The sequence below is a fragment of the Zalophus californianus genome, chromosome 9 (genome assembly GCF_009762305.2).
Source record: "Zalophus californianus isolate mZalCal1 chromosome 9, mZalCal1.pri.v2, whole genome shotgun sequence".
Taxonomy (NCBI): domain Eukaryota; kingdom Metazoa; phylum Chordata; class Mammalia; order Carnivora; family Otariidae; genus Zalophus; species Zalophus californianus.
In genome coordinates, this window is record NC_045603.1 from 41,859,363 (window position 1) to 42,003,541 (window position 144,179).

Here is a 144,179-nt window from a genome sequence, read left to right on the forward strand (position 1 = left end):
CTGCTAAAGTGTTGCAGCTGCCTACAGGTACAGCTCTTTGGCTTCTGGGGTTAAGGCCACCAAAGACCTTTGACATCAACTACTCACTAGGTGTGTGATCATTTCTTAGGATGGCTTTTGCTACAAGAAACAGATAATAGAGGGATGTTTGTCTTTCTGTTTTCTATAGTAGGAAAGTATTCAAATCACCTATAAATCATTACAATGAAATGGGTCTATGATACAGTTTTTATTCCTACCTATATTCTCAGTATGATGGAATAAAGCATTATAGTGATGATAAAGGAATACATGTTTCTTAGACTTGCAAACAGATTATGGAGGAAAGCTGAGATAGTTCAAAGCACTGATCGATCTACGAATGAGGAGTGAGAACAGATCACACCTTGATTCCATACCTGTATGGTTCATTAGAATAAACAGTTACATAATTTTATTTCCTATCCTGCATTTAGGACAGAAAATGAAAAATTCTATGGGGCACCTGGGTGGCTCAGTTGGTTAAGTGTCTGCCTTCGCCTCAGGTCATGATCTCAGGGTCCTGGGATTGAGCCCCATGTCGGGCTCCCTGCTCAGCGGGGAGTCTGCTTCTTCCTCTCCCTCTGCCCCACCTCCTGCTCGTGCTCCCTCTCTCTTTATCAAATAAATAAATAAAATCTTTAAAAAAATTCTAATACCAAGAGACTTTGCTGGCGTTTTTCTTCAGATGAAAGTAGTTGATTAGATAATCTAGAGCTCTGGTGTCTAATTTAATAACCACCAGCCACAGGTGGCTATCTACATTAAAAGTAATTAAAATGAGTTAAAATTAAATAAAATTACAATGTCATTTCCTCTATCACACTAGCCATATTTCAAGTGTTCAAGAGCTACTCTGTGGTTAATGGCTGCCATATTGAACAGTACAGATATGGAACATTCCCATTGCAGGAAGTTTTATTGGACTGTACTGCTCTAGAATGATTAAAATTACTGGCTGTAAATTTGGGATGGTGCCTAGAACTTTACAAAATACCAACATCATTCTGTGGTGGTAGAGTTGTCCAGCTATCAATGGAAATGTATACTTTTGTAATTCCTCTTGCAGATGTCATGCCACAAATGCTTTTGTCTGGACAGCTGAGAATAGTTTCTCATTCCAAAAATAATGCTATGTTTCCAGTGTCTCTATGAAAACCTATTCTAGGTTTTATTTTTTTTTAATCTACATAACACTTTTATGAGATAGGTATTGTTTTCAAAATGCAGGTGTGAAGCTAAGAGTGATTCATTGACTTTTCCCAAATGATTTGGCTGGTAAGGGTAAAATAAGAATTCAAGCTTAGCCACTTTAGGTTCTTGAGCCAGATTCTCACACTTAGTAGCCGTGTGACCTTGAGCAAACAACTTAACCTCTTTATGCCTCAGTTTCTTCATCCGTAAAGGGAGAGTGATAATAATGGTAGTCAGCTCAAAGGGCTGTGGAAATCAGGTAGGCATATATGAAGTATTTGTAACATGGTAAGCTCAATAAATGTTTGCCATTATTATCTAATGCAGTGTTTTTAAAAAAGAGATTGAGAAAAAGGTTTTAATAGTTTCAACTGCAATTATTTATAACTAGGTTGAAAAACTCTTTTTAATGGTATCTGTTTTTCAAGCTCTCCAACAAAGAGGTTGGATGGCCAGGATTTCCTTCATGTCCACCCTGAAAAGGTGGGCTGGCGTCAGCCAATATACTGAGGTATCACAAAAAAGGGACTCTTCTCCGAAAAGCCTGAACTTAATAGCAGAAAATCCTCAGAGCTCAGAAGTTTACCCAAAACCTAGACAGAGTCTATTTTCATTTAACCTTCTTTTTGGAGAATGCAAGAAAGGGACACAGGATTGGGAACACTGGGTAGAAAGAATATTGTCAGGGGTGCCTGGGTGGCTCAGTTGGTTAAGTGTCTGCCTTCAGCTCAGGTCATGATCCCAGGGTCCTGGGATGGAGCCCCGCGTCAGGCTTCCTGCTTAGTGGGAAGTCTGCTTCTCTCTCTCTCTCTCTCTGCCTCTCCCCTGCTTGTGTTCTCTCTCTCCCTCTCTCAAAGTAATAAATAAAATCTTAAAAAAAAAAAGAAAGAATATTGTCAGATAAGGGACCATGTGAGTACTGTGGTCAAATGCAAAGCTTACTTAGGGTATTAATTTTACAGGTCTGAATCTCAGAAGATTCTAGGAGAGCTTTTCTCATTGGCTCCTGAGAGGTAGGATTCAGAATTCATAAACATAGGGAACCTGATGGGTTATGGGGGCAATATTTTTCATGAACTGGGGCAGAAAAGCAGAATGTCAGAGCTGAGCACCCCTTTACCACTCGGGACAGAAGACTGAATTTTATACCTGCCTAGAAGATTGAAATAAACTATGCCCGCATGGCTCTAAAGGTGGTGGTCACATGCACACACACACACACACACACACACACACACACACACAGGCAATAGCAATAGCCCAAGCCTCAGGGAAGAGGGAACAAATCAAGTTCCAATAGCAGGAAAACAACCTCCCCCCAAATCCAAAACATACCCACCAAAATAAATATCCAGGCCTCCTCCTTAAAAGTACTATAGCTGTGGCCTTCTGGAGTCAATTATTTGGTTCAACTCTTAAGAGTAATTCTAGGGATGGGGGATGGTGATAGATTTTGGGCTCAGCAGAAGTGGAATAGCCTCTTGCAGTAGACTGGTGGAGGAGAGGGAGAATTTCACAAGTGGAAATCTTTTGGCAAATCTAAAGCAGCATTTCATTTTCATTTAGGGCTAGTCCTCATCATACCATCCCTTCTGCACACCTAGGTGTTGCAGGCAAGTGGACAGGAAGACAGGATCAAAAGCACAGGCCATTAGCAAAGAAACCATTTCTTATTAAACAGCCTCATTTAATTTAAGTCAGACAGAATTTAGGAACAAAACCAAATTGTATTTTCTCCTTATTGCCTTTCCAGTTTTCTCTAAAACTCTTATCACTTTTTAAAATTAAGATTATTTCTACTGTCTCTCTAAATTGACCTGTATTGTGTTTATAAAACAGTGATAAGCTTCTAAATGTTTGATATGTGCCAGGCACTGTGCACACCACTTAAGCGTGATTTCACATCATCTTCCCAGCCCTTGAGCAGGATTGCTAGTTAGTGGCGGAACCAGGATTACAAATGCACATTGCTCCACCCTTTAACCAGGTGTTGCACTGGCATAATATTCTGCACTGTGTATAGTGGGTAATCCTAGCAAAGTAGCATATCTGCTACCCCACCCCTGATTACCAGCCACGCTAAGGCCCTCTACTATAAAGAATAGAAAAGTTTGCTTTTGAGGTTTTTCTTTTGAACTTTGTCAGCATGGGGTCACTCCCTATCATTTTCAGTTCAAACAGGACTCACACAATCTGGGGACACACACACACACACACACACACACACACACACACACACACACACACTTTGATCTTGGTCTCCACCTAAAATTCCTTGATAGGGTACAGCTGCCTCTGCACAAATGTCTGCAGAAAGATGAATAGGGGATGAGAATCACATTTTCTATGGTCTTGACTTTATTTTTTCCCTACATTCCATTGCAGCCTATATAGTTGTTTCAGGTTTTAGTTAAAGTTGGGGTTACTAAAAGAAATTATAGGAGTCAAGAGAAAATAATTTTAAACTGTATGCTAAATAAAACTTTTCCCATAGTCTAGACCAGAGGTTGGAGAATTTTTCTGTAAATGGCCATAGAGTAAATAGTTTAGGCTTTGAACAGTTTGTCTCTTTTGCAACAACTCAACCCTGCTATTGCAGGGAAAACAGCCATAAGTGTTATGCAAACAAATAGACTTGGCTGTGTTCCAATAAAACTTTATTTACAAAAATAAGGTTTGGCCTAGGTTTGGCCTGTGAACTAAAATTTGCCGACCCACGGTCTAGTGCAGTACTGCCCAAGAGAAACACAATGCAAGCCACAAACATGATTTTAAAGTATTTAGTAGTCACATCTTAAAAAGTAAAAAGAAACAGGTAATACAGAATAATACATTTATTCAACCCAGTATAGCCCAAATATTATCATTTCAACATGTAATTAGCATTCAAAAATATTAATGAAGCATCTTCCAATTCTTTCTTTGTGTTGTCTTTGGAATCTGATGTGTATTTTCACATTTAAAGCACATCTTAATTCAGCCTAGCCACATTTTGGTGCTCAATAGGTACATGAAATAGTTGCTGCATTGGATGGGGCAGCTCTAGACTCTATAGGTATCTCTAGTTACTCACCTGGTTTCCCTTTTCTTAGGTTTATCTATCTGCATACTCTTTCTTTATCCACACAACCTGCTCCAGCATCCTTAATCCTTCCCCTGAGTTTGACTTATTTACTATAGAGCAGCATTCAGGCATTGCCTCGGGGCTGCCCATGGTAACCTTTGTCACTCCAAGTCCTACAGAACTGTGCGTATGTCTGCAGGTTGGGTTGGTGTCTGTCTTAGTCTGTTTAGGCTGCTATAACAAAAATGCCATATGCCATGTGGCTTCAACAGCAAACATTCATTTCTCACAGTTCTGGAGACTAAGAAGTCCAAGAGAGAGTGCCACCAGATTCAGTGTCTGATGAGAACTACCATAGGCTGCCATTTTATTTCTGTGTCTTCACATGACAGAGGGGTGAGGGATCCTCTGGAGTCACTTTTATAAGGGCATTAATCTCATTCATGAGAGCTCCATCCTCATGACCTAATCACCTCCCCAAAGCCCCACCTCCAAATACCATCACATTAGGGGTTAGGTTTCAACATATAAATTTCAAAGGGACACAAACATTCAGCCTATAGTGGTGTCCCCAGAGAATCACCCAGCAACCCAAGTTCTAAAGGACAGCCAGAATATGTGTGCACACTCCAAATCTGTTACCTTGTGAGGTTTCCCATCAGAATGAATTCTAGATCCTCCTCTTTACTTTTTTGTCCAATTATCCAGAAAGTAACTATTGGATCCGGAGTCTCTCTGTCTCTCCTCTCTTTCTCTCTCTCTCTTTCTCTCTCCATCTTGGTCTTCCTGTATCTCTTACTATGTCTCATCTTGTGCAGAAGCCTAAGGAATTTAGTTTAGGAGGGCAGCCATGTACTTAGAAAGGAAAGGAGAATGAAGTTTAGTGGGTAAATAATAGTCTCCACCAAGGGATATTTTCCTTCCCAGGGTGACTGGGCTGTGAGTGTGGAGATCATTCTTCTAATTTCAGCTTCATTATCTTATATAATGATTTTAACAGTCCTGTTGGGTCAAAAGTTTTTATTTCCATTTTACAGATGAGAGAATTAAGGCATTAGGTTATGCAACTTTCACAGATAATTGTTCCTTGTTATAGTATAGTTTTCCTTTTATTATGTTTATTTGGGCTATATCCCCAACTAGATCATAACATCATGTTCCCAACATTACAAAATCCAACATCTAGACATAGAAATTGCTTAATAAAGCTTTGCTAATTGAGTAACTAAATTAATGATGAATATATATTTATGTGCTGATGCTAGAAACTAATAGAAGCAGATTTCTTGCTACACAGGTAAATTATTTTGATAAGAACTAATGTTTTAAAATTCAGATACTCAAAAAACTACTTAGGAGTATCAAGGATGGCTGCTAATTTCTTCTACAATGCTGAATCATGGAATTGTGTTTATTTAATTAGGGCATCAATCCAACATTTAAAAAAAACTACTCAAAAAGTGAATTTTTTAACAGTTCAGTCAAATGATTTATACACATAAAAATCACTTGATTAAAAGATAAAGCCTGTTGTAGTTAAGGTCCATCTTTAGATTAGAACAAGAAAAAAGGAAGAAAACTAACACTTATGGAGTAAATCGTGTGATAGGCCCTTTATATAGTCCTCACAAAACCCTATTAGGTAAAAAGGCTTATAAGCATTCATATATGCAGACGAAGAGGAAAAGCTTTTGTCGGGGAGGAAAAGCTTTACTCTCTTAGGTTCAGCACGTGGTGGCCTGTGAATTAAACTAAAAAAAAGACAGATTAACAGGTGAAAATGCAGACAATTTTTATTAATATTTACATGCACAGGAGTTTACAGCAAAACTCTCAAAGAAGCAGTTATACTTGGGAACTTTTATACTCTTCTTAACTAAGGGAAGAGAATTTTGGCTTCAAGGGATGATAAATTGTGGGGAAATATGTAGGGAAAATAATGGAAGATAAGGGCTATTTTAGTAAGGTCTGTTTATGCAAACTCATCTTGGTATTAGCTCCCTATCTTTGGTGATAGGAGCCATTCTTCTCTCATTGATACAGGAGGGGCACCTTCCTCAAAGGGAAATTTATGTCCTGGATTTTAGGCAATCAGGGAAGGGCAGAGAACTCTTCCTGCATCTGCTGGCTTTCAATTGACTTTTACTCAAAATAATCCCTATGTCAAAGTGGAGTATTTGGGGCTAGCATATTCTGATCCCCTTCAAGATTCAGAAAGATTAAATTACTTGTCCTGGTTTACTCAGTTAGTATATAGAGGACTCTGGGATTTAAATTTACCTCTGCCTGCCTCTACAGCATCTGCTTTTCAAATGTAAACATTCAGAAAAATAGTCCGGTTTTCCTATTCTATTTAATATTATTGAAATAATAATTTTATCCCAAGTAACTACTATATCTTTTAGCATAGCATGATGCTTGTTTAAAATATTTTTATGAGATACCTTATTTGATCCTCCAGGTTGGTAGAAAGGCAGGACTTGCTGAACTGGTTTTACAGATGAAGAATCTTAAGCTTATAAAGAATGTAGTGACTTAACCATGGCCAAGCAACCAGTTGGTAACATTATTGCGACCATATTTGAGGTCTTCTGAATCCCCGCACAGTGCCTTTTTGGGCTATATCATTATTGTCTCTTCCCTAACTGCCCACCCAGTGAATTTAAACGGGATTGTTCCTTTTAACCACAGACCTCTGAGGCATAGCCTCCCAGTATATGAAGGTCCCTGTTCTGAAATCATATGCTCTGGGTCCAGGTTTAGTCATTTGCTAGCTGTGTGAGGATAATAGGAGATGCTTTGCAGGATGAACTTGAAAGGAGGTAAGGCAGTAAGGAGTATTACGAGTGGCTTCCATTTCTCTGGCCTCAGGCTTCAGTGTGGAAGAACCTCCACCAGAAAAACTTGCTTTGCTCTTTCCTCTGGATTGTTTATCCCCAGGGCAGAAGGAGTGATGTATCTGACTGGGGAGTCTGGGAGGAAGTACTGGGCAAGCCAAGCCCAGTCCCCTCTTGGGCTTATTTTCTTCAGAACTTGTCAGTCCAGGTCTGCATTCTGCCTTGCTAAAGGTATGGAAGGGCCTGTGACTGCCGGGAAGACCTGTGTTAGTCAGAGGTGAAGTATGAGCAGAGCCAGCCATATGCTGCAGATATAAAACTATGTTCCCCAGCCTACCTTCTCTGTAAGAAGGGAACTATTTTGATGTTCACTTACTTGCCTCTTCCATCTCTCTTTCAATTGGTTCTAACTCAGGCAGGGAAAATGGGTTTTATTTACTGGCTCCCTGGAAACCCAAGTAGACAGGTTCCTTTACTTTCTTTGTTCATAGACAAAGGGGTCCTAAATTCACTGTAAAATTATGTCTGAGCAAAGTTATAAATAATTTGTGATGTGTGAACCAAGTTTTAACTTGTAAGTGTGAAAAATGCTTTTATGTAATTGTTAAATCTAAATGGGTATTGCTTTCCCACAAAATCACAGTTTTTGTTATTGGTGGTTCTGCTGAAATCTGGTATTTCAGAAGTTTCAAAATGTCTTAAGAGCATACCAGATACAAAGAAAGAATACCCAAAGAAACAGAACTATAATTATTACGCTAACAAAATATCAAAGAAATTGGGGGAAAAAATGGAAGTAAAATACTCTGCCTTTTAAATTAGAGCCATCGGAGTGGTCTGCAATAGGAAAGTGCTGGGATGCTCCCCTAGCGCTAATTTTTGATACAAGAAAGTCATAGCCCACTTGGGCCTTAAAAAATTATTCTTTGAACTTAGTAATAGTATCTCTTCTTACTGATATCTGAAATACCTTCTACCCAAGGAAATCAGTACACTGACTCTTGACAAGATTAGACTGATAGATATTGCCTGATTGCTCTTCCTCCTTTGGCATCTCAGATACTAGTCTTCTCTGCCATTCCTTCTACTACAGGTCTTTCTTGCTGACCCTTTATCTTCTGCCAGCTTTTTAAATGCTGGAGTTCCTGGTCCTCTTATCTACCTTTTCCATGGCCATCCGCATCTGCGTGCCTTGTGTTGAAGATTTCTAAATCCATAATTGCCTCCCACACAATTCTCCTGAACTACCCATTTGAATTCCTAACTGCCAGAGCCATCAGAGCCATCTCAAACACAGAATGTGCAGAACTAAACTCAGTTTGTGCACTCCTGCTCCCACATTGGCAGATTTCATATGAAAGTCAGTTTCTCTGGCCCAGTTGGAAAATCTGATGATACCGAAGCCATGGGGCAACAACTGGCTGGAGCCGAGGAGTAGCTGCCTCTGAGCTCCTGTTGCGCACAGTCCCTTCCACTCCTGGCTGACTTCACACGATCCATCCCTGGCCTGGCAACAGCGGATGTTCGAGTTGGTGACCACTGATCTGGTCATACTAGATCATTTGTTGTATTGAGAAATGGATTCAAGAACCAGATAGCATCCCTCTTTTCTATTCAGGCTGGAATTACTGGATTTTATTGAATCCTGGCTCTACCGGTTACCAGATTAATTGCAACTTGGCCTAAGTTACTTACCCTCTCTGTATCTCAGTGACCTCATCTATAAAATAGTGACAATAAGTAGCTACTTCACAGGGCTGTTGTGAGAGGTAAATGAGCTAAAGCATGAAGGCAACTGAGAACAATGCCCAACACATATGAAGCCATAGTGTCTGCTGCCTCAGCCCCAACTCCTTGTTACTCTCTCTTGGATTTTTGTGACCTATTTTTCAAAACTGCTTTTAAAAGAGATTGTTTTATAAGATTTTGGAAAATAGATTTAATCTGGTTCATGACCTGTAAAGAATACAACCTTGATCCTTGAGACTATGTAAATGCACCTTCTTCATTACTAAGAAGTCTCGTTTCTGGAGTTAAATAGAGGTTCAGTTTGATACCTGAAGTATGTGAGAGTGATAGGCCCAAATTGAATGGACAAATACGTACCAACATATTACATGACTTGGCTGGAGTTTTTCTGTATATGAAATCCATGCTCAAAGGTGGAAGTCATTGTTTGAGTGCTTTTGTATTCCATAACTGTATTTCTCAAATGACCTTGAACAACTAGACCAAAACATCTTTGACATGGTCGTTCTCTTGCCAGAAATACTGTCCTGCTCTTATCACACAGCAAATTCTTACCTCCCCTTCAAGATTTGGTTTCAGATGTCACTTCTGTGACATCTTTTCTGGTACCTACTTCTCTATTATTAGCACTTAAAATTGAATTGTAGCTGCTTGGTTACATATCTGTTTCTTTCAGAGTGAATTCCTTTAATTCTGGGACATCTTATGCATTTAACAAGAAATGAGGTAATTACAGGCTTGGATTCTCTGGTGCCAGGCTCTGCAGATGTAAATCCAGACCCTGCCACTTAAGGGCTGTGTGGCTTTGGGACAGATCCTGGATGTCTCTGGACCTGAATTTCCTCATCTAGAACATAGGGATAAATAGAGTAGTATCTTATAGGGTTGTTGTGAGGATTAAATGAGCTAATAGTTACAAATCTTTATAGGACAGTATCCGGCACATAGAAGACACTCAGTAAATGGTAGTGATTACTATTATTGTTACTGTTGACTTGATTTTTCCTTAATTTATTTCCATATTTTATCTCTAGTGTCCTGCAGTTGTTCAAATTTACTCTGCTACAACTGATGAAAATCTAATTTTACTGCTTTTTGCTTCTTCTAGCTTCAGGAACTAACTTTTCCAAAATATGAATCACAGTTTGATTCTGCAGAGATAGAATATTGAGAAATGAAAGATACTGAATGTCTCGTATTGGCAAAAGATGCATAGCCACATTCCACGTCTTATTTTTTTGTCTTTTTTTTTCTTTTTAAAACTTATCTTGTAACTCCTCCTAACTCCCAGATAAGGCCTTTCTAGGTCAATAAATTGATTCCCTTTTACTTCTATACTACATTTTATTCCCTTCTACCCCCCCCATTATAATGTGTTTAATATATATCTATTTAATATTAATTCCTGCTTCATCCTATCAGGGAGTACTCGATATTAACATGACTTATAACTGATGATGTTAACCTTGATCATTTTAGTTAAAGTGATATTGGTCAGGTTTCTCTACTATAAAGCTAATATTTTTCCCTTTCCTTACTCTTCTTTGGAAGTGAATCATTAAATCCAATCCTCAGCCAAGGGGGAGGGAAGTAACCTTCACCTCCTGGAGTGGGGAATATCTACATATATTCTTTGGATTCTTCTATAAGGAGGATTTGTCCTTTCTCCACTATTTATTTTACATTCAGTAATTTTTTTTTGAAGGGAGGGTATGGCAGAAGGGGAGGGAGAGAGAGAATCTTAAGCAGGCTCCACAGCCAGTGCAGAGCCCCATGTAGGACTTGATCTCACAACCCTGAGATCATGACCCGAGCTGAAATCAAAAGTCAGATGCTTAACCCACTGAGCCACCCAGGCGCCCCCACACTCAATAATTTTTATATCAATATGGACTCATGGATATTTATTTTATTCTTTGGGTTATAATCCAATCCTATCATTATTTTGCTACTGAATTATTCCAGCTTTGGCCATTGGGGGCCATTGGGAGCTCTTTCAGATTGACTTCTGTGTCCTTGTGATATGTCCCCATCACTTTTATGTTTATTCAAACTTATAGTAATATAAGATGTTCTAGACTTACCTTGTATTTTCCCTCCTCCAGCCCTAGAATCAGCTATATCTCCTTCTCTTGGAAAAATGGTAATTAGAAATCAAAATCTGGGTGATGGGCATGCTTATTGCTACTAGAATGTCACTACTTCTAGGCCCTCTCAATGGACAGAGCTAGGAAATATATGTATATATACAAACCTATGTATACACACGTCTATCTACCTTCTATCTATCTATCTATCTATCTATCTATCTATCATCTATCTATAAACATGAATTCATATTGATATTTCTAGCCCCAATCCAGTACTGCAGGGCTCATTTTAGCCTTCCCTTCTTGCTTATTTGTGATTTTTTTCCTCTGATAATGAGAGATCTGCTCCCATTATCTACAATTATTTACTTATTTGTTTGACCCTGGTACTGCAGTTAAATTGTGTCCTCCCAAAGTTCATATGTTGAAGTCCTAGCCCCTAGTACCTCATAATGTGACCTTATTTGGAGAGTCTTTACAGAGGTAAGAGGAAAGCAAGATAAAATGAGGTCATTAGAATGAGCCCTCATCCAATTTGACCGGTGTCCTTATAAAAAGGGGGAATTTGGACATGAACACACGCATAGAGAGAAGACAATATGAAGATCTTGGTCAAAGAAGGCCATCTACAAGCCAAAGAGAAAGGCCTGGAACAGATCCTTTCCTCATAGCACTCAGAAGGGACCAACTCTACCAAAATCTTGAGTTCAGACTTCTAGTCTCCCAAACTGTGAGACAGTAAATTTCTGTTGCTTAAGCCACCCAGTTTGGTACTTTGTTATGGCAGCCCTGGCAAGTGAATACAAATACCTAGTATACAGACAGATTAGTTTCAGAACTTCTAATACTTACCTCTATGAGAAACAAATTTACCAAATAGAATACAGGGTTTATGTATAGCTGTTTTTGCCTTTAGCCTTATAGTATTTAGTCAAAATACTGTTTCTAAAGTAAGTTCCTTTTTTACCTATACCTCTAATGGGGTTATATTATATATTTGTAATACAATTAGATTAATTTATCAGACTGAATTCCATCCTAGGATCCCTCAACATCCTGGTTGACTTTTTTTTTTTGTAAAGATTTTATTTATTTATTTGACAGAGAGAGAGAGAGACAGTGTGATAGGGAACACAAATAGGGGGAATGGGAGAGGGAGAAGCAGGCTTCCCATGGGGCAGGGAGCCCAATGTGGGGCTTGATCCCAGGACCCTGGGATCATGACCTGAGCCGAAGGCAGACGCTTAACGACTGAGCCACCCAGGTGCTCCTGGTTGACTTTTTAAAATGTGCATACAATAAATGATTTTGAGAAATGTATAAAGTCTATAAGTATTCACTACTGATAGAGTGTAGAACAGTTCTATTACCCTAAAAACTCTCTTCCTCTGTAGCACCTTTGGAATCAACTCTTCACCCCTCCTGAACCCCTGGCAAGCACTGATATGTCTTCTATCCCTTTAATGTTGCCTCTCCCATATGTCATAGAAATGAAATTATATAATATATAGCCTTTTGATTATGGTTTCTTTCACTTGGCAAAAATGTATTTGAGATTCATCCATGTCGTTGAGTATATTAGTAGCTTGTTCCTTCTTATTTCTGAGTAGTATTGCATTGTACACTGTTTATTTATCTATTCACCTGTGGACAATATCTTCATTGCTTACAGGTTTTGGCAATTAGGAATAAGTTGTCATAAATGTTCACCTCCAGGTGTGTGTGTTTGTGTGTGTGTGTGAACATAAGTTTCCAGTTCACTTGGGTAAATAGCCAGGAGTGACATTGCTGGGTCATGTAGTACGTGTATATTTAACTTTAAAAGGAACTGCCAAACTATCTTCCAGAATGACTGTACCATTTTGTATTCAGATCAACAATGAATGAGAATTCTTGCTGTTCTACATCTTTACTAGTATTTTGTAACATCAGGCAGGTGTTTTGTTTTGTTTTAATTTGAGCAATTCTAATAGGTGTATAATAATATCTAATTGTGGTTTTATTTTGCAAGCACTGCATTTTACAGATCTATCCCTGTTGCCATATTACATTTGACATTCTGCTGCCTAATATTCTGATCATGCATCCACCACATTTCACTATTCTCCCAATAGTGGACACTGCAATTGTCTCCAAATAATATCATATAATTTATTTTCCTTATTTTTTATGATCTCAGATTTCAATATTTATTTTTACCAACAAGTTGCTTCATAGATGAGGAAAAATAATATCTAAACAAATATCCAAACAAGATCTAAACCATATCCAAAAATCTTCTTCCATAGAGTAGATTGTCAAATTTTCTCACATAGACAAATGTAGAATTGATGCAATTGTCTTCAAAAAAGGATCACTTAATAAAGTGTTATGACTTCTGGTTTTTCAATGACTTTTTTCTTTCCTTTCTCCCTCCCTCACTAGCTTTCTTCTTTGCTTCTTTCCTTCCACTTCATTCTATCAAACAAGTATTTATTGAATGTCCTTGCCCTGCTAGTCATTATCCAAGCCAGGAGTTTACAAAAACAAGGACACTGCCTGTACTAACTAATAATCTAGTGTAGTGTGTGTTCGGGGAGAAGGAAACATGGGAACACACATGTATACATAAAAAGTTTCAGAAAACAGACAAGAGTATGCAACCAGATCTGCCTTGGTGAGTTAGGGAAGATTCTCCAGGAAAGATAAAAACTTGGGCTTGATTTTGAAAGAAAAGTTGAAGGGGGGAGCAGAAGGTATAAAAATACTTGGTGTGTTGTGGGCCTGGTGAGTAGTTCAAAGTCATAATGTATGGGGTTCATGACAATGGATAGTGGGAGGTATGGCTAGAAAAATAGGATGAATTCAGATTAAGATGGACTTTGTAGGTGTTATTTTGTCATGTGACATCAAAGAGCCATTGCAGGTTTTAGGACAGTAGATTTGATTGGAATTTATTTATTTATTTATTTATTTATTTATTTATTTATTTATTTAAGACTTTATTTATTTATTTGTCAGAGAGAGACAGAGAGAGCACAAGCAGGGGGAGTGGCAGGCAGAGGGATGAAGAAGCCTTCTTGATGAGCAAGGAGCCCGAGGCAGGACTCGATCTCAGGACCCTGAGATCATGCCTTGAGCGAAGGCAGACGCTTAACCCAACCTGAGCCACCCAGGCATCCCTGGACTTGTATTTAGAACCATAACTTTGGCAATACAGATCAGAGAGGAATAAGAGGTCATTATTAGGGAGACCAATTGCAAAGCTATTATTGCAAATAGTTAAGGTAAGAGTTATTGAAGACCCACACAAAGGAATGGCCTATTTTCTGCCTAAGTTGTCTATTTGTGAAACAGGAAAAAAAAGAAAGGAAAATCTGGGAAGGTAGAATCATATTTGCTCATGCAAATTAGAAAATAAAAACTACCCTCAAAGGACAACATAAAAGGGGAGCCTGTGTATCTTGCCTGTGGTGACAGATACACACACACACATGCTAATATTGTATAGAACTAAACCACACCACACAAGTGGTTCCAAGTGAAACTGGGGGCATTTGAATTAAGATTGTGAATTGTTGTTACCATTGTGGTAAATGGGGTAAAGTTTACACAGATCCTTCTGTGTTATTTTGTACAACTGTATGACTCTATGATCATTTTAACATAAATTTCATTTATATTCATAACATAAATTTCAATTAAAAATGATAGCAAAATAAAGATATTTTCAGATGAAAATCCATTAATCTGTTTTTGGATGTAGAGAGAGAAATTTAAGGCAACTTGTCAAAAAATTCCCACTAGAATTTTGATTTATGTTTCATTTATATAATTTGGGGGGAAAAAGGAAAAAATAAAACTATCCAGATTCAACTAAGATAACAATTATTTAAATGTATCTTGTGCAGTTTTTACATGATAATTATTATTGGTGCCATTAGACATTTTACATGCTGATTAATTGAGATGGGTGAAAATAAATATTTATTGAGTACTTAAAGTACAAGTCATTGCTCTGGGGACTTACATATATTTCTCTATTTCATGCTAATGAAGAGGCTGATTTTATTAGAATTATTAATGCATTTTATAGATGGAGAAGCATTAAGGGTCAGACTGTGTAAGTAACTTTTGCAAGGTCACAGAATGTTGGGATGAACCTATGCCTGTCTGACTTTCAAGCCTATGCACTTTTCCAGTACTTAGGGGTTGAAATACAGACATAAACACATTTAAGAAATCATCTCTGTCATTGATTTGTCTGGTTGATTTCTATAGTGTCTGTATCTAATTTAGAAAGTGGAATATACTTTTGTGGTTATTGGTGTGGATTATTTCAGCTCAGGAAAACATGATTTAAAATTTGTGACAAGATAACTGTTGATAAAATATTTCACAAAAATCGTGTGAGATACTATTAGAAGACTTCAGGGGAATTCCCTCAACCTTTAAATAAAACAAAAACAAAACAAACCTCAGTAAGAAGTTTATAAATGTTTAACTTTTATTGGGTGTTAATTCTATGTCAGGTATCATGTTAAGCAACTTACTGTTGTTTAAACGTTCACAACAAAATTGGGATGAAAATCGGGGCTGTTTGACTCCAAAGCTGCACTTCTTAACAACTAGGCTACAATGCCTTAAAAATCAACCAAATGAAGATAAGAGGGGATGAAGAAAAAGGAACTTTAACTGAAAGTTTAGCATGGTTCATGATCAGTGACCAGGACCACCCATTTATTGTAATTAAATTAGACTGATTAACTGCATTATGCGTTTTGAGGGTCTAAGAGGAGTCAATGTGAAAAACTAAAATGGTATCTTCAGGTCAGTCACCTTCTAACCCTTTGTCTCATTTTATTTTCTTCATAGCTCTTTTACTTATTTATATCTAAAATTATTTCAGGGGCACCTGGGTGGCTCAGTCAGTTAAGCGTCTGACTCTTGGTTTTGGCTCGGGTCGTGATCTCAGCCCCACATCAGGCTCTGGGCTCAGTGTGGAGTCTGCTTGAGATCCTCTTCCTCTCCCTAAGCGCCCCCCCCCCCCCCCCCAACTTGCTCCGGTTCTCTCTATTAAAATAAATAAATAAAATCTTAAAAAATAAAATTATTTCATTACTGTCTGTCTCATGACTTACCTCACTAAAACATAAAGTTCCGGTAATACCAAGAAACTTGTTTTTCTTATTCAAAGTTGTATTTCCAATGTCTTAAGTTGTTCACAACATATATTTGGGACTATCCCAAATGAATGTATAAATGACCTTCCCTTGACTTAAATGGTAGAGTTTTAGATTTACAAACAATGGTTTAAAAGATTATATTAAAAGACATACACTATTAGCAATTTACTAGTGTTTCATTTCTTAGATTGGCTAAGATACACTGGAAGAAGGGAAGGAGAAAGTGGACAAAGGAGCTGGAGGAGGAGGCTGAAGAAAAGGGGAAAGAATATAAACTGGTAATGATAAGCCCTTAAATATGGGGGTGAGGGTTGAAGCATCAGAAATTAGGAGCCTTAGACTAGTGACTCAAATTGATGAGGCCTCCTGGAGTGGGAGAGAAATTATCATGAAGGCTAACTTCTCAATTTGATCTCAGAAGTTCTACAACCGCAAAGATTTAAAGAAAGGAGGTGAAAGTAATTTAGGTCACTTCTAGTATGCTAATTACCTCGCATTGTGCATAGCTTTAATTAGAATAAAATAATCTTGAGGTTTCCATTGAAATTAGTGCCAAGTGTATGTACATTTTGGGCACTCGTCTACCTAGTTTATGTCTTGTGGATTCTTCATGAGGAGTCATTACAGATATTATAATTACTTGTTAACTTCACATCATTGTCGAATACAGAGAGTAGGCTGAAAAAAACCCAAAAGAATCACATATGAAGAAACCAAAGTAAGTGGGTACACTGAGGTATCTGTAGCTTAGAATGGGAAAGGCAACTAATTTTAATGAGGTTGGGGATGCAAGAAGAAAATCTAGATCCTTTAAAATGGAATACAATTGTTAAACGTGAGCATTACAATAGATGACTCCAGGCAGTTTGAAATTTAAAGGAATGAGCATGTAGAGAAGAGGTTCTCAAACTTTTTGGCCTCAAGACCCCTTTACACTCTAAAACTTAGGGACGCCAGAGAACTATCCTGTGCATTCTAGGTCCTGATATTTAGTGTATCAGAAATAAGAAATTTTAAAAGTATTTATTATTCATCTAAAAACAATAAATCAATTAAATATTAACATAAAATAATCTTTTATATGAAAAGTAAATTTCCAAAACAAAAAAATTAAGTAGAGTGGCATTGTCTTACGTTTTTGCAAATCTCCTTAATGTCTGGTTTAACTGCAGATGACTGGATTTTATTATCTGCTTCCTTTTTCAAATGTTTCCGTATCACATGTCATGTAGTCTCCGGAAAACTCCACTGTACACTTGTGAGAGAATGAGAATGCAAAAGGCAAATAACGTTTTAATATTATTATGGAAATACTTTCGACTTCCCCCTTTAAAGGGTCTGGGGACCACACTTTGAGGACCACTGTTTTAAGAGTTAACATCAGTCGATCCAGCATCAGTTGAAAAACAGCCATGATGTTTCACAGGCCTGAGGATTTACATAAAATTTATTTTTTCAGCAAGATGAAACAACAGTGTCCTCATTATAAAGCATTCAGAGAATAAACAAACATTGCCATTTTCATCCATCAAAAGAACTTAAATAGAAATGAGGGATCGACGTTAGGTAAAAGGATGGAGGGGTAGGGATGAGGAGGCAGCCCCGGAAGCCACTGAGACCCACCAAGTTAGGAGACGCAAAACCTGCAAAAGACGCCGCCAAGGTGGTCAGGAGGAAAGAACCGTTGTTCTTAGGGGAAAATATGGGCGGGGAGGGAAAATGGTTACCGGGGACCGGGGAGTTGGAGGAATTCGGCCGGGATAAGGACAAGCGGTAGCTGCCCCACCCCGCCCTCACGCCTCCCTGCCACCAGGCCGAAGAGGACAAGGTGGGCCAGGGGCGAGGCGAGCGGGTCAGGAGCTTCCCGGGAACCTAACGGGTTGTGATTTCTTTTCATGTGCAGCGGGGAGAGAAGAGATGGCGCGGCGCGTAGCAGGGGGCGGGAGGCGGGAACCCTAGGACCCCAAGCGCTGCGCGGAGGGTGTGGAGGTCTTCGGGGAAGAAGGACAGTTCTGTTGCTAGGCAACTGTCCTGGGCCCGCCTCCCGCTCGCGTTGCTAGGAGACGGCAAGGCCTGGGGGGGGCGGCGGAGCGGGCCCTACGTGCTGACGCTAATTGTATATGAGCGCAAGCGGCGGGCTCTCGGGTCTTTTTTTAGCGCCATCTGCTCGCGGCGCCGCTCCTGCTCCTCCGCCGCCGCCCTGAGTCACTGCCTGCGCAGCTCCGACCGCCTGGCTCCCCGTGCTAGCCACCGGTAACGGATGGGGGTCTGAAAGGAAAGGGGAACGCAGAGTCGGTCAGGCGGCCTGCGCGGAGGGAAGGGACGGGGGAAATGAGAGTGGGGGCCGCTGGCCTTCGGGGCCTCCCGGGTCGTCCAGTGAGGCCGGAGCCTGAGCCGTCCGCGGAGTTTCGTCCCCGTAGCCTGAGAGGGCCTCCGGGATTGGCTGGCGCTTTACTCGGGAACGGCTGAGGGACGCGGGGTTCGGTGCGGCCTGCGAGGCCCGGGGTCCGTGCTAGTGTGCGCCCGAGGTTCCCTGAGCCCCACCGGCTTCTACGCGCGGACGGGAGCGAGGCCGCGGTTTCACCTCCCGGTCCACAGCGGCTGTCTCCTTAGGGCGCCCGGGGTGCGGGCCGGGTTCAGGGGCGCAGCCCCACCGCTTCCTCGACGCCCCCGCTTCCTGAAAAATAATCCCCGGAGGGAGGCCGCTGGGGGATGGAGAGAACGGCGGAGGCTGCGAATTCCGATGGGAGGGAGGGGATGTGTAGGGACGAGGCCTGGAGGGGGCGGGGAGGCTGCGAGGCTCCTGGGCTCTCCGCCCACTGGAGGCGGCGACGGGCTGGGAGGGGAAACCCCGGCGGCTTCCCTAGACACGTGGCCGCCGCCTGGGCTTGACTGGAGACCGAGGTCTGGGTTGTCCTCACTTCACTGAGAGTTGTAGGGATGGTGGGATTTGGAAATTAACGGTAAATAAGGACTAGCCTTTGGCTTTCAAACTCCTACCTGCTTCTCTTTGGTCTTAAATCTTTTTATTGGTACCAGAGGAAAGTATGAATGTTAGGAGATGGGTGGTGAAGCATGGCCTCTATTGCTAGGATTTTAAAGCATTAACGCTTGTAAAGGGGGTCGTGTTAGTTGTTACTAACACATGATTGTTTTGTGTACCTCCAGTACAGTTAGAATTTAGATGGGTGTCTTGACCCAGGATTTCATTATTTGGGGAGAATTGAATCCTAATTAATCTAATCCTGTAAACGGCTTTAAGATGAAAATAAACGATTTGGCCTGAATGTCTTTAATTCTGTTAGGACTTCTTTCACATTCTTACAAATTGGTTCCTTTATTGAATTTCCCAGAATAGATTACTTAACTAGTTGTTTTGTTTTTAAGATGAGTGGGGGCTGGGTGGAGGAAAGTATGGGTGGAAATGAGGCATTAATGTACACTTAATGGGCCAAGTTTGTAGCCTGTTGTCTTGTCAATGCCCCTACTACTCATAAAAGGAGGCAGAGAAGGGAGCCTGGGGAATGCGGTCTTGTTTGGGAGGTCTAGGCTTTGAGAGTACAGAAAGAATGAACCCAGCACGTAATGTCCTCAAGGAGCCCCTATTTTAGATCATCGCTGTCTTAAAAAGGATTAGTAATTAGTTCTGTAAGGACTGCCCTTTAAATCTCCTAACACTGCCTGGTTTCAGAAGAGCTGTAAAACGGAATTTGCTGTTTTTTGGAAATAGGTAGCCTCAAAATATCTTTTAAAATTAATATTTAAGCCCTATTTTCTTGTCAGCCTACATTAACACTTCTGTACTTACTTTACTTAGGAAGTAATACACGTTACCTTTGGATAAGGGGAAAATCTATATAGAATAACTTGTTTAAACTGTTGAGGTAAATAAGGTTTACTGTGATCTTCTGGTATGTCTCATGCTTGTTGGAAGTTGTTCAAATTAAGTAAAAATTTAAAAAAATTAAGAGTTCAAATTAATGGTCCAAATCTAAAATGTGCAATTTAATTTACTTCTAAGAAGACTGGTCCTTTGGAGGATAGATAGAATCAAACATTGGTCATGAAACCTTGACTTCATAGAGTATCGTATCAGGTCAGTGTTACGTTAATTTGATAAATACAACTTTAAAAGATTTCATACCAGTTTGAAAAATCTGTAAATTTTATCTGTTGCAAAGTACCTATTTTTGATATTGGGCCTATTGACAAAAATATGAAGCTAATGCTAAATGTGGCATATGACTGTTCTTGTCCTCTAGAGATTTAAAAAAACAACCAAAACCCAGCACTTTTACCAGAATTAATTTAATCCAAAATGCTATTGGTCATTTTATTACTTATTCAGTTTGCCTATATTGTCTCCAGGTTACTAACTGGATTCTAAACCCCCAAAATTATATTAAAAACAGCCTTTTTGTAGGAAAAGGGGCTAAAGGAGGCAAAATCTGTTTGACTTCAAAGGGTGAAGAAATCAAAATCAAATACTACATCTTCGCTCATTTTTTAGTTGGTTCTAAGTTTGAAATGTTAAAATAAGATTAGAGAGGATGAATCCTGATCAGTTTTGAAAACTGACAATCAGTCCCATTCAGATCCTCAAGTCTAATCAAACCTGTAATTATTTGTGTTACTTGATTCTTTGAGTAAATATTTTAGCATCTATTTGGACATAACAAGAGCAAAACAAGCATATTGGTTAGCTAGATATAAAATGTTAAATTGTGGTGAATGCTGTAAAGAAAAAGCGGGGGACAGAGTAGTATTTATAACATTCTTTACATGAAGGACCTGTTTAATGGTGATTTTAAGTGGCATTTCATACTGATTTCATCTGAGTAAGAAGTCCTCCTTGCTGGGCAGAATAGGGTTTAGAAAGGTGAGCGTTGTTGCTTTCACCCATCCTTGTAAGTTGTTTAGTACATTGATACCAGACCACTAGATCACATTACTGCACTTGCCATCCGAAGTGGCCTCTGTACTTTCGGTTACCAACTCTGCCTTTTATGCTACATGATTTGATACATTTTTGTTTGTTCAAAAATTTTGTACCTTTTAATTTTTATTGGGAAAAGGGGCTGTAATTTGAAGAGCGTATTAATTACATTTAATTAACCTATTACATTTAATTAATTACACTTATTTTCTAAGGTAAAGGGTACAGAAGAACATAACAGGAGTAAATAATGTAAAGAGCACAAATTACTCTATGTTATTAACTAATTTAATGCTCCTAGAAGTAGGTAGTATCAGCATTTTAATGTGGAAACTGAAATACAGAGCAGTTAAAGGACTTCTCCAATAACTGAGCAATGATGAGTTATGATGAGGCTTTTGTATTTTTTTTAACTCTATGCTAAAAACATTTTTTTAATGTTGGAGATTTAAAAGTCTGTACCTCTGGTGAAAGAAATCGGAATTTACATTGTTTAGGTATGTGGCTCTTAAGTCACATTTTGTGGCCCTGGGAAAACTTTTCATTAACTTTTTTTTTTAATTTTGTTATGTTAATCACCTTACATTACATCATTAGTTTTTGATGTAGTATTCTATGATTCATTGTTTGCATATAACACCCAGTGCTCCATTCAGTAAGTGCCCTCTTTAATACCCATCACCAGGCTAACCCATCCCCCCCACCCCCCTCCCCTCTAGAACCCTCTGTTTTTCAGAGTCCATAGTCCCTCATAGTTCGTCTCTCCCTCCGATATCCCCCCCTTCATTTTTCCCTTCCTACTATTTTTTTTTTTAACATATAATGTATGTTCAGAGGTACAGGTCTGTGACTCAACAGTCTTAAAAAATTCACAGCGCTCACCATAGCACATACCCTCCCCAGTGTCTATCTCCCAGCCACCCGGTAGTTCCCTTGATTTAAACTGTTATGCTATACATCAGGTTGGAATTCAGAAGCATACTTGCTTGGGTTCCACTGCGCTCTAAGGAAAAGCAACAGTATTTATGGTCAGGGAGTCTTCTTCCAATATGGAATTTGTTTATGTATAGTTGAGTGATGGCTCCTAAGCTTTTTGTCTGGGGTGGGTGGGTGTGTGTGTAATTCCCCTCCCCCTCATGTGAATAAATTGGTTTTGTTTGTTACTGCTGGTTGAATTTTCAACGGATTTTCACTCCAACCCAGGTATGTTTATGTGCTTTTGGATGAGATGATAATCTAGATAATGAGCTCCCTTGGATTAGAAGGTATGTGGTGTTCTCAAATAGGGGTCCATTTTGCTTGGGACTCTTAAGAAGTCAGTTCCAAGTTGGCTATTGACACCCCAGAATTGAAAAAGTGAGCGTAAAGAATAGGATATTCTAACTATGAGGTTGTGTTGGAGCCAAATAAAGTATTGAGCCCCTGGACCACTGAAAACATTATTAATAGAACAGCAGTGTCTTAAAAATAGATTTGCTTAATTTGGCGGGAGATGTGAGGTCTCAGGTAAAGGGAAATCTTGTCTTTGGGTTATTATTGGTTCCCTTGAACTCTAAAACATTTGTAATTTTTAATGACTGGTTGTTTCCCCACGAAGTAAGTCATTTTATGTAAAATAATATCAGCTAGTGTATTACTGTATAATCTATGTAATAGTAGGCTGATAGAGCAGGTACTTTGGTTTTTGGGATGATAGTGGACTCCACATGGGTTTTGGAAGTCATATTTTAATTACTAGGTTCTTACCATTTGTGTGTTGCTGAGCAAGTTGCTTAGTATTTTATCTGCAGATAGGAGGAAAGCCTATAATAGTCCCTTACTGAGTAGGCTTCATAAATGTTAGCTTTCTTCTCATTAGTTCTCCGGAGAACTTACTCAGAGTCAGGTTTTCTGGAATGGTGGGAAGCTTTCGATAACACATGTCTGGACATCTAACTACTACAAGAGCACAAAATATAATCAGTTTGTGGTTTAATTCGGTGACTTGTTTCCACTTCTTCAGTGGAAGATTTCTTTTTGTGTACAAGTTCTCAGGTTTAAGATTTGCCTTCAGTCACATTATGAATCATGTCTTTGAGATCTTCTGTACATTACATATACTGGGTAATGAATTCACTCTTTTATTATAGAGTGACCTTTTTATTTCTAGTAATGCTTATCCTTAAACTATTTTTTGATGTTAATACAGTGATACCAGCTTTCTTTTGGTTAGGGCTATATTTTACTTGGAAACTATATATCTTTATGTTATAGATACCTTTCTTATAAATGGGATGTAGTTGGATTTTCTTAAATCCTGCCTGACACTTTTTAGTGGGAGCCTTTAGTTGATTTACCTTCACCGTTGACTTAATGTTGTGGTAGTTTTAATTTTTTAACGCACTACGCGGTGATACTTAAAAATGTTTATTTAGATATATGCAGTTATCCTTTTTGCCCCTCATTTCTTCTTGGAAATTAGTTCTTCTATTTGGGATCACTTGCCTTCTGCCTGAAGAATATACTTAATAGAATTTATTAGAGTGCTGGAGGCGTTTTTTCCAGAAAACCTGTTTCACATTCGTTCTTAGAAGATGTTTTAATTGGGTATAATATTCTAAGATCCTTGGCTATTTTCAGCACATTGAAGACTCTCTTGTCTTTTGGTGTCTATTGAAGAGAAGATAGCTGTCTTTTATAGCTTTAACCTGAGTCTTTTCTCTGTGATTTTCAGGTGACTTCTTTGTCTTTAATGTCTTGCCTTTTCACTGATATATCTAAGTGTAGGTTTCTTTTTTATTTATTCTGATTGGGATTTGTAGGGCTAACTCCCATCAGTTCTGGTGGGATTTGTAGGGCTATCTTCCATCAGTTCTGGAAAATTCTTAGCTTTTGATTTTTTTTTTCAAATATTTTGTGCATTCTCTCCTCTAACTCCTAGAACTTGTATTAAATCTTTGTTAGACTCTATTGTATCCTCAAATATCTTTTAACATTAGTGTTTTCTCTCTTTTAGTCTCTGCCATATTTTGAAAGATTATTCTAAGCTTGCATCCCTCGCTTAATTATCTTTCCAGCTGTGTTTAGTCTGCTGATAAACCTGCTCATTTGTTTGATTTACATTATTTTTATTTCTCGAAGTTCTATTTCTTTGCTAAATTTGTTGTATCACCTTTAACAGATGGCTGTTCTTTGCAGATCTTCTGCAGACACTGTATTTTCAAACTCAGTAAGCGTGGTTGTCATTTGTCAGTGTTTATGTTTATAAATTTACAGTACTTTTGACAATATTTAAGTCTTTGGGACAGATTTTTGTTGTATTTCTGTTGCCCTTATTGCTCTTGAAAACTACTTGTATAAATTATTTGAGGTCTAGGATGAAGGTGCCTTTCACATTTGGATATGTAGGTGCTTAGGAACACTATCAGGCAGACCATTTTAAGCTCATGGCTTGAGGTTTTGGGACAACACTGATCAGTGATTTCTAGTTTATTTGTCCAAGAGAACTGGTTTATTATCCCTGAGAATATAGCACTTGGGGGTTCCTGCTTAATGTGGAGGGTTGCTGTAAAGATTTCCCATCTTGGATAGGTCTGGGGCTTTTGATTTTACCTCGGTAGTTAAAACCTTGCTTTTAAGATTTTAGCAAATATTTATTTTGGACTTGAAATTATTTTATGCAGAGTTGGTTTGCATAATTTAGTTTGTCACTACCAGGAACGGAAATTCTTCATATCTCTTAGAAAGCAATTTCATGTCTGATAAATAAAAATTCTCATTGGTTTTATTTAATGTTGAGTGCAGTAAAAAACAAAAACAGAAAACTAATGGAGGTATTAACTGAAATCTGTGTTTTCTCAGTGTGATCTGATTGTCTGAGAACCACGTGCCTCAGGGGCTGGGTTTCTTGTTTAGAATGGAGATTTTTGGGTCCACTCTCAGACCTCTTGTTTCAGAATCTGGGCATGGGAATTAATCTCTCTCTTTTAAATGAACTTACTTGTAATTTTAGATTTATAGAAAAGTTGTAAAGATAACTGCTGGAGAGTTCCCATGTGCCCCTTACCCAGTTTTCCTTAATGTTAACATTTAACGTTATCATGGCACATTTACTGGTTAGTCTATACATTTTAACAGTCATCTCAGCTAATTATTTTGCAGAAATATTGACCCTGTGCTAAGATAATTAAAAACAGAACTAAAAAGCTTGTTTATTTGAATGTTCAGTAGTTATCAAACACAAGTTAAGTCTCTTATGAATTTGCGTCTTAACAAGAGCAATCCAGTGAAGAAACAGGTTTTTTGTATTTTTGTAGATGGTGAATAAGACCAGAAGTTGTTTGCCTGAGCTAGATTTTTACAAAGCTGGTGTCAACCCAAATGATCTGACTACAAAATTAGGCCTGCTTTAAAAAACGGAAGTGTGTATAGCCAAGAAATCTAATTTAGCTAGAGTGGGCAGGGCAGATTGGAGAGGGTATCTCTGAAGAAGTAAATGCCATCCTGTTCTGTCTTGAATCATCTTTAATAAAGAGTCAAAAGAATTTTATATAAGAGTTTGAATTCTAAATGTGACCCCATGAAATGGACAGGGAAGGTCGCAGTGTAGCCTTTCTTCTGAGTACATGTTAAAATGTTAGAAAAATCTGAATTTAAAAGTTTTGGCGGGAGTTATTTTTGATAATTGCTGGACTTACTAGACTGTGTTCAACCGAGCAAGTTCCAAAACGTTAGCAAAATGTACTTGTATATGGGAAAGCCAAATAATGCAGAATGAAATGTAAGTTCTCATTTCTCCCAGTCTTTTCTTACAGGTGATTACTATTAGGTTTCTGGTGTATCTGTACAGAAATGCCTTATTCGTAAAGTATGTGCATGAGCATGCATGTTCATATATGTATATGAAGGATGCAAAGATGTGGCAGAATATATATATATATATATATATATATATATATATATATATATATTACTGTCCAGATTGGATTTTGCCATAAGCCCTGTGCTTTTTCATATCTGCTTCATTTTTTGCTGCAAAGCATTTCATTGTATGCACATTCCATGCTAATACTGAATTTATTTTTGATGAGATAAGTACTTGTAGTTGCTCTCTCTCTGTATAAGCTTTATGTATTACTGCTCTGAAGGATGCAATGCAGCGATTGGCAAAAGCACATATAATCCCTGTAATATGAATCTTGTGCTGTGATTAGTTGGGAAAGATAGAGCTTAGTCAAATAATCACACTAATTTGTAATTACAAACTTGAGACATCTTACGATGGAAAGAAATGGGGCTTTATAGGTGTGTATAACCAAGAAATCTTATTTAGCCAGAATGTACAGGTTGGAGAAGCCTCTCTGAAAAAGTAAAGCTTTGAGCTAAGAGCCAAAGGTTATGTTAACTGAATTTTGGAAGAACCTTCTAGGCAAACATGAAAAGCATAAGCCTTTAGATTCATAGTATTTTTTTTCATGTTAGAGGCTCACAAGTGAATATAACTAAAGCTGGAGATACACACATTTAAGGTTTTTGATACTACTATGGCCAAATTAGTCTCCAGAGAGAAAATAGTTTATAGGAACACAAGCCACATTTAAGAATGCATGTTCACCACCGTTTTCCCTTCATTGAAAGAAGAACCTTGCTGATTTGATAGACAAACTAGAATTCCACTTGCATTTCTTTGATGATTAAGATTCAGTATTTTTATTTTTGAATTAATATTCATAATTGTTCGCTAAGTATTTTGTTAATTTTGTAAATTACCCAGCATCACCAGAAAAATTTATCAGTGCTATTAGAAATTATTTAAAGCAAAAAAAAATATTTAAAGTAGAATAGGATACATTATTAGGAAGAAATATTTTCTTCACAATTTGTTCAAAGGATGCATGTTAGATCAGTAATAATATTCCACATATTAGCACTTGACTGCTGAAATCAGTAACTCTTCTTAACTATTCAAGTAATAATCATATAAAACATGTTGAGATGAGGAATGACATCTTGTAGCATTCTGAGAGTTACTAATAGTCTGTGGTTTTAATTACTAAAAGATAAAAGCTTAATTTTAATGTGGGATCCTAAGCTTGATTTAGATTATTTTTTTTGGTAGTCTGTGCATTCATTATATGTGGCATTAGTCATTTTCCTGCCTGAATATAACACGTTTTACCTTCAGTTTTCTTTTTCTAAAAGCAGTATTTTCTAAGTCAATACTAATCTATCTATAGTGGGAAAGAATTTAGGATATTCTCCAGATCAGTTCTAACAGTATTGATGTCAGGTAACCAAGTTTGTTGACAATATGACAGCATATCCAGGGTAACCTGGGGGTGTGGTCCTTACCTGTGATAAAACATGTACATTTGAAGAGATGGGGAAGGTTTACTTGATATAGATTGGGACCCAGAGCTTTAAAACTGTCATTAAGTTGCTTAAAGGACTGACATTTGGTAGGATTATTAAACTTTTTAGAAAGATCTCCAGAGGCATAATGGTGGCAGATTTTGGCTTTTTAACATGAATTTGGTAAGAATTAATACTGGTAAAAATGAAGTGGGTTCTGTGAGGTACTAAGTAGTCTAAAAATTTAAGCAAAAATTGACCATTTGTAGTTGTTAAAGGAATTTGAATAACTCTTGTATTGTTCCTTTTCTGTGATACTAGCATACATCAGATTCTTTACCAGTAGTGCTATTATGAAAAAATGTCCTTACATGGTAGATTCTAAAAGCCTAGTAATAACTTGCTTATTTTTAGCAGTATCCTCTGAAAAATTACTTCGGGGGCTAGTATGAAAGTCCATATACATGTGCCACGATTTTTCTTCTTAACATTGTTGTGTTTTTAATGGGGGTATACATTCCTCTGTGTGATGATTCTCAGTGTGTTACTGATTTAAAGGGTTTGGGCATCAAATATTTTTAATGGTTTTAAATACATTATACATGTATATTTTGTTAACACTGACATTTCTCTCCATAGATATTTGGAATTCTTACAACATGGCAGACATTGACAAGTAAGTGCTAGATAGTTGGTTTTTTTGTTTGTTTTTTTTCTTTTCCCAGAGATTTGGCTTCACTTTGTTCTGTGATGTAATTAATAGTCATAATAACATATTATAAAAATGTATGGTAAAGACTGATGCTTAGTACCTGCTGTTAGAATAGTTGGGTACAGTGTATCCAAGATAAAATATAGTATATATAATCATTGTCTTAAATACAGTAAACCATTTGCCAGTGTTTATTCTTAGAAATGTGCTGAGCACAGTAATGAATCAGAAATATTTGCAGAATTCATTTTTACCATACATGTATGGTAATTACTACTTCCATATTAGGATGTCATACATACAAGATAAAAAGTATATGAAATCTATATGTAGAGTTTAAAGAGTAATAGGATACTTATAATTTATGAGTTTTTAAAAGTAAAACATTACTATTAGAAGCCCAGTGTCCCTCTTCTCCATTGCATCCTCCAACTTTCCTCTCCAGACGTGTAAGCACTGTCTTGGCATTTGTCTAAATTATTCCTTTTTTTTTTTTTAAGAGTTTTAACACCTGCACATTAAACAGTGTTTAATTTTGAAAATCTGAATAGCAGTCACAAACTTAGCTGTGTTTAAAAAGAAAAGCAGTATTACCACTATCAGTTGAAGTCTCTAAGGTAGGAAAAAAAACCAAAAAACAAAAAGATTATCTGGGTCACAGTCTAGCTTCAACTTTCCTGAAGAATTTATTGGGCAAGGTCATACACTCTAGAAAGATCAGTTTAATGAAGTTGACTTCTGGCAGGGTTCTAGTGTGGATGGATGTTTTGCAGAAATACGGTAAGGGAGAATGGGTGAGCTGCATTGTTTGTTACTTATGATTTCACACAACTTAGGGGTAGGTTAAAACAACACTTGGACATGGATTTAGGGGTACGATACGACCATCCGCAGGTTGTAGGCAGCAGAGCATGGAGGTGGGAAGGCAGGAAAATTTAGCACAGGGGCATCACATTCAAGTACATAGAAGAATTTGGCTAATTCTTCCATGCTTAAAAAGAATGGGAGCAAGTATTTTAGTGATAATGGTTTTCAAAGTGATTGCCTCCTTTATTACTGCTCCAATCTGGATTGCTTAACCTTGATTATATAGCTATCATTGTGGTTCTATTTTATTATCTTCCTGGGGTTTCCTTTTGCTGCTTCTCTTGGGTTTGCTATTTGCTGTATCCCATGTAATTTTCTTTTTTGGTTCTTTAATACTTTCTTGGAAGAGTACAAGGGAAACAAATTATTTTGAGATAAATGACTGAAAATGACAATTCTATCCTTATGTTTGATAGTTTGAGTGTAGAATTCTCATTTGGGAATCCTCTTTCTTCAGAATTTTGAAGGCATTGCTTCATTACCACCTGGCTTCCAATATTGCTGTGTTGAAGTTCAAAGTCATTATAATTCTTGATCATTGTATGTGACACTTTTTGTTTTAAACATATATATTTCTGGAAGCACTCTGGCTTCAGAGTTCTGAAATTTTCACATTGTTTATATGTATTTTTAAAATTTCTTGTGTTAGGCATTCAGTGGTGGGCCCTTTCAGTCTGGCAACTCGATGGCTTTCAGTTCTGGGGAATATTCTTGACTTATTTTGTTGATTGTCTTATTTCCGTTTTCTCTTTCTGGACCTCCTATTATGTTATATGTTGAACTTGTTCTTCTAATTATCTTTTGTCTTATTTTCCATCTTTATCTCTTTGCTCTTCTTTCTGGGCAAAGCTGAAGAAATTTTATCTTTCAGCTCTTGTATTGAGTTTCTGAATTTCTGTTGTATAGTTTTCAGGAGTGTCTTTATTCTCTGTTCCTGTTTTTTATAGCATCTTGTTCCTATTTCATTGATTGTAATGTCTTTTCTCTGAATTGTAATATCTTTTCTCTGGATGTTTTTTCCCCTGTATGTTTGCTCTTAAATTTTTCTTTCCCCTATTTGTTTTTGTTTCCATGTAAAAGCATTTTCTCAAATAGGAGGTAATACTTGGTTGTCTGCTCACTAAGATTGGGGTGGGGGAGAACATGCAGTTGAGAGATGTTTAAGAAAAAAGTTGATTAGAGAATTTGAGTGTTGTGGGGTGGAGGGAGGCCTTTAATTTAGATTGTAATGTAAGGTCATCAGGGAGCTTGTTTATTGTGAGAATCCCCATTGTCAGAAGGATGTTTTTTTTCTGGGCTGGTCAGATACCCCAAGGAAGAGTATCTGGGTAAAGATCTGGCTTTCAGTGTTGTGGAATCCAAATTGGGAAAAGGTGGCCAGGGAAGGGTCTCTCCATTACATTCAACATTCTAGCGTGATACAGTCCTTATATCTGAGAGACTTTGGGCTGTATCTGTGGTCTTATAGTCTGAGCTCTTAGTTTAACCCTTTCCAAAGAAGAAACTGCTATGCTGCTGGATTGAGGGAGAGAATCTTGGGGATTTAACTGCTTTATCGGTTTTTGTTTAGTCCTCCCTATTTTCTCCCCCAGCCCAAATTCCAGGAGTGTCCTTTTTGATTCTGTGTTTGGTCTAGTTTTCAGCTTTTCCGACTGTTAGATTTCAGTTCTCAATGACGTTGCTGTTGCTGCTCTTGTCTTCCTGTCCTTTAATGTTTGTCTGTTTAAAAAACCCTTTTATCGTAATTTTAGTAGAGATTTTGGAAGGATTACGATCAGAGGAGTATGTGCAATCTGCCATCTTAACCTTGAAACTTCATTTTGTTTTAAACTTAAAAAAAAGAATAAATTGGTTGTGACCGCTTGATTCCCCACCATCCCCTTATTTAATTTTAGATGGCTGTCAGCTCTAGGAGGGTGGGAGGGAGGGAGGATTCTTGCTCCTTAAAGCAGGAGTCAGCAGACTTTCTGTATAAATGACCTGATTATAAATATTTTAGGCATTTGGGGCCATATAGTCTCTGTTGCAGTTACTCAACTCTGCTGTTGTAGTGTGAAAGCAGCCATAGACAGTACATAAACTTACGTGGCTGTGTTCCAATAAAGTTTTATTTACAAAAATAGTGGGCTGTATTTGACCATGTGACATAGTCTGTGGACCCCTGTTTTAAAGCCTACATCTAAAGATGTAGATGTTCATTAAATGATTAAAATCACACTGGAGGAACAGCTGTGCTATGTGATCTTTAGTTAATGGCCCTTAAATCTAAGTATGCTTAAGTTTATACTAAATCAAAGATAATTTCAGAAACAGTCTATTGTTTCTGACGGGAAGGCTGAGTTTTTTCTCCTTAGTTTAGAGGAACATAAATTTTGCTGGCAGAATACAGTTGACCCTTTCTGTATTTGTTCTTATATGAGAATTAGATAGTATTTGTCTCTATATGAAAGTTAATTCTTCAGATGCTGTTTCTAAACATAAACGTGACTAAATGTGTAAACCAAATACTAAAATGTAAAATCACACAAGGAATTATATGAAGACCTATATGTTGACTTAGATAACCTTATTTTCCCTTTTTAATTCTCATTGTAATTTCATGTGCAAAAACTAGATTTTTAAGATGAAATGGGGAGAGTGTTATCTTACTACTTTTTTCCTTTCAATGGTGCCATCCTCCTGGCTTTGCTCTCAGTATGAAGTAGACTCAGGTCTTCTTAACTTTTTGCCCATCTCCACTATGAAGTAAAGAAAAAGGAGGAAAGTCCAAAGATAGTGAGTACAGGCTGATGTGATTGCCCCATAGCCATCAGGGATCCAGGATCCTTGTTCTTCCAAACTCCCTTCGTTCTGTTGACTTTCATTCTCTAGGATGCCTCCTGGTCCAGCATGGCTGTTGGAACTCTAGTCATCACATCCCTATTCTATGAAGGGAGCAAGATCAAAAAGGCCTCCCAGCTGTCCACTGTCCTATAAAGGAGGCTTACTCAAAATTCTATACATTTTGCTTTTTTAACTCACCACCCAGAGTTACATAACCACACCTAGCTAAAAGGTAGGCTGGGAAATGTAGATTTTTAAAAGCTTGGTATGTTGCCATCTCATATAAAATCAGGGTGCTGTTACCAAGAAGAGTGAAAGCAGTGGATATTGGGTAAAGAGCACATACTTCCTGACCTCACGTTCCTGGAACCAACACTGTCAAACCACATTTTTAAAGCTTGGTTGGAATAGAGGGGCCCCTGCTGGCTCAGTTGGTGGAGCGTGCAACTCTTGATCTTGGGGTGTTACATTCTTAGTTTGAGCCCCACATTGGGTTTAGAGATTACTTAAAAATAAAATCTTGGGGGAAAATGAGCTTAAAATGGAAATTTTATATTTGACCATGTGCTTTTAAATGAAATTTTACGTACTTCCAGTTTGTGCTTGTTTATATATGAAGTTAGAAAGAAAACTGAATTACCTTTGGAATTTTCCTATTTCATATTTTTGAAAGAGGCATATTAACCTAGAAAATGAATTGAAGTTTTTTATAATTTTTTATCTATTTTTTGGTAATTGGTACATTTGAACCTTGGTGTGATACTATGATATTGTAGCAAAGAACAGTCTGAACTTGATCAAGATTTGGATGATGTTGAAGAAGTAGAAGAAGAAGAAACTGGTGAAGAAACAAAAATCAAAGGTATTACTTTAAATTACTTCAGGAGCCAGTGATTGCTGGCACATGTCTTCTAGAGGGTAGTAACAAATACTGTTCCCTTTTGGATCCTTGTCTAGACACTTTACCCATGCGACCATACCTCTAGTTCAGTAACAATTTGTGTATGTTTGGGGTGGGGGGAAGAAAGGAGGGGAAGAGGGAGATGGAGATAGAGTGGTAATAAGGGAGGAAGGTATGAATATAGTTAGTGACCTATCAGAAGTTACTCTGTATGCCTTCTAATGCTGGAGTGACATGGCATAACTGTGTCAAACAGCTGCCCATGAGTTTTGTCTGAATTTAGAAATGTTACAGGTGTTGGTGGGAGTTGTTTTTGGTGGTCGTTCTAAACAGCTTAGAGTTACTGGAAATATTCAGTATTTCATATGTAGAAAACATTTGTGTATTTCAACCTTTTTTAATCCTTCCCAACCAGATGACAAAAAAGACATTTATTAAATGTAAACAAAAATCACTCATACTTTTTTTTAGCAAATAATTGTAAAGGGTGAGGTGTAGTGATGGTAGGGGGGGAATTGTACTGCTTTAGGTTATGCCCTATAGGTATGGGCTAAGAATATTAAAGTACTAGATGACTGAACTTTCTATTGTTAAGTCAGAGGGAGGTTAATTGTGAAAAGACTACTGAACTTTAGCTTCAGCTTTCATCTTGCAGCATTGTCTTAAAAGATACAGAGGTCGGTATCCTTAGTGGCCAGTATTGACATTTCTAAAGGCATGTTGGTTATCATAACTGTACATCATCCAGTAATCAAATTAATATTAGGAATTGACCTTTAAAAACATAACTGGGAAAATTCATGTCATTTTTGTGTAATGTCTGTTGACGAGGAGATGATAATAGCAAAATAATTTGTTTTGCCTAAATCTGGTTTTGGATTGAGTATAATTTTTAGACACCATTAACAACCACGTTTTGTTTGGCTTTAGTTACAACCTTGATTGTCTCAACTATTAACTTTCTCTATTCTGATAAACAGAAATATACTATACTATAAACATCAAACAAACATTTAGGTTACTCCACAGTCTTTCTCCCAGGGTGGAAACTGTCACTGTACTTCCGATAATGTGTTATCTGCCTTCAGAGTGTTAGCTAGAGTCATAGGTAGGCATCTGGGTGAAGCTTTGAGCTTCTTAAAAATGTAAGGTGGATGAAACACAAGACAGTAGGAAGAGAAAGGATATTTATTGTTAATAGTAGTTGTGGCAATGGTCTTCAGAAATGGCGTGTGTTAAGATCATTAGGAATCTGAACTTTTCCTGAATGTCAGGTTTTCCTAGAGTGGATTTTCCTCAGCTTGCTGCCCATCTCTACTCAGACCAATGAATTATGGGCTAGTCAGGAAACCTTCATGATTGGATTGTCCTATTAAAATAGCATAATATATTTTCATAAAATCCTTTCGATGCCCTTTTTTTTTTTTAAGCGCGTCAGCTGACTGTTCAGATGATGCAAAATCCTCAGATTCTTGCAGCCCTTCAAGAAAGACTTGATGGTCTGGTAGAAACACCAACAGGATACATTGAAAGGTACAAGTTCTTCTTTTCTGTAGTCCTTATTTAGCCTTCTGTAACCAACATTGCAGGTGTATCTTTTTAAGACCATCTAGGACTTAGATATGTAATAGTGGAAAGCTAATGTCTGTTAGTATCTAGTATAGGATTTTTGGGAATTTAAAAATTTTGCTGAGTACCACCAATTTAGAGTTGGTGTTTTGAAGTTTGACTCCTCTCCACAGGAAAAGTACACTGATCTTAACCATTTCTGAGATTTGTTTGGAGGTTTGCTAGAAATGCACAGAATTAGAAGAAATACAGATTTCTTACTTATTTCACTGGTCCTATGAATCATTTGCAATAGCCCGTATATCTTATTCTGCTTATAATTGTTATGATTTTAAGAGCCATCCATGTTGCTATCTGTATGTAATCTCTCATCAGTAGTTTTTAGCTTCTGAATGTTGTCACTAACAGTGATTTGTGTCCACCATGTTTTATTACATGCTTTTTTTAATACGCTTTTTCTTTGATGGGTATCTTGATTGCTTCTAAGCTCCATCAACACAAATTCCGTTGTAATGGTCCTCTTTTAGCATGCCTTCTTAAAGAACTGTAAGAATTTTGGGGGGATATGTATTTACTGGTGGGATTGTTAGTTACAGGGTATGCAAGCTTTTAGTACTTCTCAGCTTGCTTTCTAGAATGACTGTGTCCAATGCATGAAGGCAACCTTCATCCTTGTATCTCTGCCAGCAGTTGGCATCATTCAGCTTTATGGGTTTTTTGTTTTTACCAATCTAAGAGGTGCAGGCTTATTTTGTTTTATTTGTACTTTTGTTGTCTAATGAGTTTTGAGCTTTTCTTCATCATTGTGAGCCTTTTAGGTTGCTCTCATTGTCCCTTTTCCTACTGGGGTTTACTGTCTTGTTTTGCAGGAGTTTTTGTATATTGAAGGTGTTAATCTCTTACCAGTTTTAGACTTTGTAAGTAATCTATTGTCATTTTTATTAACTTTATCCATAGCATTCTCCATTAAACAGAAGTCCTTAATTTTTGTTTTAAGTTTTTTGACCTGTGGTTTATTCTTTCAAGTTCAGAAGTCCTTCCTAGTTCCTTCTGCATTTCCTGTTGACTAGTTCTTTCATCTTTAGGTCTTTAATAAACCCTCTTGAGGCCACCTTTGTATTTAGCTATGCATCAGGGGTTTTTTTTTGTTGGTTTTTTTTTTAGTGAGCTTATTTTTATAACACTTCACTAAACAGTTCATTATTTCCTCATTTATTTGTGATACCACCTTTATTGCATATCAGTTTCTTATAAACACCTATGTTTGTCTTTGAGCAGCACTCTTTTTAATATGGCTTTTTAGTATGTCTTAATATCTAGCAGGGTGATAATTTAATCTTTCTATTAATTTGTTTCTCCCTGTAATAGCTTGCTTTCTTCTACCCTTCCCCCCTCCCCTATGGAATACACTCTTAAGATTGGCCTAATTATATGTAGACCTTTATCCCACATATGGTTGATAGTAAGTTTAGAGGGGTTTTCACAAAACAAAACAGCCCCCCCCCCGCACTAAAATTTTGATAGGAGTTACATTGAATCTATTGATTAACATGGATAGGGGATTTTTCTTTTAATGTAAAATTGTCTCATCCATATCCTTGTATTTATTGAAATCATACTCTCTTTTATTACAAAATTTTTCTCATAGTCTATTCTTGGTTAATTCCTGTATACTTTAGTTCTGTTGCTATTGTGGATAGTATCTTTTTTTTATTTGTATTATCAGGTTGGCTGTTGTTGATGTAGAGAAGAGTGCTATTGATTTATTTTCATTTTTTATTTCTTTTGCTGTTGATCTTGTATCCAGAAACCTTGCTACACTTACTATAGTAATTTTTTCTTCTCCCAAAGGCAGAAGATCTTGTCTGCAAATAATGGCAGTTTGAGCTCTAATCTTTCACATTACAGCACACCAAGTTTATTTGTATTTCATTATAACATTGGCCAGGACTTTCAGTACTGTGTTAAACAATTAGCATTAAACATGAGCATCTTTATCTTATTTCTAGTCCTAACCAGGAATGGATATAAAATCTTGGCATTAAACTTGGTGTCTGCTTAGATTTATTATGACCTTTTTTTCTGTATGTATTCAGACAGTCTTTTGACTTTTTCTTCGACTCTGTTAAGTACATACTAAATATATTTTTGGAAACATGATACTAAACTAGCCTTGCATTCCTGGAATAAATTTAATCATATATTATTACAGTTAAGTCAAGTAGTTAATATCTTTTTCAAGGTCCTTATTTGTTAGTGAAATGTACTTGAATATGTGTGCCTGTGTGTGTGTGTGTATGTATATGCATGTGTGCATGTATGTACAATATAGAAACTTCCATGGGATGGTAATTCCATGCCCTGGTTTTAGAGTCAAGATTTCAGCTGCTTAATGAATAAACAGGGTTGCTTTACTTTTCCCCGTTTTCAAAGCAATTTGTATAGGATAGGAATTCACTGTTCCTTGAACAGTTGGTAGAACTCTTCTAAAAATGGACTTTGGCCTTTGGAGTTTGAGAACCCTTCATTTGGATTTGCTCCATTCCCCTCCAGTTTCTTGAATTGAGGCTTTGTTCATTTGATTTTTTTAAAAATTATCTTTTATGGCCTTAATATTTGTTTTTCTAAATGTTCTATGAAAGTTAAGTGTGAAGATCTATATGTTGAAATTAGTAGCCTAGATTTATTAATTGTGTTGTTCAGGTTCTCTTATTTCTGCTTATTGACTGACCGCTTGATCTAACAGTTTCTGGGTAGAAGTGTTAGAAATTTCCACTTAAATCTGTTTCTCCCTGTAATTCTATTGGTTACAGATTAATATATTTTGAAGCTGTATTATTAGCTGTGTGTGATGTATGTGTCTTGTCCCTTAGTCCCTGTTTACCAGTGTGGTGTCCTCTCTGGTGGTGGTGGTGGTGGTGTAAATTGTTCTGTCTGGTATTAGGATAGCTGTTGCAGCTTGCTTTTGGTTTTTATTTACCTGGCATGTCTTTTTTCCATTCTTGTATCTTATCTCTAGTATGGAAGCTTGCTTCTTCATTAGTGATTTTAAACTCTGCCTCCCTTGAAAGCAGTATTGTTTTTGGACTTAATTGCTATTTTATAATTTATTGTACTTTGTTTCTTTTCTCTTTTTTTGCTTTTCATTAAATAAATGAAGTTGTCTTCTGGTATCAAAGTTACTGCATTCTGTTGTTACTATGTTAAATGGGCTCATAACCTAATACCTAAGTTTATTTACCCATATTGATTTCTTAAATTTAGTGATGTCTGTATTATTTATAAATACACGCTCTCTAGTCCACCTTTTTTTCCATCAAGGCAACAGTAAGATTTACCAAGATATTCGGCCACCTGTATTTATACAGTAATTTCTTAATGTTTTTAACTTTCTCAGAAACTATTTTTAATGAATGTATTGAGTATCTCTGGCATGTTTCCTGAAGCCTGATGTGCCTCATACAATTTTTATTTTGTCTTCATATTTGAATAATAGTTTGGCTTATAAAATTGTAGTGCAGAGTTCTTAAATAAAAGTTCATTTCTTCTTGTATAGTGTTTTCTTTTGAAGCCCGATGTCAAATTCCTTTTCCTGTGTAGGTTTTTCATTAAACACATGTAGGATTTTCTTTGGTCTTTGATATTCATGAATCTCAGTAACCTCTCTGAGGGTTAGAGTAAGGATTTCCATATTACTTTAACTCTGAGAAATTTGTTATTCATTTATTCAGGTATCTGCCTCCCTTCTTTCAGCTATTGCTACTTTTGTCGTCCAAATCATAATTTTTCTGTCTTTTCCTGCAGCCTTTCTGGAGAGCGTTTGAACGTTAATGGACTTCCTTAAGTTAAACCTATCCTGTTTATCCTGTTGGTTGGTTGATTTTAGCTACTGTATTTTTCATATTTAATATTTCTACTTTGTTTTAGATTTATTTCTTGGTCTTGTTTCTTCTCTCATCTCTTTAAATATATTTATATTATTTTGTCTAATAATACGGCTTCAGATGATAAATATTTCATTCTTTCATTAAAATTTACACTCCTTAAGGGTTTAGTTACTCTGGCTGTAGAGCTCAGGCTCACTGGATGATAACAGTTAGTCCCCAGTAATGATTATTGAGGGAGGAATAAAGATCAGACTCTGGCTTGTGACAGTCCCAGTGGAATTTAAGAAAAGGGATTGGAATGAACCTAAGGAGAGCTCCAGTTACTTCAGACTAAGTTTGCTGTCAATTCCAGGCAATTGTTTTTGCTGCTTTTGGGGAGGAGGCAGTCTCCTTTGGTCGTAATCCATTGTACCTGGATTGGCGGGGTGGAGGAATGAGTGCTTGTAGGCTCTCAGTCAGACACTCAGTGTTGTAAGGCAAGTGCAGAATTTGAAAAGCTTTCTTTGAGCCTGTCTTCACTGCTACCCATTCTGCCCATTCCCTCCCTTTTCCAGGTTGCAGTTCACTCTGTACAGTTGTTAGTCTTACTCAGAAGTTGCTCGTAGTATGTGTGTGCTTGTGAGCGTGTGTGAGTCTCTGAAATAGTTGTTTTCTTCTTGGTTCTGAAGTTTCTAGGGTTGAATTTTTCTGAGATACAGTGTGGGGGTGGGCAGCACCCCATGCTATTTTATTACCTTGACAAAACAAACTTTTTACTTTTAATTGTAGGGAAAAAAAATTATCTGCAGATAATTTTTTACTTCTCATTATCTTAACTATAAAGTAGTGGTTAACTAAGAAAATTATTTGATTTACAGCAATCTGCCTATGGCAGGAAATTCTAACCTGGATTCTGTATCTGTTGTACAGATCCCTGAAGTTAGATAAATTTTGAGTGAACATTTTTTGGGTGGTAGGGGGATTCATAAGTTGAATCATAACTCAGGGGCCTATATTATACCCTGTTGTAAATCGTATGATTTATGAATTATATCTCAAAGCTGTTACGAAAAATCTCTTCATGAAATACAACATTCTTTTTTTAATATAAATTTAAATTCTAAATAGAGACTAAAATAGAAAATAATGGTGTAGGATACCATCCTTTTTTCTAATATAATATCTTTTCCCTAAAAATAGCTGGTATGGGTGAGATAATGTCTACTTTTTTTTTTTTCTAATCAAGGTTATTGTCCTTATTCTCAGGATCATCAGTCCATGACCTTTTAACTTCCTAAGATACCGTTTTACAGCTTAAATGCCAGCACTGACAAGTCAAATGCTGAACTTGATTATAATGAAAGATTTAGTGTTGATATGATTTACATTTTCTTATCACAACTTACTGTATCTGTTTAAATGTTCACTTTTGAACTATTTTATAGTCAAGAAGTCCATGTATTTATGTTTCTTGAATTTTAATTACTTCGAATGAGTATACCTTTTACTTCAAATAGGAAACCTATCATTCACTAACTTTTATGCTTTACTTTTCAATATGATAGAAGTGTGACTTGTGTTTTACTGTGATGCTGTGTAACTGGTGCATTCCAACCTTTCAGCTTGCCTAGGGTAGTTAAAAGACGAGTGAATGCTCTCAAAAATCTTCAAGTTAAATGTGCACAGATAGAAGCCAAATTCTATGAGGAAGTTCATGATCTTGAAAGAAAGTATGCTGTTCTCTATCAGCCTCTATTTGATAAGGTAATGCTTTCTACTGTTTTATTTTCTTTATCTAAAATTTGAGATTATAATAAAGCTCTGGAAACATAAACAAACTTGCAGGTGGTTTAGTCTTTAGACCTCTCAGCAAAATGGTTATTAGAGGTAATTGGGAAAACTGTCAATAGCAATTCAAGTTGTGGTATGCATTCATTAAATCTATACACATCTTTAATGAGGAACAACTAGTTTCTGGTTTGGATGTCAGTGTTTTTATGCAAGCTTTTTTTATCTTAATCATTTTAGCGATTTGAGATCATTAATGCAATTTACGAACCTACGGAAGAAGAATGTGAATGGAAACCAGATGAGGAGGATGAAATTTCGGTTGGTACCAACTTTATAATTTAGTGTGTGTTTATACCTTGGAAATATCTTATTGTAAGATTCATGGTGAGTTAACTATAATCAGAACAGATGAGCCACTGTTAGCCCTGGTACCATCTGTACCCAAATTCATTTTTCCCTTACATTTTTTAGTATTTAAATTTTATAGGTTATGTGAACTTTTCCTTTGAACTTGATGATGACCTGCAAAGGATTGTTCTTGTTTTTCACATGATGAAATGGAGGCTTCTAATGACTTGCCTACAATTAATAAATGGCAGGGTTGTGACACAAATACTGTGTTCTGTTACATGACTCTCTTTCCCCAGCATTGCTATTTTAATGTTGGTTGATAAGGAGAACATAATGTGGTTTTTTTCCTCTTTAAATTTTTTATTGTTATGTTAATCACCATATATGACATCATTAGTTTTTGATGTAGTGTTCCATGATTCATTGTGCATAATACCCAGTGCTCCACACAGAACGTGCCCTCTTTAATACCCATCACCAGGCTAACCCAGAGAACATAATGTTTTGATCAAGAACACCAAGGGGTAAGGAATTGGGCAGGGTTTATATTTATTATTTTTTTTTCCTGAAGTTTTAAAATGTTTTCCTCTAAAACTTTCCCTGTAGTTCATAGGTTCTCTCTTTGGAGGGGTATGGTAGTAGCAATATTTACAGAAGTACAGTTTGGTATGCGCATAACAGCAGTGTTTACACATTGGACTAGAACTTCATTGATTGAAAGTTGCAATTGGTGATTGAGGATTTGTTGGTTTCTGTACTTCACTGCTGGGTGTAAGTTAAGGGGATGGGTAAGGTTTTATCAAGTGGTCTGATTTAGGAATTCAGTAACATAATGCTGTCATTTATCAAGGAGGAGCTGAAAGAAAAAGCCAAGATTGAAGATGAGAAAAAGGATGAAGAAAAAGAAGACCCCAAGGGAATTCCTGAATTCTGGTTGACTGTTTTTAAGAACGTTGACTTGCTCAGTGATATGGTTCAGGTAATTTTACTCATAAAAACATCAGTTTACCTTAAAGGGTAAAAACCTTTGAAATTTAAATGGCTGGGATGACTAGTCTCCATCATTGACCTCTATAGAATGATTGCTGTCTTTTGAAACCTGTTACCTGTAGAAGGAAAATTGCATCTTTGATTAATAAATTCTAATTCATTTTCAAAAATTAGATAATGAAATGGCCCTTTGACAGTTTATCATTGAGCAATGTTTTGTCGTAGTCTTATGTCTTCTGTATTTAAAGTGCTTGGTATTAGAGATTGGAGAGAGGAAACTTAAAATTTCATTTCTCTTACCCAAAAAGACCTTTTCAGTCTGAAACAAATATTCCAGGGGACATTTGCATTTTAAAAGAATAACATAAAGATCTTTAACTCTTAAAGTTGTCACTTTTTCTGGGAATCCAATACAGATGTCACTTTCTCCGGGAAACTTTTTGTGTCCTAATCAGAAGCATTTCTTGAGCCACTACTATGTGCATTATAGTACTTGTTGCCTTATAGTGTGATTGTTGAAAGTTAAAGTCAAGAAAAAGAAATCTCAAAACAATGACTGCTTATTGCATTTCTATTTTGGTAAAGTAGGAAAGGACCTAGCAGAACGAAAGGAACAAGAAGCAGCTGGGAAAGGAAATGTTTTTAAAACAGACATGCCTGAGTTAGACTTCGTTTTATATTCTTCAGCTCATTCAGTCTGATGATGATGTAATTCTCTGTTAAGTCACTTTTTTTCTACCATTGCCAGTAGAAATAAGTAGACCTTATAAGTAAACTAGCTTTAGTATAAGCCATTATCTGGAGAATAGGTCTTATGGTTCATAAGTGTTACATAAAGCCTCACTATAAATGTCTCAGCTAAATGTTTATTGTCCAGTAACAGCACACTGATCCTAAAATGCCATGTTAGATACTCATTTTCATATTTTCTTAATTTGCAGGAACATGATGAACCTATTTTGAAGCACTTGAAAGATATTAAAGTGAAGTTCTCAGATGCTGGCCAGCCCATGGTAAAAGAACTTTGAAATATTTTTAGTTCTGTAACATTAGATGTTTATAGGTAGATACATGGAACTTTCTAAAAAGAGGTGATATTCTAAGCCTAGAGATGGGTGAGAAAGAAGTTAAAATTCATACTTGGTACTCTTTAATTGTTGGTAGGCAATAAATGTTTGGATGTTGGTAATTGTGATGTAGAAATTATTCCTTTTCCTCCCTCTGAACATAAAACTTTTTGAAATATAGTAAGTCCTTGATAAAAATAGATAAAAAATAATAGCACCCTAAATACTTACTCTGTCTTAAAAGACATGTGTCTGGGGATTACATAAAACAGAAGATGTTAGAGGGCCCCTTCTTCCCCGTGATGAAAGATCAGCTACTAGCTTCTTCCAAAAACCATCAGTATTTGAAGTATGGGCAAAGCTACTATATAGACTCTTCTATCGTGTGTACTAAAGTTCCTCTGTCAAATTCGGGTTAGAAGATGATTTAAAGTCCTCTTTGTGAGGATGGAAGGAGGAAAGAGTACTTGGTCAGTTTATTCAGTTCTAACCAATTTTATAAACATGTTACTAAATAGAAATTGTAAGCTGAGCTAAGTTTTATTCAGTTTTATTTTGTCTTGTTTTGCCTTTTTAAACATAATTTGGGGTTTATCTGACCCTTTCCCAGAATAGGAAAGGCATTATCACACCTAGAAGTTTATGTGTTTATAAAAATCAACAGATTGAATTTTACCTATTAAAGCATTAATATATGTGATGTAGGAATTTCATTAGTGTTTATTTTTTTTATTTTTTTTTAAGAGTTTTGTCTTAGAATTTCACTTTGAACCCAATGAATATTTCACAAATGAAGTGTTGACAAAGACATATAGGATGAGGTCAGAACCGGATGATTCTGATCCCTTTTCTTTCGATGGACCAGAAATTATGGGTTGTACAGGGTGAGTTTAATTTTACTACTTTCACAGAATATTCTTTTTTGTTTTACTTGTGATTTGTGATATTTGGTATTTCCTAGTGTGTACTTGATACATAGTTTATTTCTAAACATTTCAGGTAAGTGTTTTGTTAGATGAGCGCACCTATTTTCCTGGAATTCTCCTTGGCTTATAGTATTACATTTCTTCAAAGGAGAACACACTTAAATTTATTTATATTGTGAATTTGTGCTAATTGTCAATGTATTTATAGAAAAATGTTTAGAAATAAAATTTTCTCTTTATATTGCTATCGAAAGCATGTGAGCCATTTTTTCCCTCTAAAATTTGTAATTACAAAGTAATATTTGGGGCACTTGGGTGGCTCAGTTAAGCTTCCGACTCTTGGTTTAGGCTCAGGTCATGATCTCACGGTTGTGAGATGGAACTCCGTGTCCCAGCCCAGAGTCTGCTTGAGACTTTCCCCTTCTGCGTCTCCCCCTGCTCACAGGCATGTGCTCTTGGTTCTTCTCTCTCTGGCTCACTCTATCTAGAAAATTAAATCTTTTTAAAAAATACAGTACTTAATTAGATAAATCTTCCCTCTTACTGCAATTAAGCATAGTATGATAATTGTGATAGATTCTTCCTTTTGTTTTGCAAGGTGCCAGATAGATTGGAAAAAAGGAAAGAATGTCACTTTGAAAACCATTAAGAAGAAACAGAAACACAAGGGACGTGGGACAGTTCGTACTGTGACCAAAACAGTTTCCAACGACTCTTTCTTTAATTTTTTTGCCCCTCCTGAAGGTAAACAGTGTTTTCGTTTGGGTATTAATGGTTGTTTTATTATAAGCTTTCTTTAATTTCTTACTCATTTGAATTTCTTTTCTCCATTTTGCAGTTCCTGAAAGTGGAGATCTGGTAAGTTAAATTGTTATTTATTTGTTGAATTGTTCACTATGACATTAAAGAACTGGTTCTCAGAAGTGGGGGGTTGGATAGTTGCTACTCGAATTTTGTTCTGAGGCTTGCAATGCACGGGGAAGACCTTTATGCATCTGAAGTTATTTCATTCAGAATGCCTATAGTGCTTCCCTTGAGAAATGCTGAGAGGCTAAAGGCTTTTCTTTTGAGGCTTGGAAGTATTGTGGGGATTCAGGTTCTTAAGATGATAGTTTTCTTACTGAAACTAGTATGTTTTAAATATATCATTTGTACTATTTATTTACTCAAACTCCTAACCACATTTTGGTTAGAACTCTCTGTATTTGTTATTCCAGTGGAAACACGGTTTCATATTGTGGCCATGTGTTATGTGACCATAGAAGCCAAGAGCTGCAATGGTGCCTGTGCACAGCCTGGAATGCTGTGCAGGCAGGATGTAAGCTATGTAGGTTTTGAATCTGCTCTTCTGTTGGCCAGATTTTTTAACTTTAACTCCGATTGTTTAGTAGTTTTATACATACGGAATTAGAAATTGTTTATTTTGAACACTTTTGAATTGGAGTAGTTTTGGCTAAGGCTAAGACCAGATCTGTAAAAGGCAAGTATTTCTGCCTGTAAAGAGTGGTAAGTGGCTTGCGTCAAAACGTTGTTTGTGGGACAAAAAAAGGGACTATATAGCAGCACCTGAATTTTAGGTAGAACTACTTAAGAACATTGTGGTAGAGTTTCATGCTATTTTCATGTCAGTAAGTGGGTTGGGAGTTTGTGTTGAAGTGATTTTTTTTTTTTAATTCTATTGTCAAATATTTATGGTAACAAAACAGTCTTGAGTAGTTATAGTTAGAACACCTCCCCCTGTGATTACAAGTCTTTCCCTCAAAGTCCACTGCCCCCTTTTGTGTTTTTTTGGCTGTTTATTATAGTGGATTATGTTGATGAATCAAAATAAATACCCATGGAATGTTTACTCATTGTTTGGTATCATGGAACTTAAATGGGATTATTTGAATTTTGAATAATGTCAGCACCATTTCAGCGTTGTGCTGTCATTAAATAGAGATCCTAGATCGACTTAGTATTAAGTAGGATTCTATCTCATTTGGCATTATGTACAAAAAACTGCTTCTGTACTGTCTTTAAGGAAATGTGAGTGATCCTCCATGTTCTTTCATTATGTGCTGTATGCCTAATATTTAAGTCCTGAGATTCTTTTTTAGTATTGTTCCATTTGGTGTTTTCAATAATGAATATTTATAAGGAAAATTGAAGTCATGTAACAAAGTTGCTTTTATATTTTAAGTAAAAAAACTAAGCAATAACCAGTTCTGATTTTTATTTTCCCAAATTTCTCTGAGTATGTACACTGACTTGGTAACTTTCTTTTTATTAAACCTAAGGTATATATCAGTGACTGTTTAATCACACACATAAGCTAATTTTAAAATGACAGAAAGTTAAAAGTGAAGTTGAATGTTGTTTCATAGAGTTTAAACCCAAGAGTCTTGCATGTGCCTAATTAAGTAACAGTTATTAAGTTTTCTGCCTTTTTTTTCTTCTTAAAACAGGATGATGATGCTGAAGCTATTCTTGCTGCAGACTTTGAAATTGGTCACTTTCTACGTGAGCGTATAATCCCAAGATCAGTGTTATACTTTACTGGAGAAGCTATCGAAGATGATGATGATGATGTGAGTGAATCTGAAACCTGCAGTGAAATCATTTGGTGAGGGTATGGTGGTCAGCTGGTGAGCAGTTAAACGAACAGATGTAATTTTTTAAAAAACAGAATAATTCAAAGGTTAATTACTGATGTTCTATAGATAACTTTCCTGAATTGTTTTAAATATGTCCTCTTAGGATCTTTGGTAGCTTTTATTTTCCTGCTAATAGGAGACTGCTCTGAATTAGTGCAACTTTACTGTGTTTGGTCAGTGTTGTAGATGTGTTATGCTCTTGTTTTTGACCAAACAAAACATGTCTAAGATATTTTTTATTACTTTTAAAAATACTAGGAAGCATAGAATATTTATCCAAAGGAATATTAAGCAACAATTAAGTAAAACTAGGCTGCCCTCAAATATTTTGGCTATCTTAATTGCTAAATGTCAGTCATTCAAATAGATTTAGGGCCTTTTTGTGCTGTGTGTTTGCATAAGTACAGGCAAGTAATATTTATAGTAATAGTTGTATGATCACACGCACAATTGTACTGTATTCTTTATTTTAACTTCTAAAATTGTCAGATTTAGATAACGGCCCTGAATTGAGTGATTTTTGCAGCCATTTAATTTATAATTGCCTTAAGGAAAGTATTTTCTTCTTTTTAGTTATTAGTGGAGACAAGATGGCTGTAACTAATGCTATTCTCAAATGTTTGTTAGCTTCATTCAAACTTCATCCTTTTTTCCCTTTTTAGTATGATGAAGAAGGTGAAGAAGCAGATGAGGTAATGTTTACCAAATGAGCAAATAATTCTCTGTTTAACACATTGAGAAGCAAATTGAGTGACTTATGTATTCCTTTGCTATAATCATTATTCTGTGATATGGGATATAAGCCTTTTGGAAAAAAATACGGTTTTAGAATTCTACAGCCAAACAATGTATGTATGAGGTTTCAATAAATAAATTGCAAAACTCAGAACATTTTTTTTATTTCAAATAATTCTGTTCTGCTGCAGGGTTATCAGCTCTTTGAAGAAGTCAAAAGCTGCAGTAAACTTTTTCAACGTTGGCTGCAGTAAATCTTTTCAATAAAAGCTCTCTGGATGTCTCAAGTTGTGTTGGGAAATTTTTCATATTAGAAGCTTTCAATTAAATTGCATTGTCACCATACTCTGTAATCATGAAAATCTTTTGACCCATAGAGTAACTTGTATTAAAATTTCTCCGTACGTTATGAGCCATTTCTTCCTACTGTGTACCTACTTCATGGATGCATTTTGAACTTTAATATAGGAAGGGGAAGAAGAAGGAGATGAGGAAAATGATCCAGACTATGACTCAAAGGTGAGCAAAATTAGTGCTACTTTCTTTTAAATTTAAGGCAGGTTAAATAAGAGTTGATGTTTCTTAATATAAAGTTTATTTTTGTCCACTAAACTCTTTAATAAATCCTATTGCCTGGAGATGAATGTATAGTCCACTTGAATCCCCACTGGCATTTCAACAGTACATGAAATTTCAATGCACATTTCCTAAGAAGTTTTATTTTTGGTTCTGACTTTGTATTTTTTTTAGTTTCAGGCTAAATAAACCCTAGGATTCTATTTTAGTGTACATTATCTTGGGCTTTTTTTTTTTTTTTAAGATTTTATTATTTGAGAGGGAGAGCAGCACGAGGTAGGGAGGTGGAGGTGGTGCAGAGGGAGAGGGAGAAGCGTGCTCCCAACTGAGCAGAGAGCCTGATGCCTGGCTTTAACCCTGGACCATGACCTGAGCCGAAGGCAGACCCTTAACCGACTGAGCCACCCAGGCGCCCTGGGCTTTTTTTTTTTTTTTTTTTTAGTTTTTTGGAAGCATTTTATATTTCAAAGATTTATGAGAGAGAGAGGAGGCAGGTGGAGTGGGGGAGGGGCGGGGGGAAAGGGAGAGAGAGTGAGCAAGCAGGGAAACCTCAAGCAGATTCCCTGACCTAGACGGCCTGAGGGGGAGGGGGTCGGGGTGGGGCGGAACTCTGGCAGGCCCCCTTAGAAGTATTTGAAATTACTTAACTGCTTGTGTTCTTAGGTTGTCCCTCCAGAGGATAGCTTTATAAACAAAGGCCAGTTTTTAAATAATCTGATTGCAGGAGTGCTTGGGAATAGGGAAGCAGCAGTACTGTTTGTTAGGTTCTCCCAACCACCTCTGTTCTTTGAGGCTCCTGATCTGTCGTTCTTGGGTATTTGTCATATCAGGGTTAGTAAAGCCCTTTATCTCCCCGAAAATACATAGTACATTATTAGGATTCATTTGAAACTTTTGGTTTCTGTTAAATGCATTCGTTCATTTGCTAAATACTGTAAAAGATCCGGAAGATACTTTAGTGGGCAGGTAAGAGAGGGGTAGTTAAAAATCAAATTAATTGTTCTAAAGGGTATGAATTAGTATGTTTCAGTAATTGTAATTGATATATAAAAAGGCAAAAATAATTGGTAATATGACTAACATAAATTGCTTGGTTATTTTGGTTGTGTTATTTTATGGAGTTCATTCCCCAATGTAGAATTTGGGCCTTATTTTAGCATTTTTGTGACTTGCTAATATTTTAATAAATAATTTGTCATCCTCGCTATACCATTTCTTTAATTTGGCAAAAATTTTGGTAGAACATTGAGATAATATATGATAATTACTATTAAAAATTAACTGAAGCAGGTAGAAAAAGATAGATTGACTTGTTGTTTTCCTTTAACAGAAGGATCAAAACCCAGCAGAGTGCAAGCAGCAGTGAAGCAGGATGTATGTGGCCTTGAGGATAACCTGCACTGTAATAGCCTAAACACAACTATTATTTACTTACAGCCTTATGTTTTTGTATTTTCTTGGTAGACTCAGTAATTTTTTTTAAAGGAAAGGAACTGATAATTTTAAAGACCAATTTGTTCTACTTATCATTTCAACTCTAGTTTTTCTGCCAGGTCTATTGATTGCACAAATTCTTTCATGCATGTTCATTCATCACTACATGGTTTGGTTCTTCTGGAGTAATTTTTATCATGTAACAAAGATTTTAGATTACAGCTATGAAAATGAACAGAACTGTTAAACTTTTTTTTTTTTGCTTTGCCAATTTTTTTCCTGAAGAACCAAAGTATTTTTTTTCAGCTGGTAGTTGAATTGGGTTTACGTTTGCTTGCACTAGCTGTGCCTTTCATTATTTTGCTGTAGAAATGCAGTGACTTAGACTGAGACAATTCCTCATTTAAAAAACAAAAACAAAAAAAACTTGTTGAGACAAATATATGGTTAAGAATTTCCAGTAAGACCACAACTGATAACTTAGATTATTAATGGCTTTTGTATTTTAGGTGACGTAGTTAGAAACCTATTAAGGAAACCATAGTAAGGAAAACTAACGCATAGTATGGTTATTGGTTATTGTAGGGAAGTGAATAAAACCTATTTTCAGAAGTTAAGCCTCATTATTTTAACTGTACTTTTAAATATAACTTCCATTAACTAAGCATCTTTTCTTTATGGTAGGGTCTACCTTCTGCTTCCCTGGAAAGGATGAATTTACATCATTTGACAAGCCTGTTTCAAGTTTTTTTGTTATTGTTTGTTTTGTTTTTCCAGCTTAAAATAAAAATGTCAAATATAATTTTAGTTCTCACAAGATAATGTCTTAATTTTCTACTAATTCAGGTAGTAGCAGAGGCCTAGCTTGAATTAAGCATTGTACCCAGTTTACCATATTATGGAAGTGAAGTGTGTCAACTTTGGGAGAGGTACTACATCTGCTAATTAAGAAAATATAAAAAAGAAAGACAAAATCTTAAATGATGTAATGTTTTTTTAAAAGATTAAAAGGTTAAAATTTTATTTCCTTTGATTAGAGCTAGAAAGAAGGCCCCAAGCTTCTATGGTTAATTCTGATTCTTACTGCTTTTAAAGTATGAGTATGTCATTTACCCATGCTTCTGTTTACTATGTATTAAAATGGGTAGTACTGTTTACCTAACTACCTCACAGATCTGTTAAGGCATATTAAGTTAGATTTTATGAAATGTTTCTCGATCTCATTAAAAGCTCAAAAATTGGACCTATTTGTACTACAAGTATGATATTCAGTATTTTATTCATACCAGGGTTTGATAATTCAACTGGAAAACAGGTTCAAGTACCTCTGTTCTGGATGTGGTCAGGCAACATTCTTGCAGATCTTTGTGTGGCTCCTATCTTAATAGAAGCTGCTAGAACAGCAACTCTTTGAAAAGGTCCAAGGATTGTTTTTAGGTATTTTAGTTATGACCATATTGTAGTAAAATACTACAGAGATCATGGGACTAACGTAGGAAGAAGACCATTTTTAGTTGGGGGGAAATGCCATTAAATTTGAGTCTGTAGAGCCACATTTAAAATACCTCAGGCTAATTACTGTTAATTTTTTGTGATGAGCTTAAAAGCTTTGATAGTGAGGGTGGACTAAATGGATTATAATTAGAGGATGGCCTAGAGTTCCTGCTCTTAATAAAATTACATTGTTTGTTTTTAGAAGTGATAGAGCTTCCTTTTTGAAAATTTAGTATTTAAAGATCTTGGAATGTGAACACATCTTGTTAATTGTGTAATACTATTCATTCCTCTTCTGAGATTTTAATTAACTACTGGAAATCCTTAACCAGTTGCAGTAGTGTGTAGGAAAAAAAATGCCATGAAAACACCTTGTTTTTCCTCTTTATTTTGAAAATGCTTTTGGTTGCTTTGATTAGACATTCTTTGCTGATTTTTGTTTTTGTACCCATAGCTCATTCGATCACAGCCTTTTCTGAACTTAAAAAGATTTAAAGCTAGAATCCCATTTTTAATGAACTTAAGTAGCAGAACCACTATTTTTTTTTTTCATTCCTTTAGGTAATAGCTATTGCCAAAGTGAAGGGGCAGATACTATTTCATCTTGTTATATAAAGGGATGTGGTTTGCAGAGGAATTGTTTTCTTAATAAATTTGGCATTGCAAGGGATATCAGTGTTCATCTATGCCATCTCTCCAGTTCCAAAATGGTTCTATTCCATTTTAGAAATTTGAAATATGTAATTTGAAATCCTTAATAAAATTTGCGTTTAATTTTATAAAATGTACTGGTGATATTTTGGGTGTTTTTTTAAAAATGTGAATATATTTCTATATACTTTTTTTTGAAGAGTAGAGATGTTTAGAGTAGGCTATTCTGTGCTTAGGCCAGGATGACCTGTAAATTTGTATAATTTTAAAAGGAACCTCCCAAGCCCTGCTAAATGGAGTTTGTTACTGGAAGACTAGAAAGGTTTTTACTCTGAGTTAACTATAGACATTTTTGAGACACTTTGAATTTTGTCTTTACATTTTCAGTTTATAGTTTCCCCTAACTCAGGCACAGATTACCAAGAAGTTCTATTTTTTCTCTCTAGAAATGGCAGAATCTCATATAATCAGCCCTATATAATACTTCAAAGATTTTTTTTCTGTCATTTTATGGTCATTCAAATATGGTAAGTAAACAGAACAGTAGTTTCATAAATCAGTTTTTTTAGTTTAACACAGATGTCCGAAAGTTTATGTAATTTTTCAGAATTCTTTTATCTAGTTGACTGAAGCAGTATTAATATTTCTGTGACATAAAAATGTGTGGGACTGGCTTACAGAGTAATAACTTAAGAAAAATGGGATTCTACCTCTTGTTTCCTTTTTAGCTCATATAATAAAAACAAACCTGAAAGGGAGACATTAGCTTTGATAGAAATATTTTCATTATAATGTGAATAGGTTAATGATACTGATTGGTATATAATAAGGCCCCTAAGATAACTGAATTAATTAATCATATTACTGCTGTTTGTAAGACAGTATGAATTTGTGGGTTTATCTGAGTTGTAGGCCATTACCATTATTAAAAGTAAAAATAAAACTTTATTGTTTGTGAAAACCTTATCGTACAATGCAGAAATATTAAACTAATATTCAGATATTCTTTGAATGCTTGGTTTCAGGGCTTGGTTTAGAATTTGAGTCCGTTAAGGGTTAGTGTTACAAAAATTTTAGTCTTTATATTTTTTGACTAAGTTAAGCCAAATGTTATTTTAAATGTACAGAATAAAGGTAGTTTAGAAGTATATGTTCTTAATAGGAACCTTAGGAAAGAGAAATCCTATGCTACTTTAGGGTTTTTTTTTTTATCTTCTGCACTGTATATACTTGGTAATTGTGAACTGGATTTTGTTTTGAAAATATGTGTTCATAATTTAGGTAATTTGCTACTTAAAGCACTAAGTCTAATAGCTGAAAAGTAAATGTAAATGATAATGGTGAAATTAACTAACTTATAGATGTACAATGGTGATTTTGTATACTGGTTTAAAAATCCAGGTATCAGAATATAACTTGGATTAAAAAACCAAGTTCTTAGGGATCACTTATGTGACTTCTGAGAAATGGAAACATCTTTGTTCGAGTGTGAAATTACTTAAAGGATGAGTATCCATAAGAAATTTTTAATTGATGTATTAATTATATTTTCAAAAAATACAATATACTTTGTATCTTGTGTTTCTTCCGTTTGACCTCATTATGTACTTTTAGGTTTTTCAGTTAAAATTAAGGCATTGACTATCTTAAGTGTAAAATAGATGAGAAATGGAGCATAACAATTTAGAAATAATAAATTGCCAGCAGGACATAAGTCATTAATCCAGTTGCTTAATTTTCATATTGGAAATTGACAGTTTGTAGCTTTTGTAGATCTCTTAATTACTTGTTTTGAGTTTTTTTATTTTGAAACTCAGGAGAAAATGTTGCTTAAGATAAAAGTAGTTTTTAGTTTTTGTGTGATTTAAACTTAAAAACCAAGAAGGAACTTGGGGATGAGTGATCAAACGTGCCAGAAGTTGACAAACCTCATATCAAGAGTTAACGCTATTGATAGTCATAATTTTGATATTCATAATGAGGTTAGGCAGTTGTGGCTCTGATAAATTTTTCATGAATTGAAGTATTTTCTACCAGAAGACTCAAAACTTACATGACAGCTTTTAGCTGGGATTTCAAGGGTGAGTAGGAATTTGTGTAGTGAAGGATCCTTTGAGCAGAGAACAGTTCAGGTGAAGGTACTGGAGGAGACACACTGAAAGTGCTGAAGTAGGACAATCTGGGGCACATTCAAGGTGTTGAAAGAATGGATGGAGATAGAAGAGGCCAAGCCATGGAAGTCCTTTTAAAGGGTTTAAAACACTAAAAACCACCTGTTGAGAGTATTTCAAGTGAGGACCCTTCCATGAAGGCAATTTTTAAACTAAGACATAGTGTAACTCTGATTCTGAAGATACAGTTACTGATTATGCTACATAGCCCTATATTCTTATGCATCCATATACACATTGTTTCTAAACTATTTGACAAAGTTGCAGGCATCATACCCTTTTACTCTCTGCTGTTTTTTTCTCATTATGAAGACGTTCTCACAATCACAGTACAAGTAATGTTGAATGTGCAGTCAAATTTGTTTTGACCCCTGAAAATAGATTAAAAACAATACAGAGTGAATGCTTCAAAGTTAATCCAACACAGGATTTTTTTCTTAGCCTTCCTCCAGTCCGTATTTGTAACTACCTTCATCAAATAGGTGGACTCAGGAATGAGAATTGTGGGTGAGGTTGCTCTATAGGAATAAAAAACCATGAATAAAAAAAGCCATATAGCCCCTAAACAAGTGACGAATTATCATTTTTTAAATAAATGTGGGAATAAAATAGTTAAAATTTGGTGGTAGAGGTAGAATTGTTAAATACAGACTTTGGGGTTCATCTATCATGTTCATTGTTTTGTGAAGATTGTGGTGAGCACTAATGAGAACACAATGCTTCTAGTACTTAGAACCTCATATAAATAATGAGCATTTAGTAAAGGTGCTTCCGTAACATAAGAAAATCTAGAACTTGTAGTTGGAATCACATTTTAAATTGATTTTGGCAGTTAATTTTAGAACTAGTTAGGGTTTTGTTGTGTTTCTAAAGGCAAAATGGCTCTTGGCTAAGAGGTGCCCTACTTGGTGTACAGAAGAGCAGACAAGACTGGATGAGAAATATAAACGTATTTCATTTTGAAAGTTTTTTTATGTAAAATTAAAATAGAAAATAATTTGTTCTCTAAAGTCAGCTAGTTTTAAAAAGATCTCTACCTATTTTTTATACATGTTTTCATATGCTAATTTTTGGCCTTGGCTTTCATACAGAAATAATCTAGAGTAAAATTAAGTCTGAAGTATTTGGATATTAATGCTCCAGAACACCCAAGTTGTCACTATTCAGCCCATCTTCTCCATCCCTAACATTTACCTGGAGCTCTGGACATTGTGACAGGTAACCTAGAGGCGGACAATGAGATAGGTGTCTGTTTTGAAAGAAGATGTTATTTTAGACTTGGATTAGGCTAGTTGATGTAAGTTTTAAAACTAGAAGCTGAATCTGATCTCTTTGCTGTTAGTTGGCTTGGTGAGTGGGTGTACAACCTTTAGAGCAGCTTCGGTATCAACAACCCAGCCTGTCTAACTTGGATTTGCACTGTTCCAACTCTGCTTGACTGCCTTTTCTTTAACCTTTTTCCTGCCACTAGTCGTCTGTGCATGGCTTTACTCAACATAGTCTCTTTTTCTTTGATTTAATACGTATTCTGATTCTTCAGTTCTGAACTGGCTCTACCAGTTTAAGAGGTGGTTTAGGGATGCATGCTTGCTGTTGGATTTACTAACTTAACAGTACTGGGATGGCAGGCGTACAGCAGACTTTGTATGTGTAGATCAGTTAGGATTTATCTGGACTCTATCTTTCCGTATTACCAAACCATTCTTATGGGTCTTGTAACAAGATAAACGATGGATTCTCGTTGGTTCAAGATAGTCTAAGGTCCTTTGTAGTTGTCAAATCCTACATACTGGTTGGCTTATATTGAGGAAATGGTAAAACAATGCTTGGTTTTGTATATTCTGTAAATTCACTGGTTCTGTGAGATCATGGAAAGTATCAATAGTTGCAGTTACCTAGTACTAGATAACAAAACCACTCTCAAAATTTAAGACATTGACAAGATTTATTTTGTTGACTCTGCTTGGTTATAGTTCATTTCTGCTGTACTGAGCATCGTTAGGGGCAGTGTTTGGAAGACAGGGACTGGACTCATCTGAAGGCTTTTCATGCACAGGTGGTTGATGTTGGATGAGACCTCAGCTGGGATGTAGCCAGATCTCTACTTAGATACTGCCTTATAGTAGTGTAGCTGGGTTCCAAGAGGTAAAAGTTGAATCCTTTTTATGACCTAATCTGGGAAGTCCTCACTTACTCTATTGGTTATAGTCAGTCACAAACCCACCCAGGTTTAATTACAGAAGGGGACTACATCTTCCTGGAGGAATAATAAGATTTTGGATGAGAGGAACTGAAATCTTACAATGGCCGCAATTTTTTTATTTTTATGAAAACAGTTGGCTACAAGAGTTTTTCAAAATGACCAGAAACATAGAAAGTTTAAATTATATATTGTATGCCTGTTAGTGGAGAAAGAATGTTTTACTCTATCATATTAGAATCTTTTATCATTTGACTATTCTGGACAATTGAGATTCCTAAACATACATAATTAGCTCATTCTTAATCCTAAAAATCTCAAGATTGATTAGTAAAGTAACCTTAAATGGTAAGTATAAGGTGACCATTAAGTATAGATTGATTTTCATTTTTTTTAAAGATTTTATTTCTTTGTCAGAGCGCGCGAGAGCACATACAGGGGGAGCAGCAGGCAGAGGGAGAAGCAGGCTCCCAGGCGAGCAGGGAGCCCGATGCGGGGCTCGATCCCAGGACCCTGGGAGCATGACCTGAGCCGAAGGCAGCCACTTAACTGAGCCACTCAGGCGTCCCAGTATAGATTTAGTTTTAAAGGTTAGGTATAATGTGAGGAGTTCAGAGAAAAACATTGCTCTACTGTTTCTATTTTAAACTAGGTGGGACTTTGCTTTTATAGCATTATAGATCTTGATTATTTTTGAAAGAGCCAAATGTGTACCCATTTAAGGTAGTATAAATAATGCTTTAGGGGTGCCTGGGTGGCTCAGTTGGTTAAGTGACTGCATTCGGCTCAGGTCATGATCCCGGAGCCCTGGGATCGAATCCCACATCGGGCTCCCGGCTCAGCGGGGAGTCTGCTTCTCCCTCTGACCCTCTCCCCTCTCATGCTGTTTCTCTCTTCTCTCTCTCAAATAAAGTCTTTAAAAAAAATGCTTTACTTAATCTTTATACTGAGGATGGTAATTACTCTCTTTATACATAAAGATAGAAGTTGAATAACTTTAACACATCCTTAGCATTGGTCTCTGTTGGAGCCAGTGTGGTGTGCACTTGTTTGGTCTTTGCATATGCTCGTACCCACTCTAAGAGAAGTATTGACTGGCTTCTTGGTGATACTCCTGTGTGCACTAGTGGTTAGTTAAATAGGCACCTTCATTAAGCTAGGGATTTCAGAATATCAAATATTTTAAAGTACATAAGAGTTTATCTAGATCAATTTTAAACAGCCTTCAGATAGGCTGCCCCGTGCCCCCCACCTGTTTTGCATGCACATGTTGGCTGAACAACAAACCAAATGCAATGTGGGTTAAAAGGAGTTTTCTTCTATTTGTAAATTAGACTCAGGCTCATTTGGGAGCTTCATAGTTCTCAAAAGAGGCTTTTGCTTTGCTGCCCATGGCATATGGCTTCCATCTTTTCTTTCTTTCTTTTTTTTAATTGCTTTATGAGCTGAAGTGGCTGCTGCAGCTCCTGCCCATCGTGTCTGGGCTTTTAGGCAGCAGTGGGACTGAAGGAGGCAAAAAGACTGTTGGCATCCAGTCCTCTTGAAAGAAGAGCCTGTGATTCCTGGTTACAGCACCAAATGGAGACTGGTAAATAGGGTAGACCTGGACATCGAGAGCTGAAGCTGAGTTTGGTAGGAGTTGGGAGGAGGGAGGTTATGATGACTGCCACATTGGTCACATATACTGAGGTTCTTCAAGTTTAGAAAAAGATTGATCAAGGATATCCTGGAACGTAAGAGGCAAATAACTACATTTCAGAAATAGGTAAACAGGCCCCAGTAAGGTTTAGGAATATAGCCCAAAGACTTATTGCGAACTGACCAGAGTCCTTCATCTGAGGCTTTTCAGTTGATGGTGCATGATGCTTTCCTTGGAAACGGTACACAGATGAGTTTGAGACAGTGACTGAAATAAAAGTGTAAATGGGATCTCATTGGGAATAACAGCTGCTGAATATTCTAGTTTCTGACTTATTAAGAGATAGTCATTGTTACTTGATTTACTTAAGTAGTCTGTAGTTAGGAGTTGTGTGGCAAATTTGTTCCCTTTAATGTGAGATTTGATTTTCTTAGTTTACTGGCAATGTGGAAACTTGCCATAAAAAGATTTCCTGGGTTCTGTTCTTGGTAAGAGCATCTCCACCTTTTGGGGCATGGCTACCCCACAGAGTTCTTTCATTTTGTCCCTTTCAGTCTTCTGTCTCACATCCATTATCCTGTCAGTCCTGTCCTCTGTGACACAACCTCTGCCCTCCAGTTCTTGGCCTACAGCCTGAATTCCTCTTGTAAAGTAACCTTGCCATCTACAGCACTCAATCAAGTTTATCATACCATCTGTTTTCCTTCATCCTTGTATTTTTGGAAAGCATTACACTGCTTCTGCTTTCCTCTAATGCCTAACAAAGGCCTTTGCTCATTTGCTGAATTTTTTTTTTAAACGAGTAATAATCAAATTGAATAGTCTGTAGTCTCTCAGACTATGTGTTGTGTATAGAAGACTGAAAAAGGGTAGTCGTCCTTGCAACCTAGTCTAAATGAAGAGAGTTGCCCAAGTGGCTATCGGATATTTGAGTTGTGAACAACCACAGCATTTACCTAGTTTGAGAAGTGCACTTAGGAAAGGATATTAGGTGCTCACGGGCTCTCTAGTGGGGGGTGGAGGGTGTTACTCAGCTAGGGCAGTGCTCAAATTTAAAACAGGTTCACCGGTGCTCCCACTGTCGGTCACTGGAGTACCTGATGCTTCTCTGCTACTGCCCCAAAGGCTTCTAGAATATCAGTACTTTCGAGTAGTAGCAATTTTGTGAGACTCTTTACAACACCCATGCAAGTTTATCATACCCTCTTAACCTGCCTTCATTGGGCTACTTTCTTCTGCTTAAATGTGTCGCCTACATTCTGAATTTAGGACAAAAAAGAACTGGACCCCAGTTTCATTTCATCCACTCATTTTCATTTGTCACTTCAACGCTACTGTTACCTTAATGCTCCTGAAGTCAGTTAACTTGCTGGACATTTTCAGTGTCTTCAACCTGTTCTCTCTATTTTGAATAATATATTTTCAACCAGAACTAACATTTAAACTCCTTCAGTGTAAGTGCTGTCAGCACCATCACCAACCTCTAGCATGATCCACTGTGCTACTAAGTACAATGATAAAAACATTCATCTAAGATGTTAACTAAGGAGTTGGAATGTTCTATACAGTAAGAGGTAATTAAGTTTTCTATCGTTCAAGGAGTAAAACTGGCCGTAGTGTAACTTATGGAATGGTATAGATTTAAGTGGTTAGCCTATTAGAAGAGTAGATGAGAGAAAAAACCTGAGTTAGGCTATTGGCAGAAAAGACAGAGATGTAGCTGATTGGCAGCTACAAGTAGGTTGTAATTGTTTTAACCCATGAATAGAGACTAGAGAGCAGCAACAGCCTATACTATTCTGACTTGTTCTAAGCTGTGTTATACAAACTGATCACTAGGAGGCATTGCTTCATCAACTAGTGCGGTGAAAAAGGCAGCTAGGCAGATGAACCTAAGAAGTCTGGATAGTTCTGTATCTAATGAGTTAGTATTTAACCTTTTCAACCAGGCATTGTGGAGATGAGAGTCTTCATAAAGTATTTCTGCTGAATAGTATTTTAAAATGAACTGAATGACTAAAAAGTCTAAATTGCCTCGTGAATGTGGACCTTTGTGTGCTCGTGAGAGTGACCAAACATTTTCAAAGATCACTGGGGTTTTAGCTGTTTTTTGAAATATATTTGAACCTTGCTGTATCCCAGTCTTTAATAATACATTGCTGTGAGCATCTTCTGTGTATTGCAGATTAGGAAGTTCTTAGATTTTTAAATCTTATAATCAAGTTATAAATGAAAGTTAAACAGTTTTTAATAAATTACCAACTTCTTTTAAGTCAAATGTCTTTAGGCCAGTATTGATTAGTGGACTTTTTAAACAAGTATTTGGCTATTTGCCAAGTAGGAGAAACTGCTATCAACTGTTCCATTATTCTTTCTCCATTCTTTTGATTACTCTTATCTTAAAAACCAATAGGATGATAGTTGGTATAAGTACCTCTCATAATATTAGATTGCATGTTGCTCAGAAAAGTTTATAGGACTTATTTTAGATAGCCTCTGTAGGATATAGCATTTAAGATCTAGAGAGAGGCCTAGCATGTGTAGTATTCCTAAAAAATTATACCAAATACATATTGGTATGGCAAGTTTGGGGAGTTTTTTCATAAAGTCCCTTACATTTTGAAAGTTTTCGAAAGGATGCATTGTGAAAAATCTGTCAAAAGCCTTTGAACACATTTTCTTTTTATGACAGGTAATGGGCTTCTGATTCAGTTTAAGTTTCAACTGATTAAACATATATTGAGTTCCTACTATGTGCCAAGAATTATACAAAGTGATTGGGACACGTCAAAATAATGGTCCTTGCCCTCCCTCTTGAAGAGGAAGTGAAATTACTCCATGAATATCTTCACCAGTATGTGTTCTCGTCTGGCATGTTAATATTATTTCTTAAAACGCGGTAGCCTTTGTTTTATTCTTTGTCAACAAGAAGTTGGATGCAAATTGGGGAGTCTCTGGCATTTTCCTAAAAATGAGACTGGATGAGACCAACAAGAGGAGACCTGAAGACAGCTCTCTGGGGCATTCTAATACTAAAAGATGGGGGGAAGAGGAGGAACCTATAGAGGATACTGAAAGTGACTGGGAAGGTAGAAGGAAAATTAAGAGCTATGTCCTTGAAGCCAAGTGAAGAACTGCTTCCAAGAGGGAAAGCTAATCAACTGTCCGATGCTGCTGATACACAGTGTGATGTAGACAGCTGTAATAATGCAATTCGAATCCGCCTTTTCAAACTGGTTTACCAAAGCAGTGATTTCAATTTTGAAACTTTAGTAACTTGTGACATTTTGTAGGGTTTCATTATATCCACAGCTAAAGGTTTGTGGTATTTTGGGCAAAACAGTTACTTTTTTGTGAAACTTTTTCATGGTCTTTTTAAAACATGGCCAACATGGCCATTTTTGTGAATTGGATGTGACTGTTGAAAGAGCAAAGTTGTCACTGAACTACAAGATTCCTACATACCTGATATCTAATAATCGATGCACTGTGGTCAGGGAAGGCATATTGTAGAGTGACTTCTGAGCTGCTCACAAAGTCATTAAATCATTGAAATATCTAGGTGGAAATCGGGTGGTAAAGTATCTAGTTATAAAATAAGTGCTGGTTTTTGAAATTTGGAAATTGTGCTGGTTTTCAGACATTTTGAATTAATTTAGAATGCATCTGCTGCATCTTGATTAACTGCAGAAGGTTAGGTAACACTGAACATATTTTCTCTTAAGATAATGGCTTGCACTTCAAGATTACATCTTAGTTTTTTACCCAGTCAAGTTTGTATTGTGTCATTTTTCCACATGAAATGTCTTTCTCAACTACACGTGCCCTCAGAGAGTGAGTTGCACACTATCCACATAAGCTGAAGAATGGCATTCTGTTAAAAGATGAACAGCTGGTCGTGTAGAAATTCTCTGGAATGCTCACTTGTCCCACGAAGACAGCAAAAGAACTGAGATGTTAGGTGCAGGGTTTGTCACTGGTATATAGAATTGTTCATTTTTTAAAACAATCTTACTAGAAATTTTTATGTGATTTTAATAATTGCCTTTCTCCATAGAAAACTGCTAATCCATTAACAATGTTTTTTTAATTTTTTTTAAAACATTTTACTTATTTGACAGAGTCACAGCGAGAGAGGGAACACAAGCAGGGGGAGTGGGAGAGGGAGAAGCAGACTTCCCACTAAGCGGGGAGCCCGATGCGGGGCTCGATATGACCTGAGCCGAAGGCAGACGCTTAACGACTGAGCCACCCAGGTGCCCCAATCCATTAACAATTTGAAGGCTCTCAGAGCCTGCCAAGTGCAGTTCAGATTCAGGACTGTGTTGGAATGGTCCCATTTGCTAAGACATTGTTTCTTATACTAAGATTCAGGACCCTCCTGTGTTTAAAAGTTCTGTGTTTTCAATTACCCTGGAGTTAAGTTCGAATTTTTCAGCATGACACAGGATTTGACTTGCTCCCCAAGCTCCTCGCTCTCCTCGCTCATTTCTTTGCTTGTTGAATTCTTTGTTTCAGCCAAAGTAAACTAGCAGATGAGCGAAGTCCTCCCTCCTTTCTTGGGCACAAGAAGCAGTCTTTCCTCTTCCTTCGGCCAACTCTGGTTTATTTCTTCTTCGTGTGTTTCTTCGTATTCTCGGGGTCGGTACACAGTCGGGGCTCTCTAATGGATGAATTTCCCCGCCAACAGGTTTGGTTTCGGTTTGTGCTCTTGATTCTGCCTTGCTTCCCAGAATATCTACAGAATTTTTTCTTAAGATTTTATTTATTTGAGAGAGTGAGAGAGCACGAGAGGGAAGAGGGTCAGAGGGAGAAGCAGACTCCCCGCTGAGCGGGGAGCCCGATGCGGGACTCGATCCTGGGACTCCAGTATCATGACCTGAGCCGAAGGCAGTCGCTTAACCAACTGAGCCACCCAGGCGCCCCTACAGAATTTTTTAAGATGCGAGAGTATTAGGAGGGAACTAGGGGCGAGCACAGCATTACCTTTCCCAGGTCACAGATGAATGAGATTACAAAACCGATCTGGCCCGTTAGGCGTTTCCAAAGAGAGACCCGCGGAAGCCGTTCGGCTATTTGGAGGGCTAAGCTGTGCCTTAAAGTGTGAGGTCTCGCTGGACATTCCCGGGACCTGTAGCTGCAGTTGAGTTACTGTTGAGAGATGTTGCAGGCTGTGCGGATGGGCCAAGAAGGAATCTAGAGAGCTTGTGTCCTGGGTGAAGATAGGCTAGTGCCAGAGCTCCGGGGTCGAGAAAGGGAAGGTGAGACGTCCTCTGAAATGGGTCACCCTTTACTGGCCCTTCCAAACGGGACAGACGGCAGCCCTATTGCCTTAACAATCGCCCTCTCTGCTCCAAGAAGAGCTAATGACTGGAAGCAAACATGAGTGTAGACACCGTGTCCTCTCGGCTTTTGTGCCCTCAGATGTTCACATAGGGTCTCGGAGCACATCGCGAATCCCCGGGGCCGCTTCTCGAGGGCAGCGAGACAGCTCGGCATTCCAGGCACTGCCTGGTAGCCGTACCCACCCTCGCAGCCCCCGTCCTCATTTAATGCTGGTAGAGAGTCTGCCGGCCGGGGATAGGCGGGACAGTAGGATGGCCTCTCGGCGCCCTCTGGGCGTCGGCATTTGTCGCCGGGCAGCTGGGGCGCCCTCGGCAGTCGCCCCAGACGGAGGAGAGGAGTTTCCGGGGCTCGGGTCCCTGCAGCCTGCGCTGGGAAGGAGCGCGGAAGCGAGTGGGCGGTGAGAGGCGGAGCGAGGGATGCGGGGGGCGTGGACGCGGCGGGCTTTGGAGAGGCCCCAAGTTAATGAGGCGTGCGCCGGCGGCAGAGCGCCTTTCCGAGCTGGGCTTTCCCCCGCGGTGCGGGCGCCAGGAGCCGCCTTTTCCGCTGGGTGTCACTCGGGGGTGGGGGGGATGGCCCATTCAAAAGCGCCGCGAGGGGGCCCGGCCAGTGGCCTTCAGTGAGCGCTCGCAAGAGGACGGCAGAGGCCCGGAGGCTCGCAGCTCCGGGACCTTGTGGCGCATCAGGACGCGGCTGCCCGCTTGCCCGGATCCCGAGCCGCCGCCACCACCGCCGCCGCTCTGCTTCCTGCGTGTTAGCCTCCTCTGCGCGCTCCGGGCGGGCGGCCGCGGGAGCCGCTGGGGCGAGGACGGCGCGCGGCTGCTGCTGCTGCCCCCGGCCCGGGCGGCTGGAAGTGGAGACGCCGAGCCGAGCGGCGCCCCTCCCTATGCCGGGAGGATGTTGGAGAGCAGTGGCTGCAAAGCGCTGAAGGAGGGTGTGTTGGAGAAGCGCAGCGACGGGTTGCTGCAGCTCTGGAAGAAAAAGTGCTGCATCCTCACTGAGGAGGGGCTGCTGCTTATCCCGCCCAAGCAGCTGCAACACCAGCAGCAGCAGCAGCAACAGCCTGGGCAGGGGCCGGCCGAACCGTCCCAACCGGGAGGGCCCGCGGTGGCCAGCCTCGAGCCGCCGGTCAAGCTCAAGGAATTACACTTTTCCAACATGAAGACCGTGGACTGCGTGGAGCGCAAGGGCAAGTATATGTACTTCACTGTGGTGATGGCCGAGGGCAAGGAGATCGACTTTCGGTGCCCGCAGGACCAGGGCTGGAACGCCGAGATCACGCTGCAGATGGTGCAGTACAAGAATCGTCAGGCTATCCTGGCGGTCAAGTCCACACGTCAGAAGCAGCAGCACCTGGTCCAGCAGCAGCCCCCGCAGCCGCAGCTTCAACCCCAACCCCAGCCTCAACCCCAGCCCCAGTCACAGTCTCAGCCGCAGACCCATGCCAAGCCCCAGCCCCAGCCCCAGCCCCAGCAGCTCCACCCGTATCCGCACCCGCACCCGCACCCGCACCCACACCAACTACCGCACTCGCACCAACAGCCGCTCTCGCAGCCGCACGGGCACAGGCTTCTCCGCAGCACCTCCAACTCTGCCTGAAGGGGGCAGCACCCGGGCCAGACAAGGTAAGGTCCCGACAACTCGGGCTACCAAGAGCCTTTCCAAGGAGATCTCGCGGGCTGTTGGGAGGAGTAGGAAGCCTAATTCATGGGTGTGGTGCTTGGAGGGGAAAATGAGAAGTCACTACAAGTTTCTGGAGATGTAGAAAGAAGGGAAGCAAGCCGGAGCTAGGAGAGGCCGGACAGAGAGGGGAAGGATGGAGGAACTGGGTTTAGGCTGGGCAGCCTCGCGGACGTTCTCCCGCGCACCCTGGCCCGCGCGGGTCCGGTGGTGCGCTTCCCAGCGACGCTGCTGGCTCTGTTCGTGTCACCAGAGCCGCTCGAGTGTCGGACACTCGAGGGAGCGACCCCCGTGTCTTTCTGAGCGCGCTTTGTCCGCCGGACTGGCCTAAGAGAGCTGGGTTTTGGAGGATTCTGAGCCAATGACTTAATTTCCTGTCATTTCTTTCCAGGTTTTGAGGACTTGAGGAAGTGGGACGAGCACCTTTCTATTGTCTTCACTTGAATCGAAAACAAAAGTCTCCCCGCCCCGCACCAGATCAAGTAGTTTGGACATCACCCTACTGATAACTTGAGATTCCTCTTAGTTTTCCGCATACTCTTCATCACAATGCAGGAAACGGTTTCAGTCCAGAAGGCTTTATTTATGAACCTTTGAAAGGATCTTCCAGTATGGTGGACCTTCTAGGAGCAATGATGTACTGTAATTTTATTTTAATGTATTTTGATTTATGATTATTTATTAGTTTTTTAAAAAATGCTTGTTTTAAGACATTTCTGAATGTAGGCCATTTTCCAAAAAAGAAACTTTATTTTCAAAAACCTATTCCCTAGTAAATTCTAATCTTGGAAAAGAAAAAAAAAAGTAGAAGGGTGGTGGAGGGGAAAACATTAAGAATTCATTCATTATTCCTAGGGCATTTTCAGAAGGTCTGACACTTTCATTGTTATGCCAGGTGGTTGAAATTAAACTCTGTGATATTACTTCTTTTTTTTGAGATTTTTTTTCTTAGACATATTTTCTGTAGAATAGAAGTTTAAAAAGCTAAATGTTCAGAATTGTATAACTATGAAAATCTAATTGCTTTTCTAAAAGGAAATTCGTAGTAATGATGTCTAATTCCAAATATTTAATACGTAACCCAACTGATGGCAGGATGAACATACCATGAATATATGGTAGGGCTGGTGTAATGCAGGAAAAGCCTTGCTTATAACATCCGTTTGAAGAGACTAATAAGGAGATTTCTATGATTTCTGAGTATGAATGCACTAGGCGTTTCAAAAAACACAGTGGGGGGAAAAGAGAACCATTCAGTTTGTTTGAGAGAACATTTGTGCTCTTATTCACACTAGAGATTACCCTTCTCTAGCTTTGCACACTCTACTTGAACCACATTTTCTGACCCTTTTACTGTATTCTAGAAATATACTCTAGAATCTCATAGTTTAAAATACAGTTTGTAAATATTTTGAAGGACTAGGAGTCATAGCTTTTTTGTATTTGTACTGAAAATAATGTTGATGAGAGAAACCAACTGTTTCGCTTTTTATTGCTCTGTGAGAAATTTGAGGGTTCTATGTTTTCCAGTTAGGTTAACTAAACTCAAAAATTGAAAAAGGAAGGACTGGATAAACACTGGATTTTCAGTGAGAAAACAACCCAGTCTTGTTTTAGCGTCTACTTGTTCAGGAGTCTGAGGGGCGGGGTGGAGGGGGGAGCATGTGCTTTTAAAAGGTGGAACAAACCGTCTTCTGTGTCAAATCAAAAGGATGATCAAAATCCACAAGGGCAGATGCTACTTAAGCTTAAAAAGAGCCATAGTTGATAACAAATCCTCTTGGGGCTGAAAATCACTTCCTATCTGCAAGGCTTTACTGACGATCTCTGTTTTCCATTCTCTTTCCCACAAAGTCTTTGATAGTATTTTTCCAGCATCCAAATGGGAATGGTCAGTATTAGGCTATTGCTAAGTTAGGTAGTACAGAAACAAAAGTAGAATTTAATGCTAGAGATGTCTTTATTCTCCTTCCACCTGGGAAGGAGTTTAGATCTAATTACTTTTTAGTGCAATACTTAAATGACGAAATTTTGAGACCACAACTCTAATCCGCAAAGTTGTGGGGAAAAACAAAAACTCAGGCAAATGGCAAGAAAAACTTAAGGGACTCCCACTTCCAGTGGCTAAGTCACAGCTATGAAAATATGCTGCAAAGGTCAGAAGCATATATATACACACACACATATATGTATATATGATGGGCAGTTCCGACAGCAAAGCTGAGGAGTTCTGAAGTGTGGTTTGGCCTCTCTTGAGACTACTGCTGAGCTTTTTAGATAATGTCTCATTGTATTGTTTTAATATATGCAGATCATATAACCCCTGATTAAACCATAGTTTTTCAAGTTTTTGTGCTATAAAAGTAAAGTCCATACCAAGTATTTTTTTTAAAGATTTTATTTATTTATTTGACAGAGAGAGAGACAGCGAGAGAGGGAACACAAGCAGGGGGAGTGGGAGAGGGGGAAGCAGGCTTCCTGCGGAGCAGGGACCCCCAATGCGGGGCTCAATCCCAGGACCCCGAGATCATGACCGAAGGCAGACCCTTAACAACTGAGCCACCCAGGCGCCCATACCAAATGTTTTTAAAATGAAGATTCACGTGGGCTTTTAAAAGGTATTTGTATGTTGTTAGCTGACATATAGGCTAGGTAGTGTTCAAAAAAATATGCCCAGGCTCCCTCCTGGCTCCTGGAAATTTTTTTCCTGCCCCCACCCCCCCATGGCTGTGGTTGTTATTGTGGTTTACATTGAGTTGACCCTCTTAGTGGCTCTCTAGTCTGAACCCCTCTTAGCATTTACCTGTGAAATCTCAGAAATTAGAAAGGAGAGAAATAAGATGTTTTTTGTTGTTTGACACTTTGAAATGATTATGGCTGAATCATTTTTTTCAGAACAACAACAACAAAAAACAGGCTTACCAAAACTCAACAAAACAAAGTATAAATGCAAATCACTTAATGTGTCAGTGCCCAAATTCTACCATATTCTGTAAGAAATGATACAAACCACCTAAGGTGTTTTGAGGCCTGACAAATCATGGAAAAAGGTAAAAATGATTCTTTCAGTCCAAGAAAAGGAAAAAGGAAAGGACAGGTTCAATAGAAAATGCACCCCTTAAATAAACACAATGTAAAGAGTTGGAAAAGGAATGGACGAAGACATGAAAAGCAATGTCCCCATCTGGAAACTGAACTTTTGTCCTTGAACTTGTGTTGACACCAAGCCTTGGACACAGTGAGCTCAGTCACTATTTGTTGGGACAAATGAATGAAAGAAGAAAAAATATGTAGCTCCCAGTATCCAGGAGGTGGTTTCTCTTGCCTCACACAGTGCTTCCTTCACTGGCTTTCATGTCGTTCCGGAGAACAAGTACCACTGAGCAGGCTAAGCCTCATGACGAAGCTCCTTAGACAGACTCTTAGCAGAAATGCACCTGGATCTGTGTGTGCCCTACAGGGAGTGCTGAGGTCAGAGAGTAAATGGCTATAAAGGGCCCTTTCAAAGTGATCATTTCTGTCATAGAGGAAGCTGGGATTCTCTCATCATGTAGAAATCAGCCCAACTTTATAATTTCACTTCATGTGTTTTTTCCAGTGGAGGTAAAACAAAAACCAAAAAGCAACTCATTGCTTAAAGGAGCTCCCTTCCCATGTAAACACTGCGAGGAAGGCTTGCTTTGACTCTTTCCTGCCCTCATACACCAACACTCGGTTTCTCTTAAGGCCCCTCACTTTAAATCTGACACTACACGAGTTTGTTGCCAGTGTGTGAGTTCAAGCACATTGCATGTTTTCTGTCCCCAGAGAAAGTGACTTGGTTTTCGTTGGGCTCCAGTCATTTGCAGTGTCCTGGGCAGGGGCAGGCTGAAGAGAGGTTCTGAGACCTGAGTGAGACGGGAACAGTCCCATGGAGCTCAAAGCTTTGTAGGTGAAAATGGGCCTCGGAGTATTCCTTCTTCTCTTTTGTAAATGTCAAGCTAATTTGCTTTTGCTTTACCAATAAACTGCCCTCAGCCGCAGCCTGAAATTTAAACTTGGGAATTATAGAGCTTGACATTGAGTATATCAGCCATTCTTTCAAGAGAAATATGCATGTTTACCTAAAGCAACCTAAGATGTATTAATTGTGGAATTCTGTTGAATGGGTTTTAAAGATCTGTTTTCTAAATTCTTGACACAATTCGAAGGGTGACTTTTTGATCTGCAGTGTTGAACAGCCAATCTAGATTTACGGAAGATTGGATGACAAAGGGGTCTGTGACTTTGTTGGCAGGACATTTGCCAAATGGAGGATAGAATCCAACAGGGTTTTCCTGGCAGGGCACGATTGTCCAGTGAAGGCAGCAGAAGGACTCTGGAAGCATCTGCATAAAAGCTGGTGAGACCTACGGCAACCTGCTTTGAAGTGACCTGTCGGTGATCAGTTAGGCATTGGGGAAGGTTTAATAATAGGTGGTCCTTCTGGATCACTGTATTTATTTTGAGAAGAAAGATAAAACTATTGTCCATTACATTCCACTGTCAGTCTTATGCTTAGTTTTAGAATATGCAAATGTCGGCTTCTGAAAACCAAGCATCACCAGGTACCAAATGCTTTAGAAAATGTCACATTTGTGAACTTAATAGTGTGGTCATAATTTGTGTAAATATGTCTCAAATGATTTTGGAGAGATGTGATTTATTTTTCGTATTTTCAAAATGCATTCCATTTCAAATAAAGTATCCATTGTGATGACCAACCTGTGCCCCTTTTGGAGGCCTTGTTCACCTGGCATGTACAATATGTGTTCCAGTGGGAGAAAGGTTCTAAGGGGCTTGGCTGTTATAAAGGCCATGGCCATTCTGAGAAGAAAAGGACCATTTTTGAGGTTGGGAATTTTTTTAAAAGACTTATTTATTTATTTATTTATTTATTTTGGAGGGGGGTGTTTGGGGCGTGGGGCAGAGGGAGAGAGAAAATCTCAAGCAGACCCTGAGCTGATCGCGGAGTCCCATGCGGGGCTTGATCTCACAACCCTAAGATCACAACCTGAGCCAAAATCAAGAGTCAGGTGCTTAACCAACTGAGCCATCCAGGTGCCCCAGCTGGGAATTTTTAATATAGAAATTCACTAAGATCTTTTGGTGAAATAATTAGCTTTCAGATTGCTAATGAATTTGAGTTGAATTTTCCATAGCACCCCAGAGGATGAGAGATGGTCCCTAGTGATTAGCTTGAAGGCAGTTCCCTCTGAGTTCCTGACAGATTGGAGTTCTCAGTCTCTTGAGAACATAAAGCCTCGACTCTGAGAGAATCATTCTTCAAACAGGTTATCTGTAAAGCTTCCTGTTTTGTGTTGAGAGCAGAAGAGAGACTTGATTCTTTAAAGGAAAATAATATAACTTTACTCTTACAATCTCCACTGGCATCTAAAAGACATTACATCTCAAAAGACTTTCAAATGGGGAATTTGAAGGCAATTTTTTTTTATCCTTTAGCATAGTCTTACAGTGATAGCTTTATTACTCTGCTGTTTCTTTGTTTTTTAAAGAAGAAATGAAAAACGAGAAGAAAAGTTACTGCCATTGCAAGGGGATGTCAGGGGTACCATGTGAAAAGGGGTAAAGCCGGGTTGGAAGGACTTCAGAGTCCTAGTGCATAGGTTCAAACGTGGGTTCCATCACTTACCAGATAGGTAGATCTTGCATGTCTTAACCTTTTAGAAACTCAATTTCCTTCTCTGTTAAATTGTTAACAAAAATTCCTACCTTCGGGTTATTGAGAAGATTTATTAGGTTAGCACACATCAAGGTGCTTAGAAGCTCCCTGCATACAGCAGATAAACTGGCTTGGGAATCATTATAGCCATATGAATGTATAATATATGACATTGTTAAAGCTATGAATTATATTTTCTGAGAACTCAGCACTTCTTTTAAAGGGTAAGACCAGTTTGATGGCAACATCCTTGTATTTAACTTTGAAAAAGAAAAACAATCATTATTCATAGTGCTCCTGTTTTCCTTTGCTTATTACTTTCCAATTCTGGTCCACATGCTTATATATTTTAAGCGAGTTACAATTAAACAATAAACATATTAATAAACAATAAAAATACTCTTACATGTATCTGTAGAGGCAATCACCCAGATTGCCACTTCAGGGCAGAGAGGACATTTGGTCCCCAGGTAGGGGAATGTTGGTGGCTGTTGTGCTCTCAGAGAGCCCTTTCCCTGGAATTGTCCTCAGCCTTGTCTCAGGGAGAGCCACCTTGCTCTAGGATGCGCTCCTCCTTGGGGATAGCCCACGTCTGGTGATTGGTCTGTGGAGAGAGGAGAGCTGTTGTATCCATCAGGACAGGTGTAAGGGGCATCCAGAGCTCCCCACAGAATTGTTGAGGCCTGTCCCAACAGTGAATTTGCACTGCAGTTTAGTTCCCCCTCTGGCCAATCCTGTTTCCCTTGTTTCCTCACAGGTAAGGTTCCCAGGAACCTTGACCCTCCTCCCCACTTCCCACCCAAACCTCTTGCAATCAAATCTGAGAGTCTCAGAACCTATTTCTCAAGTAATCCTATGACTATGTCTGTGAATGAACACCTATATAGAAAGAATGTATAAATATACATATTTATACATCTGTATGTACACACATACAATATTTATAAATATTTATTTCTACCACTATGTTTCTGTAGGAAGGTTGGTGATATTGGACACAGTATATAGTATAATGGTTAAGCCTATGCTTTAGAGTAGAAGCTCTCAACCTGGAGCAATTTTGTTCCCCAGGAGACATTTGACAATGTTTGGAGACACTTTTGGTTTTCACAACTGGTGGTAGAGGTCAGGGATCAATATCCTACAATGCTCAGGACAGACAGATCTTCACAACAAAGAATTATTTAGTCCAAAATGTTAATAGTGCCAAAGTTGAGAAACCATGCTTTAGAGCCAGATAATCTCGTTCTTGTTCCCTGAGTTCCCTTGGGAAAGTGATGTATTTTAACTTCAGTTTTCATGTGTAAAATGCAGACAATACTAGTGCCTGTGTCATGGAGTTGTGAAACCAAAAGTAGGTAGTTTACATAAAGGGCTGTCACTGTTCCTGTCACAAAGTACCCATTCAATACATGGTAGCTATCATCCTAATTATTACTATTTAAAGTCATATGGCAACATCATATCCCATTGTTTTGATATATTATTTCATTGATTTTCCTATTGTCATCCAGTGAGTTTCTGTTTTTATGCTATTGTCAATGCTGCTTCAATAAATATACTCACGTATTCCTCATATTGAGAAGAGCAGGGACTTGGATTCTAGTTCTGACTCTGCTTAGTCTTGTGACATTAGGCAGCTCATTTAATCTCTCTGAGCCTTAAGTCTCCTCATTTGTAAGCGGGAATAGTAGCCCGGCTCTTGAGGCGATACTATGGACACACTATGAAGTGGCAATGAAATCTCCATGAGTTTAAGTCCCAGAGCTACCACTTAACTACTTTACACTCACAACAAAGCACTATGGGAATGAAAACATTGTTACTATCTGGGTACTATTTTAAGAGGGATTAGATATTATATCTATATATCTATTATACCTAGAGATATCGTATGTATATATAATACACATATGTGTATTCCAATCCAAACAATCTGGATTTAAGAAGTAGAAGATTATTGCAACTAAAAAAAAATAACATCAAGTAATTCTGGCCTTTTTTTAAAATAGAATTTAAGCCAAATTTATATTTATATTAAAGTGGAAAGAATCATGTGAACATAATATTACAACTGTCCAGAATTACCAACAGAGGAAAAGCTGAGGCATGAACTCACTGGCCATCTGAAGCTATTGAACAAGGCGTTCTTACTTGCTTTGCTTCTTTTTCAAAGACCTCGTTGGAAACTCTCACCATCCAGAAAGGCAAGTAAATATCATGGTGTGAGAGTTCTAGAGCCCCGGCCTTGATTGCCTACAGAGTGAGTCCGGTTATCAAAGATGGCACAGGTGGGGGCCAGAGGACTTTGGAGATTTAGACAACGATGTGGGTGGAATGCAGCTGTAGGCAGGTCTCCTTGGTCTGAGGGTTGTTTGGCATCTGACTTTAATTTGAAGAGATTGTTAGCACCTGAGGACAGAGCTGTCCAGGTTGTTACCTGATAGGTCACAATTAACTGCTCTGAGGTAGGGTAGATGTGGGCATGGCTACTTCCCTGCCCGGGCATTCACCTGAAGCATCTGATGTTTTGTTAGACTCCGGAAATGAAGACTTGAAAAAATCGTCCATGTGGTTATGTTGCCTATACTCAAACCCTGCCAGAGTCATTTATAATGGAGTGAGCAAACACGAACTGCCGTCCTGTAGGACCAGACATCCTGATGAATGAGTATTCGACTGTTGTGCAGAAAGAAGCAGGAAATGACTCTTGAGGAGTCTCAACGTTTTAATTATGTCATTGTCCTCCGCTGGCTCTCTCCCGATGCTGATAGTTCACACAGGTCAGTTATTTTGCAATTATTTTGAACTCTGCTGGAGCAAATTCTACCAAGTAGTGCAGCTAACCCCATCAGGGCTGACTCATCACCTCAAAAGCGCAGAGCAGCTTTGTGACTCATCACAGTCAAAGAAGCCAAACTTGTAATAATTTTATTCCTTTCTGGTTTTTCGCTGTTGTAGAAATGCCCATTTCTACAAAACTTGGCTGCAGTTTGTAAACACACACTTTAATGATCCTTCTAAGTAACTCCCAATACATGTACGTGTGTGTGTGTGTGTGGGTGGGTGGGTGGGTGGGTCTTCACTTTTCCTGCTAGTAACTTTCATGGCTAATGAAGGCGGGTTGGTCAGTTTTTTGTTGCAGAACGTGACATCTGAAGGGTTTGAAACAGCACTGGGCAGAGCTGGCTCCCTCAGAACGTTAAGCATTCTGCTTTGAGGGTCAGCCCCACCTTGCCTAAACTCCTGTTACAAAGCAGTGGTTTGTGGTGGTGCCAGGGCCCTTTGCAATTTCCTGTTGTTTTGTTTCAACACCACCACAGGAGGGAATGGCTAGATCTCAGTGGGAGGATAATTCAATAACTTTATCCTTAGTCCCTGACAACAAAGGAGACTCTTTTTTTTAAAGATTTTATTTATTTATTTGAGAGAGAGAATGAGAGACAGAGAGCATGAGAGGGAGGAGTGTCAGAGGGAGAAGCAGACTCCCCGCTGAGCAGAGAGCCTGATGCGGGACTCGATCCTAGGACTCCAGGATCATGACCTGAGCCGAAGGCAGTCGCTTAACCAACTGAGCCACCCAGGCGCCCAACAAAGGAGACTCTTAAGGTAGATGTCAGTCTATGAGTTGTGTTTGCAGGTGTGGGGGTGAATCTGATCCTTCCACAATGCACAGGCCCACTATTCAATAATTGTAATTATTGCCAGAAGTTCTAATTAAGTCCCAATGCCTGTAAAAAGTGCCAGGTAGCTACTGGAAGACCTGAGCTGCATGACTTTCTCAACAGCTAGTGGACCCTTCTTTGTATTTGCCTTCTATAAAATGGTAGTCAATAATACCTCTCTTCTTCTTGCATAAATCGTGAGTTTGAGACCAAAGCTGAAAATGGAATTTTAGGAGTTTAGACAAAGTCTCCTTCATCCTTCCCCTTTTTGCAGAGGAAGAAAATGAAGCTGGGGTGGGGGAGGCAATGACCTGCCTATGGGCACACAGCCAGTTGAAGCTGATGACCAGATTAGAACCTGAATCCAGCTTTCCTGATTCTTAATTGATGCTTTTCCCACTGTGCCACCATTTTGTGAGGTATGGAAGATAATTTACCTCAATTCAAGATGTTGTTGTTCTTGCAGATAACCACTTGAAGAATTCAGACATCACAGCTTTCCCCCCATAAGTATACATTTTCATTTAAATTATAGAAACCATCTTAAGGAGTTTATAGATATTGAAAATAAACCATTTATTTTAATTAAATTCCAATTCCACAAGTTTAGAAAGTGAGTTATGTCTTAGACCCTTCAAATATAATCCGTGTGTGTGGGTTAACAGAAACGTTAAGCAAGAGGAAAATTCATGAAAGAAAGCAGATATATATTTTGCAAAGGACATATTTTATAATATGGTGGTTGGGATATATATATATTTAATTTATTGAAAATCATTTATTTAGAAATTGGATTAAAAAGATGTGGGAATTTGTTTTATCATATGACTTCCAAAATATTCACAGAATGTTTCCAGTGTTACTAGTCACCCTTGAGGTCTTGAAATTATCTCTGAAGCTGAGAATTTTGAAGTGATTTGAATGTTTATATAGTTACTTGAGGAGGAAGCTGACTGGCTTTTCTAGCCTCTCTGTGTAGGTGTCAGGAGAACTGCTCCCTGAAAAAAGTTTGTGGAAGGACATGGGCTTCCATGAAATCCTAGTAGGTGGGATGGTAAAACTTGTTGCTGCCCTTTTAGGAAACTAGGTGAATGTAACCCACACGGCCACAAATTCAATCATAAATAATAGTTTATGACCTACCTAGGACATTAAATGCCCAAACTGGACAACCTGGAGATTTCATGAGAGGAGAGGGGAGAAAGAAGAGGGATCTTGAATGAGTACATGTGCTCCAGCATCCAGTGAACAGGTTTTTGATTCAAAATTATGTATGCGCTCCAGGTGACGCCATTATTTCCTCTTACATAAAATGACCTTTTACGGGGCTTCATTCATAGCACTTGGCTCCCTCCCGGAGTCACAGTGCTTGTCATAAGGCAGCGGGCTGCCTGCTTGTCCTTCTGCAGTGATGACTGGACGGGCTTGATAGCAAGGACGCTGACAGCCTTTCTCTGATGGCAGATTGTCAGCATTCTTGACCCGGGCACTTCAAGAGCCTGGGAAAACACTTTGATTTCAATGTGACTTTAAAAAACAAGATCCAGTTGAACCGAGTGACTGTGTAACATAGGTCCACAGAGCAGTTTTTGTAGGATTAGCTGGCCCTCGGGGCCCCTAAACAAATTCATGACGGTGTCGGTGTCATAATCAGGGGATCCTCTTATTTGTATGCATTTAACTTGACATAGAAAATCAATATTCTTACTTCAAAGTTATTGCATTGAGATTAACATGCGGAGCAGGGACAAGAGACAAAGAATGTGTGCGAATTAGAAATATGGGACGAGTCGGGTGTGAAACAGAAGGGTGTGTGAGTTGTTAAGGGTGGACGCAGGCAGGCCCGGGGAGTGAAGAGCTCTTGCAAGAGAATGGAGGGCCAACGAATATATTTTTTGAAAGACTTCCTCAATTCATACTTTCCTTAAGTACCAAAGAATATTTCCCTTTTTCTTAGGATGTAAAGTTCCTATGGACCTTTAAGTGTTTGATTTGTTTCTAACAAGGGATTATGAACATCATTTTTTAAAAACTTTTTCAAAAGAAGTCTTATTTATTTAGTTTTGAGAGAGAGAGAGAGAGGGAGCCCAAGCAGGGGGAGTGCGAGAGGGAGAAGCAGGCTTCCCGCGGAGCCAGGACCCTGGGATCATGACGTGAGCCGAAGGCAGACGCTTAACCGACTGAGCCACCCAACCGCCCTGAACATCATTTAAAAAAAAAAATAGAGATTATTTTGGAGGAAAAGAGAAATGAAGAATTAAGATTTCTTCTCTCTTTTGAAAACTGTTTCTCCTCTAAATGAGAAGAAAAGGGAAGTAAATGCAGAATAAAGGGGAACTTCTGTGAGTTTTCTATAGGCTCAAATCTTTTAAGAAACAGTTTCTGTAATTAGGCTTGAGTTTGAAAAGCTGACATTAGACTAGACTGCAGGAAGGGGTGAAGGCAGTCCTGTCTCTCCCACTGATACCAGCTGTTGATTCAGACAAGGTACAGAAAGTGCTTCACCCAGTGCCAAGTTCATAGTAAGTGCTCAACAAGGAATAGCAACAATAGTAACAATGAGACTGTTGAATGTGGGCAGATCTTTTTGGGGTCTGGCGGGCAGACTTGCCATGATTTTTTGCACGCTTTTTTTTTTTTTTTGTAAATAAAGATAATGTTAACAGCACACCTTAACAAAACTGGTTGCTAATTCACATATAAATAAGACACCTGTTTTAAAACAAGAATTAGGGAATACAGACACCTATATAAAAATTGGAACTGTTTCTCCAGTGTTGTTAGCAATGATTGATAAAACTGATTCTACTCAGCCAATTTAGCTCAAAAACAAGCTTAAACTTATTTTTTCTGTAAGTAGGAGATGCCTTTGAGAAAATTTATGTGCAGGGCATAGCAGCAGGCCTACAGGCAATACAAATAGAAGTATATTATAAGTTTTGCTCTCAGGAAATTTGCATCTGAAGCCCTGGGGAAGATAAGACATGATACTATTGGTGGTCTAATACTAATCATAGTTAATAGAGTATTAGTAATAGTAGCAACAGCAACTAACATTTATTGGGTAATTACTAAGTGCCAGGCCCTACACTACATGTTTTATAGGAATTATTTTATTTGCTTAGTATAGAGAGATCTTTCATGTAGGTACTTCAATCGGCATTAGATTTGATGGTATTTAACAAGTAGCTCCAAATAAGCATATTAAGATAGAGATTTTCTTCTCCTTTATATAAAAGAAGTCTGGAGGTGGGCCATTTAGGGCTGGTACAGTGACTTCTTGGTCATCATGGAACCAGCTCCTTTTATCTTTCTCTTCTACCGCCCAGTTGGTACTGGGCTTATATCCTCATGATCCAAGATGTTTGCTGAAGTTCCAGACACATTATCTGAGTCCTGGACAAGAAGAAAGAGAAATTGGGAGCAGATCAAAAGGAACACTTTCCAGATAAGTATTTCTTTTTTAGAGAAATTTTGCTATCCCCATAGGATGACTTTCACTTACATCTTATTTTCCACCCAAAGTTGCAAGGAAGGCCAGAAATTTATCCCTTCAGCAAGGCATGTTGCCATCCCCTACTAAAATCAGCGTTCTGTCAGCAAAGAAGGGGGCAAGAATGATTTTGGGGAAGAGAACTAGCAATCTCAGCCATGGTTCTTATCACCCTCCAGTTAGTAGTTGAGAAATTGAGGATTGGGAATTGAAGACACTTGCCAGCAAACAGTGGGACCAGGATTGTCATTCAAGCATCTAACTCTATTGCCTTTGTGTTTAACCCCTATGCAAGCCATGTCCATGTATTGGGGTGAAAAAACAAGGCAGACCTCTCCCAAGCACGGGGGGGATGCTTAAAAACATCAACGTACAGTCTTTTATGTATTGTCATAATTCTTCCTAAGGTCTTACATGTTCCTTTCAAATATGGTAGTGTTGTAATGATGTTCAATTGGTTCCTTTTTTTTTTAAGATTTTTATTTATTTATTTGTCAGAGAGAGAGAGAGACAGAGACAGAGCACAAACAGGGGGAGCAGAGGCAGAGGGAGATGCCGACTCCCGCGGAGCAGGGACCCCAATGCGGGACTTGATCCCAGGACCCTGGGATCATGACCTGAGCCAAAGGCAGACACACTCAACTGACTGAGCCATCCAGATGTCCCTAAAGTGGTTCTTTTTTACATTTGAACAATTTAACTAGAAAGATTTTTAAAACAGAAAGATGAGGTCACTTTCATGCCTTTATGTCAGAGTCCTATTGACATAGGAGAGATATAAGACAGATCTAAGGTTTCAGAGGAACCTGGGGCAACTGAAGGTGGATCTCCATCAGTGCTGCTTGGGGATTTTACGGCAGCCAGCCCTTTTAGAGATCTCACGTCCACCCACATTTGAAGGTTCCATGACAAGATCCTAATTAGGGAAACAGGAAAAGAAATGAATGATTTTCATTCATGCTCAACAAGAGGTGCACACTTAGTGTTTATTATATTTTGAGAGCTTATTCTTTAGGGAGTTCCTTCAAGGGTCAGAAGGGTAGTGCAAAGACTCTTGGAGTCTAGACTTGGCTTTGCTGCTAATGAGCTGTGTGATCCTAAGCAAATAACTTTGCCTAAAGATATGTCTTCGATTGCTCCCTTTCAATGATAATATTTTACAATTATTAGTTATTTGTAAACTCAACTGCCTTTCTTTGCAAAGAGTAGAAGCTTTGAATTTGGAGGACCTGGGTTCTACTCCTAGCTCTGCTTTTCCTAAGCTATGTGACTTTGCACGAATCACCTCACATGCTTGAATTTCAGTTTCCTTACCTGTAAAATGGGAATAATGAAACCTGTTCCATAGAGCTATTGTGAAGATGAAAATAAATAATATTTGTGAAAGTGCTTTGCATAGTAGTACATGATCAGTAAATGCAATCAATGTATGTTATTAACCCAACGTAACAGTTCTTTTTTAGCACTTAAAGCATTGTATCTATTTTATACCCAATTAAGAGAGAGAGAGAGATTGATGTTATGTCATCTCTGTCTGCATTGGGAGAGACAGTAAAGGAAGGGATTTCTAGCTTATACCCATAGGTCAATATATGGTCTCTTCTGTTCATCTGGTTAGGTTTAGATACAACACCGAAGACCTTTCCCCTGCTGGGAAGTCTGTGTCTATTCAGGCAAAACATCTAGGAAGAGCTTGTCTCCGGTGTATGCTAAAGAGCATCCCCATCTCATGACCTCTTTATTTCAATCCACTGGAGCCACAGACATTGAAATCTCTATCAGCTTACAATCTCTATCAGCTGTCTTTATTCTGTACTTTGCCCTCATCCTTCCTTTAGGAAAAAGAAGGATCTACAACAAGACATGCTTACTTGGCAGGGTTTTGTTTTTGTTGTTGTTTCAACAGCCCAATATGCCTTCAACCCAACCTCCTTGAACTCCTATCCAATGAAAACCCAGCTGTACAATGAGAACTGCTGATCAGAATGATGAAAGACATTAGTGACCCAAGTGCCCGATTATTCCCTAGAGCTGGAATAAATGCTAACATGATCTAGAATTATTTTCTACATGATGGCCTGAAATGAAAATGGGTACTTCCTAAAGACTTGATTTAGGCAGAAAATATATTGAGCTGAATCCTCTATTACCTGAACATTCTGGTGAGCAGTGTTTACCTTCAATCATGTAACCAGAGACAATAATGATTGAGGAAACACTAAAGATGTAATTATAGTAGTTACTATTTTGTTCCAGCATTTGCTTTATGACATGTCCTTTATCTTAACAGTGCTACTAGGTAGGTAGTGTTATCTTCCTTTTTCTGATAAGAAAATAGAAACTTACAGAAGTTAAATAAGTTCCCAAGATCGGAAGGCAATGACACAGATCTGGGACACTCCAGAGGCCCTGTTCCTTCCACAATGGGAGGCCAACTTCCAGCCCTTCAGACTTAGCGGGAATGGGGGAGCCCAAGCACAGCTGGGCTCATCTTTTCCTGGGGAGAGAGGGCCTTGGCAGAGGGCAGCTGTGAGGCCAGGATGACTTTCCAGAGAAGAGTGTGGTGCCAGAGGCCATCACGCAGCCTGCAGATTCTCTTCCCAGACCACCCTGCTAAGCGGTCTGTGAACTTTGAAGTTATCATTTTAGTTACGGAATGATGGGGTTGTGGATCAAGGGGAAAAAACATAATGACTAGTTTCATTTAGCATTTATTTAAAAAAAAATACACACATGCCTTTATAGGGAATGGAATGGAAGTCTTATCTCTCAACTGCAACAACAGGATGACTTCCTGCGGAATTAATGGGAACATCTTGTCATCCCAGAGACCTGCCCACCTTGCCAAGACTGAACCCTTGGCCTTATCCAAGGAAGACACATAAATCACAGTGAATGGGAAGGCTGGGTGGCAGACTGTGGGGTGTGGGCACTTGCACAGAACACGAGTGGAAAGGAGCTAAAATCTAGACAGGGGGTTGGGGGCTCAAGACCTGGCCCACTCACCATGCTGCCTTGTTCTCACCAACCCTTGATTTTATTTGATTTTTTGGTAATTTATCAAATTTGGCTCCTTGTGTCTCATTTGCCTTTAGAGTCTCTGCAGAGCCCGAGAGCAGACCTGCCTCCCTCAGTCTGCAGAACAAAGGCTCAGGAAAAGCTGTGGAATCCAGGTTTGCTCTTCAGGAGTGAGAGGCACCTCTTTGTCATAACGGGGACCCCTCTATCTCCCACTGGGAGGAAGTGTGAATGTGTAGAAGACATTTTCCTAGGATGACTAGTTTCCTAAGGAATGTGGAAGTTACAGAGAGGGCAGACATGTAAACAGTAAGACAGACTTCGCTAGGAAGCAGAAAGGGGAAAGGTTTTGAGTGCAGATGCAAATTCTAGCCCTTACAAAGAGAAAATTAAGGGTGAATAGCCTGGAAGCCTAAGTAGGCTCTCACATTTTTACCTGATTCCATCCGTGATTCCTTCTACAGCAGGTGATGATGTTGCCCAGCAGTGAGCTTTTTCCAAGAGTTGCGTTTCTGTACTCCCCACTCCACCCCCACCTTGGTCTGCCTGCAGCCTCATCCCTCCAAGGCCCCTGCACTTGACATCTGGGCAGTCTGCCTACTCTGTGGATGGGGACCTTCCCTTTTGACTCCTGCCCACAGTCTGTGCCTCCACCGCCCACTCTTTTCCACATGATCTGCTCTCACTGCACATCTGACCTCTTAACATGAGGGTGCTCACAGTACTTTCTAGAAGGAGGCTTCTCTCATGGAGTGCATGGCCCTGAGAGGGTTAGGATCCCAGGAAAGGAGCAGCTCCAGTTTCCCTGGTGGTTAGCATGTGCAGTCAAAGTATATGATAGCACATCACCAGTGAAGGAAAGGAGCTGGAGATGGAAATGGGGTTCAGTGGAGGATCAGGATCACAGATGGCAGAGAAAAGAATGAAGCCTTGTGGGAACCCACAGATGGGAGTAAGCACGCATGGCACAAAGGGGAAAGGAGCTGAGCCAGTCTCCATTAGTACTATGGTCTTGTTAAGAAATCCTAATGTCCCCAGACCCCCTGATCGTGGAGATACATGCGTGCGCAATGCTGACGGTGGTATTTGGTTGGACCCCAACCCGCTCACCTTTGCCTCCTCCTCTTTTTCCCTAGAAGGTTGGGACAAGATGACTCTGCTGGATGCTTGGTGTTGACCGTTCAGTCAAAGCTATTATCAGCGTGACACGTCCTCTGTCACAACTGTCTTGGGTTTGTCCCTCCAGTGACCACAGGGCCTCTTGAGATCTTGGAGTTGAGTCTGGCTCTTTCAATTTATACCATCACCACTGAGGAACTTTGTGGTTCAGAATGATGGTTCCCTGGCCTGGGCCATATTCATTTGTGACCCCAGCATGTGTGATACTGAAAAGTGTCCATCAGCAGAGATTCCCCACACAGGACCTGCCCTTAGCTGCCTTCCTCCTGGGTGGCCCCCAGTCATCAGTTCATCTTTCTTACCTCCCCACTGCTGTTCCAGAAAATCAAGGCAGCATTTGCTCAGGGGTGTTAATCCCAGTCTACCAGGTGTCTACTGTCAAGACCGAAGTCCCTTTGCTGTTTTTTTCTGGGAGGCTTAGGGCTTCCTCACACAGATAGAAGACTCCTGATAGCCTATTTCATTTCACAGTTTCCCAAAATAAGCATGTAAATTAGTACCCTACAGTGACATATAATTTAAAAAGTAGCAAAATCATTCTTTATGGATAGACTTGTAGAGACCAGTCCAGACTTGTGTTTTTAGGCAAAAACAGAGACTATTTCAATGAGGTCTTATTAGGCCCTGAGCTATTTTTGAGGTTGAGTGCTGGGAATCCTTTTGAGTAATACAAGGCAGAATCCCTCTGGGCATATTGGACCACCCCCAGAGATACAAAGTGGATTGCAGAGGCATTCCAAAGAGAGGCTGGGAAAAACCTGACAGGAAGTATTCCCAGAACACTCTACTCCCCAAGTCCCTTTTGGCTAATGACTAGGGCATAACTGTAAACACAGCAGAAGGGCTTCAAAGAAGAGCGATTTGTATATGTGAACATCAGCTACTCAGCAAACAGAAAAAATGCCCTCCTGGCTTTTGCCAAACTCATAGCACCCCATATGCCAGGGCATTCTGACTTTAATCAAGGAAACATGCATGTCTATTACCCACAGCCATGTCTAAGCCCCACATACAGCCCTCCAAACATGCCGCCTGCCCCGCCCCACGGGCTCCATCTTTCAGCCAGATTTTCCTGGCATTGGGAAGAAGAGTGATGGCTGAGACATGAGAAAACGGGAAGAGGAGACCAAGATGGTCATGTTACTGGATCTCATTTGATGTCCACACAGGGTGGGTTTCTGGTGGTCATGGCCTTGACACGCATGACCTTGCTGATCACCCAGTTAATACTGCTCAGCAGCGCCTGGCCTCACAGAACAAGACATATGTGCGCTTGGGAATTAGATAAGCCAAGAGCCAAAACTCAACTCTATCACTCATAGACTTGATAGCTTACCGGACCTGTTTTCTCATCTGTACAATAGGACCGATAATTCCTCATCCAAGGATAGGCTTCATTTTGACATTATAAATAAATATATTTTAGGGCTTGACATACAGGAGATAAATACTGCTAATTGTTATTACCCTTCGAGTACTTCCACAAGTATTATAAAGTAGTGACTGGTCAGTGAGTGCTTACCATATGCTGGGGATTGGATTAAATATTGTAAATACACCCATTTTGTGATCACCCTTCTATTATAAAACTTGTTTTTTTCAAACCATGATTCTTAATACAGTGGAGTACTGCTATATGTCAGTCTAGTTAAATAAGAATCTCAGCCAGAAAAGGGAGGTTTGAATAGACTGACATTTCTGTTTGGCATTTGTTTACTTGAAATTCACTCATATTTCACAAGTGATCTCCATTTGTGTCAAGAAAAGATATCATATTTCAGCAAGTGTTAATCCTGACTGTTTCTAAACTTCTACATGATGTTAAGAATTGGGACAGTTGGGTCTATGAGGCTAGATTAAAAACCTAGAGGTAAAAGGATAAACAAACAAACAAAAACCACCCCAACCCCCCCAAAAAAACCCTCTACTTTTAGGTAAACAATTGATTGAAACCTAAGTATTAGGTATCAACTGTTTCAATTATTTTACTGACATAATCTTCCTCGACTCTGCTTCTATATAGATACAACTCTTTTATGCCACCTTACACTTCACCAAAATTTCTGGGCTCTTTAATAAGCGGACAGGAAACATTTGCTGTTCTGGACCATGTCCGTAAAGAGTCTAAAATCATTAGCTTGCGATATATCATGTGCCAACACATTTTGTTTGGTAGGAGTCAATAGCTTTGATGATTCTCACGCCAAGTGCCCCACTCTAATTGAGAAGTGCAAGGGCGCCCAGTGAAATAAAAATCTCCAGATGGGGTATGGGTAACCAGCATGAGGGGCTGTGTCTGTGTAGAGCAAACTCACAGCTCCATCCCTGCTTTCCTGCAGGTGTTTGGGAAAGACTGTTTGCCCTGTGCCTTTCCTGTGATAGAAAGATTTGTTTTTAAGTCATTCAATCTCTCTAGCAGGTCGAGGTGATCTACTTTTCCTGGGATATGCATTGAGGGTTTAATACATTTTCCTCTGACATACAGTTATTGGATGAGCGCTATAAACAATGGGGTGGGAAAAATGAAGGAAGCAGTCATGGATCCATTCGTGGTGACAGACTATGGTAAGATGCGTCCTGTCTCATACCTCTTTTGATTCCCACAATAAACTGCACATTAGTTATTGTTATCTGAACTTTACTATGAGGAAACAGAGAGGTCAAGAAACTTGCCCAAAACACTTAGCAGCACCATCAGAATTCAAACCAGCGTCTTTCCAATATTCACTCTGGTATCCCAGACGAATGGCACATTCAGAATAACTGGGATATCGGTAGTAAGAACATTGACTTTGTTGTTAGAGTTCATGGATTCCAGTCCCAGCTCCTCCATTGTGGGATCCTGGGCAATTTCATGCCTCTATAACTCAGTTTCTCATCTAGACAAAAGGGAAAACAAGAATAATAATAGTAATAGTAGTAATACTTACCTCAAAGATTTGCTGGGAGGATTAAAAGACGAGGTGCACATAAAGCCTTAGCCCCCAGGGAAAACTTAAAACGTACCACCACCTGTTACTCGTGCCCTTTTTATTGATGAAGGACATCATTAGGTTTATTGAGAAGGATACCACAACAGTGTTTTTTCACAGCCTCTTGTTAGAGACTTCATTACCAGAGGTAGGCTAAGAGAGATGGTAACAGTATTTAATTTAGGATGACAGAAGTAAGGGTTCACAAGACTTTCAGTACTCACTGGAGGGAACTTAAGTGCAGTGAAAACACAAAATGTGTGCCTGGGAGTCTTGAGCAGCAGTTGGGTTGGACTGATGTGAGGCCCAGGGGGATGGAGGAAGGAGCCCTGCTCTGCTTCCAGCAGCAAAGGGAGCTCTGGGAGGATTCCTATGCTGCTGCCTCTGAAAGACTTATTGACAAGGACTAGTGGCTTTTGTCACCACTTACCCCAAACTGTGGTCCCTTGTAGCTATTTCTTCTTTTTTTTTAACTCTTTTTTAAAAAAAGATTTTATTTGTTTGTCAGAGACAGGGACAGAGACAGAGAGAGCACAAGCAGGGGGAGCAGCAGGCAGAGGGAGAGGGAGAAGCAGGCTCCCCTCTGAGCAAGGAGCCTGATGCGGGGCTCGATCGCAAGACCCGGGGATCATGACCCAAGCCAAAAGGCAGACGCTCCACCAACTGAGCCACCCAGGCGTCCACCTTGTAGCTATTTCTGAGCCAATCCTTGGGAAACGGTGTGAATGGTGGTGGCGATGGGGTGTGTGTGTGTGCATGTGGTGTTGTGTATATTTAAACACATATGTTTGTGTATGTATGCATGTATGTTTGAGAATACTCGAGAAACAAGAAACCACCGTTATATGATTCTAGTCTATCATCTCTCCCCCCATTCATTCAACACATATTAAAAAATATTGAATAAGGATTATTCAATATTTCATTATTTCATTTACTCAACAGATATTTATTGACTATTTCCTACTTGCCAGGAACTTTGATAAAGTCTGTGTTAAAAACCTGAGTAAGATACAATTCTCTGCTCCAAATGAGCTGCTGGATAGATAGATAGATAGATAGACAAATGTACGATGTATGTATATATGTATGTGTGTGTGTGTATGTGTGTGTGTGTGTGTGTGTATGTGTGTATGTTACTGGAGGAGTCTGCAGAGGTTTTTCAGATAATTAGTTCTCTACCTGTCAGGAGAGAACGTGAAATTCAGTTAATAGCAAACCATGGATTTTGCCCCCAAATTAGACATAGACAAACACCTTATAAAATACAAATGCTGTTGAAGTAATGGGTTGAAACGCATTCAGGTTACTGTGTATAACAGATTACTGTGTATGTAATCAGTGTGCCTGAAAATGACTGACATGAATCCATCTGATTTAAATATAGGACAGGGGGTGTGGATATGGGTGGACAGTGATAGGTGTTGAAGAGGCCAGAGTGGAAGACAAACCTCCTACTTGGCCTTGTATGGTGTCAGTTCATCCTTGGAAGGGCAGCTCCTGGGGGACACTTTACTCCTGCCTGTCTCTATAAATATCCTTTTGTGGTGGTGGCACCAATTTCCTTCAAATAAAAAAAAAACATGCTATTTGGGGCGCCCGGGTGGCTCAGTCGTTAAGCGTCTGCCTTCGGCTCAGGTCATGATCCCAGGGTCCTGGGATCGAGCCCTGCATCAGGCTCCCTGCTTGGCGGGAAGACTGCTTCTCCCTCTCCCATTCCCCCTGCTTGTGTTCCCTCTCTCGCTGTCTCTCTGTCAAATAAATAAATAAAATCTTTAAAAACAAAACAAAACAAAACCCATGCAATTTGCTATAAGGCAGTTTTTAAGGATTTGTTAATCAACCCATCACTCTATTAATCTGTTGCCCGAGGAGCGCTCCTGTCTCAGTTACAACCATTCCCTGAGGAGAAAGCGACTAAGAATCCTTGGAACCTCTCAGACAGTGTAACATGTGTGGGATTTGCCCAGGTTGGTGAAATTCAAGCTTGTTATTTATTTTACTGAAAAGCAGTACTAAGTCTAATGAAAGATGAAGAGGTAGATTAACCCACCAAATAATTAGCTCTGACAATAAGGTGTAAATAAAGTCTTCCCTCCAGCCTCTTGGGTTCTCAGGAAGACTCCAAGCTGACTTCCGGACTCTCTGGGGGAGAGGGTGAATGGACAGCCTCCGGAAGGCCTTCGGTGCCAAGCATAGAAGCCCCACCTTCCTGGCGGTCTGTCCTCAGACATACTCTGGTATCTCAGTCTCGGTTTCTCATCTGCAAAACGAGGATGCTAAGACCCATCTCATAGAGTTAGATGTTGAAAGAACCAAATGGGATCTTACCCACAGTTATGTGATCTTGGGCAAGTTATTTAAATACTTTATGCCTCAGTTTAACCATCTGTGAACTGTGGATAATGTGGATAATAGGAGTATCCACCTAATGGAGTGAATTAATGGAGAGAATTAAGATTAGTTAATATACACAATATACATGAAGTGCTCAGAGCAGTTATTGGCACATAATCAGCATGATGATGATGATCATCATCATCATCATCATTATCATGTAAAGCATTTGATGGTCCTCAATAAGTGGTAGTTCTTATTTTATTATTTTTTTCTTTAATCCCAGGCATGTCATTTTGTTAGAGCCCTGCTTTCATCATGCAGCTTTCTAACTAGATTACCTAGGATTATTATTTTAAACTGTGATAACAAAAAGACCTAAAAGTATCAGCACAATGAATATTTTTTCCTGAAATGGTCCAGGATGCATCAAGATTGGAGGTAGGGCTCTGCTTCCCAAAGCCACTGGGGGATCCGTGTTCCTCCCTACCAGACTCTCCATACATTTGCTTCAGATTCAGATTCAACTAATGCTGATGGGCCTGTTAGATGCCAGACACTTACAATCACATTTACAACAACCCTGTGAGGTGAGCATTATTATGTCAATTTTATGGATGAGCAGTCTGAACTCAGAGAGGTGAAATCATTTGCTTACAGTCAGAATCTGCCCACTACTCTTCTCTTTCTTCCAATCCCATGGCATTTAGAGTCTCTACCAAATCAGTTAATATTCAATCCTCCCTTTTATAAGAATGCTTCTTGCTTCCCCAATAAAAGTGGAGCTAAAGTGGAGCTAAAGCTTCTAGGTCAAGCATGGTTACTCTCTGTTTTTCAGATCCCTGGAATGTTCTTACACAGGCTGGTTAAAGTCAGGATTACTTGAACTTGAATGTAACAAAAGTCTCACTGATGAATTTACTAATGGATCTTTATAACTTAGGTGTTAGCCTTCATTCAGGCCAAACCCAAGACCGTTCAGACTCGAAGTTACCTACATACTTCTTTCTTTTTCTTCCTCGTAGTGCATGTTGAAAGAAACACTGTCTCCTGAGTACATATACATATGCTTTGCCCCAAGTTTCCCACCCCCACTCCCCCAGTCCCCCCATTACATGGTACATTAGTTTTGCTCTTGAAAAAATGAACCTTAAGCAGAAATTCACAGCTGTGATTTTCTGTGTCCAACTTCCCGTGTTTGACATGAGGGGTAAAGACTGGAAATGCTAGCTCCCTGACCACTGAAAGGTACTCGCAGTCTTTCTTTTGTGATCCCTTTGGGTGCTGGAAGGTCCTCAGAGCCAGCGCCTCAGGGAAGAAAACCAACGGGGCCTCAGATGATGATGATCCTAAGGGCCTGGTCAAGAGCAAGGGAATGGTAGTGGTGAGCTTTCTTGCTTTGTTGTGCTTCCCCCCTCTTCAGAGATTTTTAGTACAGTTCTTTAAAGCTGGTTACGATAAAACAAACATTACGAACGTTAGGGAGATTGTATTGCACTGGGGTTCTCTTTGGCTCCCTCTGTCTCACAGCTGCAAGTGCTGCCTCTTCCATGTTATTAATTTAGAGGTAATCAGGTTTACATTTGCAGCTGTGCAGCATATGTTTTCCTCAAACAGTCATGGCCATGGGCACCAGGACGATTAAGAATGGAAAAAATGCCAGCGTTTTTTTCCCCTCCTCTGAGGAATTAATGATGTTTTTCCTTTTAATGCTTGGTTTTGTGTGATTTTATCAATAGAGTATGGCAAACGTGTTTTGATCACCCTCCATGTGTCCGAGCTATAGGTTTTTCAATAAATGCGATCACTTTGAAATATACCATCTTGGTTTTTTAAAAAAAATGGTTCTAATTTTATTAGCGGAGAGAGAGCTGAGGGCCTGAAATGCTAAATGGTAGGAGACAGGATATGAAGTTAGGCACAGTAGGACACCTGTAACGCTGTAGTTGGACTGTTACATCAGGGAAAAGCTGATTAGGTATTTCCAGTTGGAATTTGCTATGTCCTTTTCCAATTTCAGTGGAACTCTAAATCTTCCTTAGGTTGCTTTGATAGAAAAGCCCATACTGCTATAATCTGGTTTCTGACTCAAACACAAAAACCGTCTTTGCTTTTTTGGATGATCTTGTACAATTTAGCAGACTACGGATTCCTCTGAAAGAGATTTTAACTGAATTATGGTGTGCAGAGGAGAGATAAGCCAGGAACAAGGCTTGCATCAGAGAGATCCTGAACCACAGGATGTCCTTTTGGTGTCTAAGCTCCCCTGTTTCTTTCTCCATTCAGTGCAATCATTCTCTTACATTAAATAAGACTATCAATACAAATAAAATTCATTTGAAGAGTTGCCTAGCTAAATTAACCCTGGTATGAAATGGTGCTTATTCAGCAAAGATGCAATTTCATTTGACTTTGTATTTTTTTATTCTTATTATTAGCTTTTCACTAGCTTTCTGAACATCAGGGAGCAGGCTTTCATGCTAAATGATCTAGCTCAGGGGTGGGCAACTTGAGCAACTCCTGCCACCACCTGCTGATTTGTGTACTTGTCTCCCGGTGCTTCTGCATACCGGTGGCGGGGACAAATAGTGGTAGACTCGGAGTTGCTACAGACGGGGCTAGCTTTGTGGGCATATGACTTGTGCGGTGACCCGGAGCCCCAGGCTTAGCAGAGTCCTGTGCTTAGCAGGGTCCATACTCGACAAAGTATGTAGCTGGCGCAGGTGACAGAGACTATATGGCCTGAAAAGCCTAAAATATTCATTGTCTGGCCTTTTACAGAAAAGTCTGCTGATCCTTCATTTAGCTAATCTTCTGTGTTTATTGTTGTAATTATTTAAATCATTTAATGTGTATAAGAATGAACTGGAGAACATGTTTAAAATGTAATTACTCAGAGATTCCGGTTTGACCAAGGTCTCTTGTGTGGCCTAGTATCTACATTTTAAAAAAGCCCAGCACCCCTCAGCTGACAGCCAGCAATGAAACAGGGACCTCAGCCCTACTACCGTAAGGAACTGAATTCTGCCAACAATCTGAATGAGTGTGGAAGTGGATTCTCCCTTAGAGCATCCAGATAAGCTCTCAGCCTGGCCAATGTCTTGATTTTAGCCTTGTGAGACCCTAAGCAGTGAACCCAGCTACACCTGCCCAGATCTGACATTCAAAACCATGAGCTAATAAATGAGGTTTTTTTTTTTTTAAACAAATAATAAAATAAAATTAAGAAGCCCAGTGATGGTTCTCATGTGGCTCCTTCTTGGGGCACCCTTGGAGAAATCCTGTGGGCCTTTCTCAACTTTGTTTGGTCTATCTCATTAGATATAGGGCTCACCGATTCACCTGCCATTAGCCCGCCCTTCTCCAACCCATGTTTTATACTGTGGTCAGGGTAATCTCCCCAAACCCTGCTTTTGACCTCTTACTGCTTTGCTAAAAATCTTTTCATAGTTATCCAATCTCTGCAGAACAGAGCCCCAACTCATGTGTTTGGCATTCAAAAAAAAGCCTTCCACTCTGGTTTCCACAAAGTCCATTTCCAAATGTCTCCCCCCGCAGCCCAGTACAGAGGCAGCAAGTGATAGTGTACCCTCCTATAAGCCTCAGAATCCTCACCTTGAAAACTGAGACAATAATAAATATGATGCACTAAGAAGAAACACAGCAGCCTTTCTCTTGTATGCTTGCCCCAAATGTATGAGCTCATTCTAATCATGAGAAAACAGCAGACAAACCCAAATTGAGGGATATTCTACAAAATGACTGACAAGTACTCTTCAAAAGTGTCAAGGTCATGGAACACAGGGAAGATGGGGAAACAGTCATAGGAGACCAAGGAGACATGACAGTGAAATGCAATGTGGGATCCCGGACTGATCCTGGACCAGAAAAAGCACATTAGTAGAGAAAGTGGTGACATTTGATGAAGGCCTATTTTCCAGTTAATAATATTGCACCAGTGATAATTTCCTGTTTTTTGATAATCGTACCTCAGTTACATAAGGTTTGTTAGGGGAAGCAGGGTGAGGCATATAAGAAAATTCTCTAGAGTATTTTTGTGACTTTCATGTAAGTCTAAAATTAGTTCAAGATAACAAGTTAAAGAGGTGGAAATAATAAGATACACGTTATGGGGTTGTAAGAAGTGAGAAAATAACATCTAACTTCTGAGGATGTTTAATAGGTGCCAGACACGGAGAACTTCACGTGCATGTAAGTCATCCCAAGAACCGTGTGTAGTAGGTAATACTTTTCTCAGATGCAGCACCTGGCACTTAATAAGATCTCCCTGAGTCCCAGGAAACTTTCTTCTATTCACTGCTTCCCAAACGTGTCCACTTTGAGAGTCTCTGTAAAGCCTGTTGGGGCTCCTTTTGCCACTTTGGACTTACAGAACTCCTATTGTCTGTAAAATTCATCTAGCACAAACTTTGTGCAGCTTGGTATTGTTAATTTTCTATGTCTTGTCATTCCAGCTAGAAATGAACTTCTTGAAAGCAGAAGATTTGGAAAACTCACAGTGCCTCACACCAAGAATCTCGGATAGCACACACTGCTTGCACCAATAATCTTGGCTATCCCGGGATGCCTTTCATCAGGAATTTCCCAAGTACTTCATCATCCGCAGATTTCCAGGGCTCCCAGGTTCATCTTGCTTGGGCTTGGGACAGGATCTCTGGCCTTACTAGAATTGGAGACATTTGTTTCCAGCACAGGAGGGAGTATTAGCAGTTGGCTTCTTGGATGGTTTCCTGGAAAAGCACACATTGCAATCTGACTTCTAGAGTGACATTCAGCCATTATACTTTTTAGAAATTGTTAAAAAACACATAACAAGAGGTTCAGATTTCTTTTTTTCGTCCTTGTCATCCTTCCTGCCACCTCCAGGGCTATGACTACCCCTCTGACTCTGACCCATCTTGCTTCAGCCACTCGAACCACTGCTGCTGGAAGAAATATGAACCTCCTGTACCAACTAGAGTGGGGGAAATAGACGAAGAAAACAAATGGGCCAGATGCTGCCAGCAAGCTGCCACTGGTGACATCTCACACTCAGCGCCAGTTAAAATTATTGAAGTTAGAACTAAAGACTGTATTCTCATGGAGGAAGAATTCATTAGAAATCAGGTACAAATGAAGCCTTTAGAAGAAAAGCAAGAGGAGGAAAGATCTAAGGTGGATGATCTGAGGGGGACCCCAATGTCAGTAGGAACCTTGGAAGACATCACTGATGACAATCATGCCATGGTATCTACATCTGTGGGCTCAGAACACCACGTCAGCATTCTTTCCTTTGTAGACAAGGATCTGCTGGAACCAGGCTGCTCCATCCTACTCAGCCACAAGGTGCATGCTGTCATAGGCATGCTCACGGATGACACGGATCCCTTGGTTCTAGTGATGAAGGTAGAAAAGGTACCCCAGGAAACCTATGCTATCGGGGGGTTGGACAACCAAATCCAGGAAATTAAGGAATCTGTGGAGCTTCCTCTCACTCATCCTGAATATTATGAAGAGATGGGTATAAAGCCCCCAAAAGGGGTCATTCTCTATGGTCCACCTAACACAGGTAAAACCTTATAAGCCAAAGCAGTAGCAAACCAAACCTCAGCCACTTTCTTGAGAGTGGTTGGCTCTGAAATTATTAAGAAGTACCTAGGTGACGGGCCCAAACTCATCCGGGAATTGTTTCGAGTTGCGGAAGAACATGCACCATCCATCATGTTTATTGATGAAATTGATGCCATTAGAACAAAAAGATATGACTCAAATTCTGGTGGTGAGAGAGAAATTCAATGAACAATGTTGGAACTGTTGAACCAGTTGGATGGATTTGATTCAAGGGGTGACATGAAAGTTATCATGGCCACAAACCGAATAGAAACTGGATCCAGCACTTATCAGACCAGGCCCCATTGACAGGAAGATTGAATGCCCCCTGCCCAACGAAAAGACTAAGAAGTGCATCTTTCAAATCCACACAAGCAGGATGACATTGGCCGATGATGTGAACCCTGGACGACTTGATCATGGTTACAGATGACCTTTCTGGTGCTGACATCAAGGTGATCTGTACAGAAGATCGTCTGATGGCCTTGAGAGAACGTAGAATGGAAGTAAAATGAAGACTTCAAGAAATCTAAAGAAAATGTTCTTTACAAAAAGAAGGCACCCCTGAGGACTGTATCTCTAATGGACCATAGCTGCCTTCAAGGAAATAATCAGGGGTGTCCCGACCCTGTGAAGGGATGAGGTTGGGGAAGTTGCCCAGAGGAACCCATGTTCCAGTTATCTTTCTTAGCAAAACCTCCTGTACCTTTTTGAGCATGATGTGTAGGACTCCCCCCAGGCTGCCTTCATCTGTTGGACACATGCATTGCTCTCTCCCCGATAAAGCATGCTCCTTCTCAAAAAACACATAACATAAAATTTACCAGCTTAACCATTTTTATGTGTACAATTATGTAGTGTTAAGTACATATTGTTGTGAAGTAGATTGCACTCATACATTTTTTAACCTCTAAAAATACTTCAGTTATCCAGAATAGATGACAAACTCTTACTACTTAACAATGAAGGAAAAAACAATAAAGTCATTCAATAAAAAAATGGGCTAAAGACAAACTGAGATTTCACCAGTGAAGATATACATATGACAGATAAGCACATGAAAAGATATTCAACATCATTAATAATCAGGGAAATGAAAATTAAAACCTCACTGAGATATCAAAGTTGAAGATACCAAATGGATGGCTTAGCGTCTGCCTTTGGCTCAGGTCATGATCCCCAGGGTCCTGGGATGGAGGCCCATGTTGGGCTCCCTGTTCAGTGGGGAGTCGGCTTCTCCCTCTCCCTCTGCCATTTCCCCCCACACCCCCCGTGGTCTCTTTCTCTCAAATAAATAAATAAAATCTTTAAAAAAAAGTGTAGAGTTAATAGAACATCATCCCTTGCTGGCAAGAATGGAAAAAATGACAACCATTTTGGAAAACTAGTTGGCATTTTCTTATAAATTAACCTTATATTTACCATATAATCCAGGATTCCTACTCTTAGGTGTTTACACAAGTGATGACATATGTCCACACAAAAACCTGCACGTGAATGTTTACTAGGCAGCTTGATTCATAAGTGCCCCAAACTGGAGACAACCAAATGTCTATCCATTGATGAATAGTGAACAAATTGAAGCACATTCATACTACAGAAACCACTCAAGAAAAAAGAATGGGCTACTGGTCCACACGACAACATGGATGAATCTCAAATGTATTACAATAACTGACAGAAGCCAAGTTCAAAAACAACATTATATAATCCCTTTAATATAACACTTGAAGAAAGCAAAACTACAGGGACAGACTAGGGTCAGGGATAGTATTAACTATAAATTCTGTAGTGAAATATCCCTTATTTTAACTGTGATGGCAGTTGAAACAGCTTGGACAGCTTATTACGATTATTCAAATTCACAGAACTGGATACCTAAATAAAGTCAATTTTTACTGTATATGAATTATAGTTCAGTTGACCTAGCTGTAAAAATACTTCAGCTATTTAATATTTTAAATAGTTGGCTACTTAATTTACCATATTGCCATCAAAACCTAATACATAGCTAGATCTTAGTTTTCTCTGGGCAATTCCAGTTAATGCTTCTTTACTTGGTGACCAAGTTGGTTTAACCTTTGTCCCAGACAATGGAAACCTGGTTTGGATGATAGATAGTTGTGGTAAGGGTTAGGTGGTATTCTCATAGTACTTCAGACAAACTTCTGAGATACCAGGCCATTAAGCGGAGTGGTCCAGGATATTAGATCAGCACTAACCTTTCTCCTAAGGAAAAGTATAAGTTAGAGCACATTCTTACTGCCCCCAGGCTTAGTCTGACTGATAAAATATATGGCACAGATTCTGGAGTCTGGGAGATTTAGGATTAAATGCCAGGACAGCTCCTAAGTAAGTGGGTATGGTATTTAATTGAAATAACCTCACATGTAAAATAGATATTATAGCTGAGTTGCAGAGGTGTTAGAAAAAAGTGACTTAGCAAATTGCTTGGTACAAAGTCAGTGTTCAGTAGTTGCTATGATCATTGTTGTCACCTGTTGTCATTGTTGTTATCATCATCATTCCCTGTGAGTAAAGAGAACTTTCCATTTATGATGGGCTGCCTCCACACATCGAGGGCTGGTAGATCACGCCACGGAAGTAGACACAGTTTCCGTTCACTGAAGTCATATGGGCTTTGGCATTTGCAGCCTCTTTCCTTGCTGTGAAGTGGACTGACTGAAAACTTGTTTCCTCATTTACAGCTGGGTCCCTCCCTGAAGAGTGACTTGTAGTACCTTCAAGTACCTCCCCTCTCCGTTGCTGCCCACTTGCTGGTTGCTTGTTGCCTGGCGTTTCTGAGACAGAGTGAAATCTATTTAAGTAATTTTAGGAATGCAGCACACCCAAGGTGTAAGACAGCAAGAAGCATGCTTCACCCGTGCCCTTGCTTTGTTACTAAGTGTGTCACGTCAATGGGTAGATATTTGAGTTAGTGAGTCAGGATATTCGAAGAAAGTGTGAAATTCAAGTATGATTCATTTGAACCTATGGAGAAAGAAATTCTTGCTTAATGTTTTATTGAGAACCTGCAATGTGAGCCGCCATGAACCTCAGGCAGTTAAGGAGTCAATGTTTTCTTTGGACCAAGAAATGAGTGCTGTGTTATGGTATAGACTGGGAATGAAAAGAAACGTAAGATCCAGAACCTGCTTTGAAGGCATTTATACTGGAGCTAGGCAGACAAAATGAAAAGACACAAATCAAGGAAATGATAATATGGAATAGAATTTAATGCTACCTGCCATGGAAAGCTCTAAAGTATTTAATAATAATGCAAAGATGTGAGTTAAAGGAGAGATGAATATAAATGAGAAGGGTCAGAGCAGGTATTTAAAAACTCCCTTCATAGGACCTTAGTGTCTCCTTACATGTGACTTAAGAATTTAATTTCCATCACCAACGGGGATTTCAGAAAATCCTAGTCCTATACCCACGCTGAGTGAGAAGCAGTCAGTGCGGCTGGGACTGAAAACTGAATTCAGTTCATTGTTAATCGATGCAAGATTGATCAGGGTAGGAGATAGCTGGGGTGGGGAAATCAAATACTCTCCAAATGTTCAAAAGACCTATTTGTGAACTTTTAATAACAAGTTGCTATGGAAACTTCTGTGCGTGTGTTTTAATAAATTATGGGAATTCTACTTTGCCATGAGGGAGATGGGAAGCAGAGGTTAAGAGGAAGCTTCAAAGGGCAAATAAACCCTCTCCTTTGATAGTTTCTTCACTGATAGATAAACGAAATGTGATGTATACACACAATGGAGTATTATTCAGCCTTAAGGAAGGAAATTCTAATACATGCTACAACATGGATAAAACTTGAAGATGTTATGCTAAGTGAAATGAACCAGACACAGAAGGACAACTATGACATTGCTTCACTTATATGATGCACCCAGAACAGTCACATTCATAGAGACAGAAGGAAGACTTATTTATTTATATTGGTGGGGGTGCTGAGGGAGAGGGAGGGAGAGTCCCAAATGGACTCTGATGCAGAGCCCGACACGGAGCTTGATTTCAAGACCCCGAGATCGCGACCTGAGCTGAAACCAAGAGTCCAAAGCTTAATTGACTGCGCCACCCAGGTGCCCCAGAATTTCAGTGTGAGATGAGAAAGTTCTGGAGATGGATGGTGATAATGGTTGCAATATGATTGTATGCAACGCCACTGAATCGAACACTTAGAAATAGTTAAAATGGTTAACTTTATGTTAGTGTTTCTTATCACAATTTAAAAACCCCATCCATTTCCTAAAAAATTACATGCGTATGCATCTAGTCTTTCCTTGAATAAGTATCCCCTTTGCTTATAAAGAGCAGTTGAGAATAAAAAGTGTCTCTTCCACTTCAGTGAAACATTCCTGTGTGAATCCTAGCTAATTAAATTACAGTGTCAAGCCAGGCAATGATTACTGTGATGGGGGATAAAGGAGTCTTGTGAATTTTAGCCTTGCAAACCCAAACCTAGGGAAATAATAAGGTATAAAGTGTAGTACCTTCACTGATACTTACTTATGAGCTCACCTGAGCATTGAGGGTATTCCAGGTATATGGAAAACAATGGGTAATGGCACGCAGGCAGGAATAAGTATGTGGTGGTGGGGCTGAGTGCAGTGAAGGGGTTGGGTGAGGGGCAGTAGAGAAATCATCCTGTTTGGAGGGAAGATTATATGAAAGCAAGTAGTGAGATAAAATGATGGGTTGTGTGAGGTCAGACTACGGAAGGAGTTCAGGTTTGGTGTATAAGTAATAGGCATCCATAGCAGATTCTTATTCTGATTTTTTGTGCATTGTGTATGTCAAAATATAAATCCTTTCCAGTGGTGAGATTGTATTCTTGAGAATAGATGGAAAAATATGTCATTGAGCCTTCAGAATTCTTCATCTCTCTTCTCAGGGCTCTGCTATGTGCAAAGATTCTTTAAAATGCAAAGCTTTGTGCGTGGAAAAATGAAGCGATTTCAAAGAAGGCAAATTATATTTGCACAGTGCACAATGACTACACTCCAGTGATCTCAGTAAAGGACAAAAGTGATAACTGAATTCTTGAAATCCATTCCTGTGACAAACTGCTGTAGCTAGTTATCCGACCTGCTTTCCTTGAAGGCTGAGGCAAGGGTCACAATGTGTTGACTTGTGGCATAAATAAAATGTTTCCTTCACTTTTTTCTTCTGACATCATCTACTAGCTGGAGAACATGGAGACCTTTTGTTTGATTTGGAGAAGGCAGCATATTTACCAATGGCTGAAGGGTGATTAAGAAATAATTTAACTTCAAAGAGTGTGTAGAGAGAGACCTAGGTAAAGATTGTCTGGATCTCTTCTAGATATTATGGGAAGTTGACTTGGGTTAAATTTGAACAAGTCCTGTTGCATAGGTCATTCAAAGTTAGGAATAAGCTTAACTTACTGTAAAAACATTAAGTTGTAAAAACATTGTCTACAATGGTAGTCCCTCGGACTGTTTAAGAGGCTCTGTTGTCAGGCTATTGTAATAAAATTGCAAAATCCCGGTATACTGCAGTTAATAAAGGTAGAGCGAGCCATTCTAGTGTAATCAACAAATATTACTAGCCAGGGGAAAGAAGGTGTTAAAACAACTGTGTCTAACATGAATAGGTCATATGTTGGAGACAAGTGCTATTAATTTTCAGGGGTAACTAAGAACCAGGCTGAATCAGATTCATTCTTTTTGGCTAATGAAAAGCGAACATGAATTATACCAGTGCAGAAAAGGGCCAAACTATAGTTTCCATTTCTAGCAAAGCCGTGCAAAAAAATTTAAAGGGTAGAAAGTGCTCAGCATGGGCCATTTGTCATGAAGCCCGGCTTTCTGTTTAGCACAACTAAAGGTGCTTTGCCAAAAAGTAAAGACCAGAAGGGAACATACTTTAATTTTCAGGCTATTGTGTTGCTATAGACTTGCACTCTCTAGTACCTACTCACATGCGGCTATTGAGCATTTGAAATGTGGCTAGCCTGCACCACAACGTGCTGCGCATATAAAATATATACGGATTCTCTATTTTTAGTACAAAAAAATGTGGAGTATTTTATTGATGATTTTTAATGTTGATTTAATTGAAATAATAGTATTTTAACTATATTTGGTTAAAGCTAAATAAATTATAAAAGTTAATTTCACCTGTTCCCATTTACTTTTTTTGTTTACTTTTTAATATATATGCCAGAAATTTGAATTACATAAGTGGCTTACATTATATTTCTATTGGATAGCACTGGTATAGATGGTACCACATTGAGTTTAAGCACTAATATTTTTTACTGATGCATTTCATTTTGCTAGCATAGACATAATCAGTTGAAACTCAATTAAGACAACTCAGGTTGTCTCTCTCAAATAAATAGATAAAATCTTAAAAAAAAGGGGGTGACTGGGTGACTCAGTTGGTTAAGTGTCTGCCTTTGGCTCAGGTCATGCTCCCAGGGTCCTGGGTTAGAGCCCCAAGTTGGGCTCCCTGCTCAGCGGGGAGTCTGCTTCTCCCTCTCCCTCTGCCCCTTCCCCACCTGGTGCTCTCTCTCATAAATAAATAAAAATCTTAAAAAAAGAGAGATCAGGCTTTTTAACTCCTAAATTATTGTCTTTCAAAAAATGAACTGTTTCATCTTACAGAAGCTTTAAAAAATACCCAATGTGGTTATCCTTCGTACAGTTTCTTTTGCATTTATTTGTTTAATGATTTTTTGCATTGTGCTGTCATAATGATAACTTTCTATTCTTTGGAAGAATTAGATCAGATGATTAAATCCCCTTCTGAGTATTTAGAAGGGGGCAGCCAAAGAAAGCTGATTTGAATACAGGGAATAAACAGTAATTAAACTGTAAATGTTGATTTTCTTTTGAAGTCCACTGCCGTGTTTGGTGTGAATAAAGAGCACATTGTCAGTTATTTCTGCTGCCACAGTTATGGCACGTGAGAGTCGTTGAAAGGCTACGTTAAATTGGGGAGTTTCCCAGGGCTGCTGAACTGAAACTTCTCTTGTTTATATTAAAGCCTGGAAAATTTTTTTTTCCTCAAACAGTACACATTGATTTTAGATAAAATCGGAGAGGCTTTTTTCCCCCTCCTTCAAACTCATCTACTTCACTATAATCTGGAGATGAGCTTTTGAAATCTGGAAATGTGGCTTCTCATTGAAAACCAAAACGGGCTTCTTTCCACAGTACATTTTGGGGAAACTTTAAATAGTGATTCTCAACCTCAGCTGTTTCTTAGACTCACCTAGGGAGCTTTTCACGCTCTCAGGATCCAGGCTCCCTGCCAGATCAATTATGTTAGATACTCTGGGATAGGATTGAGGGATCAGTAAGTGATTTTTTTTTTTAAGATTTTATTTATTCATTTGAGACACAGAGATACAGAGAGAGAGAGAGAGAGAGAGAGAGAGAGAGAGAGAAAGCATGAGCAGGGAGAGAGAGGCAGAGGGAGAAGCAGGCTCCCCGCTGAGCCAGGAGCCTGATGTGGGGCTCGATCCCAGGACCCCAGGATCATGACCTGAGCCGAAGGCAGACGCTTAACCATCTGAGCCACCCAGGCGCCCAGTAAGTGATTGTTAACACTCCCCACGTGATTCGAATCTGTAGCTGAGGCTAGGAACCCCTGCGGCATTAAGGCTAAGACATACCTGTGTTCCTAGCTTTTTCCAGAAAGACTCAAGGAAACTGGTTTGCAGTATGTGAATCAGAGAAGTGCCTCAATGGCTTTTTTACCTACAGTTGAAAATTAAGAGGGGCTGCACATTGCTCACTCTGTGGCACATAACAATGTATACTTTTCTCATGCTCTAACGTAAACATCGAAGAGACTTTGATGATAATAAAACCTTCACATGTTTAATGATTAATTAGGCTAGCATTATTCAGGAGAGGTGATGCAGGTTATTAATTTCTTAAAACCACATACACAACATACACACACATACAAGGTCAAGGTGTTATCTACTGCAAATATATTTCATAAGTTATTTGTCACAGAAGTAATAGTTTCAACTGGATTGGAAAGAACATTTTCAGCGGGGTGAGTATGGCAGAAATTGTGCTGAATTATTTTGGGTTGGGTTGGGTACTGTCTTTGCAAATGTAATTACTATGATGAAAACCAAATTTTCCCCTTGTGAAACTAGTCGGTCCTTATGAGTCTGATTCTTTTGCATTTAAGGCCTTCCAAAGGAGTTCACATGGTGAAGCATTTTGTAAGCTGTAAAGCACTAAGCAAAGTAAATTAATGCATTATCTACATTTTGTGAAGTTTGGAGTTTTCATATTTAAAATCAATATCAAACAAGACAATCTGTATTGTGGGTAGCCGAGAAAGGTGATTTATTCTGGGGTGGCACTGTTGAGAATGGATGGGGTGGGCTTTTTTTGGGGGGGGTGGGCTTCTTTAGGAATCTCAACATGGATGGAGGGTAGAGTCTAAAAGTCCTTGAATCAGTGGCAATTTGTTGTTGGCTGTTTTATTACTAACAGCTTTGAGGGGTTTGTTCATTCATTCAACAAACATTCACTGATGGTCTACTAGGTGTCAGGTAATGTTAGAGACAGAGCAGTGAACCAGGCAGAAAAACAACAAAACACCCGCCTTGCCCTCATAGAGTTTACATTCCAGTTGGGGGAGACCAAGTAAATTATGTAAATTATGTTTTAGAGAAAAATAAAGAGAAAGGGGATAGGAAGAACCAGAGTATGGTTTTTCATGTGACTGGGGCCGGCCACCCCAAGGTGATACCTGAGCAAAAGACTGAAGTAGGTGAAGGAGCAGGCCACAGAAATCTCAGAGGAAGGGTGTTCCAGGCAGCAGGGACAAGTAGTACAAAGGGCTTGAGGTGGGGGTGTATCTGGGCTTGCCAGAGAAAACACAGGAAGTATGAATTTCAGATGAACAACACCTACATTTTGAATAGAAGTATGTGCCATGAAATATTTGGGTGATATACTATACTAAAAATATACTATACTAAAAAGTCACACTGTCCGGTTTTTCATTTACTAAATCTGGCAACTCTAGGTATACTTAGCATATTTGGAGGAGTAAAAGAGGGCCAATGGGTGGTCTGGAGTGAGGAAAGGGGACAGTAGAAGTAGATGGAAGTAAGAGAGGCACCGGGGGCCAGACTGTGTACGGCCCTTTTGGTCATGGTAAGAACGTTCGCTTTTTGTTTGTTTGTTCGTTTGTTTAAAGGTTTTATTTATTCATTCGAGACACAGAGATACAGAGAGAGAGAGCACGAGCAGGGGAGAGGCAGAGGGAGAAGCAGGCTCCCTGCCGGGCCAGGAGCCGGACATGGGGCTCCATCCCAGGACCCTGGGATCATGACCTGAGCCAAAGGCAGACACTTAACCATCTGAGCCACCCAGGCGCCCCAGAACGTTCGCTTTCACTCCAGCTGAGACTGGACATCACTGGAAGTAGAGAGGCGCTGTGACCTGTGTCAGTCTGCCTGCCATGTCACACGAGGGAGGACAAGGGCCGAAGCACGGAAACCAGTTAGGAGGTTACTGCAACTCTGCCGGTGAGAGACAATGGAGGTGCTGAGAAGTGAGAGTCTGGGTATATGCTGGTGGTGAACCAGCAGTGTTTGCTGATGGACTGGATGTGGGTGCCCGTGAAAGAGAAGGGACTAAGGAAGATGCCACTGCCATCCAGTGAAAGGGGGAAACTTCAGGTGGAGCACGATTGGTTTGGAGCAGGGGAGGGGAGGATCATGAGGTCATGTTTGACGCGTTCAGGTGGAGGTGTCTATGAGACATCCTGGTGGAATTGTCAAATGGGCAGTTAGAGGTGTTTGTTCAACTAGCGAAATCTGGAATCATTTCCTTTCACCCAAGCGAAAAGGGAAATGAAAACAAGGGTGAGGAATGGGCAAGAAGGCTGCTTAGAATAAGGGGAGGTTCAGAGCCCTGCCTTGGGGGACTTCGCTGGGGGGGTGTGACTGTCTTAGGGAGGTGAGAAGTACAGGCAGCTGCCAGTGTGTGGCAATCTCTTGAATCCCAGGGCAAGACAGGTCACCAGAGCCCTCAGACGACAGATGGAAGAGCTGAGCTGCATATCGCATCTCCATGCTTCAGCTGCCATGACCTAGCTGAGTCACCGGAGGCCCCCAGCCACCTCTTAGTCACTGCCCCCTCCCCACCAGGGTTCTGTTGGTGTGACCAGGTTAACCCATTCTTGCCACTTTCCCTCACAATAGAGTAGCTGTGAAAGAAATATGTGGGAGTTATTCTCCATACAGATTACCTCAGAAGAAAAAAAAAAATCTCTATACAGGAGTGAGACAAGCCTTTATTATTACGATTATGTTGTTCACAACCACAGTCTTCAGCCCACTGCTGTGATGACTGAGCCTCTTCCCACCTGGAGCTCACATGGCTCGGCCTCTGCCCCACCTCCGGGAGCCCTCTTCTTTCTTCAAAGGTCTTCAGGAGATTCCTGATTCTTCCTTCAGAGCTTAGGCGGCAACAGATGTTATCATTTCATCTCTCCCACCCACTAAAACTTGGCTCCTCCTCAATGCACTTTCACATTTTCCCACACTTTCCTTCTTGAATCTTTTCCTGTCAGCTTCTATGTTTGCTCCTCCCCTTCTCTGTAGATGCTGTGAGAACTTGGCAATTGTCTCTTTGGCTAGTTTTTGTTCCTTATTCTCCCCCTTTCTCCTCCCCCATTTTATTTCTTTTGACTTGTTGTATACGGAGATTTGGTTCGCATTTTTGTTCTATCTGACTCTAATCAATAAGGCTCAGAATGTAGTTTTTGTTTTTTTTTTAACCTTCATTATGTTACTTGTAGGTTTCTCAGGTTCATTCAGAAATCAATTATACATCCCTAATAATGAAACTTAATTTGGGCAAGTTTTGGTGATTCTCCCCATGCCAAGTCCATGACATGATTGCCAGCTGGGATAAAACATATAACAATTGCCATTAATATTTTGTTTCAAGATTATCGAACTCGACTTGAAAGTTTCCCACTGGCTTTATTTTGGGAAGAAGTTATTTGATCCAGAGATCTGAATGTCAGAGATCTCCATGGTTCAAGTCATTTGGTTTAAGTTGTTTAAGGACTCTGGGTTGACTGGAACTCAGATTCCAGTTCCACATGGTACCCAGGCTCCCTTTGTCTGACCTGTTCTTTTCCGCCAATTAGCTGGGTTTGAATTCAAAAGCCTTTTTCTCTGATGCCAGTTATTGTTGATTATCTTGGCAAATTCTCACTCTGCTTCAGTTAAGGACAAGTTTTCAATCTTCATCCATTGGTGTCTCAAGTGGGTTTCCGCTTTCAGGTCCTTGGGGAGTGTAATATGGGTGAAATTCCTTGGAAAGAAACGCCTCCTCCTTCCTTTAGCAAAATCTGCTGGGCAGCCAGTGTTTTCATGATGAGTCTTTATTGTGCTGCTAGCCCTTATCTTGCACAGGCCATCCTGTCTTTGGCACCTACAGTTTTCAAATTGGTTGACTGGAAGAATGCAATGTGAATTTCAGTTTTTTTAAGCTGCAATGTATTGAGCTCTTATGCTGGGCCAGTCTTTTACACAGAAGATGCATTCTGTTCTCATAACCCATTTTATAGATGGAGACGGATCCTCAGAGAGGTTAAATAACTTGCCCAAGTTAGAGATAGTAAGTGTGGGAAATCAGGGCTTGCACCAGATCTGTCTGATTCTAAAACATATGTTCCTAAGGACAAAACTTCCTGATATGATATGGGGTTTAAACTAAATCAGCAGACGAGAATCAAGATGATTCCTTTGCCTTCTCCCAAAGATTTTAGTTTCCCTGGAAAATTTCCAACTACTTTGATACTCATCTGAAATCTAAAAATTTGAGTTGTCTTTGCAATGTCCTTTCCTATTTTTGGAGTCAGAACTCTGATTACCCCAAAGAAACCCTGAATCTCTAATCTGCTAATTTTTTAAAAAATATGGTTTTGAACATAGTGGGTTCCAGAATTAGAAACCAACTGTTCTATACTGTACATCATCAATAGACGAAACAGCTCCCAAATGCCAAACTATGGGGAACATGTACTCATTAAAGACAGACTGTTTAATTCTTCCATGATTGCTACCCAACGACTGTTCTAATCCCAAAGCTTATGACAGACGCTCCGTGCATTGTTGATAGGTTAGTTCAGGTTAAAAATGGAGGTAGAAGATGAGAGAGCGATTTGTATTATCTTTACTGTTGTTCCCAGCAGGTCGGAAGATGAATTCCAAATGAAAGGCTGAACTCAGTTGGTCTCTTTCAATGTGTGCTTGATGAGGTGTTTCTGATGAGACTTTGATTGGTCAAGCTTGAAAGATCATCTTTTCAGAAAGGTCAAATTCCCCATTATCCAGGAAGAGGGAAGTCAGGCTGCTAGCACTTCTGATGCTAGGTTTCTTCCTTTCTTATTTCTTACACATAAGAAAGAAATCTAGAAAATGAGCAGATGACAGGTGGGATGTCTGCGTGGAAAATAAGGCTTTATTCTGTTTCCCCTCTACTGCCTTCTATGATTACATACCTGAGTGTAAGGAAAAGGTGACCCAAGTCAGTGTGGCAACAAGTAATTCACTTGTTTCTTCTCCTGCCCCCAGCCTTATAGGGCCCATACAGCGTGATAGTGAAGAGTTCAGATTGTAAAGTGGAACAGCTCTAGGCTTAAATCTTGGTTCCTTTACAAGTTGGCTTCATTTTGGGCAAGTGACACAATTTCTCTACTTTATAGTTTCCCACCTATAAAGTTGGGATAGAAATAGTATACCTCTATGCTATGGTTACTATGAAGATTAAAAGGATTAATGTCGGTAAAACCGTTAGCAGGGTAATGAGCATACACTCAGCATTGAATAGATGGCAGCTGTTTAAAAAAATTATTACTATAGTCACAGAAAACACACTGGCTCATTAGCTGAAAATACTGCAAGGATGGAAGTTCATAAAGGGAGTGGGAAGATAATAGCAGGACTCCCTGATACCAATTGTAGGTAAATCATTTAGCAGTGCTCAAAGAATCATAGATCGTACTGCACTTCTGTGCTATGAGAGAAGACTGAATCACTTCCATTTCCATCAGTAAATGCTCAGGGCAGTAACAGGGTGCGGACCAAGAAGTCCTGCCTGTCTACCTGGAAATGACTAAACTCTTTTCTCTAATTTAATAAAGTGGGATAATGTTGGTGAGGGTAAGAAGAGAGAATTCACAAGTGGCCCTCGAGGGAAGTGAGGATGGAAGGGAAAGGAAAGGGTCCAAGGTTAGCACCAACCTGCATTCTTGAGCTAGGACCAGAACATCATTTGTATCATAATGTCCTCTACGACTTGAGTTCCAGGGCACAGATCAGAGCTCTGAAGTAAGCTGCGTGGCATGTGAGCACCTAATTCCCACTCTCCTAACCAGCAAGGGCAAGGTTTCTTAGCCAAATTCATTCCAACAGCAAGGGCCTGGGTACTTTCTTTGAGGGATAGTAGATTACTTTATAAGGTATGTAGGATGCCATACTCTTTGTAGACCCGTATAAGGAGGGAAATTGCACTAGAAAGCTCATAGTGGAGCAGAGGGAAATGCCTTTGAAGTCTGCAGCTCAGCAGGGGGTCACCAGTTCCCTGACTATTGATTGGTGAGGAGAGAGGCTGTTGCAAAAGCACTTGTGTTCATTACCATAAGCAAGGAGAGCTTTTCCTTCTCCTCCTGGGTGTTGGCTTTCTACTCTGTACATGTTTTTGGATGAACTATATTTAGCTTTTGGATTAGCGTTTTGAAGTCATGCTGAGTTTGTTTAAAACTACAATCACAACCTGAATGTTGGGCTATGGCTGTGGACAATTCTTCAGATTGTGTTTGGACTCCTCCACCAGTTATTGTAAACTCTGCCTTTCTGGAGCAGACACTGAGCTCCCATCTGCTTAAATGTAAATGATCCTGTCAAATTCATTCCAACTTTCATACTTGTATGAGTTTGGTCTACTTCCTTGAAGCAAGCCAAGCAAATTCTCTAAATACCAAACATAGGATAGGGATCCCAAGGGGCACTGGGTCATTGTTCCCCTCTAAGCTGCTCCTCCACCCCCCACCCCCCTCCAGCTCATGGTGGAAGGTGTTCAGATAACTGCGTGAGACAACATGCCAGTGGATACTGCCGGATCATCCTCGATGCCAGTTCAACTGCTAAGTTTTCTCAGAAAATCAATGCTTACTCTGTATTCTCAGCCCCTCAGCTGCATTCTCCTGACCTGATTATCTTGCTCTCTTCTGCCAATGCATTTGCATCACTTTTCTTGTGCCTTGTTTGGCTGCCCTGTCTCCAGCTCTGTTGAGACTGTCTGTGGGTGGTTTCCCTGTACCAAGATGACAAGGGCAAAGGTCAGAAGCTTCCATGATTCATTTCCTCTTTGCTGCATGCAGTGGATGGTTTTCTGGGTGAGTCACTCAGATGCCAAACACAGGAGGGATTTTCTTCACATGCAGGCCCCCAGGCTCCGCTATGCCCTGAATCAGAGGAACTGAGTTCTTAATATCGCCTTAAAATTTTTGTGTTTTTTTCTGATTAATTCATAAGCCCATTTGTAATCCCTTTCTTTGTGTCTGATGACTCTGACTTGTGAATGCTGCCTACCTCTTGGAGAACTTTCGGCTATCTTGTGGTGCCCCACTGAATTCTAACTCTAGAATAATTGGACTTTAAAAAATCTATCCCAAACATACTCCAGTATTAAAACAGTCTCTGGTAAGTCATCTATCCTGGAGTGTTAACAGCAGTCTACTTGTGACTCCTCAAAAAATCCATCCTCCTGCTTTGCTCCCAGAAAACAATCTATGGGAGGAACATGGCTGCCGGTTGAGGAAGATGTTGAAATTACCTAGAGCTAAGCTCTGCAGTAAACTGTTTTTTTTTTTCCCCTCAGTGATGGGAGGGATATTATTCTCTTTCTTTTTTTAAACTTTTAAAAATTATGAAACAGAATATACAAACAGAAAACATAAATGTACAGTATAATGAATAATTATAAAACGAACACCCCTCAATCAAGAAATGGACCAGGGCAAGCCCAGAGGCCCCTCCTTTGTTTACCTGCTAGACCACACCCCCTCCCTCCTCAGAGGTAACCACTATCATGACTTTTGCGGTAATCACTTCCTTGCTTTTCTTACCGCCTATGTTTGCAAGATTGCTATTTTCTAAGGTCATATCTCTTCTATTTCCGCTGGTGGCACTATATAATTCATTTGTATTAAGTTATGACCATGGGATGACACTGGGCTGCAGCTGTGTACAGGTCCCATTCTCTCCATCACCCCCAAATTCCGCAGAACTGCTCATCCGTGTTTACTGTGTCGTAAACTAACAATATTCCTACTACAACACATGTTTACAGTAAAGACAGTGAAGAGGTGAAACAAGCATGAAACTTTCAGTGGTTTCTCTTCTGTGTTCTGGGTTTTCTGAGGGCAAGTAAAATTAAACAATTTTGTAATGGGAGTAGGAACACTTCTCTTCTCCCCATACTGCCCCCTCCCCTTTCACTTTCCTGAGAAGTAGCCTGGCAAGGTCTAAGATCTACAGAATTTGGGCATGAAAAGGACCCATTTACTGGCTCTGGATTCTCCTTCGCGTTGCTTCCTCCTTTGAGAACATGCGGGCCATTTAGAATATTTCATCACACTCTTCATGGCAATTCCCCACAAGGATTCTTTGACCTTCTTTGGTCTCTCATAGTTTCTGCTGAACTAGGAAAAAAAAAAAAGTGGGAATGGGACTTAAAACCTGATTCTTAACCATTTTTACTTCCTGTCTTCCTTTACTTCCTTGATTGGCTCAGGCAGGTTTGTGGATGAGGGAAGGAAAATCAACATTTATTGCACCCCTAATTTTGAGTCTATTATCTTATTAAATGTTAATTACACTATGGGATAATCATAAGGATGATGATTATTGTTTATTTTTAGCTTATTGACCCCCTTCACCCAGGGGTACCAGGCACAAGGTCACAGAGGCGGCCAGACCCGTGATGTCATGAGCACAGTAGTGGCCCAGAGCCTGTGGTCAGCATTGTAAGCGTAGTGAGAGAAGCCAATCGGAAGACGGTGAGGACAACATGGCGTGCGATTGCCCCGGACACATCCGCTGCGCTGTAGCGCCCCTCTCTCTATGGTGCTGCTCACGGCCCGTCCACCCTGGACCTTATCCAAGAGGTGGTTCCGGCACCACCAGGACTTTACGTGTTGCCTATAAGGCAGCTCCCCAGTGTGGTCCCTGTAGCTGGTGTTTCCACGAGAGGAGAGCAGGTTAAATGCTCCTGTGAAACAGTTTGGTCAGTCAAGGAGCCGGTGTTGGGAAAACAAACAAGGCAGGGATTTAATTTTGGAGTATGTCTGGAGATGGTATTAACGGAGCATGTTGAAGTTATTTTCAGAGGTGCTTATGAATTGTTCAGATCTGTGTCCTTAACTTTGGGAGGGAGTAACATCTGAGTCACACTAAATGTGGAACCTGAACAAGGCTCAGAGCCTGTCACAGACGCCATTGACCTTGGGCCACTGGCTTTCATTCATCCAATGAGGTTTGGTGCCTGGTGTTAAAGGGTATTTTTTCAGAAGAGGAAGCTGGAGAGAGAGCAGTGGTGGCAGCTCCCACTTCAACACGTCTCTGGGACCTTTTAACCCATGTGAGACGAGGAACAATTTTTCACCTTCACCCTGGCCTGGTTCTACTCTCGAACTCCTTTGAAATGATCATATTGTTGCTATCTTTTTATGAAATGCTTTTCATTCTTTTGTAATACGTATATTGTATAATTTGTTCCTTCTTTTTTAAATCAACGAACATTTTGGGACGCCTGGGTGGCTCAGTCGGTTAAATGTCTGCCTTCGGCTCGGGTCATGCTCCCAGGGTCCTGGGATTGAGTTCCGTCTCAGGCTCCTTGCTCAGTGGGGAGCCTGCTTCTCCCTCTGCTTGCCACTCCCCCTACTTGTGCTCTCTCTCTCTGGCATATAAATAAATAAAAAATCTTAAAAAAAAATCAAACATTTTTTTGAGCTCACACTAAGTGACCCGCACTGACTTAGACCCCGGTGATACACAAGTGAACAACACAGATGAACAGCACAATTTATTTCATTTTAAAAAGTTTTCATTTTTTTCAATAAACTTTTAAGATACAATTATGTAATTACAAGAAAAAAGTTGCTTATATTTGTGACCCGAAGGAATGACCAAAAACAAAAACAAAAACAAAAACAAACCACAACACCATGTGTAACACTTGGATGCAGGGAAATCAGGAGAGTTTTACTAGGAGATTGAAGCACTAGCCTGACAAGAAAATAGCCACATGTGTCATTTTCCTTGCTTTTTCTCATTCCTGTCTCTACTTTGGCAGAAAATTCTTACATTATGCTTTTGTGAATTAGCCCCTTCTCCAACTCTTTATAGGAACATTACTGATTTGTTTCCTGACTTAGTGGGACTAACCAAATCTTTCCATATATCTAAGACAGGTTGGTGTTACACAGTGTTAGAATTGGACAGACCTCCAGTGTTCATCCGTGAGGAATTGTATTCCAGATGGGGACGTGATTTGCCCAATATCAGTGGCTGGTTAGCAGCAGCCGGTCCTGTGCCTCCTGCCTGACTTGTGGAATTCCTGCCTGACTTGTCTTCCTGAATTCTGCTCCACAACTGACAACACTTCACTATGTCACTGGCTCTTGTCTGTATCTGACACATATATTTACGTACGGACTATAGTGATGCTGTGGCTCATATATATTAAGAGTCTACTGGATGCTAAGCAATAAGCTGAGGGCTTTATATACATGACATTATTAATCTTTACAACGACCATTTTTTTTTAAAGATTTATTTATTTATTTGAGAGAGAGAGGGAGAGAGAGGGCACAAACTGGGGGAGGGGCAGAGGGAGAGGGAGCAAAATCCCCAAGCAGACTCCCTTCCTAGCACAGAACTGGCTGCGGGGCCCAATCCCAGGACCCTGAGATCATGACCCAAGCTGAAATCAAGAATCAGAAACTCAACCGACTGAGCCACCCAGGCGCCCCTCTTTACAACAACCTTTTAAGAGCAGCATTATTATTATTATTTTCATTCAGTAGAAGAGGAAACAGAGTTAGAAAGGTGAAGCTAATGGTTCCTTTATCAGCTTTTTAAAAAATATTGGGTTATCCTGTAAAACGAAATAAATAATGATAGTGTTAGATTAAATAAAAGTCAGAAGAAAATATCCATGAGTCCATAATGATAGCGATAATTAATTGAATAAATAAATTGAGGAGAAGGAACAATTCCTCCTTATAGAGGATCCCAATTAATAAACATAGATGGGATGAGGGAAATGGAAAATCACCATTAGAACACTACAGTAACAATTGTGGCAGGTATCGGTGCATGAAAGTTTGAGAACAAACACAGTATCTGCAGTTTCTAAGTATCTCCCTCAAGATATTTACTAATTAAAAAAAGGAAAACTAGGGGTGCCTGGGTGTCTCAGTTGGTTAAGTGTCTGACTTGATCTCAGCTCAAATCTTTTTTTTTTTTTAGGATTTTATTTATTTATTAGAGAGAGAGAGAGTGAGAGAGAGCTTGAGAGGGGAGAGGGTCAGAGGGAGAAGCAGACTCTCCACTGAGCAGGGAGCCCACTGTGGGACTCGATCCTGGGACTCCAGGATCATGACCTGAGCTGAGGGCAGTCGCTCAACCAACTGAGCCACCCAGGCGCCCCTCAGCTCAGGTCTTGATCTCATTTGGGACTGCATAAAAAGAGCTAAATCAAAGTGTAAATGCAAGCCCTGTTTTATGTGTGTGTCTTCTTTTATATTTCACACAGCTCATCTTTCAGGTTGCTGCAGGGTCTGGCAAGTAGAAGTTCCCAGCAGGCTGGAATTTCCCACACTGGGGGAACTGGTTGCCAAAGAGGTGTGATATGGAGGTTGTCAAAAGGGCTCGAAACCCACATCTTCTTCCTCCTCACTACTTTAAGCATCAGGGACCACAGTAGCCCCCAGAGATGTAAAGATGAATGTGGTGCTGTCCCTGCCTTCAAGTAACTTCTGGCCTAGTTTGGATGTGGACCCATGCATGGTTCTGACTGGGGATTGAACAAGTCAGGGCAAAAGGAAGGTGAGCATTGCTTTTGGAACAAAAAATGACCATCACCATTTTCACACATGGGGATGTTGACATAATTTACCCAGGTGTGATGGCTCTATTCTTAGAAATTGGGATTGAACTCCTCCTTTGGATAGTGAACCTCCTTTCCTCCAAGAGTGGGGCTGTGGTCTGGAAATTTAGAGAGTTTTTGCTCTGCATAATCACGTTGCAGGAATTGGGGACCATTGCTCAGTACTTCAAAGGCAACTGTAAACAAGCAGGAATGTGGAAGCTGGGTGCAGCCTGTGCCCCAGATTTCCCCAGATAAATCAGAGGAAGGAGGAGCTTGGAAGGGTTAGGGTAGGCGGATGCTTTGCTGAGTATGGAGTGGAGTAGTGGGCTAATAACAATACAATGCAGTGGAGTCCTGTGCAGGTTGTAATGGTAGCACAGAGGAGAGATTCTGGCTCTTTGATGGGACGAGGATGGGGGGCTAGAGGCATGAAAACCTCACAGAGTACACCGTATGTGAGGTTAAAATATGAGCAAGAGATCATCAAATGTCTGAGGTGAAAAGAGCTTTCCAGAAAGAGGGCTCATACATTAGTGAGTAACAGTCCCACCTCCCAGGACCTTTTGAATTTTTTCTTTGAGTGAGATATAGTATCTGTATAGGGCTTCTGGCCAAAATACAGGTAAGTTTCCTGGGAGGGTATTATGATCATGTAACAGCAGTTTCAGAGGAATATACTGAGTGAGTTTTGCTAAAGGAAGAGAAAAAAAACCAGGGCACTCAGCTTTGGGAGGTCAGGTGCCATCCCTACTTCTAACCCTATTTTGGGCTGAAATGGGGGTCCTGGGCATCCAGGGAGATACAGAACAGTTGTGCTTGATGAAGGGAGTGTGTGTGTGTGTGTGTGTGTGTGTGTGTGTGTGTGTGTGTTGCAGGGCATAGGTTCCAAACATTCCCTCATGAGTCATGCTGGCTTTGACAAAGTGGCTGTTCCTTCGTTTAGATGGGAGATGACTAACCATTCAAATCATTATTTTGTTTGAAATGAACAACTGCAGAACAAAAAATGTAATAGTAATAATGAAATGGCTAGTGGTTATTGAGAATTCATTGTGTACTTTATATGCAATTTCTCATTTCAACCTTCCTGCCATCTGGTAAAGTAGATACTATCATTAGCATCTTCACTTTGCAGAGGAAGGGACAGAGAAGGGGTGAGCTAACTTGGCTGTGGTCAGAGACCCAACAGGGGCAGATCCTAAATCCCAGAGCAGCCTCTTAACCACTAAGCTGTGCTGCATCATTGCTGCTGGAAGATTCAAGCCAAGATTTGAGCATCATCATCTTAGTGATTGCATGTACACTAAATGTCTTCTGTGAGTTTCCCTTCATGGCATTTTGGGTGAGACAATACTGTCTGGACTGTCCTGTGCAGTAGCAGTTACAAGTTCTGATCCGCAACCACCAGGAACTCCCCAGTTACTGTGACCACATAACATGTCTGCCCATGCCCATTCCCCCATGCTATTCTGCTAAGAAGGTTGGTAGGCTCACAAGGCAGGACCTGAGCTAATTAAACCTGAAAATCTGACCATGGGCAAGAACTTGGGATAACTTGGTGACTCTGGGCAAGCTCTTCAAGTTCCCCAAGCCCCAGTTTTCCTCATCAGGATAGTAAGACTGGTTATCCAGATCCCACAGAATTGTGGTGAGGAACCTCTAATATCAAGAGTACTTCAAAATAAAGTAGAATGTTGTGCAAGGTATAAAGACAAATAAGCAGGAGCCATTGCCCATATGGAACTCACAGCCTAGCAAGGTAAGTGAGGTGATAACCAACCCTTTTAACCAATGGAGTGATACAGAGCTTTGCTCTACTCAGTGTGGTTCCTGGGCAAGAATTGCATCCCTGGGTTGTTAAAAATACAGAATCTCACTCCTCATCCCAGCCCCACTGAATCAGATTTTGTCTCATAACAGGATCCCCAGGTGGTTTGGATGCACACAAAAGTTAGAAGAGCTCTGGCTGTAAAGCACACAGGAGGGAACGAGTAAGTCTGTGTGTTGCAGTGATCAGGGACATCTTCCAGAGAAGGGAATGCCAGACTTTGAAACAACAAGTGGGCTTCCAACAGGCAGTGAGAAAACAGAGCACATAAGAGCCTGCTAGGTAGGAGCATAGAATTTCTCTCTGTGTAATTATTTCTTGGTTTGAGACATTGCAGCTCCAAAAGGAATGACAATTGATGTGTAATCAGGAAACAAGAGGGTTTTTGAGTATCCAGGTTCATGTCTGGTATCAATTCAGTTCAACAAACATTATTGGACATCGGTTGTTGATTATCCTTCAACACATATGTGTTCCAGGTATTGGAAGGAAGAGTGAACAAAACAGGTGTGTTCTTTCCCAAAGTTCTGAACCCATAAAAGCCCAGGTTAGAATCCTGAAAAAACCATATCCCATTTGTCTAAAGGTGGGAAATTTTTAAGCCTTGCCATTCCTCAGTTTCCAAATCTGTAAATGAGATCATGATCATGTACCCATTTCACTGCGTTTATGAGCCTACATAAGTAATACATTTAGAGCACTGGAAATAGTAACAGGAACATAGAACAAGTTTATTGGGCATTTTCTATAACTAATGGTTAGTCTGGGCAGAGTAATTGGAAATTTTGGAATAGGTTAAACATTTCTGAAGACGTTTTAAGAGTCCCTGGATGGCCAGATCACCAGTGTTTCCTACCACCTGACTGCAGAGAACACTGAACAAGAAGATAGCTAACATTCCCCATGGTACCCAGTTATAAGCTTGTCCAAAGGCTTTCCTCTTTAGCTGTTTCATCCTGGCTCATTCCTTGTTCTCTGTGTGACCATCAGCCAGTCACCTCACTCCCAGACCTCAGGATCCTCATACAGATGATAATGGTGATAATCATTGTACCTGCACATAGGGTTGTTATGAGGATTAAATGAATTACTCTAAGTAAAATGCTTAGAACAGCACCTGAATCATATTAAGCAATTGATGAATCCTAGCTATCACCATCATCACTCTTCTTTTTATTATTTCCCTTAGTTAAAGAACTATCTGGGGGCACCTGGGTGGCTCAGTTGGTTGAACGTCTGACTTGTGATTTTGGCTCAGGTCATGAACTCATGGGTCATGGGATGGAGCCCCAAGTCAGGCTCCATGCTCAGTGGGGAGTCTGCTTGAAGAGTCTCTCCCTCTGCCCCTCCCCCCACTCTCCTCGCTTTCTCTCTAAAATAAAAAAATAAAAATATTTTTTAAAAAAGAACTATCTGAAAATTAACACAATATAGGGTATCACTCACATATTGTCAAGGTTGGTTCTAACATATAGTGTCCTTTATGTTCCAATCCTTGGCTCTTCCGCCTCTCTTGCTTGACAGGAACTTGATTTGGTTGGTTGTTAGGCCACCCAGAGTACTCTTCGTCCATACCTGCTGTGCGAGCCAAAAAGGAAATATGATATACATCCTGAAAATAGGCTATCTGTTAAGAATTCCCTTGCCATCACCAGCCCCCAAACCCTGTCACACACACTCTCCAATTTGAGAATATGAACATTCATTTTCAAGTCTGTGTCCTTATCACTGGTGATTTTTTTAAAGGGGACAGACAGACAGACTGTGTCTATAAAGATGTAGAATATAGCAGATGCTCTAAAGCTGCAATCAGCCTCATCTCACATCTTCTGTCCTGCTACATTGGGTGGTTCATCATCTTACCTTTTTCATTTCCCTTTCATCGCTACACAATGTACTATTTCACTTTGAGGAGAAAATGGAACACCTGTTGTAACTCTTTGAGGATTTCGTTCTGTGTTTTCTTGTAAAACCAAACCAGAAACCCCCACTGGCAAAACCAGCTGTGCCTCATATTTAAACACAAACTATAAAGTGTCAAGGGAAGGAAAAAGTGAGTTAGCCAATGAAAACAGTATGCAGGGGGCCAGAATTGGTTTTCAAGATTTATGAGCTGAAAGCAAGTCACACTTTAATGGGATATTAAGTGAAACCCATCTTATTTGTGGAAGACAGGCTATATTTTCCTATGGAAGCTTATACGAAATGCCTCTTTTTTGAAACTTGAGTTGTCTCCTTAAAATGATATGTGTGTCAGAACGTTATAATAAATCTTCTGAAAACTAGAAAATAATTGGCGGTTTGGTACCATGGAAATTATATATTTTTCCTCTAAATTGTGTCAGATTTTTATCTGCTGGTACATGTTGTGAGTGAAGTGTAGGAACACAAAGCAGGGTCTTATATTTCAACTTGCTTTACCCTTGGTTTGAGGTTCTTGTAATTTTGAAAATGAGGCCCAAATTTGGTATAGGGAGTAAGACGTGGACAGGGTCTGTCCTCAGGGTCTTCAGTACTTTTTTCCCTTATGTTCCAAATTCTCCTTCAATCCTGGCTGCCAAAAGGAACTCTACCCCCACTTCCCTACCACTCCCTCCCCCAAATGGCATCAGGAAAAGATGGACTCTTAGTGTGGATATGGCCATTTAGAAGAATATTTGCATTTAAAATATCTTCACTAAGTGTGGAAGGAAACACTGATGCATCTGGGGTATGTAAGGAATTACTACGGTTTTGTGGGGGAATCTCCTATCCTAGGGGCACCTGTCAAATTATATTCTCTATGTTCCTAATGATGTGCAGTGCAGAGGCTCTAGAGGAGGAGATCGTAGTGAGCATCTCAGTGTTTTCTAAAATCACACTAAAATACTAACTGGGAGCCTCCCTGTCTGGCCTTGGCTGGGTATGGGAGAGACAGATATAGGAACAATCTTAGAAGTGAGGCAAACCAGCCTGAAACAAAGAAATTAACTGAAGTATCTGTTAGAAATGCCCTCCATCAGGCAGGATGGACCCTTGTGCTGGAAAAGGAGGGTGGTCAACTGTGAGTGACCGACACTTAACAGATGTTGACTTTTCTCACTGTACTCAAATTGAGCAAGAGCTTGAATGTTCTTCTAGGAGTTCTTCCTTTAGCTTGTGAAGGGTGATGATTTGGAACATCAGGCTATAGTCTCCAGGTAAGTCAAATTATGAGTCCTTTTCCAGATTAGTGTATACTCTACGATGCTAGGACATCTCTTTAGCCTCTACTTTGGAAGACAACACATTTAGTGGTTGAGAAACAGGATTTGGTGTCAGACTGAAGACAAATCCCTCTAGGCCAGGAATGGCATCCACCTCATTTGTTGATATACCTGGTTCTGCCTGGCACAGAGTATATACTCAATAACTATTTGTTGGATGTTGAAGGAATGAGTAGATGGATATATGAATGAATAATCTGTTTGCAATCCCAGAGCTGCTATATTTTAGCTTTATGGCCTTGGGCAGGCTATCCAAACTTAGTCTCAGTTTGCTTATTTGCAAAATTGGAAAAAGAACACTTACTTTACAGTTGGAAGAAATAAAAATCTAATGTATTGATAGCCCTTAGCACAATGCTTTCATAAAGTTAAGCTTTCATTATAATGGTAGCAGGAGCAATAATATTAATAGCTTTCATATTCACAGTATGGGGTTGTTTTTCCATGGGGGAGTAAGTAAAATACCAGGTATAGATTCCTGTGGCAGACTCCTGGAGGATAGATGGAGGAGAACTGCACTGCAATGGAGTCTGGGAGTGTTTTAAGGGGTTTAGGTGAGAGACCATACATGCTCTCGCCTTGGCAAAGGTGGTCGAAAAGGCTGGGGTTGGGTCTTAGAAAAACTGGCTCAGTTTGAAAGGGAGATTGGTTTTTAGGAAGTCACTGATGTGTCTAGCCTCAAAGCTCAGGCCATTTCCACCACAATGTGCCACATTTGACTACCAATATGAAGAAGACAGGGGGCTAGATCCAAGAATGCAGGGTGTGTGTGTGTGTGTGTGTGTGTGTGTGTGTGTGTGTGTGTGTGTGAGAAAGGCCTGGAAGTCATTGCCTGGTTGGTAATGGAGACAAAGAAAGTCATGGGGGCAGTTACTGGGAATAAGGGAAGGATATGTGTTAATTAAAATAAATATCTGGGACGCCTGGGTGGCTCAGTTGGTTGAGCGCCTGACTCTTGGTTTTGGCCAGATCACGAGTTCATCGGTCATGGGATCGAGTTCCATGTTGGGCTCTGTGCTCAGTGGGGAGTCTGCCTGAGATTCCCCGTGTCCCTCCCCACTACCGGTACATGTGTGCACAGTCTCTCAAATAAATAAATAAATCTTAAAAAAAAAAGTCGATTCCTGCTATTTTTCCATTCTGGCTGGGACTGGACTTACCTGTGACCTCACCTATGGGAAGCATGGCTGATATGCTGACACACTGGGTTCTCTAACAATTATATGCACTCATTCTTTCTGGTGAAAAATGATGTTTGCCAGCATGTGATTCTATGCTACCTTTACAGACAATTTTCATGGCCTTTGCTATTTACAAAGCACTTGCTAAAAGGGAATCTATAAAAGGCACAAAGAAGAACCAACAGAGAAAGTTGGTGCCCTGAATGTATCTTATTAGCCAGGGTACACCAGGCATTGGGCTAGGTATTTTATATACATTATGTCTGATTTTTACAGTCCATTTTTCCATTTTGTAGATGGGAAAACTGAGACAGAGGTTAAATAAGTTGGTAAGTATGTTGTGAAGTCAGTATTTAAACTCAAGTCTATCTGAATCCAAAGCAGTGCTCTTTCCAGTACTCGGTAATATGTGTGAGGATGCAAAGTTAAGCAAGGCCCTCAGTCTCTGCCTTTGTCTTCTCTCATCTGCAGTTATCTTTCATTATGTGGATAGGCTCAGTGATAGGAATAGATATGTTGATGAAAAATAATCACTTGCTATTCCAGGGACAGTGCCTATGTCTTTTTTTTTTTTTTTTAAGTAGGTTTTACACCCAGTGTGGAACCCACCACAGGGCTTGAACTCATGGCCCCTAGATCAAGACCTGAGCCAAGATCAAGAGTTGGATGTTCAACCGACAGAGCCACCCAGGTGCCCCAGACAACGCCTAGAATCTTAATAAGAACTATGGACATTGAGTCCTTAATATGTGCCAGTCACTCTGCTAAGAGCGTCACATTCATGATCTCATCTAATTGTCATGAGCACATGAGCTGAGCACTGTGCATGCAGTGGGTTGGGATGAGTACGAGCACCTTCCAGCTCTCTGCTGTGCCTCACCAGGGTGGGGTCTGCGACACTGGCTTCCAGGCGAGACGTAGTAGGAAAATTACACAGGGGACTCCTGTTACTGATGGTCACAGCATTCTCTGCCAGAGCTGGTATAGGTCCTTTCCCCTCCAAGGAACATGCGAGTTGTGAGTGCAGATCTAGCAATCCTCCCTAATCCGCAGTTTTGCTTTCCAAGGTGTCAGTTACCCACGTCAACCACAGGCGGGAAGCTGAGGGTCCCCCTTCTGACGAATCATCAGAAGGTCAGCAGGAGCCTACAGGTGCGTCACAATGCCTCCGTCATTCACCTGGCTTCCTCTCGCGGCGTGGGCACTTTAGCATCTCACATCCTGAGAAGAAGGGTGAGTACAGTACAATAAGATGTTTTGAGAGAGAGAGAGAGGAAAAGAGAGAGAGAGACCTTATTCACATATTTTTTATTACGGTATCTCTCAGTGAACAAATGGGACGACTCTGATTGAAACCCAAGGATGTCTGTTCTTAGAGGCCAAATGCCTGACAGGGAGGTCTATAGCTGATAATCTCCACCAGACTGTAAATTCTTTGAGGAGTATTGTGTTTCATCACCTTCATAACACGTCTGTTCAGAGTAGGGATTCCGTAATTCCAGTTACTGAGCACGGCCATGGAAAGGTGATCGCTCCAGGTGACGGGATGGTGCAAGACATAAGGGACATGCTCAGTGCTTTTTAATCGACCTGGACTGAAGCCAGGGTTATTTTTCTATTCTAGATCTGATCTCTATGAGCTCCTTTTGGCCAGTTGTCTTCAATTATTGTGGTTCTTTCACACCTACTTTTCCAGCAGTTTACAGCCTTAGCGTTCTGCTCACATTTCACTTTTAACTAAGCCTCCCTGCTCAGACCTCTTCCCTGTGTGAATAAGGTTTGATTTCCACGAAGAGCATCTTCCAGTCAGAATTCCATACTTGGCCATTTCTGAGCTGCGACCACGGTGGAGGAGACATTATTTCTCAGAAAAGGACAGGGCTCAAAGCTCTTGATTGGTCTCAGGGCCCCATTCTCTTTGGTGCAGTTTTCATTAGAGAGATCCGGGCTGGTTCTTAGGAGCTTCCTGTGGGCCAGCTGCTACGGTGGGGTTGGCAGGTACCAGGTGTGGCCAACAAACATACCCACCTCAGAGGCCAGGGCCCTTTGAAGTGCCGCAAGAATGTCACACTTCAAAGAAACCTCACTGCAGCTGTCACCTGGCTATCTAGTGGAGGTCAGGGAGTTAATATGCAACCACAGACCCAGTCCGCCCACCTCTGACCAACACCTGGGAAGCTGAAGCACATTTTCCTCCCGTGCAGAGGATTTGAAAGCATTGCTCCTAATTTATCTCAGCATTGTTCCTACTTTATCTCAGCGAGAGCTCAGTGCCCTGAGTTTTTAGATAAAAATCTACTGTGCATGTCCATCCAACAATAAAATAAATAAATGAGCCACATCTTTTTCTTTTCTGAATAGGAATTATTTTGTAATGAAGTAAGTATTTGCAATTACTATTAGCAGGAGTTTAATTATGGGACTAATCTGTGAAAAAAAAATCGTGAGGCTTCCTACAAATGTGGCATCTTTTATCTGAGGATCACAGTGCATTGTATGCAAATTAATGAACTCTCCTGGGCTTGGTGTACACTCAATTACTGTTTTAAATTTTCCTTGGGCATCCGGCACTCTGGGGCTGAAGTAGGAGGCTAAAGTTTATTTATAAATTGCAGCAAGATGGGTGCAGATTAGATCTAAAAAAGGACTTCCTGGTTGTGATGTTATTAAATGCTGGCCTGAATCACTGTGTCAGTTTTTAAAGACTTGCCTGATGAGGATGTCCTGCCACTTCCATGGTGCCCTTTTACCACCAAACCAAATCCTCCTCCTCCTCCAGTAGAACAAGGCAAGTCTTTGACTGAAGCACCAATGGTAAAATATCAAAGGAAAGAAAAAGAGGATTGTAGTGGGTGACCTAGGAAAACCCAATTTCTGGACTCTGTGAAGACCAGGGCAGCAAGGTGTTGATGCCTCAGTTAACATCATAAAGAACACATTTTTCATGGAGTAGCTTTTGCTGCTGTTCCTATTTGCAGATTCAGACTGTAGCTCCCTTCCCCTCTACCCCCACCTGCACAGTCCAATAAAGATTATAGGTTCTGTGTTTTTAAGAAATAGGATAGACAGATATCTGCATGTGTGTGTTTAGGGTGGAGTTTCATTTCAGATTTCTGTCCAATGTCTGACCGAAAAACTAGCCCTGCTGTTCTAATATGCCTTCTGACCTTGGTTTATATAGGCTTCGTGTTTCTTCTACCTACTCTTCCTTGGGTAGGGAGAGAAAAGATTTGGGAACACAACAGGCTCTGTGCAAACTGTCCACAACTACTCTGAGGGCGGAAACTAGCTCACCTCTCACTGTTCCCCAATCTCCTTCTGTCTGTGCCAGTTAGAACCAACAGGTTTCTCTCTCCCAGTGTCTTACAGCTTATTAGAATCATCAGATGTTTCTGTAGCTTTGGCGCTAACCTTTGCAGCTAGTTTTCTTCTACCCTTAGGAGTCAGCGTCCCTGGACTCGTAGCCAGCTGAAGCAGAGTGGGTGGAAGGCCAAAGGAGTTGAAGACAAGGGTTTTTAGAATTGGGCTGCTTAGTTCAAAATCTGGTCCTATCATGTACTAGCCATGGGAACTCGAGTAAATGTCTTAATCTCTCTTCCTCAGTTTCCTCATCTGTCAAATGGGTACAGTAATAATCCCCACCTTACTGCAAAGACCAGAGGGTTTGCATGCAAAACACTTCATAAGCACATAATAAGCATTCAAGAATGCTATGATAATGATAATCATTACTGTTAATTAATCGGACTCTAAAAATATTAGAATGAGTCTTCTAGGGGAAGACTCATGCTTATATCTCTTCTTAGATCCAAAGCACCTTCAAATATTATAGTGCTTCTCTAGTTGTGGGTTGGATCTTATTAATGGTTCATGGAATCACTTTAATTGGGTCTCAATTAGCCTAAGAAAAAAGGAAGAAGAGCAGTACACAGGTGAGTAATAAGGATAGTATTGTTTTATAAAACTTTTGTTTCTATTATACATGTATACTTATATGTTATATATGCTTACCTAACATACTTAGATATGTATATTTACACTTATACCCACAGGAAGAGTACAAAATACAATGTAAAATATCTTATTTCAACTGTAGTCAAAAAAGTGAAAACCATGAGGCTAAAACATACAACTTGAAAAGGAATGCTTGTTGCAACCCTGTGACTCCTCTATGTCATGAGTTATATACTGAGCTCTTTCAGAATGATAGGGTCTTTTAGAAATAGGATTAGGAAAGTCATATGTGCAGCGAATGAGAGAAGGAAGGAATCATTTGAATGACTTACAGGGCAGAGAGGAGAAAACCCATTATGGATGTAGTATGTAAATTATAAAAGTTCATTCTTTGCAAAGTAGATACATGGAAAGGGTTAATATCCTTACTGTATAAAGAACACTTACAAAGTATATGAATAGCTAATTCACAAAAGAAGTGAATAGCAAACAAGCATATAAAAATATCTTCAACCTCATTAGTAATAAAGGAATACAAAGGAAAACAGTAAAATTATTTTTTCACATATCAAATTAACAATTTTGTTTTACGGTATTACCAAATGTAGAAAAAGTTATAGGGAAGTAAATACCTCCACACAAGACTAGTGAGAATAAAGATGGGTAAAACTTCTTTGAGGGAGCAATTTGGTGATTTCATTGCAAAAGTCATAAAATTGTATATACCTTTTGAGTTGACAACTCTACTTGAAAGAATCTATCCTAAGGCCATAATAAAGAAGTGAACAAACATTTAGCAAGCAGATGTTCATTGCAGGAATGTTATAGTAAAACACTGGAAGATAATACATTTTATTGAAAAAAGATGGTTAATAAAATAAACTTTGGTACGCTGATACAATTGAATAAAAGATAGTCATTAAAAATGATGCCATGGTTGGCTTCTGGAATAATTCCCCTTTGTGTGGGGACTGGTGCCCACAGGCAAATCCCACCTTGAAAGGAGGCTTTCTTTCCTTGGACACCAGACATCTCTGAAATTATTAAAGACTTAGACCTTAAGTTTTGCAGCTTTTCCAAAGTGCACCAGATTGAATGTAGGCATCAGTGCTAAGTTGAATAATAAGACTGTGATTGACTTTTAGTAACATATAATGTGGAAGAAAAATTGCAGGTTACTTATGCATGGGCCAAATAGTCCACTTGCCCTGCTATTCCCCATAAGAGCCCCGACCACACCAAGTTCAGCTTTGGCCTCCCTCCCAGGAGCCTGATGCAAGGGTCAAGCGTTCTGGACTGTGTGTTATTGTTATACCCACTGATGGAACTGCTGTCCCTCCCCTGCCTGGCCCAGGAGAACTCGGGGCTATGAACTGGGGCCTGCAGTTCTTGCCACTCTCAGGGTGCTGCCCTCCTGCCTCCCTGTGGTCAGCTGGGAATGTGGTAGCTGTAGCCCTTATTCCCCCAGCTAGCAGCTGGGGGTGAGGATGACTTGGGGAAGCCCTTAGTCTTCCTTTTTGTTTTCCTCATATCTACTGAAGCTAGCCCACTGACTAGGATTTGTAAAAAAATGCTCCTAGCCCTACTTTTGAAATGTAGAAATTAGCCTTTAATCAGACTGTAACCTGTAGAATGATGGCTAATAATATGGCAAGTGAAAAAAGCAGTTATGACACAATATAATGTACAGTATAGTATCATTTTAGGAAGAATAGTGTGAATTCATACACACTAAACATAGGTTGAAAGAGAGAATATAATTTTGATATTATATATTATATATTTTGTTGTTATATATGATATACATTAATTATATGTAATTATAGATATAATTTTATGGGAAGTCTGTACCCCATAAAATTAACAGTATTTCTTTTTCTGGTTGGGAGGATGCAGGTAATTTCTCCTTTCAGTTTCTTTCCCTTTTGTAATTTTTTTCTAACAAGCAAATATTACTTTAATAATGAAAACAAATGAACCTTTTTGTCATTGCTGTTGTCTTACTCACTGATGTGTGGATCCTACAATGATATCTATTGGACAGTAGCTTCTCAAACATCATGGATAGAGGAATGAATGGAAATGCTGACCTTTATTGCTTCTATTGGGAATGGAGAGCAGTAAAGAAAGCTTTTAATTCATTGTTCCCATCACTTTCTTCAAATAGCCCCAGCTTGTTAGGTTAACAGGTTAGAGTTGGGTTAGTATGTGTTGAAAAACATAACTTCCTTTCTGCTTCAAAATCACTCATGGCTTTGGGCTCCCTGTTGTGGGTGCTCTCTCTCCTCCCCTGCAAGAGGGTTCCTGCCTGCTGACCCCAGAGGTCTGACTACTGTGCCCCAGTTAACCTGTCAGCTGAGGTTACCTGAGGGCGGTCGGGGATGAGATGATGACGAACTTGGTCCTTGGTGTTCAACTCAAGTCGGCCAGAAGTTGAAGAGAAATGACACAGTGGCTACAGTGGTCTTCTTTCTTGTCCTTCTTCATGGGGTTGTTTTGAAGCATAAATTAACTGAAACACCAGGTGTGGGGATGGGAACGTGGCGCGTGATCAGCACATGGAAGTTCCCCGTCCATAGCCCTCTCCCGCTTCACTCCCTTCTACACTGGAGGTTTTCCTTTGGAGGCTCAGGGAGCTAATTATTTCAAGCTGGTGTGGGAATTTAGCTCCGGAGATTGACTGGTAGATCAAAACTTGGATTGTTCTGACCAAAAGGAGCACCACTCTGTACCTCATTAAGTGTCTTTTTGGCATTTTGTCTTTCTTTTCTGGCTACTCCTCTGCTCACACCCCTTTTGGAGTTTGCGCTGATGAATCTAAAGTTTTCACGGTACCGCAGGGTTTGTGGGAACTGAATCCATTTCTTCAAGATCTAACATAAAAATAAGTCTTGGCCCCATGCCTAAAAGAAGTCACTGGGAACCCAATCAGAGCCGGGCAGTGAGCCCAGGCCCAGGCTAATGAGACATTTACATTCTAGGCCTTCCCTTTCACTTTGGTCTTCGTGGGATGCATTGTGAGTGTGTACCGCGGGCGGAGGCCCTTCGTACTGCCTAGTTTGGGGCTGTGCACCCCCACAGCAGAGCAGGAGCATTATGAAAACACACAAAAAAATCTAACACATTTAACAAATGACAAATCCTTAGCCGAGAGTAATCACTTGTTTTTTTGTAACTACTTATTTTTCATTTAAATTCTCTTCTAAGTCTTTGCATCTTCCATCCATGTTGAACCTGTTCATTGCTACAGTCTAAGCATTTACTCTGACAGGAGGTAGAAATAGACAAAGGAAAAATGTAATCTCATTTCTTCCCGTATTTGTGGGAACACTTGGCCCTAGGGTCAATACTTGTTGGAGTTTTAGGAATCTACCAGATTCAGGACTATTTAAAAGGCACCTAGAAGAGAATTCGGAATTGGAAAATAAGGCCTACGAGGAAGTTGAAGGCACAGTGATCATTTTGTTTGGAGAACAGCATTGGCTTTCTAATGGTCAGACGGTCACTACTAGATGGAAAAGACAAGAGGGAGAGTACTTACGTTTAACTTAGATTAAAAGAAGTATTTTTCTCTCAGGTAATGGATGCTAGTATGGCAAAGTGTGGTATTTTTTTCCCAAAAATATGGAAAGCTATTTGTGCAATTTGTGCCAGAAGAGAACCCAAAGGTTTTGCGGGTAAACTTGCAGGTTTTTTCCAGGCTAGGAAGAGACCAAAGGGAGGCAGACACAGCAGCTCCTGAGTTAAAGAATTGTTGTTTCAAATCAGGGGTGAGAAGAAACAAAGTTAAAGTTCATTTCCAGAAATTTCAGATGCCCAGATTTGAGAACTGCTTTTCAATAATGACTCTTTGTGTAGTACATTTTTATTTGTTTTAAGCACAATTTCAGAGGTGTCAAGAAAAATAATCCCAAACTTGAAAGTAAGGGAAAGAGAGGATGTTCTATCAATATCACATCCGGGGAAATACTTAAAATGCCACTGCGGGTTATATAATTATTCAAGGAAAAAGCCCTTTTATCTGACATACCATTTACCACCAACAAGTCCTAGACTCTGTGAGGTTACATGACGATTTATAGATTTATGTCTGGTAGAAAAGATAACTCCAAAGATTATGTTTTCATTGTCCTGTAGGACATGAACCAATTTTGTATTTAACCTAGCACTTTTATTCCTACATTCTTTTTTACAAATTTATATAAATACCAGGTGCCCAAATGCCTTGGAAGCAGCTTCCATTCTGCTGGCTCCCCCATCAACAAGATGAATATGAGTTAACATGTGTTCATTCATTTGTGTGAGTCATGTTTTAGCCATTTAAGAATCGGGGCACCTGGGTGGCTCAGTCAGTTAAGTGTCAGACTCTCAATTTTGGCGCAGGTCATGATCTCAGGGTCGTGAGGTTGAGCCCCTCGAGATGGAAATCAGTGTTTAATGTAGCTCAGTACTGTCAGTGAATGGGTCTTGCATACATACAGTTTTTGCTGGTTACTGTGTTAAAAGTTAGACCTACCCATATAAGTGGTTTTGGAGTAAAAAGACTGAATTGGTTTCCGAGAAAACCAGCTCTTTAAAAAAGAAAATATACTGAATCATAAACAGTTGAATTCAGTCAGAATTGTTTGTTCATTGCCTGAATGAATTTGACTTGTCCTTGAATAATGATCCACTTTTTGGTGTGATACAGTTGCATCTTTGAAATTTTGGAGCTGCAGAATGATCCCAGATAGTCTTGACTGCTTACAAAGAAAAAAAGGCAAGAGAAACTGTGCCACTTTAAAAGCAAACAGATACACGTATCTGGGACTGTAGCAATTCTGTTTCTTTCATTCAGACAGGTAAGATCCCTTTATAGAAATAAATACCTGATACCCAGAAAGGAAATACTTATTGTATAAACCTATCTGGTAGCTGGAAATAAAACTCATGACAAAGGAACTCCAAATGTTTATCTTAATGTTTCAATATTTAAAATCAGAATAAAAGTACCCAGTGATCTTTATAGACATAGATTTCTTTAGGATACTCGTTCTAAGTTAAGTACTTAAATTCTTGCTTAGAGGTGTGTATAAATGGACTGCCAGGAAGTTTTTTTTCTTATTGAGGTCGGTGGGTAAGGATAGAAAATAACAAGCAGGTTGCGTTTGTTTTAGAAAGCAGTATTCATCAATTCTGCTCTCCCATCTGTTTCATAAATATGGTTTGACCTTTGTTTAAAATTGGGGTAAGCTTATGCTCCTCATTGTACTAGTTCCTTTAGCAGCTTATTTCCAAGATAGAGTATCAATCAATATTTGACAGGAGGGAATGCTCAGTTTTCTTAGGTCAGTATATCAAAAACACTAAGAGCAAGAAGGAAATTCTACACTCCCAAGACTGATAAAATTAGAATGACTTAAAAAATAAAAAGAATTGAGATATGATTTCTTAAACACAATTTTACTGACCAGTGTATCAATTACTCATATTTTTAAGGCTGATATTCTTGGTACGGTATATTTGCGGGCATCTAAGTTACAATAATTAAAAATGGGCAAACATAAACTCAGATTTATAAAACTGTTTTTAACTGTTGTTAAAAGCTCCCTGAAGATAAAGATGTTTATTATTTGTTTCCCTTTTGACTAGTAAGGCATTATAAATCAAAGTAACGAAAAGCTTTGATTTTTTTTTTGAGAAAACTTTGATCTTAATAAAATATCTTCAAATTAAAAAAAATTGTGATTTGAAATTGTTGAAATCAGTTTCTAGAACCACCTCTCCCCCCAGACTATTCACGTTTTCTTGGTCTTCGGTGGTTTGTATGTTTGTTTGTTTGTGGGTTTTTTGGTTATTTTTTTTTGCCTATCAATTATCAAACCGATAGATAATGGGTGACTGCTGTCTTATCTACCAGGCTTCAGAGCTGTTTATCTCAATATGAAGATTCTACTAATTCTCTAGTTCTGCAGGTGTTAATGTTGGCTTATCTTAAGCAATGTTTACATAATTCTTTACTGAAGCTCCTCATCCAGCTTTGATTAATTTTGGGAAAAGAGAAATGATGATCGGAGAACTATTTTGACCCCCCAGTCACAAAATAATTGGTCAAGTTCTTTTCATTTTTTTTGACAACTACTATTAAAAAAGAACAAATTATAACAGCAATAGATACTCCTAGCTGGAGAAACAGAAAAGAATAAAGACTCATAGGGGCTCAAAGTTAATCTGCAAGGCTAGATGCGCCAAAGAAGCCTGTGTCTCTTTTGTTCAACAACTTCTAGGAGGGGGTATCTGTTGCAGTCAAAAACAAACTGCTGAGTATTCTTAAAATCTTTGCCCCCAGATTCTTTTCTTTCATTAATAAAATGATATTCGGATGGGTAAAATCGGTGGTGGGGATTAAAGAGTACACTTATCATGATGAAAAAAATAAAATACAGAATAAAATGATACTTAATTGTAAATAGAAGAATAATGATAGAGATAAACTATAGTTCTCATTCTTTTTTCAAAAAATATCAGCATTTTGTTCATGTAATGGTATATGGCCTGTAACTGATACCTTTAAAAAATAAATCAACTGACTGCATTTTCCTGTGGCTAGGCAGATGAATCTTAGAGCATTTTTTACTAAATGAAGAAAAAATTTTTTTTTCCTTGAAGTCATTCTTTCACATTGTACACAAATTATTTAAAGATGACTTTCCCACAATACAACCAGCCAGCTTAATTTCTCCAAGACATAGGAATGACTTAAGACTGTTACTCGTTTTCTTCAGAAAAGCAACTTTAGCCAGCTCTGTGTCTGGAACTTGATGAATCTAATGTAATCACGTTCATCCTGAAGCAACAGTTCCCATGACCAGAAATTGCTCAAAATATAAAAGAATATAGTGGCCCTCAAAGGAAATAACATAGCTCAAAGCATTTGTGGAGAGGTCTGGACATTTCAGGAATTTTCAGCCTTTGGGATTTAACAGGTGGAACACACTAATTTGTATTGCTTGGTCTATCTATCTAGTAGAAAGGTTTGCAGTTCAGCTCCAGCCCATACAGAATTGGCTAGAGACAAAAACTGTGAGGCAAAGTCCATTCCCATCCTCGTCCTGATTGGCTAGCATCGCTGATAATCTCAGGGGCTCTGGAGTCAGACTGCCTGAGTTCAAATGCCGACTCTACACTTGCTAGCTCCATGACTTTGCGTAAATTGCTGAAGCACTCTGCGTCTCAGTAAACCTATGTGTAAAATGCAGATATCAGTGGAACCTACTATCATGTGAATATATTGACTTAACATGCATACAGAACTTAGAACAGCTGTCTGGTACAGAGTAAGCATTTGATAAACATTAGCTGTTTGTTTTCATAATTCTGCCACTGGCATCCTAGGACTCTCTTTTTATTTCAGTTGTTCCTATGTATTTGCTTTTAAGTTTATTTTGTGTGTGTAATAATCACATATCTAGTTTTAACAATACATTAAGAAAAATTAATGAGTGAGTCAGGAAAAATTCTAGGGATGGGGAAGCCTTTCCAATTCTCAGATACATAATCACCTAAGTACTGTTTACTGCAGGCTCACAAGTTACCAGATAAGCAAAGTGAAGGAAAATTCCTGTTTTGAGAGCAAAGGCTAGCGTGTTCCTTGTGATGCCCAAGGAGGATTAATTGATAAAACACTAAAAGAGAAAATGTCCTGTTCTTAAGTGACAGGGATTTGTTTCTTTTATGAGATAGACTATCTCTTTTTCTTGCATATTCCCTTTACTCTTACTCATCCTTCAGGTCTCAGCTTGGACATGATGTCCTCTGAGAAGACCCCTTTCCCTCCTTGAGTTCTCGTAAGAAACTTTCCCACCTTCTACACCCCAGTTACAGCACTTAGCATGCTGCATTGGAAACAACAGTCAACCTGTTAGTCTCTCCCATTAGATCGTAGATCCATGAGAACGGAAACATTATCTATTTTGCTTACTGTTGTAAACTTGGCCCCTAGCACAGTGCTTGGTGTAGAGTAGATGCTCAGTAAAATTTTGTTCTTTTATGTAGGGCATCCCAAGACCTTTAAACTTTGGTGCCGGTGGCTGTCCGTTTGGAGCACTGCAGGGGTTGGCTTGCTGGGTCTATTCTCACAGGCAGGATATACAGGAAGGATGAATGAGGCCCCTGGAATTCCCCAGGCAATGGCCATGTGCTTTAGCTTCTACTTACTTGCTTTCTTCCTCCGTGCTTCGCTCTTCAAATAGAATCTTTAACTCCCGATAAATGAATCGCCCCTGATAAATCTATTGCAGGGGCTGGGGCTGGGTAAGACCTGCAGTAGGCACTGGGACGGAGAAGAGGCCAGTCTCTTTCCTGTTCACTTTCGCACCAACCCAGAATACAACTACATTTGTGCAGAGCTCCCATCTGTGGATGCCCAGGTAGCTTGTTTCCATTTCCATTTTCTGGCCGTGGGGTGCTCTGAAACTTCCTCCAAAGGTTTATGAGTATCTTTGCTGGATAACTTAGAGTTAAACTTCCTTTTGGAGGATATAAATCTTACCTGAGTCATTCAAAGGATTCTTATTATTCAGATTTCTTTGTAGGTGTCAGGTTAACCCGGCTGGACCTGTAGCTTTCCTTCTATCATCTCATCTGCCTGTTGATCTCACTTGTTCATTTCTTTCTGCTGAATGAGGATGGTAACTGGTCAAACGGTGTGTATACTATATGCAAAATGATGTTGCTGCTTTGTCAAAAAGGAGGAGTCCTTTACCTTCTTGCCATTTGAATGAGAAGAAAAGATCTATTAAGAAGGTTTGTGCTGGGTAATGATTATGTGCCTCTATCTCTTTTAATTCCTGCTTTAAAAAGGAAGTGACTCATACTGTAGATAAACTGGACTTGAAAGAATGTCTGGCTTATGCAAAGCTCTTATTTACATACTAGTGTCTTTCATTCACAAGGAAATAGGGACTCAAGGACTTTGGAGTTCCTCTCTTTTTCTTCTTGTTCTTTGATAGCCTAAGTGATCTCTGGGAGGATTTTCTCTGCCCTTAACATATTCCCCAAACCCCCAGGCTTTCCTTTCTCTGTTGGAAATAGGAATTGCATGAATGTAAGAGCAGAGACCAGAGAGATATTATAAGAAGTTCCTCTATCTTACATTCCTCACTCCTGAAAGGCTCAGCCTTTCCACCACTAGTATTTCATGTTTTCTTGTCTGTCTAGATGAAGTTATATTTACACCCTACAATGTCTTCCCTGATGTAGGAAAGACGACATTAGGGTTCGAAGCCGATGGCCAAGAAAGAATTCTTGAGACGTCTTTGGTGCAAAAAGGTGATTTTATTAAAGCACGGAGACAGGACCCGTGGGCAGAAAGAGCTGTGCTGGGGTCATGAGGAGTGGCCCACTATATACTTTCAAGTTGGGAGAGGGTTAGGGATAGTGTCTCTAAGGAATTTTGGAAGCAAGTTTTCCAGGACCTTGAGGGGGTTGGCTGTTGTTGGGAAAAGCTCATTTATTACTGTCTAATAAAACCTTAGTTATGAGACCCTTCAGATAGATGTATATCAATGGTCCATATGCTTGGGGGATGATTGCCAGCATGTATGTTGTGTGGTTTAGAGATAAAGGAAGTTTCCAAAAGAATTTTTATGTGTTAAAGTAGGCTTACAGGATCCTGGGGGTTGGGCTAAGATTGCCTTTTGCCTTTAGCCAAGTGTCAATATCGAGGCAGTTGAGTCCTTAGAGGAATGTCACTCTGCCTGTTTCAAGGACTTGTCAACGGGTGTGGGTAGAAAGGAAATCTAATAATTTTTCTTCTGCCTTTGTTTCCCAAATCATTCCCCAGGGTTTAATAAAGCAGTCTAGTCTAGAGTACAGATGAGGGCATGTGCAGGAGTGTGAGCTAGACCTGGCTCAGTCTCTCTAGCTGTGTGGTCTTGGGCCAGCCATTTCATCTTTTAGCTGATTTCCTCACCTTATAAGTGGGAATCCTAATACTAGCTGAGTCACAAGACTGCTATGATGTTAACATGAAACTTTGGTAAAGCACATGGCCTAGTAACTGGCCAGTGGTAAACTCATCCAATATTTGAGATTGTCATTAATAAGAATTTTATTTGTAACCCAAGTTAGTGTATTTTTTGATCTTAGGTTTCTTTCTTTCTTTCTTTCTTTTTTTTTTTTTTTTTTTGCCTTTTCTAAATCACTTCTTCAACTTTATTTTGTTTCTCAGGATTTGTTGAATAAATGAATTTGATGAATGAATGGTAGTGGTTTGTGTTCCCAATTATAAGAGCCTACTATAGTCTCAAAAATTCTAATTTGTTCTTGAGATTCCTGGGCAGGCAGACCGGTTGCAGGGTGAAGAGTTGATTCTTCTCTATGACAGAGTTAAAAGGGGTTCCTAGAAGCCAGGTTTCCTTGCCCTGCCCACTGGCTTCTGAATCGGAGGTGACCTCAGGCTGGTGTGATTCAGAACAACTCCCACTTAGGCTTGGCAAACGGCATCCGGTCGGCAAACAGTCCTCTCTTGTTTTCCTCTTCCTTAAAATAACCCTTCACACACTCAAAGACAGTTATTAACTCAGTCGCAGCTCATGCATTAGTTCAGGTATAAATGACTAATAAAGTGAACTCTTGAGTTTTTCTCAGAGAGTCTACATTTTATTTTTATTTTTTTATATTTCTTTTGCTCTATGAATCCTGCTTTGTTGTATATTCATTCATTTATTCTCCCCATCCCTTTTTCTCACTCCCAACTAACCAACTAACCAGTGGTAAATGGAGACTTGAGGGCTTGACATTAAGGGATTAGCGACACAGTCCTTCCATTCATCCATTCCACAACCATCTGGGAACATGTCCTCTGTGCCAAACAGTGTACTAGATGTTGTGTGTATATTAAGTAAAAAACGAGAGAGAGAGAGACAGACATAATCCTTGTTTTTATGGAACTTAAAACCTAGCCTCATCTTTATGGGAAATTTTGGGGCTTCCTTAGGACCCATCCAACATCCAACCCTCCCAATTCCATAACTGTCTTAATTCTATTTGACTTTCACCTCCATTCCACTTCAGCCATCCTTTAACATAGGCACTTCACAGGCATTTACAATTACACTTGACCTTGTCATCACCCAGAACTGATCTTAAGCTCCAGAGACTGGCTTGCTGACTACAGCCTCCTGTCCTTCCAGCTTTTTTACCCTCATTTTCCAGCCATGCATTTCCTTTGAGACGTCCAGCTCCTTTTTCTCTCAGTCTGTCAGCCTCTGCCGTACGCTCACATCCCTTCCTGTCCAGCCTACACAGGATGATGGCTTAATGCTTTGATTTGTCTCTAGCCAATACCGTCACATCCCTTGCCCCTCCTTCTGCCATCATATCCTTCAGGATCCTTTCCTTGTACCAGTGCACCTTCTTCGTGTCCACTTTTTCATCAAGCTTGTGAGTGCTGCTAGGAGAACAGTCGTTCAACTTTGTCACAACAAATGTATGATCTTCAACTTCAGGCAGGCTTGCTTAAGTTTGGTAACCTTTCTTTACATCTGTGGTTATCTCTTTCTTTCATTCCCCACGATTGCTTTATTTTTTTCTTCAGGCTTAAAATTTTTTGTGTGTGAAAAAAATTTTCATTATGGAAAATTTCAAATATACATAAAAGTAGCATAGTATCATAGACCTCCATATATTTGTTACTTAGTTCATGACCGATCTTGTTTCATTGCTGGCTCCTATTGTACCCCCGGATTATGTTAAAGGAAACCCTTGGCATCCTATGATTTCCTCTGTGAACTCTGTACATATTCTAAAACTTAAGGACAGTTAAAAACTAATCAGCCCCCTCTATTCGAATGCCCTTCCTTCTCTTTGGTTAGCTTAACCTTCGAGCCTCAGGTCCAGGGTCACCTCTTCTAGGAAGTCTTCTCTGACCTCCAGCCCAAGTTAGGCATCCCTACCTATCTACTTCGGAAGTGTCTCTTGACAGACTCACCGTTCCACCCTGTCCTCCTGGCCAGTGCTCACACAGGTGGCTTCCCAAGTCATGGTATGTTCCAGCTTGAAAGGATTACCCCCTGGTTTTGTAGGTTGAGATTTGTCTGTTTGCACCTTGCTGTCTTCAAGAAGGGAACCCAAACTCCCCGTGTTAGCCATTCAGAAACTGTTTACCAAGGATACGCCAAGGGCAAGCCTCTGTGTTAGGCATCTTCGGGGTATAAAGATAGAAAGCTTTCCTCAGGTTGCTTAGTGATGTAGAGGAGATAAAATATCCACTTACCTAAGTAGAATACAATCATAAAGAAGTTCAGATAAAATGCTGTGAGACAGAAGAGGGTGTGATAAAGGGCCCTGAAGTCACCAAGGGGGTGGAGGAAAGCCCTGTGTGGGGCTAACATTTGAGCTGAGCCGTGAACACAGATGGGCAGGGGACAGTTATGGAGGGAAGAGTATTTGAGGCAGAGAGGCCATGAGAGAGGAGGCAGAGATGAATTTGAATTTTAAAACATGGCCATAATTTGCTATGTATCTATCTGAGAATTAGCAGGCTTTTTTCTTTTTTTTTAATTATAGAAATTGTATAGCACTGCATCATGGATCTGCAATTGGAACAATATTTATATAGTATAGATATATTATCCTGTATTATCACGTTATTTTGGCTGTCTGGTTTTTCCTAATGTTCAAAGAGGCAAAAAGTCAGTAATATTTGTTCATTCAATAATCAGTTATTGATCTTTACTAAGAGCTAGGTATAATAGCATCTACAAAGATAAGGAAGCCGAAATCACTGCTCCCAGGAAATCATAGTGTTGTGGGTGTGGTAAGAGATAGAAAGGTTATCAGTTGGTTAAAATACAACACGGCAATAAATTACTCTTGTTATAGAAGCTGAGCCAAAGGGAGCCCCTAACTCCATCTGGCTTGGGGGTAGGAGAAACAGTCAGAGAGGATGTGAAACCTGTCAAGTAGGTGGGGGTGGAAAAGCTCCGAGAGAGAGTTACAGTATGTTGGGAGTGAATGGGAGGTGAGAAAACGGAACCAGGGCGTTGTAGCATTTTGTACTTTTGCAGATTTGCAATAGGGCTTCCGCAGGCAGTGTTTCCTCGCTGATCCATACTGTTTTTACAAGAAGAGGAGAAATAGAACCAGGAGGAGAAAGGAGAGAACCTGGTTCTTCAGATCTGACTTTGCAATTCATGTGCTGTGTAATTGAGGAAAGTTACGTAATATCTCTGGGCATCTGTCAGTTTGGGCACAAGCCAGATGATTTTTTTTTTTTTTTTGAGGGGAGAGGGAGTGCGAGTGGGGTGAGGGGGGAGGGGCAGAGGGCTAGGGAGAGAGAGAATCTTAAGCAGTGCGTGCTCAGTATGGAGCCAGCCCTAAGTGGGGCTCGATCCCACAACCCTGAGATCATGACCTGAGCCAAAATCAAAGAGTTGGCCGCTTAACCTACTGAGCCACCCAGGCTCCCCAAGCGAGATGATTTTTAAAGCCTTTTTCAGCTTAAGTGATCTAGGGCTCTATTTTCCATAACTTTTCCTTTGCTGACGAAGTTGAACATCTGTATACTGATGGACACTGGATTGAGATATTTGGCTCAGTGTATGCTGGGAAATAAGAAAACCCATTTTCAGACATTTTTTGCCCCATGACTGAGCACTGTTGGGTTTACATCTGTCAGAGTGGCTGTTCATCAGCTGTTTTCCTTAGAGGGAGGGAGGGAGGCATTATTTTATTTTATTTTTTTTAACATTCTAACACCTTTCCTTGCCTCAATATCTGTACTGCTCATGAACTATATAATATGGCGATAAGAACTGAAATTACTCATTGACATTATCATGGGGCTATTTTGAAAACATTATCTCATGCTCATTTCCTAGAATATCACCACGTCTCAACAATATCAGTTTCTTAAAAGAGCATGTTGTTTTTGTTGCAGCTGAAGCCAAAATACTTTCGTGAATTTTGTCTTTAGTACTACCAACTTCCTTCTCTGATGCCGTGGCCAAAAGCATAGCTTTCCACAAACCAGAATCTGATAGAGTTTGCTGAATTTGAAGTTAGCTGTTTTCAGTAATTTGTTCATCTTTACTCTTTATGTAGAGTACCTGCATTGTAGGTTACTTTTGGAGTGTCTCAAATCCTGGACTGAATGTGTTTCATCACTTCCTGCGCTTTTGCCATTTCTTCCCTCAGCCCGATCCTCTGGTCAGTCCCTGTGTGTTCAGGCAGAGAGAACTCATTAACCCAATGTTAGACAAAGCACCATGTCACAGTGGAATCCATCACGAATTGGTATTTTATGTATTCCCAAAGGTAGAAAAAGGGCTTTCGTATTATCTGAGAGTTTAGTTTGACTCCATTAATGTGGTAAGGTGGTTGTCTAAAATTCAGACACTTCTCTTGTGTGACCTTGAACTTTTATTTATGAGACCAGATGAAGTGAGCATTCATTAGTGTCTCTATAGGACTCTTTTAAAAACTTTTAACGAGTTCCAGTTTTCTTTGCCTTTTCTAAGGATACTGATAGTTTCATGCCTTCACTTATCCAAAGCATTTAATTCATTTAAAAAAATACTACAAAGTTAATTTTCGGCAGCATTCTTAAATGTATTTGAAGTGATAACAGTTAAGGGGGGGGGGGAGAGCGTCAGCAGTGTTTTGTGACATCCAAGGGCAGAGGCATACACAGTAAGAAAATGTGGAGCTTCTGGGAGGCCCAGGGCTTGATGGCTTAGATTTCAGTCACTGGGACTTGTTTCATCAATGGTCTAGCCTTCACTACATGAGTCATAAACATTAGAAGAGTGCATACCTTCAGCCAGAAGCAATGGAAAAGAATTTGTTAGCATGGAAAATATGGGATGGCTATATCATGTCATCAGTATGACTCCCAGGACCGAGTCTTTTAGGCCTGCTAATTACTTTTTGAGTGAATTAACGGATATGAGTAAACACATGTTAGGACGTTGCTAGAGCCCTATTAGCCAATGAGCAGAATTCCTTGCAAGGCAGCTTGAGACTGAGACTAGTTCGCTAATGACTTTATTCAAATGATCATTTGTAAGGCTGCTACACAGAGAATTTAGCAATAAACAATTCTGCCCACTATTGACCTTTTCAACTATAGCCTTCCTTCCTAATAACACCTGATACACAGCAATTAAGACTTTTCTTGTCAGTTAATACAGCACATTTTTTTCTCTTTGCATATGTTTGCATATCAAGCAGTGCTTTTAAAGCTTATGCCAGAATAGTGTCTTGGATGATATATTTCACTGTTACTTTTCAGATCACCTTTCTGGATAGAGTAGTATAATGAAGGTAGGAATAAGTGCAGAGAGGTGGAAATAAATGCTGGGATTTTTATTGAACATTGCTTTGTTTTTAGGTAGTCTTCTTTTCTTTTTTTTTCTTTTTTTCAGAGAGAGGGAGATGGAGGGGCAGAGGGAGAGGGAGAGAGAGAATCTTAAGCAGTCTCCATGCCCAGGGAGGAGCCTGACGTGGGGCTTGATCTCACAGCACTGAGATCATGACCTGAGCCGAAGTCAAGTGGTTGCTTAACCAATTGCGCACCCAGGTACCCAGGTAGTTTTTAATATTTAATATGTCACGTCTGCTAATTTAGGAGGGAAAAGTATTCTTTGAGTTCTTCTTTTGTGTAGGTTGTCTTACTTAGCATTTTCTGGGTCTGGAGGGTAGAAAATGATAAAATAGGTAAATAGCAATGAACATGATTGCGGAAAAATGGAAATTAATGGTGCCATGGAAGTGTTAAATTCCTGTCAGTCATTATGCATGATTTTAGCTTTACAGGAATTTGCCAGTGAGTCTTCTGGTCTTTGGGCAGTCCCTTGGAAAGACTGTTATTATTGTGAAGGACCAAAGGAGGAAAGTCAACTATTATAGAGGTCAACAGTGCTAGTTTAAAAAAAGAGAACTTTGAAAAGGAGTGAGAATGTGTGAGAAGAGATACTTTAGTTAGGGCGTTGGTGGACAATGAACTAGAAAGTGTGGTCGCTATGGGATTGAGGTCCAGGATAAGCAAAGAGCAAAGGTGTGTTCTGTGGCTAGGGGTCAGGCTTTTGCAGAGTGAGTGAAGCCATTATATTTACTGTGTGTGCATATCATGGAGTGTAGTGTGTGTGTGTGTGTGTGTGTGCGTGTGTGTGTGTGTGTGCGTGTGTGTAGGGGGCTGGAGGTTGAGGCTGACTGGAAAGGAGACAGTCTCCATCTAATCAAATTAGCTGCTGTGACCTTAGCTCCAGCTGATTGTTGCCATGTGGACCTAATGTTGCCAGGTCTTCTCAGTTTTCAAAAGACATGGGAAATCTGACATCTTAGAGGAAATACATCAGATTTTAAATGTAGCACCACATTAAAAAAACTGTGTGAGCCAAACTGACCATATCCATCGGCTGACAGAACCAGCTGGTCCAGTTGTGTTGAGATTTGTGCTACTTATTAGTTGGGTAACCTCAAAGTCTCAATGTGAGTAATGGCCATGAGAAGATTCAGCCCATAGTGTTGTTTTGAGACTTTAATAAGATAATTTATATAAAAACCCCTGAAAAAAGTTTTACTCCTTCTGTGTTGGGGAAGGATCTAGCTTTCCTTTTAGAAAGATGCATGGAGAATCTATCTTTGTCTTCCTCACTTGACATTTCTTGCTAATTCCCTCAAATGTTCCCCCCTGCCATCTCTCTACTAAGACACATCTTAGAGGGTTATTCTTTAGTGTACAGAAGGTGTCAGGAGGCTGTTAGGACCAGATGGAGAAGCAGCTTCATCCTGCTAGCCAGCTCCAGGGCTTGGGCTGCCCAGCCCCTCACACTGAGAAGAGTTGGAAGGCTTACCAGGCTCAGTGTGGAATGGTGTCCCTGTCCATTAGCGATGTCTTCCACAGGTCCATGGGGAAGGAGTAGAAATACATGCTAATCCTGTGCCTAGGAAATATAAATGCTCATTTAAATTGATTTGGGAATGAGGAAAGGGAAATAAATTTGCCTGTATCAAAATATAATTATATATATATTTATATATAAAATATAATTTGTTTTAAGCCACAAACTAAGGGCCAGAGACCATGATTTTAATGGGCTTTACTTCAAAGTTCCATGTCGTTTTCACCAAACATGATGAATCTTCATTTTGACATTATAAATTCTCTAATACTGTCTCTTCTTCCCCTTTCCTTCCCCTCCTTTTGCTGCCATTACCCTCTCCTAACTTCTGTGTACAGAAAAGGAGAGATGCCTCTTCAAATCCAGTAAGCCCATATTGTAAATAATGTAAAGCCTCTATGAAGATTATTGAAATATTAAAAGATCTGGAAACTTTGGGTCCCAAGTTCCTCAGGGTCTTTCTGGTGATATTTTTCCAGAAAAAGTCTTGCTGTGCCTAGACTACATTTAATTTTCTGAGGTAAATTAAAAAATCCTTCCATCATGGAGACCTAGGCTGGCAACTTGAAATGTTGACCAGGTGGAGTGTAAAGGAGGCTAGCTGTGGGAAGGCAGAAGCCCAAACGGGATAATAAATGGCACCTGCTCCTGGACTGGACCTTGGGGTGAGCTGGAGGGCACATGCTCTTTTATCCTCAGCTTCTATTGATTGTTGCAATGAACTTGGTGCCTAGAGCTTCAAGAGCAGATATCTGGGTATATCTGGGTATATCTGGTGCGGGCAGATATAACATGTCTGTGGACTGGGTTGAGCCTCAAGGCCTTCAATTCCTGATAGGGAATTAGGGAGTGATCAGTGATGCGAAGAGCAGGTAGTCTGAGATCTTTACTTATGGAATTAGAAATGTATGTGGGGGCGGGATGGAAGTAGGCAGGCAGTGCAGAGAAGTGAAGTTTTAGGAATAGTCACTGCAATGTCTTGAGCCCAAGTCTACTGCAGGAAAGCCTCTTAGAAGAGAAAATATGCAGGGACAACAGCAGCAATGAGCTTAATGCTATGCATAGGATGCACAAATGCAGGAGGGACATACAAAAGAAAGCAGATGGGAAAAGAAGAGCATGGAACAAAGGAAAAAAGCTATCAAAATTTTGCAACTGGCATAATGGAGCCCTTTTAGGAAGATACTGAAGAATGCAGTCACTGAACGTCCTTTCAGATACACAGGGACATGACTGATGGTGAACCAGGAAACAGGACAGGATGGAAATAAAAACTGATTACCCCCAAGTTGACGAGTGATCATTTACTTGCTCCTAAGAAGGTACTGATGCTCAAAGCCAGAGCTGGAGGTAGAATATGCTAATAACTAGTTGCTTAAGATGGTATACTTAGTATACTTAGTATACAAGAAATACCTTGTATTTCTTGACTATAAGTAATTTTCTAGAAGATTCATTAGTATGAAAAGCCCCACTGGGTGTATCAGTTGGATTGGTTATAGCAAGCCGCCGGATCATGGGGTTATAAGGCTAAAAGGAACCACAGAGATCATACATTACCTCCTTTTTGCAGATGAGGATCCTGCACGGAGAGGAGTAAAGACTTAGCCAGTGTCACAAAGCTTGTAATGTATGTGGGACTAGAACCTGTCTCAGACTCTCCTGTCTCAGACTCAGATCTGATCTCTGTGTTCAGATCTGGACAGCAGTTACTATCCCCAGTGAGTCTCCCCGTCCCTGTCCCCCTATCTGCCCACCCAGTGAGGAAGAAAGGAAAGCAGAGCAGAGAAGGGACAGTTGGAATTACAAACTAGCATTTGAAAGAAGCCTGGGCATATTTGCTGTGCCTTTCCTTTCCTCTTTTTAAATTTAGTGATCCCGTAAATAGGATTTCTTACTGAAATTATCCCTGGTGAATAAAGCAGAGTTCCTACATGTAGGTATGGAATCTAATAAAAAAAAATCTTTTTATTCATCATATAAATTCATGTTAAGTTTCTTGAATCCTAGAATAGGAGCTGATTTTCCCTACATTTAAAGACCTAAACAGAGCATATACATTATATTGGAACATGATTATGTTTTGTGTGTGTGTGTATGTGTGTGTGTGTGTGTGTGTGTGTGTGTGTGTATGTGGTTTAACATCTAGATGTAGTTTTAATTAAAGTATTTTGGTTAGGATAGGTAGCAAGATAATTGGGGAGATGTGCTAACTTACGTTAATTCTGTGCATTTGTGTTGTGGACAGTGATCTTCTAGCAAAGATCCTTCACCGGCCATACCACCCCAGCACACTCAGCTTAACCCCTAAGCTTCACCAGGGCAGGGATTGTCAAGAGAGGAAGGTGGTGCACATCCCAGAGGTGTATCTGAATCTGACTCATGGTTGTAGGAGGGGTGGTAGAGGGCATGTAGTTTGGAAAAGCACCCCTCAAAGAGCTTATGACATCCCTTAGTGGGAGGTGTGTTACCTCCTAGGTCTGAGAGTAAAAAGATCCTTAGAAAATATCCCCTAACCTCCTGGGCAAAGGAAGAGTTTGTGGAGACTTAATGAGTTAGAATAATATTGTGGGGGGGGAAGAGGGGCAAGGAGTTGCAGGGAAGAATGCCCCCAAATAGCCATTCTCTCCAAGACCAGTCCTCCCTGTTAACAGTTGCTCCCGTGGCTGAAGGGAGTTTCCTTCCCCTGATTGTGAACCTTCATGGTTTATTAGCTGATCACAGACTTTCAGAAGCAAGGTGGGTCTTATTTCTGTCCTCTCAGGTTCCTTAAAGGTTGAGGGGTTGGGTAGAAAGAAAGTAACAGATATATGTGAATTTCATCTGTTGAAAAAATAAGTATAATGACGTGTCAATGTAAGTTCATTGATTGTAACAAATGTACCAGTCGGGTGCAGAGATGCTGATTAAGGGGGAGGCTGTGCGGGTGTGGGGGCAGCAGGTATGTGGGAAATCTCTGTACTTCCCCTCAATGTTGCTGTGAACCTGAAACTGCTCTGAAGAATAAAGTCTGTTAAAAAAAAAAAAAGTACGACTTCTAGTTCCCTTTCAGCACTTAGTGTCCTAGAACTTCATAGATGTTTACGTGAAAATCACCAAGATCCCTGTGCTGGAAGGAGTGTGCTGACATATTCCTTTTCTCTTGCTTCTCTTTATCTTTCCCTCCTCTTCTAACCATTTCTCACCTCCTTGTAGAGCTGCTGGTTATGAAATCTGTTGCCCCCTCTCTCTGAGGTTCACTTATGCTCAGGGGCAGTGCTTGGTATGTAGCAGATGTTCAGTACATTTTATTGACTGGAAGGAAGGAAGGAATGACCCTGGCTTGGAAGACTTGCAGTGAAATTAACCTCCATTCCAAAGGCAAGGGGCATTTGTTATGTGTTAGGGGAACTCTGGCAATTTGGAAATTTTTAGCCCATACATATTTTTCAGGGGTTAAACTGACTCCTGTGTTTAGGATAGAACATTATAAATGAAAATCAGTTTTAGAGATCATCTAATCAAGTGCTGGCTTTTTAAAAATAAGATGTCATGTGCGCATGCTCCTGTGTGTTTGAGGAAACAAGGCAGAGAGGTTTACTTATGTGTTCAAGGTCACAAAGTTAGGAAGGAGCAAACCTAGTGTTTTGAAGCCCAGTTCTGCTGACTCCTAGAAGCACATTTGTAATGTGGCTATTCTCAGAGAAAACCTAACCTAGGAGGATACTCTGGGAGGTGACAAATGCATGTTGGTGGTGTCCTTCTATGGCAATGTGGATGTCACTTACATGTTTTCCTTATCATCAAGCTAATTTCCACTACAGAGAATATTTTTACTTCTAGGGAGGGCTATGTGGCTTCATTTCCACCCCAAGCTGAAGTTTTAAATAAGCTTCAAACACACTCACACACACACACACACACACACACACACACACACACACACACACACACATACACACTTTCACTTAGCTTACTGACATCAGGGAATTCGGAATGTGATCTTATGTAAATTTTGATTCCTGCTGAGAGAAGAAAATTCAATGAAGTGGGCCCTGCTGATCACCTATAAAACATTAAGTCATATCTGTATGATCAAAACGGGGCAGGGTGGGGGGTTGGAGTATAACACTTATCTTAGATTCATCTCAGGTTAAGCACTTCCTTCATGATTGGCTTGAAAACATTGCCTGCCTGGTGGTGAGAGTCTGCTAACATGCAAGCTGGCAACAGGAACAGAGCAAGCAATCAGTTGAAGTGAGATCTTCGAGAGCATCAAGATGTCATTAAGAGAAAGTTTGAAGGCCTTTGGAATTAGATGGAGAGAGGTTGAGTTCACTTTATGTTTAATTTTCTAGAAAATATTTGTAGTCTTTGCTTGCCATCCTGGCTAAATCACTGCCTTCCTGGCTGCCTCCTGGCCCTCCCACCCCCACCCCAAACATCACAGAGTCATTCTGGAAAAGAAATGATTAACTCTGATGTTAGCTGTGGGTGCATTAGGACATTTGGACCAATGGAAAGAAGAGGCAGAAATGAAGCCAATGGGGTGGGTGACCCATGAAAATGATTTCAGAAGTAGGAAATCCATAGGACCTCTTTAAGACTAAACAGTAATGGTTGGGTGGTCTTGACACCTTTTTAGTGATTACTCCTTATCACTTCTAGAAAGGCACTGAGGATGAATTTTAGTATAAATTACATTTGTTTCACACACTTCACATCACACCCTGGTACATGTGTGATTTTTGTTGTTGTTTTTATAAAGAACCAACTAAGACTCCAAATACTTTTGGTCCCATGTGGCCTGAAAGATTCACTGTCAGGACGCCTGGGTGGCTCAGTCAGTTAAGCGTCTGTCTTTCAGCTTGGGTTATGCTCCCAGGGTCCTGGGATCAAGTCCCGCATCAGGCTCCTTGCTCAGTGGAGAGCCAGTTTCTCCCTCTGCCTGCCACTCCCCCTGCTTGTGCTCTCTCTCTCCCTCTGACAAATAAATAAATAAAATCTTAAAAAAAAAAAAAAGGATTCACTGTAAAGATACAAGGAAAAATTTTCTGAGTTTAATTGAATTGAGATCTGATTAGAACCTAGCTTTAGTATTCTCTCCCTCCTTCCTTCCTTCCCTACCCCTCGTTTCTCCTCCTTTCTATGTACTATTGTTCCTTCTTTCCCTTTCCTCTTCCTTATGAAGAGAGGAATTGGAAGGAGAAAGGTAAGGCCAGAAAAATGTGCTTTATAAACTGTTTATCCCTGCCAGGATATAAATATTTAACAATTAATAATAAAATTTAGACTCTTGAATATAAACAATTTCCCTTCTCTGCTTTTTGTCGGATGCGTAACTGGAGCTTGGGCAGAGAAATTTCATGAGGCTTTAGACTCCTCCATCCTAGGGGTCCCTCTTCCCTCCCTGTGAACAGGGAAGGGGAGAAGAGCTCAGGTCTTTCTGCAGCACGCACATGGGGCATGGGTTTGCACTCCAGAGGATGCCTCTCGTGGAGGTGAGAGCGGAGAGGCACCTGGGTCTGGGCTGCTCCTTCTGCCCCCCGCTGTGTGTGTGGCGGGGGGCGTCTATCCAGTGGGGAATATATGAGCAGCAGGGTCCCACTACTGCCGCTCTAGCCTCCCCCCATGGGCCTCCCGTGGCACCTGGTCTGTGGGAGGAACTCAGAGCCTGTTGATTGAATCTGGCATTTATAAGGCAACCGTGGGGTAGTATTAGAGCCATTTCCTCAATCTCGCTGAAAGTTTTCACCTGACACTTTCTGGTGTGTACTATCTAAGAAAAAAAAAAAAAATCTCCCTACCCATTACCCTTTCTCTCACCCTGAACACACCCTGGATAACGCATTTCTGAGAATATATGGATATTTATGCTTTTAGTGAGAAAACATTTGATATTGGAGAAGTAGGGGAGCGTTAGTATTGTTTCCTGGATCTGATTTAAAGCAGGGTTTAAAAAAATGCTACTCTCCACCCATTAGTGGTCCATCAGCTCAATAGAGTGGGCTTCAACTTGCAGCCGCATTTTTTTAAAAGGGAAAAATTGAGTGGAAAATAGCCAGGGCGAGCACTGTTTCGTGGAGCTTCTGTTTCAGTCACACATCCCTGTGGGGGCGTGCATCAGGGTGTG

At 39.8% G+C, this 144,179-nt stretch overlaps 2 protein-coding genes, 2 long non-coding RNA genes and 1 pseudogene across 10 annotated transcripts; 3 read left to right on the plus strand and 2 right to left on the minus strand.

The window, feature by feature from the left end:
* Positions 1 to 16,492: 16,492 nt before the first annotated feature.
* Positions 16,493 to 18,086, minus strand: LOC113922923. Its single transcript, XR_003520112.2, has 3 exons — positions 17,741 to 18,086; positions 17,252 to 17,372; positions 16,493 to 16,795 (listed from the first exon to the last, which is right to left on the minus strand). It is a non-coding gene; the product is annotated as an uncharacterized LOC113922923 (long non-coding RNA).
* Positions 18,087 to 18,233: 147 nt separating this feature from the next.
* NAP1L1 (nucleosome assembly protein 1 like 1) lies at positions 18,234 to 50,905 on the plus strand. 6 transcript variants are annotated; one of them, XM_027595323.2, is made up of 16 exons: positions 18,234 to 18,370; positions 28,023 to 28,059; positions 32,562 to 32,647; positions 34,117 to 34,219; positions 39,744 to 39,885; positions 40,150 to 40,230; positions 41,114 to 41,242; positions 42,195 to 42,266; positions 43,065 to 43,204; positions 43,845 to 43,990; positions 44,085 to 44,104; positions 45,694 to 45,816; positions 46,545 to 46,574; positions 47,086 to 47,136; positions 48,524 to 48,595; positions 49,312 to 50,905. In XM_027595323.2, exons 2-15 carry the CDS (start codon positions 28,043 to 28,045, stop codon positions 48,557 to 48,559), a joined length of 1,176 nt encoding a protein of 391 aa, XP_027451124.1. In that variant the 5' UTR covers positions 18,234 to 18,370; positions 28,023 to 28,042; the 3' UTR covers positions 48,560 to 48,595; positions 49,312 to 50,905. The 6 variants fall into 6 exon arrangements, with proteins under 6 accessions (XP_027451124.1, XP_027451125.1, XP_027451123.1 ...); XM_027595324.2 differs by having other exon boundaries at positions 48,524 to 48,567; XM_027595322.2 differs by having other exon boundaries at positions 48,524 to 50,905.
* An 11,571-nt stretch (positions 50,906 to 62,476) lies between these two features.
* On the plus strand, positions 62,477 to 64,728 carry PHLDA1 (pleckstrin homology like domain family A member 1). Its single transcript, XM_027595328.2, has 2 exons — positions 62,477 to 63,750; positions 64,197 to 64,728. The coding sequence occupies exon 1, from the start codon at positions 62,591 to 62,593 to the stop codon at positions 63,722 to 63,724; it is 1,134 nt and encodes a 377-aa protein (XP_027451129.1). The 5' UTR covers positions 62,477 to 62,590; the 3' UTR covers positions 63,725 to 63,750; positions 64,197 to 64,728.
* A 4,109-nt stretch (positions 64,729 to 68,837) lies between these two features.
* Positions 68,838 to 71,880, minus strand: LOC113922922. 2 transcript variants are annotated; one of them, XR_003520111.1, is made up of 3 exons: positions 71,661 to 71,880; positions 69,913 to 70,110; positions 68,838 to 69,169 (listed from the first exon to the last, which is right to left on the minus strand). It is a non-coding gene; the product is annotated as an uncharacterized LOC113922922 (long non-coding RNA). The 2 variants fall into 2 exon arrangements; XR_003520110.1 differs by having other exon boundaries at positions 71,626 to 71,880.
* Positions 71,881 to 72,060: 180 nt separating this feature from the next.
* LOC113922487 lies at positions 72,061 to 92,592 on the plus strand (annotated as a pseudogene).
* The last annotated feature ends 51,587 nt before the right edge of the window (positions 92,593 to 144,179 follow it).

What these genes read in the sequence shown, in the direction of transcription:
- NAP1L1 (XM_027595322.2), top strand. An exon ending in ATCAGCCTCTATTTGATAAG is followed by an intron (nt 39,886 to 40,149) that starts GTAATGCTTTCT and finishes TAATCATTTTAG; the next exon opens with CGATTTGAGATCATTAATGC. An exon ending in CAGATGCTGGCCAGCCCATG is followed by an intron (nt 42,267 to 43,064) that starts GTAAAAGAACTT and finishes TTTTTTTTTAAG; the next exon opens with AGTTTTGTCTTAGAATTTCA.
- PHLDA1 (XM_027595328.2), top strand. Translation starts at nt 62,591, where the DNA reads ATGAGGCGTGCGCCGGCGGCAGAGCGCCTTTCCGAGCTGGGCTTTCCC.